Below are 120,540 nucleotides of genomic sequence, written 5' to 3' on the forward strand. Positions count from 1 at the left end.
GTTCCAATTGGTAACTTTTACAAAACACAGAGTCCAAAATGGTATTCATCAACAAGTCACATAGCTAAATCGCAACAAAATCTACATTAAAACAATTAAAAAAATTGTATATGAGATAATTTTTTTTTAAAAAAAAAATAACAAAAAATTAGAGTACTAAATAAATATTTATAAGAAAAAGTAAATTTACTATTATAACTATAAAATATTCCATTTATATTAATTTTATATATATAATTAAAAGTTTAAAATGTACAAATTTCAACCTTAATCAAGTGGACCTTAAAAACTTTCTCAATTTTCATATTTTTATACCCAAAAATTCAACAGTCTTTAAATTAATTGAGGATTCATCTTTTAACGAAATCAACACCAGAAAGTAAATTTTTTTATCATCATTTCCATCAATTTTCATTATTAATTTGTTCATTCCTTTTTTTTTTTTTTTATTTTGAAAACTAAAAGATGCAAACAAAATACAAACAAAACATAATAACTCACTAAACAATAAAAAAACTTAATAAAAACTACCTAATAAACATGACATAAAACTAAGGTCGAGTGAGGGCACGTTGGTTAAGGATTTTATTAATAGACCTAAGCTAGACCAATTCTTCTTGCCCGTGGATACGAGTATTGTTATTGGGTACTAATTGTGTCTAATACTTTCTAGATGTATCTGCCTTATAATTGACTAGCAATATCCTTTATAATAATAACACTTTTTCCTTAAAAGAAAAAAACTAGACTTAACCATAAGTATATAACTAGTTGAATCAAACGTAGTTCAAATTTACCAAAAAGAAAAAGTGGGACAGTTCAACTTTTTCACACACATAATAAAACCTCAATAGATAACATAGGATCATTTCATACTAAATAAATTGACTAATAATTCTAGTGACTATGGTTGTTGGGTGGGTATCTTGGTCGAATGGATGTAGGCCTTTTTTCATGTGAAATACTGAAAGTCACCAATAATACCTAATACCATTTTATGTATCAATATTGCTATTGCTCCAATTAAATATCGGGTCTCCCATATAGTTTAATGTAATAACTTTTAAAAAGTATCGCTAGACAATCGCAAGGCGACAAATCAAGAGGTTTTAGGCACTACAGGTACCCAATAACAATGCTCTTTTTTCATATACGAATAATTAATTTTAGGGTTATAAAAGTAAGACCTGTGGTGTCTCTTCACTTCCACACTACTCTCTCTTTCTCTTACACACATTATATTATTATCTCTTTCTTTCTCTTATTTCTTATAATATGATGATGAAGTCCTCATCAACTATTTCAATTATAATAATTCTTGTGATCACTATGGTTGTTGGGTGCCTTGGTCGAATGGATGTAGCCAATGTTTTTATGCTGAATAATAATAATAATCCAACTCCAAATAGGTGTTACATACCTACTGAATATTGTGCTTTAGTTGAAGGCAAAAGGTGTTGTGAAGGACTTTATTGTGCAGGTTTTGGATTCAGTGGTACTTGTACTCCTGTTTCTCAATGTATTTCGCAAGTCGGTGCAGAATGTCATTCAGGAGACCCTAATTATAATCCTCCCTGTTGCTACCCAAACATTTGCCATCATGAAACTTTCTGGCATGTGGTCGGGCATTGTACTCCTCGCAATTTGATCTCGGAATAATCTCAGTACACAGATACTATATCTATATCTATATCTATATATCGTCAAAATAAAATAAGAGAAAACCTAACCTACATTGGTTAGGTTGAACTTGATGTATGTTCCTTTCTAAACCACCTTGTTTGTTTTGTGTGTGTGTGTGTATGTTTTTAAGTTTAGAGCATTGCTATTAGGCACTGTGATGATGGAGATGACGTTTTTAATAAAGTTTGGAGTATTGCTATTAGGCATCATGATGCCAGCAATTCTAAACACTTTTGGTGCCCTATGTATATAGCATTTCTCTTAAGTTTTGTGTATTTATATATTATTATATTATTATTAGCCTTGGTAATTAATTAACAAATCACTACAAAAAAAATACAGATTTCTAGCTACCAACCATATATATAAATAGAGGCCTTTATTTTATTTTTTTATTTATTTTTAAAAATAATATTTGATATTATAAAGTAAAATGGTTCCCTTACAATAAGAGATAAAATAGGAGAGAAAATATCCTCCAACTAGACACAATCTTTATCCAACCCTAACATGTTTTTCCAAGCCAAGTGCAGTTTTGTTGGCACCCCTCTTAATATGAGAGATACCAACTCTAGGGAACAATGATAAAATTCCAACAATTTCTACAATAATATTTGTAAAAATAGATAACAATGATCCATGGTGATTTATTGCTTTGGAAATGCGAAGAGCATTAATTTTCATTTATAAGAGAGGTAACTACAACTGAGAAGCCCAAAGTAAACTATGAAATAAAGCCATAGCTTCCATTTCATGAGATTTTAACTTATTAGTGGCTTTGATAAAGTAGCAAGAACTCGACCCATCTCATATCTGATTACAGCTCCCAGACCAATACGACAAGCTACAGTGTTAACTGTTGCATCCACATTCATCTTGAGACATGAACTTGTTAAGGAAGATCTACTTGGGAAAGAAATGATTCTCATTGATTATCAAAGTACATTACAAACTTATATAAAGATGAATGTAACGAATTCCAAGTATGACTAAACTACCCTTTAACTAACTTCTTAACTAATTGAGTAGCTAATAACAGAAGAGATTAGGTACAACTGTTGGTTATTAAGTCTCTTAACATCCCCCTCAAACTTAGGGTAGAGAGAGACTTTACTCTTTTGCTTATGAGAAGAACATCGAGCATTTGATAGTGATTTTGGTGAGGATATCAACAATATATTTGATCATAGGCTGCTGTGTGCTTCACCTCGAGAGTCTTGGCCAGGATAGTTTCTCTGACAAAGTATAGATCTAACTCAATGTGTTTTGTTTGAGCATGTAGAATTGGATTGAAAGACATTAGCACTATGCTGAGCTTGTCACACCAGATTGTTGGTGGTCGAGGTGTATTTGGACTTTAGTCACTTCGTTGAGCTTGTATCCAAGTGCTCTTAGCCGTTACACTAGCTAGGCTTCGATATTCTGCTTCATTGTTTGAGCGAGGTACTGTTTGTTGCTTTTAAGAGGACTAGCTAACCAAGTTTGAGCCAAGGTAGACATTGAACCTTGAAGTGGAGTGTCTATCATCAACATCAGATGCCCAATCGACATCACAAAACCCTAGTTAATCAAGGGTAGAAGAGTGCTTCATGTTAAGTCCAAAGTCAAGTGTACCCTTTAGATATCGAAGGATTCTTTTAACAGTTCTTCAATGTGACTCCAAATGTGAATGCATGAACTGGCATACCTTGTTAACAACATATGAGATTTCAAGCCTGGTTATTGTTGCATATTCTAGGGCCCTTACTAGGCTTGATAGAGACGGGGTATTTTACAGGGTCACTTCCAATACCTGATAGTTTTTTTCTTCCGGTCACTGAGTAGGTAGGATGTTGGCAAAAAGTTAGGGCTCTTAAGCTTGTTAAGAACATTGGTGTAACACTTCAAGACTATTTAGCCCAATATTATTGACTTGTGGACTAGGGTTTATTAACACCTGAACCATGTAAAAATATTCTCCATTTTTAATTCTTTTATTTAATTTATTTACTTAGCTCTTATTTTATTATATTGAGTTTCTAAAAATCTCGGCAAAAACACTATCTACTCACTACTTCTGAGTCTCTGACCCCACCCTTGGTAGAATATGAAATAGAATATATATATATATGTATGTTTTTTTTGGTGAAAATCTATATGTATGTTTATATATAAAAAATTGGGAATGGTAGTAAAATGTTAAGGATCATTGGCTCCCTCGTTTGTCTGCGTTTCAACCAATCACTCCTCTGATGAGTTGTCTAGCTAGGTGTGAGAGTTGGAGGTGGCAAATTTTATATTACTAAGAGAGCTAACTTTATTGTTATTGCTCTATTCATGCTCTCTCGATTCTTGTTAGTATTTGATTATTTTAATAAAATTTTATAATTTGAATTTGTTATATATAAATTAATTTTATAAAATAATAAAAAGAAGTAGTAATACTTTTGATTAAAATACTATTAAAAAAATTTAGCAAAAAAGTAAAGCTCCCTATCCTTTTGCTATTATAGAGAGTTATTTTTTGGCACAAAACAAATTTTAACTTTGTGCTTCAATACACAATTGTAAAATGTTGATGTAAAATTTAATATCTAATTAATGTTTTATTAAAAAAAATAAAATCTAATAACTTTATAATTAGTTTTATTATTATTTTAATATGTAAGACAATAAAAAAAATAATATAAACGTTTCATAATCTAATGTGATAGTTAAATATACTAATAAAATAATAGAAATGACATAAATGTAAATTAAAAAATAGTACATTTATTGTGGTGTAAATTTTACATCATAGCAAATGTTGTGCTAAATTTGGCACAAAATTTTATATGTACCAAATTTACATAACTTTTTGGCATACCATTGGAGCACACTATTCGTTAAATGAACTATATTTAGCTTCTTTTCACCACTAATTTACACATCTATTAGAGATGCTCTTAAAATTCATTTTTTTCAAGTCTCACTCTCTATTTTAACTAAGAGCATCTTCAATGGTACTCTATTTTTTTTTTTTTTTAGCTAAAATAGCTAAAAGTTAAAATAGAGTTATTTTCATTGTTGTTGCTCCAACCATGCTCTCTACTATAGTACTATTTGATTATTTTATTAAAATTTTATAATTTGAATTTATTAAATATAAATTAATTTTATAAAATAATAAAATAAAATAGTATTTTTGATTAAAATACAATTAAAAAAAATTTAGCAAAACAGTAGAGAGCTTTCTATCTATTCTCTATAATAGAGACATTTTTTTTATGGTTGAAACTCATTTTTTTTAATCTCATTGCCTATTTTAGCTAAAAAGGTTTATTTAAAGAGCATATTTAGAAATGTTTTAATAGGTGTTGGAAGGAAGATTTTGTTAGAAAAGAGCTTTGGAATGTGAATATTCCCATTAGTTGCCGTGAGATTCCTTATAAAATGATGTGGCATTTTGAAGCTAATGGGCAATATAGTGTAAGATTACAAAGCTACTATGGAGAGTGATAGTGCCCTAAAATTTTGTGGGGGGTAAGGACAAAAAATATATTATTGGCCCTCATTAAAGAAATATGTATTATTTTTGAAAAATATTAAAGGGAAAAATAATTTTGGGGTCTCTGGATTGGGTGAGCCCTAGGCATAAGTTTAGTTCGTCTTAGTTCAAGCCCGACCTGATGATGGTACGGTGATTTCTACTCATAAGAGGAGTTAGTGGAAGCTTTGTGGACATTGAATATGGCCAATAGCATTATTCGAGTGGCCAATATGGCCAATAAGCTTTTGGAGATTTTTTCATGGCATCATTCGAGTGGCCAAGGTTTATTGCCATCGCGAAATTAAGGGTGTATTTGGAAGTAACTATATAATTACTCTCTCAATTACTTCCAATTACACAGTTACAATGTAATTACATGGTCAGACAAATATGCCAAAATGTGTAATTACCTCTAATTGCACACAAATCCAATTACATTGTGGCTTTCCAAACCCAATCTAATTGTAATGAGTCTTGCATTAGGTGTGGGTTTAAACCTGAATCAATATTCCCATTAGCTTCTTTTCATGTGTTATGTTTCTTTATGAATGAGTTCCAAGAGAGTTCAAATATTATTTATTTGTAAGGAATAATATTTGTTAATGGGATAAATTTTCCCTCTTTCGTGAGTAGGATTTCGCTAGAAGAGATCTCACGGTATTAAAAACAGGACCTCGCAATATTAAGGAAAACCAACATTATCAAGATTTTATAAAATTTAAGACATCATGCAAAATTTGAAAAAATTCGAAAAAATTTAACACGCTAAAAATAAAATTTAAAATACATACATACATGACATACATGACTATTAAAAAATATAGACTAAATTTTTTTTCTCAATATCAAAACAGATAAAAAATACACCGGTGCATTTTTAAAAGCATGCATTGTAAAATGATACCCTCTAATAATTATTCAAACAAAAGAAATAAGTTAAAATTTTTATTTATTTTTATAGATATATATTTTATGATGAACTTATTTTATACTTTTAACCATAAAAAAAAATGTGGTCATAAAATATAGCCTAGTAATTTCACACATTTTCACAAAGAGGATGTCAAGTTCCAATCTTTCCTTCCTCAATATTAAAAAAAAACTATAAACAAAACAAAATTTGTTTCTAATTTAAGTTACAAAAAATATATACATTATAAAAAATCTTACTTTTAGTCACAATAAAATCTCGTGACTAAAAATAAAAGAGTTGTAGCTAATTAATTATAAATCAATATTTTTATGTTGTGACTAAAAAATTCATGACTAAATGTATTCGTCACAAAAATTACAATTTATTGTGACTAAATGTATTTTTAGTCACAATACTTGTTGTGACTAAAAATAAATTAGTAGCGACAACTTATATCTAATTACTATACTTTAGTCACAAGTAATTTTTTGGTGTGACTAAAAGTCACATTTAGGCACAAAAAATTTACCTTATGACTAAAAAATTGTCACTAAAAATAACTGTTTTTTGTAGTGATATTTTTAATTTTACAAAAAAAAAATATAAATTAATATTAGAAATTCATTCAAAGTGTAACAGAACAGAATGACTCTACACTCACATACACCCGCTAAATGTGTGCATTGCATCATCATAACATTAAACAACATTCATTCATTCATTCAACTCACATTTTTCATTTTTCAATTTTTTTTTTTTTTTTTTAAGTTTTAGGGTCAAATGGTTGATGCCCAGATAGAGATTTGAAGCAATTTTCACTCCATTAAGGTCTGTACTCGTTTATTCTTTTCATTTTTATTTTTATTTATTTAATTCTCTTATAGGCAATTTGTGTTTTGATTTTCTTAATGGGTATTTGAATGCTTAGTAGAATAATAGTATATTTCATTTCAAATTGGATGAAATGATGATCATTCTAATATGCATATTAAATTTTATTCATTCCTATTCAAATGGATCTTTGGATAAGTTTTTGTGAGAAATGAAGAATAGGAATAGCAATAGAATTAGAATTGAAATTTAATACTTACCAAAATAGTTGAAAAATTATTTCATTGAAATGATATTCTAATACTTTAAAATGCAACCAAACAAAAGAATGGAATGAAATTAATCGATTTCCATTCCATTCTATTACCTACAACCAAACACAGCCTTATTGTTAAAGATTACATCTTTTGAGGCTTGTCATTTTTTTGTGTGGATTAGGAATCTTATTAATCTACTTTTATTAGTGAAAAAAGTTGTTATATGTAAATCATTAGAGAAAATATATTGTTAACAAAGAATTTCTAATGTTGCATCAACTATGTTTCGGGTAATCAATTCTTGAACGAATAATTCTGTCGTTGCAGTATGTTAGAACCCCGAAAGAGTTCGAAAACAATGGCTGAAGTTGATAAATTCTGCAATGCACTTGGTGGGAAGAAACCAATTCATAGTATTTTGATTGCAAACAATGGTATGGCAGCTGTGAAATTTATTCGTAGTGTGAGGACATGGGCGTATGAAACGTTTGGCTCGGAAAAGGCAATCAAGTTGGTTGCCATGGCTACACCAGAGGACATGAGAATCAATGCTGAACATATTAGAATTGCTGATCAGTTTGTGGAAGTTCCTGGTGGAACTAACAATAATAACTATGCCAATGTACAACTCATTGTAGAGGTTTGTAAGCTCTACCAACCAACCTTCATTGATTTCTTAAACTCGAAAAGAAAATTTTCATTGGTTTAATGTTTACACAGATGGCAGAGATAAAACATGTAGATGCAGTTTGGCCGGGTTGGGGTCATGCCTCCGAGAATCCTGACTTACCAGATGCTCTGGATGCGAAAGGGATTATCTTTCTCGGGCCATCTGCAACATCTATTGCAGCATTAGGTGATAAGATTGGTTCATCATTAATTGCTCAAGCAGTAGAAGTGCCTACTCTTCCATGGAGTGGTTCTCATGTAAAATTCCATCAAAACAGTAATTTGGTTACAATTCCTGATGAAGTATATCGAGAAGCGTGTGTTTCTACAACCGAAGAAGCTGTTGCAAGTTGTCAAGTTGTTGGTTACCCTGCAATGATCAAAGCATCATGGGGTGGTGGCGGTAAAGGCATAAGAAAGGTTTGTTGTTTCCATTTCAATATGCAATTATTCGAAAACTTGTTGCTTTGGCTGAAATTGTTTACAAAATTTGTGTTTAGGTTCACAATGATGATGAAGTCAGGGCATTGTTTAAGCAAGTTCAGGGAGAAGTTCCCGGCTCGCCAATATTCATAATGAAGGTTGCATCTCAGGTTAGAAAAACATTCCTTACTTTTTCGATATGAAATGATTATAATAACAACTGCAGCAGTTTTGATCTGTGTTAAGCAAAATCTACAATCCACTTCACAATTTGAGAATAGAGTCGACATCTAGAAGTCCAGTTATTGTGTGATCAATATGGAAATGTTGCAGCATTGCATAGCCGTGATTGTAGTTTTCAACGACGACATCAAAAGGTAAGCTCTTATCTCAAATGTTAAAAGGCATTTAGGCATTTACGCCCCCTCTTTCGCCTTAACATGTTCATCTTTGTTATGTAGATTATTGAGGAAGGTCCAATAACAGTAGCTCCTATAGAGACAGTGAAGAAATTAGAGAAGGCGGCTCGAAGGTTGGCTAAATCTGTTAACTATGTTGGAGTAGCTACTGTTGAGTATCTGTATAGTATGAGTACCAGAGAGTACTATTTCCTTGAGCTCAACCCTCGTTTACAGGTATGCTTGTTTGAGTGTTAGTAAGGATTTTGTTTGAGTGTAATATGTGTAATGGCATCAAAGCCATGAGGAAATTATGAAAATGTTACACCTTAATATTAGTCTCATTAGTATAATTGATTATGATTAAGCAAACAGTTATGGAGTTAATTGGTATTGTTCTAAGGAGGCGTTTGGTGGGGAGGAATGAAAATATAGGAATGGGAATAGAAATAGGAATGGAATGGAATAAAATTTAAAATGTATAATAAAAATTTATAAAAAAATAATTAAATTTTTTTTGTTGTTACATTGGAATGGTCATTCATTTCTTTTTAAAATGAAATAGTCATTCCACCAAAATGGTGGAAAGAGCATTCCATTGGAATGCAACCAAACAAAGGAATGGAATAAAAATTGTTTCTTTTCCATTCCATTCCATTTTATTACCTCCAACCAAACAAAGTGTCTTGAAAAGCTTGGAAAATTTGTAATTCTTTCTTTGGTATCAGAAATCTGTGTTTTTCCAAACCTTTACTGCTTTGGAACACTTTGTTATGAAAAAGTGTACAGCTTCAATGATTATAAACTTATCATGTTCTTCTTTTTTTGTGCAGGTGGAGCATCCTGTTACTGAGTGGATTGCTGAAGTTAATCTACCAGCAGCTCAGATTGTGGTTGGGATGGGTATTCCTCTTTGGAAAATTCCTGGTGGGCACTTCTATAACAAACTCTTTTTCGCCTTTCTTCTTTCTTTTTTACCTATTCTAATATTTCCCATTCTTTTCTTAACATGGTTGATTCAAAAAGAGATAGCAAGATTTTATGGAAAGGAACATGGTGGTGGATATGATTCTTGGAGAAACACTTCAGTTTCTGCCACCCCATTTGATTTTGACCATGCAGAATCTATTAAACCGAAAGGTCATTGTGTTGCTGTTCGCGTAACGAGTGAGGATCCTGATGATGGATTCAAGCCTACTAGTGGGAAAGTACAGGTTAGTCTTTTATGTTCAGATGCAATGAAGTGACTATGGTTAAATCATATTGACTTATAACATCATCTTGCACAGGAGTTGAGCTTTAAAAGCAAGCCAAATGTGTGGGCTTACTTCTCTATTAAGGTAACTTTTTATGTATTTGAATCGAAATTCGAGTTATTAAAGTCTAATAACCATTTTTTGTTATGCAGTCTGGAGGAGGGATTCATGAGTTCTCCGATTCTCAATTCGGTTAGTCTTAATGATGAAAGTTATTTGAATATTTTAGCTATTGAAATGACTGATTGTTAAATCACACCTCAGGACATGTTTTTGCATTTGGTGAGTCTAGAGCATTGGCTATTGCAAATATGGTTCTTGGGTTGAAGGAAATTCAAATTCGTGGAGAAATTCGAACTAATGTTGACTACATGATTGATCTCTTACATGTAAACTTCACACAAATCAATGATTTCTTTACAACTAACCGAAAAATCAGTACTCAAACTAACCCGAAATCAATGTTTCACAGGCTTTAGATTACAAAGAGAATAAAATCCACACAGGATGGTTGGATAGTAGAATAGCTATGCGAGTGAGAGCAGAAAGGCCACCTTGGTACCTGTCTGTTGTTGGAGGAGCTTTATTTGTAAGCAAATCATTTATTTTTCGATCTTTCATATTCGCAAAATTCATCACTTACCCTTTTTTGTTGGCCAATTTAGAAATCATCTGCAAGTAGTGCCGCATTGGTTTCAGATTACGTCGGTTATCTTGAAAAGGGACAAATACCACCCAAGGTATTTCGGTTGAAAATACTTAAAAGTTCCATACATGATGATGATGATGTTTCTCATGTTCCTAATTCATGCTTATACTTATTGCAGCACATTTCGCTTGTACACTCACAAGTGGCATTGAACATTGAAGGAAGCAAATACACAGTATGTTTAAATGATGGCATTGTAAATCAGTTTCTTTTTTCTTGGAAAATTGTTGCTTTTTATTTTCTATTGACATATGTTGTAGATTGACATGGTAAGAGGTGGACCGGGAAGTTATAGATTGAGGATGAATGAGTCAGAGATTGAAGCAGAGATACATACCTTGCGCGATGGAGGTTTATTGATGCAGGCAAGTGAATTAAACAAAAAATTTCAGGTTTCAAAAGTAAAACACTGATGTTTTTGTTATGCAAAACTAAACTCAAGTGTTTCTCGTTTCCCATGAAAATGAGATTACTTGACTCCCAAGTTAAACTATTTGTGCATAATTTTTTTGAGAAAATCAGATGAAATTGTGTTGAACAAACCAGCACAAACAAATTAATTACAAACTCTATATATAGTAGCCACCCAATCCTTATCCACCGTATTCAACTTTTGTATATTCATATAATGAATTCTATGACAGACAGTATGTGTATAATTTTGTTAACAACTACCTCGACTCTAGGAATTTTTCAGTTCCAACATTAAATCATGGCATAAATAATGCTAATGTAAATCTTCCTTCTTCCTTGAGAGAATTTCCCTATCATGACAAACCAGATCAGTCTGCTGGCTTGATAAACCAGTCTATTGGGCTATTTCGAACAAGAGTTTCTTGCTGTAACAGCAGGAGAAAAGAAGATGGGAGTGAGTTTCTACAGAATCCCCACACACCAAACAGTCAGTAACTTGAACCACCCCCAACCGATTCAATCTGTCCCGAGTTGATAAACGCTGATGCAAAGCTAAACAAGCTAAGAAACGATGTTTGGGAGTACAAAATCTGTCCCGAATTAAGGCATAGGACCAGCCATGAGGACCACTCTGCTGCAATCTTCTTCAGTTTGTATTTCACAACTCTAACTGATAAATTAATATGTTTGTATTTTTCTCAACAGTTGGATGGAAACAGTCATGTGATATATGCAGAGGAAGAAGCAGCTGGAACTCGACTTCTCATCGATGGAAGAACATGCTTGCTTCAGGTTCCCCACCATTCACTTCTTCCAAACAATTTCTTTTAGTTTCCTTAAGAAATACTTACTAAACATGATAACATTAACTGTAAATTGTTCTGTTGCAACTAGAATGATCACGACCCATCTAAGCTCATAGCCGAGACACCATGCAAACTGATGAGGTATTCGGTTCCTGATGGTAGTCATGTTGCTGCTGATACACCTTATGCAGAGGTCGAGGTTATGAAGATGTGTATGCCTCTACTTTCACCTGCTTCGGGTATTATTCGATTTAAAATGTCTGAAGGTCAAGCAATACAGGTAAAATTATGTTATGTTCCAAACAAAGATATCAATGAATTATGACTTGTATAGAAGTTAAAACAGTTACTATTTTTGTTAGGCGGGTGAGCTTATAGCAAGACTTGATTTAGATGATCCTTCAGCTGTGAGAAAGGCAGAACCTTTCATTGGGACTTTCCCTATCTTAGGACCTCCAACAACAATTTCCAATAAAGTTCATCAGAAATGTGCTGCAGGAATTAATGCAGCACGAATGATTCTCTCCGGTTATGAACACAACATTAATGAAGTGAGTATCTAATTCTGTTTCTGCCATGAAAAGAATCTTTGATTAAACTTTTACTGAAAATATTTTCTAACATGTTTCCTCAGGTAGTGCAAAACTTGCTCCATTGCCTTGACAGTCCCGAACTCCCTTATCTTCAATGGCAAGAGTGCATGGCTGTTCTTGCAACCCGTCTTCCCAAAGATCTTAAAAACGAGGTAAATAGAGCTTTTTATGCCCTCTGCACTTACATATGTGTTACACTACGAAAATAGTGTAACGACTTTATTAGTAATTTGCAAAGAGCGTATAAGAAAATAGAACTTCGGTTCATTAGGAGATTGATACTGTCTCGAAGAGTGCATTTTAAGAGAGTTGTCCTGTCTCGTGCTTGATGCTCATATTTTATCCTATGTTATGTTTTTTCAACAGTTAGAATCGAAATATAAAGAGTTCGATGCAATTCCTAGTACTCAGAATGTCGATTTCCCTGCTAAACTACTGTGGAATATTCTTGAAGTAAGTGAGTTATTTTTCATTTGATTTCCCTCTTGATTTATAATAATAAAGGAACACATTTTTTTCTGTAGGCTCACCTATCTTCCTGTTCCGATAAAGAAAGACGAGCCCAACAAAGGCTCATCGAACCTTTGTTGAGCCTTGCAAAGTCATACGAGGGTGGCAGAGAAAGCCATGCCCGCATTATCATTCAGTCCCTATTCGAAGAGTACTTGTCGATCGAAGAATTATTTAGTGACAATATTCAAGTAAGTAATTTCAAATGACATGACAATGTGGGTAATATTAAGTTTAATACTTGAAACTGTCAATTCAATCTGTTACTATTGCATGAATCAGCCCTTTGGTCCATTCATTTGTAATAGTTGGACTCATCTGTATCATGGTTGAAATTCTCTCATTTTTCTATTTTTTTTCAGAAAAATAATATTGAAAGTTGCTAACTATACATTATCCAACTTGGTCTTTGTGTCTTTTATTTAGCCATTTACTTGAAATGCTTAGATTTTCTTCACATTGGAGTAATCTGTTTTGTTCAGGCTGATGTAATTGAAAGACTCAGACTTCAGTACAAAAAAGATCTCTTGAAGATTGTGGACATTGTGCTTTCTCATCAGGTAATTCATACTTTGATGAGCCCAGATTTACTATTCGAGTAGTTTTACATTTTCATTTTGTTCGGTTTTCGTTTGCAGGGTGTCAAGAGTAAGAATAGGCTGATACTTCGACTCATGGAACAACTGGTTTATCCTAACCCTGCTGCATACAGGGACAAGCTAATTAGATTCTCTGCACTCAACCATACAAACTATTCCGAGGTTTGAATTGTTATGACAAAATCTTAATATCTAAAATGTTGTAAACTAAGTTCTGCTGCCAATGTGTTTATGCAGTTGGCATTAAAAGCAAGTCAGTTGCTTGAGCAAACAAAATTGAGTGAACTCAGGTCCAACATTGCCAGAAGTCTCTCAGAGTTGGAGATGTTTACTGAGGATGGTGAAAACATGGATACTCCCAAGAGAAAAAGTGCCATAAATGAACGAATGGAGGATCTTGTGAGTGCTCCTTTGGCAGTTGAAGATGCCCTTGTAGGGCTATTTGATCATAGTGATCACACCCTTCAGAGGCGAGTAATGGAGACTTATGTTCGTCGATTATACCAGGTATTGAGATTTGAATTTCTGTAGTTTTTTGCTATTACTTGAAGACAATTTCGCGTGTTAACTTTGCATATGTCATCAGCCCTATCTTGTAAATGGGAGTGTTAGGATGCAGTGGCACAGAGCCGGGCTCATTGCTTCATGGGAGTTCTTCGACGAGCATATCAAGAGAAAAGAAAAGACTGAAGTAAATGATAATAGTGAGAAGAAATGGGGAGGCATGGTTATAATCAAAACTCTCCAATTTTTGCCTGCAATAATTGGTGCTGCACTAAGGGAAGCAACTGATAACCTCCATGATCAAACCCCGAACGAGTTTCTTGAGCAAGATAGCCATGGGAATATGATGCATATTGCATTAGTCGGTATTAACAATCAGATGAGTTTACTACAGGATAGTGGTGATGAATGCCAGGCCCAAGAAAGAATCAACAAGTTAGCGAAAATACTTAAAGAGGAAGGAGTAGCCTCAAGTCTGCATAGTAAAGGTATTGGAGTGATTAGTTGTATCATACAAAGGGATGAAGGGCGTGCTCCTGTGAGACACTCATTTCACTGGTCATCAGAAAGGCTCTATTATGAAGAAGAGCCTCTATTTCGCCATATCGAGCCTCCTCTGTCCATCTATTTGGAGTTGGTTAGTTATTCTAAGCAAAAAAAAGTCTTTTTCTATGAATGATGGATCTGAAGTTTGTTGAGTTTTGATGTAAAATGTTAATATTTTCAGGACAAGCTTAAAGGATATGAGAACATACAGTATACTCAATCAAGGGATCGTCAATGGCACTTGTATGCCGTTGTAGACAAATGTGTACCAATGCAAAGGATGTTTCTCAGAACACTTGTAAGGCAGCCTACAACAAATGGAGTGGAAACAACCCGAATGGCGTTTACTTCAAGGGGCATTTTAAGGTCCTTATTGACTGCAATGGAGGAGTTGGAACTTAATGCACACAACACAACTCTCAAATATGATCATGCTCATATGTACTTGTATATCTTACAAGAGCAACAACTAGAGGATCTTGTGCCTTACCCCAGGTGAAAAAGTTTAGATATTTGCTCAACTCTTTTATGACTAAACTCGATATGTTCTGTTTGTTCTTACATTTGGAAAACTGTGGCAGGAGAGTGGATGTGGATGAGAGTGTAGAAGAAACTGTTCTTGAGGCAATCTTAGAAGAGTTGGCACGTAACATTCATGCATCTGTTGGCGTAAGAATGCATAAGTTAGGCGTTTGGGAATGGGAAGTGAAGCTTTGGATATCATCTTCGGGACAGGCAAACGGTGCTTGGCGAGTTGTAGTAACGAATGTGACTGGTCGTACTTGCACTGTCCATGTAAGTTATTATCTGATCAAATTTCAAAGTTTACAAAGTTTTTATTGCTAAAATAATGTATTATTGCTTTGTGAAAATTCAGGTTTATCGAGAATTGGAGGACAACAGCCAACACAAAGCGGTGTACAGTTCGATTTCTAGGATGGGTCCTCTGCACAAGGTTCCAGTGAATGCACAGTATCAACCTTTAGGAGTTCTTGACATGAAACGCCTTTTGGCCAGGAGAAGCAATACAACATATTGCTATGATTTTCCACTGGTAAGCACTATGCTTAACACTATGATCTCTCTTTCTCTCTCTCACACACACATTTACAAATCTACATGTTATGATTAGGCGTTTGAGACGGCATTGGAGCAGTCATGGGCATCTCAATCTCCTAGTATCAAAAAACCGACAGACAAAGCTATCCTCAATGTAACAGAGCTGCAATTTGCTCACCAAAATGGTAGTTGGGGTACACCTCTTGTTCCTGTTTCGCGACCGCCTGGGCTTAATGATGTTGGCATGGTAGCTTGGTCTATGGAGATGTCAACTCCAGAGTTTCCATTCGGAAGGAACATCTTGGTTGTTGCAAATGATGTGACATTTAAAGCAGGGTCTTTTGGCCGAAAAGAGGATGCATTCTTCCTTGCAGTGAGTGATCTTGCTTGTGCTAAGAAACTGCCTTTAATATACTTAGCAGCAAACTCTGGTGCCCGTCTTGGTGTAGCTGAAGAAATCAAAACCTGTTTCAAAGTTTGTTGGTATGATGATTTAAGCCCCGAGCGCGGTTTTAAGTATGTATATTTAACCTCTGATGATTATGCTCGAGTTGGATCATCTGTGATAGCACATGAGTTAAAGCTACAGAGTGGAGAAACCAGATGGGTTATAGATACCATTGTTGGAAGAGAAGATGGCTTAGGGGTTGAGAATTTGGCTGGCAGTGGAGCCATTGCTAGTGGATATTCAAGAGCATATAAGGAGACTTTTACCTTGACATATGTGAGTGGTAGAACAGTTGGAATAGGTGCTTACCTTGCTCGGCTTGGTATGCGTTGCATACAGAGGCTTGATCAGCCGATAATTCTAACCGGTTTCTCTGCCTTGAACACACTTCTTGGCCGAGAGGTTTACAGCTCTCATATGCAACTTGGTGGACCGAAAATTATGGCAACTAATGGGGTTGTTCATTTGACAGTTTCAGATGATCTTGAAGGAGTATCTGCTATTCTAAAATGGTTAAGCTATGTTCCATCATATGTAGGTGGTCCTCTCCCTATTACACCTTCATTGGATCCTCCAGAGAGGCTTGTTGAGTACTTTCCCGAAAATTCTTGTGACCCTCGTGCTGCTATTCGCGGTGTTGTGGATGGTCAAGGCAAATGGATTGGAGGCATTTTCGATAAGAATAGTTTCGTGGAGACTCTTGATGGTTGGGCAAGGACTGTTGTCACAGGAAGGGCAAAGCTTGGAGGAATTCCAGTAGGGATAGTGGCTGTGGAAACACAAACCGTCATGCAAGTTATACCTGCTGATCCAGGCCAACTTGATTCCCACGAGAGGGTTGTTCCCCAAGCTGGACAAGTATGGTTTCCTGATTCTGCAACTAAGACAGCACAAGCATTGCTAGATTTCAACCGAGAAGAGCTCCCGCTCTTCATTCTCGCTAATTGGAGAGGTTTTTCGGGTGGACAGAGGGACCTTTTTGAAGGGATTCTTCAAGCTGGTTCAACAATTGTAGAAAACCTCAGAACATACAAGCAGCCTGTTTTTGTGTACATCCCAATGATGGGTGAGCTTCGTGGCGGGGCATGGGTGGTTGTGGATAGTCAAATTAACTCAGACCATATTGAAATGTATGCTGATGAAACAGCTAAGGGTAATGTACTCGAGCCAGAAGGAACGATTGAGATCAAATTTAGAACAAAGGAACTTTTAGAGTGCATGGGAAGGCTTGATCAACAACTAATCCATCTAAAGGAAAAACTTGAGGAAGCCGAAAGTAGTGGCACGCAGGGGCTGGTTGAATCCTTGCAACAACAGATAAGAGCCCGGGAAAAGCAGCTTTCGCCTTTATACACTCAAATAGCTACTAAATTTGCAGAATTGCATGACACATCGTTGAGAATGGCTGCAAAAGGTGTTGTTAAAGAAATTCTCGAATGGAAACAATCTCGGTCTTTCTTTTACAAGAGACTGCGTCGAAGAATTGCAGAGGATTCGCTGATCAAGACCATAATAGAGGCCGCGGGGCACCAGCTGCCATACAAATCTGCAAGGGACTTGATCATCACTTGGTTTTTAGAATCAAACATCTCAAGAATCGAGCAAAATGCTTGGACAGATGATGAAGCGTTCTTTAAATGGAAAGATGATCCAAAGAATTACGAGGCTAAAGTAAAGGAACTGCGAGTACAGAAGATAGTTCTCCAATTATCGAACATTGGCAATTCGACTTCAGATCTTGAAGTTCTACCTCAAGGTCTTGCCACCCTTCTAAGCAAGGTAAGAATCAAGTAACAATTTTCTTGTTCTTCTCTGAATATGAACTCATATCATAAAATTGTTTGTAACCAAAATGTAGGTGGATCCAACCAGGCGTTTAGTGTTAATTGAAGAACTCCGGAAGGTGCTCGGCTAGCTTGGAGAAATTGAGATGTTATAACACTATGGATTCTTGCTTGTCATGCAAGGTATTGATCAATACAAAAGGAAATGATATAATTCTTTTGATAATAGAAACTTAGATCATTTAGTTAATTTACTAATAATACATTCGAATTTCAAATACATTGTGGCGTTTGATATAGAGGAATAGGAATAGAAATAGAATGGAATAAAATTTAAAATGCATAAAAAATTATTAAATTTTTTCTCATTATACATTAAAATTGTTATCTTCTATTTCAAAATGGAAGTTATTCCACCAAAATAGTGGAAAAGTTATTCTATTAGAATGACATTTTAATACTATAATACAATACTTTAATATGCAATCAAACAAAAAAAAAATGGAATGAAAGTTAATTTCTTTTCATTCCATTCTATATTATTATCTCTAACCAAATGCCACCTTAAATAGTTGATGATTATTGTTTAAAGGTCATGTTTCATGTTAGAAAGTTCAAATAGTTATATGATTTATTCATTGTTCCTACAATTTTTTTCCAAAAAAGAATGGTAACATGAGAAATTAAAGAAGATTGGTTGGTTTTTCAAGCCAGACCATGGCGGCGAAGCAGGGCCGGCCCTGACTTTTAGTGGGCCATAGAAAAAAAAAATTATTTTGGGTCCTTATTTAGAAAAAAAATATAATATTTTTCAAAATCAGTAAAAAAAATAGTATAATTTTAAAAGGTAAATATTTTTTTTTAGGCCCCTGAGATAGGTGGGCCCTAGGCACAGGCCTAGCCCGCCTATCCCCAGGACCGGGTCTGGTGCGAAGTAGTAAAAGACAGCGATGGCAACCACGAAACACCTTAAAACTTAAAACACTTGTATACACTTGGAGGAGAAATGGCTTTGTACTGGCGCCGTTGTTGATTTGATACTTATAAGGAGACTATTAGACTATAATATAAATATATACCAAAATCATAATATAATCCAGAGATAAAAAAAAACAGTTTTGATACTAACTATTAGAATATAATATAAATATGAAAATAAAGCATATATGAACAATATGTAAAGCGGAATAAACTGTAAATATATCGAAATTGTATATGCAATGAAAGGATCGAAATACTTCTAGTTATTGATGTTTAAGCTTTAATCCCAGCAATAGCTTCGGTATCGGAATTCGGGCTTCCTCACTCTCTCAATTCTCTTTAGATAGAATTTTGTTGTTTGTACAGAATTAGTAAAGAGCTCGGAGGCCGATACTCTATATTTATAGGTGAGAATCTTCATCAGTATCTGTCCCACATTAATTGTTAGAATATTTTGACAACTAATTCGGAAAATCAATCAGATAATGAATATCGAAATTTGACCTTATTATATAGAATATCATTCAAATAGTATTGTTCAGATTCAATAAATATAATATATTCATTTATTTTAATATTAATTCTTTAATTTTATTCTATAAATATAAAATATTCTAATATGTAACACTTTCTGCAAAGGCACTTTCTGCACTTGTCCCCAACCAATGATGAAATTTGCATACATTGATATTACATACATGGTCTTTGCTCCTATGGTGAAGAACCATATGAGGATATTTCCTTCAATATTCACTACAAGGATTAGCACTTTCGCAGGCACAATTTAGCGCCTGCAAAAGTCCAATACAGCACCTGCAAAAGTATTACAGACAAATTTTTGAGCGTCCTCCAGCGTCCACAATATTGTTGATGGAAAGATCTAACTCTTCTAGCTCATTTTGGGATTTTAGGAAATGGGGAAATTTCGTAATGTTGCATGAAGCCAAACCCAATGAATTAAGTTTGAAGATATTAGATTGAATTTTTTTGTTATGTTTGTGATTACATATAGGCTATTATGATAAAGAGAAAGTCTTTGAAGTTGACTCCTCTTTGAAAACATGCCCATCTCAATTATACCACTCAACTTATTTTCACTAAGGTTGAGATCTTCCAGTTTTGTCATTTTTGAAATTGACTTTGGAATTTGTTGTGTTAGCTTGTTCCCATCCAAATGAAGATCCATCAATTGGGATGAGAATGAGACCTTTAGGATGGTCAAAGGGTGTAAAATGATTATATCCAATATCTAGATATTGTACAAAGCTGATGGAAATTGACCATTAAAGTTGTTGAATCTCAGGTCTAGAGATGATACCAGTGACAAATTCAATGACTTTAGTTTACTACCAGAACAAAAATTAACAGGAAGAAAACCACTGAGATTTTCATTGGCTGAGACATCAATGGCTTGAATATTAGGTAGATGAAAAATATATTGTGGAAATTCCCCATACAACCTGCAACTACTTAGAGATAGTGATATCAAGGAAGATAGATTTTGCATGGATTTAGGTAATGTTGAAGAAAGATTCACATCGTCCAAGTGAAGTTCTTCTAACTTGGACATGTCCTCGACAAGTTTTATTGTTGTATGATTGAGAGATAAACATTTACTTACGTAAATGAAATAATTATAATTTGTGAATTAAGAATAATTTATAATACTCCCACATTTACTATGGGTGGGTTTTTTCACAACTTCAAAGAATATTTATAAGAACATATATAACACTAGAAAATATAATAACTCTTAAAGCAATCGAATTTGACAGAATCTCCTCCCTTAATGTGTTCTTATTTAATTAATAATAAATAGTAGCATATATACAAAAAAAGAAAGGATAAGACAAAAGAAGCTTCAAATGTACTAGTAACTTATTTTGTTAGCACTACCAATAAAATTTATAATTTACATTTGATAAATCAATATGTTAATAAGTTGGACATATTACCCCAATTTGCCGTACAAACCAGGGATCATTCCAATTGAAATGTTAATTGTTTGTATATGCTAATTAACATACAACTTTATTTTCTTATATATACCAAACTTTCTCCATATCAAAATATGCAAGCTTCTCATTTCTAATACAAGTTTATATAAAGTTTCATAACCATAAAAGAGTAATGGCTTCCAGATTTCAATTTGCATCAACAACTCTAGTCTTAATCTTAGTTTTAGCCATATGGCTCTCTCAGTCGCAATGTCGAACATTGAACGATGCTTCAATGTCAGAACAACATGAGCAGTGGATGGCTCGGTATGGTCGCACCTACAAAGATGATGCTGAAAAGAAAATTCGTTTCCAAATATTTAAGAAAAATGTAGAGTTTATTGAGTCGTTTAATAAAGCAGGGAACAAGTTGTACAAACTAGGAATCAATGAGTTTGTGGACCTTACCAATGAAGAATTCAAAGCCTCTCGTAATGGTTACAGAAATTCCTCTAGTGTTCCTAGATCCACTTCATTCAAGTATGAAAGTGTGACCGCAATTCCATCCAGTATGGATTGGAGGAAGAAAGGAGCTGTTACTCCAGTCAAGGACCAGGGTCAATGCGGTAATGATGAACAAGAACATGTTTTATTAATTGAATGAAATAGTATCCCTAATACATATATTATATATAATATCTGCTAACTTTAGTTAATTTGATATGAATGTATTATATACAGGATGTTGCTGGGCGTTCTCTGCAGTGGCTGCCACAGAAGGAATCACTCAATTGTCCACAGGAAAGTTGATATCCTTATCAGAACAAGAATTGGTAGATTGTGACATAAATGGCACTGACCAAGGCTGCGAGGGGGGACTCATGGATGACGCCTTCAAGTTCATCATCGACAATGGAGGCCTAAACACAGAGGCCAACTATCCTTACAAGGGAGTTGACGCCACTTGTAACAAGAAGTCCTCATCTTCTGATGCTGCCAAAATAACCGGCTACGAAGATGTGCCGGCCAACAGTGAGAAGTCTTTGCTAAAAGCTGTTGCCAACCAGCCAATCTCAGTGGCAATCGATGCTGGTGGTTCTGAGTTCCAATTGTACTCAAGTGGTGTCTTCACCGGAGAATGTGGAACGCAATTGGACCATGGTGTCACAGCTGTAGGATACGGAACTGCAGATGATGGTACTAAGTATTGGTTGGTAAAGAATTCATGGGGTTCGAGTTGGGGTGAGAATGGTTACATTAGGATGCAGAGAGATGTGAATGCCGAAGAAGGTCTTTGTGGCATTGCTATGGAAGCTTCTTATCCTACTATTGCTTAAACCATATTAATTTATATGTATAAAACAAAAATTATGATAGCTAAAATGAATGTTGATCACCTATTCATACATACATGAATGTAATTTTTAATATAGTTTATATACACGAATTTACATATGTCACTCTTCTGCTTATATAGTTAGTTATTAATGATCATAACCAATCTATCTAACAACTTGACTGATGACTCAGTGAGAAAAAGTAGCTTTCATTAATTAACAATAATCTGCCATACAAGCTGAAAGCACCTCGAAAGGAACCGTAGACTCTACATAACTACGATCAGCATATAAACATGAAGCCCGAGCTAAAAAATGAGCAACACCATTCGGTGACTCAAACAAAAACTTAGTCTCAAATCAGTAAACCAAGCAGAGAAGACTTTTATTCTTGTAGCAAAGCTTCAAATTAAGATGAAATACTAATTAAACGAAAGAAAGAATAACACACTGCTACAATAATATAAAAGATGTCATAATAAGTAGATTATATTTATAATTATATTTGAAGTTGAAGACATTTGTATGAGAAAAATGCTTATCTAGTGTAACAAACTCAAAGCCATCATCATTGTTCAACAGAGCCATTGGCTACTAATTAGTAATGCTAAAGATTGGTACTTAATTTTTACATTAAGAAAAAAAAAAATCAATCAATGACAAGTATGGATTGGACAGACCTTTTCACATCTCAACACCTTTTCACCAATGAAAAAGTTGACATCCTCCCATTTAATCAAATCTCCTTGGGGAGCCATAAATTGCTTGTCCAAGAATCCAAATACAACTGAAAATATGAAAATTATGATCAAAATGTAGGCTTTAACAAAGTACTTAAAAGAAAGAATAAAATTAAGAATTTTACCATGCATGTAGCGAGGTCTAAGTATATATTCTATCTTCAGATTAGGCACGCGTTTAGTTTTGGGCAAAGGATAACCACCTATGGACACCGAAGTAAGTGTGTGGGGCAGTCCTGGTAAGCACTAGTTTTTGTAAGTCGAAAAGACTCAAGTTTTGAAGAGATGTTAGTTGTTGAAAACCTTTTCCATTTAAAGCTTCTAGGTTTTCAAAAAATTCGATTGCTATAGATATGTTAAAGTTGGTGGAAGAAGCCATTCCTCTGGAAATGATTCCAGCATTCCATCATAATTGAACAATACTAAGTTACTAACTCTTTCAATGAAGAGTGGCTTTGTAAATTCCACTTGATGCGATTTTCTATGAGCATATATATGACATGAGACAATACACAACTTTAACATTGTTATATATGGTGGGTTTATTCTATTTTGTTTGGTTTGATCCTTATTCTTTTGAACTTGGCATTTGTAGGTCTTTCATATGGAATTGAAGACCAATCTCTAATAGATGCATTTTCTGGCTTTGGTGATGTTACTGAAGATGCGTTTATTACTCAAGAAGAGAATTTAGGCATCGAGTATTTACTTACGTAAATGAAATAATTATAATTTGTGAATTAAAAAATAATTTATAAATACTCCCACATTTACTATGGGTGGGTTTTTTCACAACTTCAAAGAATATTTATATGTACATATATAACACTACAAATACATTTAAACTATTCTATAAATTATGTAAAGGGTTAATTATAGAAAATATTACAATACGCAATCAAATTTCCCAACCTATTTATACCAAATGCAATCAATTAGAGAGCAACTCAACCACAAAATAGCTTAAGAAAGAGTGATTATGTGCGATTGGCATGGGAGCCACAATGACCCCCTCGATTTTCTTTTACACAGCAAAGTACATTTTTTTTTCCACTCTCAACCCATTTACTGATTTCACCATGCACACGAATCTCTTTGTTCTTATGATATTCCTGTTGTAGGGGTTGATATACAAATAATTTTAACAAAATCAAATTAAAAATAATGAATTTAATTAATAATAAATAGTAACATATATATATATATATATATAAAATAATAAGACAAAAGAAGTTTCATAGTAACTACCATTAAAGTTTACAATTTACATTTAATAAATCAATATGTTAATAAGTTGGAATATTAAAATGTCCATATTACCCTAATTTGCCGTACAAAGCAGGGATCATTCCAATTAAAATATTAATTGTTTGTATATGCTAATTAACATACAACTTTATTTTCTTATATATACCAAAGTTAATCTATATCAAAATATACAACTTTCTCATTTCTAATACAAGTTCATATAAAGTTTCATAACCATAAGAAAAGTAATGGCTTCCAGATTTGAATTTGCGTCAACAACTCTAGTTTTAGTCTTAGTTTTAGCCATATGGCTCTGTCAATCTCAATGTCGAACATTGAACGATGCTTCAATGTCAGAACAACATGAGCAGTGGATGGCTCGCTATGGTCGCACATACAAAGATGATGCTGAAAAGGAAATTCGTTTCCAAATATTTAAGAAAAATGTGGAGTTTATTGAGTCGTTTAATAAAGCAGGGAACAAGTTGTACAAGCTAGGGGTCAATGAATTTGTGGACCTTACCAATGAGGAATTCAAAGCCTCTCGTAATGGTTACAAAAATTCTTCCTCTAGTGTTTCTAAATCCACTCCATTCAAGTATGAAAGTGTAACTGCAATTCCATCCAGTATGGATTGGAGGAAGAAAGGAGCTGTTACTCCAGTCAAGGACCAGGGTCAATGCGGTAATGATGAACAAGAACATGTTTTATTAATTGAATAAAATAGTATCCCTAATACATATATTATATATAATATCTGCTAACTTTAATTAATTTGATATAAATGTATTATACATAGGATGTTGCTGGGCATTCTCTGCAGTGGCTGCCACAGAAGGAATCACTCAATTGTCCACAGGAAAGTTGATATCCTTATCAGAACAAGAATTGGTAGATTGTGACATAAATGGCACTGACCAAGGCTGCGAGGGGGGACTCATGGATGACGCCTTCAAGTTCATCATTGACAATGGAGGCCTAAACACAGAGGCCAACTATCCTTACAAGGGAGTTGACGCCACTTGTAACAAGAAGTCCTCATCTTCTGATGCTGCCAAAATAACCGGCTACGAAGATGTGCCGACCAATAGTGAGAAGTCCTTGCTTAAAGCCGTTGCCAACCAGCCAATCTCAGTGGCAATTGATGCTAGTGGTTCTGAGTTCCAATTGTACTCAAGCGGTGTCTTCACCGGAGAATGTGGGACCCAATTGGACCATGGTGTCACAGCTGTAGGATACGGAACTGCAGATGATGGTACTAAGTATTGGTTGGTGAAGAATTCATGGGGTTTGAGTTGGGGTGAGAATGGTTACATTAGGATGCAGAGAGATGTGGATGCTGAAGAAGGTCTTTGTGGCATTGCTATGGAAGCTTCCTATCCTACTGTTGCTTAAGCCTTATTAATTTATATGTATAAAACAAAAATTATGATAGCTAAAATGAATGTTGATCACCTATTCATACATACATGAATGTAATTTTTAATAATGTTTATATACATGAATTTACATATGTCACTCTTCTGCTTATATAGTTAGTTATTAATAACCACGATCAGCATATGAACATGAAGCCCGAGCTAAACAATGAGCAACAATATTCGCAGACTCAAATAAAAACTTGGTCTTAAATTAGTAAACCATGCAGAGAAGACTTTTATCCTTGTAGCAGAGCTTCAAATTAAGATGAAATACTAATTAATCGAAAGAAAGAATAACACACTGCTACAATAATATAAAAGATGTTATAATAAGTAGATTATAGATTTATAATTATATTTGAAGTTGAAGACATTTGTATGAGAAAAATGTCTATCTAGTGTAACAAACTCAAAGCCATCATCATTGTTCGACAGAGCCATTGGCTACTAATTAGTAATGCTAAAGATTGGTACTTAATTTTTACATTAAGAAAAAAGAAATCAATCAATGACAAGTATGGATTGGACAGACCTTTTCACATCTCAACACCTTTTCACCAATGAAAAAATTGACATCCTCCCATTTAATCATATCTCCTTCGGCGAGCCATAAATTGCTTGTCATAGAATCCAAATACAACTGAAAATATGAAAATTATGATCAAAATGTAGGCTTCAACAAAGTACTTAAGAAAGAATTAAATTAAGAATTTTACCATGAATGTAGCGAGGTCTAAGTATATATTCTATCTTCAGATTAGGCACGCATTTAGTTTTGGGCAAAGGATAACCACCTATGGACACCGAAGTAAGTGTGTGGGGTAGTCCTTCCGGTAAGCACTCTAGTTTTTGTAAGCCAAAAAGACTCAAGTTTTGAAGAGATGTTAGTTGTTGAAAGCCTTTTCCATTTAAAGCTTCAAGGCTTTCGAAAAATTCGATTGCTAGATATGTTAAAGTTGGTGGAAGCAGCCATTCCTCTGGAAATGAATCCACCATTCCATCGTAATTGTACAATACTAACTCTTTCAATGAAGAGTGGCTTTGTAAATTCCACTTGATGCGATTTTCTATGAGCATATGACATGAGACAATACACAGATTTTTCAAAGCAAAGGGCAATCCCATTTCTGAAAATGACTCTAGACTTGAACAACTTTCTGTTATCAACATTTCAAGGCAAGGGTATGCAGCATCAATGTGTACTGTACTTGTTGGAAATATAGTCACCAAGTCATTGCAACCGCGAATGTAGATAGATTCCAAAGACGGGAAATTACAATCAGGTAAAGCCACATTTAACTTCTGACATTCATTTAACTTGAATACCTTCAAACATGGGAAAATCTCACCATTTTGATCATCTGCATTAGTAAATGACCAATCCAACATAGTCATTCCTTTGAGATGTAAATGTGTTAAGAAGACAAATGACTTATTTAAAGAAATGCCATCATTGTGGATGTGAAGGCAATCTTCAATTTCAAGATTTGTGAGTGAACTTAGCAGCCGAAATGATGACAGCAGCACGCAACAATTCTTACAACTTTCTAGAGCAACATGTTCCAAGTTACAATAAGATGGATGTGTTACCCAATCAGGCAAGCTCGTGCCACTGTAGCCCTTGATTGTGAGTCTCTTCAAATTTATGTGTGGTTTTAGTGCATCAAGTACTTCCTTGGCTTTTGATGAATTATCAGCTTCACTATCCCAATTCAAAACAAGCCCGGTAAGATATTCTTTGCTCTTCAAGCTTCCTTCCAAAACATCACTAGCTTCTTGAACATACTCAAGGCCTGAAATACACAAGTCTCCATGCAAATTCTCCAACTTACCCAACTCTTTGATCCTGGGCCCATCATTTTCACACAAAACAAAATCACTTAGTGTCTGGAGATTGACCATATTGCAAATCCTCGGCGGCATCTCTTTTAAAGGTGTTCCTTTGATCATAAGGTGACGCAAGTTGATTAGCTTAGAAATGTTGGCAGGCAATTGGATGAGCTCTGAGCAACTTGACAATATCAATGTTTCCAAATTGTACAAAACACAAATTGAAGTAGGTAATTCTTTGATGTTTGTGCCTGAGACATCCACATATCTTAGATGCTTCAAATTTCCAATTGAAGCAGGCAATTCTACTATTTTAGATCTAGGTAAAGAAAGTGTTCTTAAGCATTCTCCAACCTTCAAAACCATTTCAACTGTCGATGTGTCCCCGAATCCATTACTATTATGTGACAATAGGCCGCGCAAATACTTCACTTTGGATAAGCTCTCAAACAATCTCACTTGATTCCCCGAGTCATGCAAATATGAAAAATGGCGAATCTTGCTTGTAAGATTAAGTAGGTCTTCAGAATTGTCATAGCTACACTTTCCTGATACAAACATAGCTAGATCATGCATGAGATCATGCATAGTGAAAGAAAATTCATCACTTCTAGATCTTTGTAAGAATGATCTTGACATTAAAACATTCAAGTAGTCTTCTCCAACATCTTCAATTCTTTTCCCTTTTTGAGGTTGCAAAACACCTTCTGCCATCCATATTAAGATTAGTTTTTCTCTATCGTATCTTTGAAATTCATAATCCTTAGGAAATATGGAGAGATAAGAAAAACATAACTTTAAATATGGAGGCAAAAAACGGTAACTTAACCACAAAGCTGGAACAAATCCAATATTGCAACAATTGGGAAACTCCCATACACCACTTTGCAGTACATGTTTCCACTCCTCGCGAGTTGACATAGATCGTAACAAACCAGCCATAGATTTTACAGCTAAAGGAAGGCCTTTGCACTTTTTAACAATTTGCTTTCCGATTTCGTCCATGTCTGGATGTACCCCACGAGAGCCTGCATCAGTATCGATATGCTCTGTAAACAACTTCCAACAATTCTCATCACATATTTCTCCAAGCTCGTAAGGTTCAACATTTGGCGTCTTCATCATCAATGCAATATCTTTGTTACGTGTTGTCACAATAATCTTACTTCCTTGTTGACCAAATTCAAAAGAGCTTTTCAAAGAGTCCCACAACAAATAATTTTCATTCCATACATCGTCAAGAACAATAAAAAACTTCTTACCGGTCAAAGCATTTTGCAAATCATTTTGAAGTTGATGTTGCTCCCTTGCTCCACATGTTGTTTTAGTGATAGCCTCCAAAATTACCTTTGTCAATTTAAAAACATCAAAATCATCAGACACTGTCACCCATGCTTTCAAGTCAAAGTGTTCTTGGACATTGGTATCATAGTATACACTTTGAGCAAGTGTAGTTTTACCAATACCACCCATCCCTACTATAGAAACAACAGAGATCTTGTGGCCACCAAAATCATCACCATCAGACAACAATAGCTTAACAATATTCTCTTTATCACCCTCCCTTCCATAAATCTTGGAATCATGTAGCAAAGGAGCTGGTGATCTATGCACTGTTGTTGTTTTATGGCTTACTTTTTTCAAACCAAGACACTCTTTTTGAGCTATAAGATGGTCTAATGAAGCAAGGATCTCCTCTAGTTCAGATTTCACAGCATTGTCAAATGAACTAAACATGGTTGGGACTAAGTTCAAGAACTTACTTGCTATGCTTTCGGATTCATCTTTCTCCATCTTGAGTCGCAAAGCTTCAGTACTAATCTTGTCCACGACGTGATCTGCTTCATAAATTACTTCTTTAAGATCTTCAAGCCACTTCTTCACATTGCTGTCTCCAAGTTGTTTGTCCTCGGCATCATCCAGGAGGACATTAGCAGACAACAACGTAGTCTCCAACTGTTTGAGAAGCTTTTGAATGTGTTTCCTTCCTCTAAAGTAGTCAAGAACTTCTTTAGAAGCAATCCTATCGAAAAGGACATTGATGAAACCAGAGAGAAGAGCTCCTCCCACCATCAAATCAGCCATGGTTTCAGTTTGATCAAATGAAAAACACAAGAAATTATGAATAGGCAGAGAATTAAGGAATTAAGTTTGTGTTGTAGTGAATGAACTTTACTATCTTTTTTCAAGTTTAGATATCAATAATAAGAAGAGCTTAATTAATTAATTATTGTAAGAATCTTTTAGTGGAGTAATTATATAATATTATGTCTCTTAACTTTCTTTAAACTTATCTTAGACCAAATAACATGCACGCTTGTTTAACTTTTTTATACTTAAAATTGTTTTTGAAAGATGGTATATGCACATGGTTCTGCTTTGATTTTAGAGTATTATAATATGTGGAATGTACGTATTACATTGGATGCTAATTCAAAAAAAATAACACTAATAATTATAAGAGTATTTTATGATATAAATACTCAAGTTTAACTCCCAATAGCAAATAAATTCTTAAGTTTACTAAATTATGTTTTTGGTAGGTTGTACTTGACCATTAAATATTAAATCATTATCCATGTGTCATTTTCTTATTGGTATATTTAAATTAATTTTTTAAAAATTTAATGTTTTGGACCAATCAGGAATAGTCACGTGGCAATTTACTTAACCACTAAAAAAAAATCTTACTTTTAGTCACAACAAAACTTGTGACTAAAGGTAAAAAATTGTGACTAATTATAAATTATTATTTTTATGTTGTGACTAAGAAGTCTGTGGCTAAATGTATTAATCACAAAAATTACAATTTGTTGTGACTAAATGTATTTTTAGTCACAATACTTGTTGTGACTAAAACTAAATTAGTGACAACTTGTAACTAAATACTATGTTTTAGTCACAAGTAACATTTTTTTGTGACTGAAAGTCACATTTAGTCACAAAAAAATTATGTTGTGACTAAAAAGTTGTCACTAAACACTACAAGAAATGTCACTTTTGCCAGCATATTTTTGTGCTGGCAAAAGTTGGTATTGCGCTGGTAAAATAGAATTTACTTGTGATGTGTTGGCAAAAGGGGGTTGGCAAATCAATATTGGTATTAGAACTTTTGCCAGCATAAAATGAAAAGCGCGCTGGCAAAAATGACTTTTCCCAGCGCGTAAATGTGTTGGTAAAAGTTAGAATATAGCCACTGCAAATGTACGCTGGTAAAACTTTGACCTCTTTGCCAGCGCAGTTTGCGAAGTGCGCTGGTAAAAGTAAAAAGTTACTTTTACCAGCACAGTAGCGAATTGTGCTGGTAAAAGTGACATTTCTTGTAGTGAAAAGTGGCAGTTTTTTGTAGTGACATATATAACAGTCAGGTACCTACAAAAGTTCCAAAATTATAACTTAAGTATTATTATCGTTAAAAATTAAACTTAGGTATTTATTTACAACTAGGAGTTAAACTTAAGTATTTATACCGCAAATTACTCTACTCATAATGTGAGAAAAAAATAAGCAAACACTCTACAAACAAATCAACAAAAAAAAAATTGTTGTTTAAGTCAGTAATTGATGATGCACCCAAGAAGAGTAGCTCAAAAGAGTCAGGCATATGGCAATTGTTATAGTTTCCTGTTTTCGAAGGAAGCACTACTTTCTACACTTGCTCCCAATTAGTGATGAAATTAGTAGAGACATATTTAAGGAATTCATGGTCAATGCCTCTATGGGGAAGAACCATTTGAGGATTGTTGGAAAAATCAAAGTCTTCTAGCTCATTTTGATTTTCGGGAATTTAGGAAATTCTGTATTGTTACATGTAAAATCAAATAATTAAGCTTCAAATTAAGGCACAAGACAACAACAAAAAAAAAACCAAAGATGTTTAGTAAAGATTACAACAACAACACTCACTTTCTCACCAACCAATCACTCACTCACTACACAAAGTTCTCATCTGAGGTTGAAATAGTCCTTTTGCCACCCATGTTATTAAGATTAGTTTCTCTATATCACTCACTACACAGTTTTACGTACGTGTATGGAAAAGCTTAAATGAGTGGTGATGCTATATTAAGATAAAAAAGAGAATGAACAATATAAGTGTTGATGCTTTTGGAAAAGTAGAAACTATATATTGATGCACATTTATAGCATAAGAAGTTGATAGTGATAACTTGTGCTGATTAATTCTTTAATTTGTGCTTTTGAATCACGTACGCTTTTGGAAAAGTGGAAATGAGTGGTGTGGTGTAATATATACTCCAATAATTCATTGTATAAAGTAACTAGTAACAAGTTATTTTAATTTCTGTGTCTGATGATAAGATATATATGCTTTTGGAAAAGTAGGAATTATTAGTGATGTTGAGGGCAACAAGCAAGGAATAAATTAAGATAAGATATTTGATTATTCCAAGTTATATTGATATACATTATATATGCGATATATGTGTACATATATAAAACAACAAAATGGTGATCTTCTACACAATAATCTCGCTTACATAAAGTAATGTTTTTTTCCAAGCGTGCAACTGTTTTAAGATAACAAAGAAAAGTAAGACAAGTATAATTATATATAGATAATCAGTTACTCCACTAAAAAATATCATCTATATGAATATTAATATATAGAAAAAAGAGAGTAAAGTTCAATCATTACAACGAGGAGTTGAATAGAGATAATGATGATGGTAATAATACAATAATTGAAGTGTCAATGGTTTTAGAGGCTGCAAAGGAAGGAAATGTAGCCACCTTGAGTCACTTGATCGAGAAAGATAGGTTGATTCTTACTAGAGTTTTACTCACCAATTCCACTCAATCTCCTCTACACATATCAGCTGCTCTAAACCATCTCCATTTCACTAAACAACTCCTTCACCTCAAACCCGAGCTTGCTTTCGAGCTAGATTCCTTCAAACGCTCGCCTCTTCACTTGGCTGCAGCCGAGGGCCACATGGAGATAGCTCGAGTTTTGGTGCACGTGAATAGAGATGTTTCCTTGGTGAAAGACATGTATGGAAGAATCCCACTTCACTATGCCGCCATGAGAGGTCCGGTGGATGTGGTTCAACTTCTGTTGGATGCTCAACTTGAGTCGGTTTTCGAGTTGCTTCCGAGTGGAGAAACAGTTTTACATTTGTGTGTTCGGCATAACCATTTGGAGACTCTGAGATTGTTGGTGGAGGCGGTATTGCTCGTGAGAAGAGAGAGTGCCGGCGACTTCCTCAACGCCAAAGAAGAAAGTGCAGTCATGCTAAACCAAGCTGAGGTAATTTTTTATTGGTTTTGAAATGGAACCTAGTTACTATTTATTACAAGATTTATTACAATAAGTAACAAAGTGAGATTGAGAGGAGGCTTCCCTTAAGGCCTTCTCTCTGTTGAGACAATTTTAAAAACAGTAAAAAAGAAAAACAGATTCTTAATAATTTAAAAGAAAATATGTGTTTGGCTTTGCATTTTTTAAGCTGCTTTCACTTTTTAAAAAGTAAAAATTGCTTTTAAAAATCAGGAGTGGGTGTTTGGCCATTTTTTTCAAAAAATTGAGTTAAAGAAAATTAAAAATTAAAAAAGAAAAAAAAAAAGCTAATTAGGATTTTTGCTCCCTGAACTTTGACATGTATCAAATCATGCATTTTGGACTTTCAAGGTCGCTAAAAATACTCCATGAACTATTGAGATTGTTGGATTTCAGTACTTTTATCTAATTTCATTCAATTTTACTATTTTAGTGATTGTTTATGTACTAAACAATATTCCTCAGACTTTGATATCTACAAAATCATGTCCCTTAAACTTTGACATGTACTAAATCATGCTCCCTGGACTTTTATTTAGACTTTTTTTTTCTAAAATTGGACAAAAGTCCTTAAATCTAACAATCTCAATAGTTCATGAGACATTTTTAACGACCTTAAAAGTTCAGGTAGCATAATTTGGTACATGTCAAAGTTCAGGGGTAAAAAACTTAATTAGCCATAAAAAAATATCAAAATATTATTTTCCATTTTAAAATAATTTTTATTTTTTATATATATATATTCTCTCACATATAAACATGGGGTCCGGGCCAGGTTTGAGTCTGGGTCTGAGTCCGGGTCAGACTCCAAGTCTGAATCTGGTTTCGGAGTTTGAGTCCGGCTGTGGTCGGGTCCAAGTTCCATAGTTGGGTTCGGGTGCGGGTCCAGGCTCTAGGTTTGGGTCAAGGTTGCATCAAGGTTTGGGTTCAGGTAACGGGACCGAGGCTAACTTCAGGAGTCCTTGTTGGGATCCAGGTAGGGTTGGTTCGTATCGAGGTGTGGAATATTGAAATTTTCTTTTTTTTTTCAGTAAAAAAAAATCCAAAAAACCGTTTTAAGAAACCATTAGTCAAACATGTATTTTGAAAGCTATAAATTTTTGTTCTCATGTTTTTAAATCGCAATTTTAAAAACTGAAAACAATAACCAACACCTATAAGCCTTCCAACCTATTGGTTCTAACCTCCCAGCAATTATAATAGATCAGTTCTATCTCAAAACCAATTGATAATGACTGGAGTAGTACATGTTCTTATATATGGCTCAATATTTTTACATTTAATCTATGTGGGACAATGTTATTCAATAAGTTCTATATTGAAATTACTATAAAAAGGTTTTAATTTACTATGAATTCTATTTCAGACAGTAGAATACTTGGTTTCCATTCCGGGAGTGAAAGAAGACACCTTAAACTCGAAAGGATACAAACCGACAGATCTCTTAGATCATCATCATCTCCCAACAGACTTCAACACCATCAAAATCAAACAACTATTGGGTATCAACCATCCAAAATCATCATGTTGGAAGTCATGGATGATCATCATTGAGCGCCTAACGAATCACCAAAGAGATTGGCTGAAAGAAATGAGAGGGTCAATCATGGTGGTCGCCACTGTAATAGCATCCACAACATTCAATTCCGCAATCAATCCACCGGGCGGTGTTTGGCAAGAAACTTCAAACAAAAAAGACAATAAAGGCGACACTGATCCATTTAACTGCGACAAACACACATGTATGGCGGGAACAGGAGTGTTGGCTTATGTTTGGGAAGAGGGCTATCTCAGATTCATATTATTCAACAGCATTGCTTTTCTTGCTTCTCTTAGTGTTGTGCTTTTAATAGTGGGAGGACTCCCTCTTAGGAGTAGGATTGGAGTGTGGCTCTTGACCATGGTCATTTGTGTCACTTTAACGTTTACAGCTCTCACTTTCCTTGATGGGATGTCCTTAGTGTGTCCCAACCATATATTTGATAGTGTAGATTATATCTATCACAAGTCACTTAAGGCTTGGATTGGATTGCTTATCACCATTGCTGTTTATCATACCATCTACTTTTTCATCTGGGTTATCAACAAAGTTCTCGCCTATAGAGCAACACGATCGTAATTAATCTTGATGCATGCATCACTGTTTAATGGACATCCTAAAGTGTTGTTGTAGTATATGTTTAATTGATTATATATATGGTCGCTTCAAGAATCAAGATCTCCTGTTAAAAAGTAGTGTTCCATACTATGTTAAACTAATTATTAAAATTTGACACGTGAACTAATTTTTTATTTATAAAAAAATTAAACATTTAATTGAGTTAACAAAAGTAGTTAACATATTTAATATAAATTAGATTAGTTGATGTGTCAAACTTTGATTAGTTTAACATAGTATAGGACACCAATTTTTAACAGGGGATCTTGATTCTCGGTTCAAGGGTAGGACAGCAGGAAAGTACGCAGCCACTCACACCTTTATTTTTTAAAAATACTACATTTTGTATTTTTATTATTAATTAATAAAAAATACCTAATTTATTTTTTACGATATTGTTATTAAAAATTTATTAAGAAAAAAAATTGTGGTATAGTTCCTCCAAATGAAAAGGTTTCCACAAACGTCATTTCTGGAAAGTTGTTCACTCGTAGTTGCTAGTCTCGGAAGGAGTCTTGTGGAATGATAGTCAAGTCTGGATGGGAGTTCTCGAATGACTACCATGTTCACTCTGGGTCCAGTCTTCAGGATAAACTATAGCCTCACTCTGAAATAGAGTTCAAGTTAACTAGTTGTCACTCCTGGAATGGTAGATCCAAATAATAATCGACTACAACAGACTCAATCTTATTTGGAAGCATCTTCAGCGAGTGTTTGGGGTCTATGAGTCCTAAAGCTCATATATGTTCACATAGGCTCTGATACTTAAGCTAACGTGGAGACTTTGCTCAAAGAGGAGTTGGTTAAGTTAGTTATTTCTAACTAACTTAACAACCTCGTTTTTTGCAGCCACCGACTTTAAGACCTTGATCCTAAGCCTATAAATACCACATTGTCAAGTTATTTTGGGAGAGGTACGAAATAGAGATGAGAATGAGAATTTGAGAGAGAAAAGATTCAGAGCTAGAGAGAAGGGTGCAGAGAAAAGAGAGATTGGGCTTGGGTTTTGTAAGAAGAATCTTCTGTAGATGAAGAAGATTATCGGGTGTAAGTGTGAGAGTTGAAACACTTAGTGAGGACTCAACAGAGAATCTTGTCTTGACTGTATTATACTTATTCTTGCTCAATCAATAAAGAAAGATTACGGTAGTGTTCCAGAACTGGAGTAGAGTCATAGATTACATCGATCTATTGGACTTGAACCAGTATATATTTTTGGGAAACCTCCAAAACATGAGTAATTTTCAAGTAGGTTCAATAAACATTAAACAAGTCAATCTCCAAAACATGAGTAATTTTCAAGTAGGTTCAATAATATGATTATGAAAAAATTCACTTATACATACAATCCAGAATTTTAGTTCAATTACACCCTTGACATATTTCAATTTATTTTCATTTAGCTCATCAAACCATAGAATGCAATTAACTAACAATTAAACCACTTTATGTATGCCAATTACAATCATCAATCCACTAACCAAAAATTCCATATGCTTGCAATACTTACTATTCTCCACTAATATAGATTAATGCACAACCAAGAATCAGAAGGTCTTTCTAGGCTTGTAATGTTAGGCTTAGGGTAAAGGTAGTTGAAATGGTCATTTAGGCTTTACTATACCATAAGCTTCTCCAATCATGTCACCCACAATATTTTTCACACAATCCCAATACCCTTTTTTCTAATTACATGAGAGATATATTCTTCAACAAGGGTGCAACAACTTTATATTTATCTTCTTTTTTTTTTCTAGATTTGACACTAGTTGTCAGATTTTTCTTTCTTTTCTCCTTTTTTTCAAGTTGTTGTCAATCAATTTTTTTTTTTTTATTTTTTTATATTCTCTCAATTTTCACACTTTTTCCACACACATACAACAAACTTCCCATCCAAATTCCCCCAAACTAAAGATCTACTTATGGTATGATTAGGGTCAAATTGTGGATATTCATGGGTTTATCTTTTTATGCTCAATATGTGTAAAACAAAGAATAGGTTAAGGCTCAAAAAAAGGTAACTAGGATAAAAATTACAAGGATGGCTTGAAAGGTACAATCGATCCAAAAAATTGCCTAAATCACTTTCCTAATCATGCATAATTTATTATTTCGCCTCAAATAGCAAGCAAGCAAGTTCTAGAATTTTCCAAACAACTTTCCACATTCCACAATCAACATGCATAAAACAATTCAATTACTAGCAAATTACCATATATGATTCCATGCTCAAAATTGAAATTAGTCAAGAATGTAATATCACCAAGCACACGGATTTTTCGAAAATAAGTGAACTTTTCAAATCATGCTATCTACCTACTTTTAAATTGGCTCACATTAAGAAAATTGACTCAAAACAATAAAAACTAAAAACTAAAAATTAAAAGACATAAAACTTAAAAAAAAAACTCAAAATAAAAATTAAGTCACTGCTCCCCCCAAACTAAAGTGACACATTGTCCCCAATGTGACATTAAAGAAAAAGGAAAGGAAACTTACCTGGGTGCCACATCAATAAGCGGTTGACGCCCATAATAAGCGTCATGCAAGACAACTTGAAAATTGTTGTTGTACTTGCCTTCAAGCTTGGCAAGTGATGAGTTTGAATCAAAGTCAGTACCAACAACACAAGACTTTGGATGATGAGCTTGGGGAGAAGCCTTTCGTAGCTCGCAGAGAATGTAATATGGTGTTGATGAAATATATAGATTTATTGGTGGTTTATTAGTCAATATCATTGATGAAGTCGAATCAGTGATGCCATGTTCTTCCTCATCCCCCAATGTCACAGTATCTACTCTTTCATCTAACAAACCTTCTTCTTGTTGCTCACTCTCCACGTGGCTATTCATACCCTCACTTGTGATTTCATATTCAATGAGTTCCTCTTCACAAGGATCTTGATCTTCAATTGTAGGCTCATTATCTTCCTTGTACTCAACTAATGACCCTTCTTCATTGTAGCAATAACTCTCATAACTTTCATCATTGGAATTATTACATTCTGAATCATGAGCCATTGAATTATCACATAAGGATCTCACCATGTCAGTTAAGCGATTAATCTCTCCTGGAAGTGATTGCATAAGTGCTAGTAGTTGTTCCTCTTTTTCAGATTGTTGAGATGAATTTGGGCAATAAGGTGGGTATTGGTGACTCCAACCCTGAAGTGATGGATCCCAATGTCAGTCGTAATCAAAATCTGCCATATTATTCAATAGATCTATTATGCCATAGCCTCTCATTAATAGAGGCGCTCCAGTGACCTCTGCTCCATAATTAACCCAGCTTTTTGTTTCATCATTAAGTCCATTATAAAATAGCCACGTAAAACACCCACTTGAGAAAGTGGGATAACATCTCTCTCCATACTCTTTAAATCTCCTCCAAGCAGAATAGAATGGCTCATTGTGTTGTTGGGCAAAATCCTCAAGGTATAGCATCTGGATTTACCTTGCAGGTCAAGCTCATCAATAAAACATTAGTAAAATAAAATAAAACTAAATTAGTACTAAAAAGATAAAAATTTGAAACAACAAAATTAATACTAAAACTAAAAAGAAAAACCAAATTAGAAAAAAATTTAATTTTTAATAATATTAACTATCACTCCCCGGCAACGGTGCCAAAAACTTGTTGCGATATTTTTGCACACGCAAGTGTACGTATCGTTTAAAGTAGTAGACTCACTAGGAGTGAGGTCGATCCCACAGGGAGTGTAGTTAAGTACGTTAAAATTAAACTTTTACTTCTATTTGGTTAAATAAAAAATAAAGAAAGAATTAAGAATAAGAAACTAGTAAGAAACAATTATACAAGAAAATTTAAAGTTAATAAAAACTAGGGTGTCGATTTCAATTGTTTCTATTCAATATGGTCTAATATGATTATTTCCCTAATATTAATTCAAATGCAATAGCAGGTTTACTAAGGTAATTTATAGTCTTCTCAGATATATAAACCTCAATTACATGCAAACTTTCTACTCTCGTGATAAATTTAACATGCAACAGGCATTAAACACAGAAACCCTATAAGCTATCTAAACCATATAGGTACTCTCGTCCTATATCGAAATTCAGTTCTATTCTACTATAGCATATTTGACACTCACTTCTCAGATCTCGCATCAAAATCATAGACAGTTAATTGGTGATCAGGCAATTAAAAGTAATTAAGCACAAAAATAAAATAGAATACATAGAAATTAGGGGAAAAATTAATCATATTAAAACCATAAACAATGTTAAACAATATCCATCTAACCCTAATTAAAGTGTTTAGCTACACATGTTCATGAGAGCACAATCACACATATTAACTTTAAGAAAAGAGATAAAAATAGAGAAGAGAAGAATGTTAAAAACCCTCTGAAGAATGCCTCCAATATTGCAGTTGATCTCTCCACTTTCCATCTGTATTCTCTCTGTTTTTCTCTCTAAAATTGCTTGATGAAATCAACTCCCTTCTTCCCTTTATATAGGCATTGAAGGCCTAAAAATATGGAAAAAACGCAATATTTAAATTCCCACTTGAATTTAAATTTTTGGGAAACCTCAAACGAGATATTTTTTTCTGCTGCGTTGACTGATAGTATTTGGACCATAACTCTCTCAATATTGCTCGGAATTGAACGATTCAAGATGTTCCGGAAAGATAAAAGAGAGATCTAGAACTTTTATGTTTTGATTTTTTCCAAAATCCAATCAGAAAACCGTCGAATTCAGGCTTGAAGTTTTGGCTTCCACAATTTTCTCTATTTTAAATATCATGATATTTTTTATCTTTTTCCCATCTTTTTCTCTGATATTTTTCTAATCTTCTTCTATTTTAAATCTGTAAAAATAAAAGATAACAAGCGTAAAAATGCTCCAAACACGATTAAAACTTAATTAAAAATATACTAAACTTAATCTAAAATTAATACTAAAAATAACCTAATGTTAAATTTTTTTAATTTCTTCTTGTCATTGCTAATTGTTTGATTGTTTAGAGTTTCATTGATTTGATTCTGGACATTTAGTCGTAATTTTTCCACAAATCAGAACTTGGTAATCGATCAAGAACGCATAATCAAAATTCTTTCTGCTGCAATTCTTGAAGAAACTTAAATGTCATCAATTGGGAGATTCGAATTAAAATTGAGAAAAACATAGAATTACATAGAGAACAATTGTTTATTTGTACTAAACGTAAAAGTCAAATTTGTTAGTAAACAGAGGTATTTGAGCTAAACAGAAAGGTCAAATTTGTATTAATTTATCATTATAAAAATTAAGAGCATTTTATTCATATTATTATTTGCTCAAAATCATGTTTAAAGGTTCATTTAATATATTTTGCAAGACAAATAATTTGTTTTATCATTTCGTGGAGCAAAATTAAGAGTAAATTAATATATTAAGGGTATGTTACAAATTCAAAAGATATATTGTATACATAAGTAAAATACTGATTGAAATTTATTTAAAAATAAATAAATAAATTTTGTTTATTTATTTTTTATGATTTTATTGGAAGAGGTGAATGAAAAAATAATTTGTAATAGTCCCATATTTATTATGAGTGGTTTTCTCACAGCTTAAAAAAATATTTATGTGTACATATATATATAACACGAATATATATTTAAATTCTTTTATAAATTATATTAAATATCAATTATATAAAATATAATAATATTGATAACTAAATTAATGTTTAAAAAAAAAAAATTAGATTTTATAATTTCTTATAAAAAAATCTCAATTTTTGCCGAACTTGTCAGAGGAGAAAACAAAAGAAGCTTCAAGGCACTAACTAACATATTTTTACTTGTATTTTGTCACTGTGATTAAAATTTAAAATTTCCATTTAATAATGATTTATGTTTTGTAATAACACTTATTTAATTAGTTGAACATGAATCAATGTCCATATTATCCTAATTTGCCGTAGAAACCAAGGGACAATATATTATAATCTTCCAATTGAAATGTAAACTGTTTGTATGCTAATTAAAATATAACTTTATTTTCTTATATAAACCAAAGTGTCTCCATATCAAAACACACCATCTTCTCATTTCTAATACAAGCTCATAAAAAAGTTCATAACCATAACACAAACTAGCAAGTAATAATGGCTTATAGATTTCAAATGGCATCAACAACTCTAGTTTTAGTGTTAGTGTTAGCCATGTGGCTCTCTCAGTCCCAATGTCGAACATTGAACGATGCTACAATGTCAGAACAACATGAGCATTGGATGGCTTGTCATGGTCGTACCTACAAAGATGATGCTGAAAAGGAAATTCGTTTCCAAATATTCAAGAAAAATGTAGAGTTTATTGAGTCGTTTAATAAAGCAGGGAATAAGTTGTACAAGCTAGGAGTCAATAAATTTGCGGACCTTACCAATGACGAATTCAGAGCCTCTTGTAATGGTTATAGATTTTCCTCTAGTGTTCTAAGATCCACTCCATTCAAGTATGAAAATGTGACTGCAATTCCGTCTAGTATGGATTGGAGGAAGAAGGGAGCTGTCACTCCAGTCAAAGACCAGGGTCAATGTGGTAACGATGCACAAACATGTTTTATTAAATGAATATAGGGGTGTCCTTAGCTAATAAGTATATTATGGATATAATATTTGCTAATGTTAATTTGATATGAATTATATTATACATATATTTTACAGGATGCTGCTGGGCGTTCTCTGCAGTGGCTGCCACGGAAGGAATTACGCAATTGTCCACAGGAAAGTTGATATCCTTATCTGAACAAGAATTGGTAGATTGTGATGTAAGTGGCACTGACCAAGGCTGCGAGGGGGGACTCATGGATGATGCCTTCAAGTTCATCATTGCCAATGGAGGCCTAAACACAGAGGCCAAGTATCCTTACAAGGGAGTTGATGCCACTTGTAACAAGAAGTCATCATGTTCTGATGCTGCCAAAATAACCGGCTACGAAGATGTGCCAGCCAATAGTGAGAAGTCATTGTTAAAAGCCGTTGCCAACCAACCAATCTCAGTGGCAATTGATGCTGGTAGTACTGAGTTCCAATTGTACTCAAGTGGTATCTTCACAGGCGAATGTGGAACCCAATTGGACCATGGTGTCACAGCCGTAGGATATGGAACTACAGACGATGGTACTAAGTATTGGTTAGTTAAAAATTCTTGGGGTTCGAGTTGGGGTGAGAATGGTTACATTAGGATGCAGAGGGATGTGAATGCTGAAGAAGGTCTTTGCGGCATCGCTATGGAAGCTTCATATCCTACTGTTGCTTAAATAAATATATTAATTATATGTGTAAAATAAAAATTATGATAGCTAAAATGAATGTTGACCACCTACTTTAAAGTCATACATGAATGTAATTTTTAATATTATATAAATTTACATGTCAAGCTTCTGCTTATATAGTTGGCTATTAATTTGCTTTGATTAAAAAAAGAAAACCATTTAGTTTACTAAGAATGTACTCATCACAATTATCTGTCTTAGCACTCTTTTAATTCTTGTAGGACTTTAGATTTTGATGAAGCCCCATCAAGTTTCGCATCATAAAATTATGTATTGAAGGGACTCTTTAGCCTTCAAAATAAACAGAAAAAACGAAATATTCTTGTTTCTCTCCATCAGTGTGGTAATAACCATTTATTTCATTTGCTTCACCATCATAATGACAAAATTACTAATTGACTCTCACTAATAATTAAACACAGAAAACATAATATAATAATAATAATAATTAATTAACTCACTTGGTCTCCGTAACTATTGGTTGAGTATTTTTGTTCTTCCTCATAGTATCACAAAAGAGATAGAAAAGTTGTGGAGAAGATTTCTTTAGGGAATAAATGGAAACAGGAGTAAGATTCACATAACTTCTTGAGAAAAGATTTGTCTCCCGAAGTCTTATGGTGGCCTTGGCTTCAAAGATGAGATTAAATAGAATTAGGCTATCCTTGCTAAGTAGATACGAGCAATATCCACTAAGCAAGACCTTCTGTGGGATAAGTGGGTGGATAATAAATACTTAAAATCCAAGTGCTTCTGGGAGTATGATCTCAAACCTGATGTCAGCTAAGATTGGCGGAAACTCTGCCACATAAGGAAGAAATTTGAGAAAGGGGAAATTCATAGAGCAGGAACGTCCACACGGTTCAAGACCACCTTTTTGTACAACAGTAAGTTGACTAAAGATCCTGTCAAATATTATAAGGCAGTTTGGAGTTCACTTACTGTCCCTAAACACAGGTTTATACTCTCGCAAGTCTTAAACTCTCACCTTCTCACTAAGGATAATTTACTTCGATTTCACATTGAATTGGAGTCGATGAATTGTCCTATGTGTGAAGAGGTTGTTGAGTCTCATGAACACCTTTTTTTCTCATGTGTTGTTTATAGAAAAATCTTAGATGAGATGTTTACTTGGATGAGCTACAATGGCTGGCCAATTAACTATAAAGGCTGGTATAATTGGATTATCTTGGCAATCGCTCTTGGATTCAAAGGATCAACATCACCATCTTGGTTGTTGATATTTACAACATATGGCTTAACAGAGACAGATGTATCTTTAATGGATATTCTAGATCAATCAAAGGTATTGTAAATGATGTAAAGAGTGCCTTAAAGTTTAGATTGTAAATTGTAAATAATAGAAGAATGACTATACTAGAAAAAGACTACCTAGCTAGATTATGTAATAAGTAGATTTGTTTAGTTTTTGTTGTTAGCTAGTTGTCCCGGGTTGGCTTCCCTGGGTATTTTGTTTGTATTTGTCCTTGTCGATTAACGAAGATTTTCCTTCTTGATTAAAACCAAATATACACACAAGAAACACATTATTTAATTCACATTAAATATTCATAATAAATTAAATAATATTTTGACAATAAATTGCCACAAAAGGACTTTACAGGTCCTACTTATTTTACTTTAATAAATAGTATAGAAAATCGCTAGTCAATTATAAGACAACGCATCATAGTAGTGTTAGGCACATTGATGCCCCATAACAACGCTTAGATTTAAATCCTTAATAGGAATATCAAAATGATCATCTTAAAATGTAAATGGCAATCGTGCAACTCTTAAGACTAAATAATTATCGGTGTAGCTAGAAAAACTTTTTTAAACTATCGAAAAAAGAAAAAAGAAAGAGAGAGAGAGAGTGTGTGTGAAGAAAGAGAAAGGAAAGAAAGAAAAAAAGAAAAGCTAACAAAGTGTTTTAACTAAAACTAAAATTGAGAAAAAAAAAGTAGACTTACATAGACAACAATTGTGTATTTGTACTAAACGTAAAGGTTAACTTTGTATTGATTTATTATTATAAAAATTAAGAGCATTTGTCATATTATTATTTGCTCAAAATCATGTTTAAAGATTCATAATTTATTTTGCAAGACAACTAATCTATTTTATCATTTCGTGGGGCAAAATTAAGAGTCAAATTAATATATTAAGGGTATGTTATAAATTCAAAAGTTATTACATACATATGTAAAATACTGATTGAAATTTATTTGAAAATAAATAAATAAATTTTGTTTATTTCTTTTTTATGATTTTGTTGGAAGAGGTGAATGAAAAAATAATTTGTAATATCCCACATCTACCATGAGTGGTTTTCTCACAATTTAAAAGAATACTTATATGTACGTATATGATACGAATATATTTAAATTTTTCAATAAATTATATAAAATGTGGATTATATAAAATATAGTTATATTATGGTCTGAAATTTTTCGGTATAACATATTTATTATTTTATAACAACTTCCAATAAAATAATATATAACTGGTATAAATGTGCAGAGTGAGCTATTCCTTAATATTGTCAACAAACATGCATTGAAATCACAAGTACAAGTAGTTTAAGTAATTCAATAACATTTCCAACACTTTCTTCAATACAAGTTAATCCTGAAGTAAGCCTCCACGGAAATGCATTAGGTTTCCTTACAAAATCAACACCAACCTTCATGACAAATGGTCCAAGAGGAACACCAAGAACTGAATCTTGTGGATCATCTGAAATGAAATATCCAACAACAACGGTATTCCCAGCAACAACATTTAATAACTTGATATTAACTAAGCCCTCAATTCTTATTACCTGTTGAAGCGTAACCAACTTTTATCAAACATAATATCCAAATTATTTAACCATTTTTTTCTGAGAAAAGACAACAAAAACTAACATATATATAAAATAAAAATTATGGAGAACTTGGTATCTCAACCAAAGTGAGATAGGAATAGCAATTGTGCAACTCTTAAGACTAAATAATTATCGGTGTAGCGGGAAAAAAAATTTTAAACTTTCGAAAAAAGAAAAGAGAGAGAGAGATAGAGTGAAAAAAAAAAAAAAAAAAAAAAAAAAAAAGCTAACAATGTGTTTTTTTTTTTTTTTTGACGCGGTGAATAAAGTCACACATGATTAAACTATGCAGCAAACCACAATCGACCATGGAACCTCCTCGAACCATGATAGCTCATCGTCTAACCGAAAGGCATGTTTTGCCAAACCATGATCTGCAAAATTCTAATCGCAAGCCACATGGGACAAAACTGCCTCCGGAACTTTAGACAAAAAAAAAAACAATTAAATTTTGTTTAAACAATCCATACAAAAAAAAACTAAATCAAATTTTATAATTTTTTATAAAAAAATCTCCATTTCTCTGTATCCTCAAACAAGGAGAAGACAAAAAAAGCTTCAAAACATTGCTAATTTAATTCTACTTGTATTTTGTCATTTGTGATTAAAATTTAAAATTTTTACTTAATAATGAAATATGTTTTGTAATAACACTTTTTTAATTAGATAATTAGTTGAACATGAATCAATGTCCATTTGTGCATATTATCCTAATTTGCCGTAGAAACCAAAGGGACTATATTATAATCTTGAAATGTAAACTGTTTGTATGCTAATTAATATACAACTTTATTTTCTTATATAAACCAAAGTGTCTCCATATCAAAATACACCATCTTCTCATTTCTAATACAAGCTCATAAAAAAGTTCATAACCATAACACAAACTAGCAAGTAATAATGGCTTATAGATTTCAAATGGCATCAACAACTCTAGTTTTAGTGTTAGTGTTAGCCATGTGGCTCTCTCAGTCCCAATGTCGAACATTGAATGATGCTTCAATGTCAGAACAACATGAGCAGTGGATGGCTCGCTATGGTCGCACCTACAAAGATGACGCTGAAAAGGAAATTCGCTTCCAAATATTTAAGAAAAATGTGGAGTTCATTGAGTCGTTTAATAAAGCTGGGGACAAATTGTACAAGCTAGGGGTCAATGAATTTGTGGACCTTACCAATGAGGAATTCAGAGCCTCTCGTAATGGTTACAAAAATTCCTCTAGTGTTCCAAAATTCACTCCATTCAAGTATGAAAGTGTGACTGCAGTTCCGTCTAGTATGGATTGGAGAAAGAAGGGAGCTGTCACTCCAGTCAAGGACCAGGGTCAATGTGGTAATTACATGAATACAATAGTGCCTGTGAATGTAGATATATAATATTTGCTAATATTAATGTGATATGAATATATATATTTTTCAGGATGTTGTTGGGCGTTCTCTGCAGTGGCTGCCACGGAAGGAATCACACAATTGTCTACAGGAAAGCTGATATCCTTATCTGAACAAGAATTGGTAGATTGTGACATAAATGGCACTGACCAAGGCTGCGAGGGAGGACTCATGGATGACGCCTTCAAGTTCATCATTGACAATGGAGGCCTAAACACAGAGGCCAACTATCCTTACAAGGGAGTTGACGCCACTTGTAACAAGAAGTCCTCATCTTCTGATGCTGCCAAAATAACTGGTTACGAAGATGTGCCAGCCAATAGTGAGAAGTCATTGTTAAAAGCCGTTGCCAACCAACCAATCTCAGTGGCAATTGATGCTGGTGGTTCTGAGTTCCAATTGTACTCAAGTGGTATCTTCACCGGAGAATGTGGAACCCAATTGGACCATGGTGTCACAGCCGTAGGATATGGAACTACAGACGATGGTACTAAGTATTGGTTGGTTAAGAATTCTTGGGGTTCCAGTTGGGGTGAGAATGGTTACATTAGGATGCAGAGGGATGTGGATGCTGAAGAAGGTCTTTGTGGCATCGCTATGGAAGCTTCATATCCTACTGTTGCTTAAATAAATATATTAATTATATGTATAAAACAAAATTTATGATGGCTAAAATGAATGTTGACTACCTACCTTAAAGTCATACATGAATGTAATTCTTAATATTATTGTTTATACAAATATAAATTTACATGTCAAACTTCTGCTTATATAGTTGTCTATTAGTTTGCTTTGGTAAAAAAAAAAAAAGAAAACTATAGTTTACTAAAAATGTACTCATCACAATTATAAGGCACTCTTATTTCTCATAGAATCTTAAATTTTGATGTTTACATCTTGTAGTGTTTGGCACCTTAAAGTACTTCTTAGCATTTATCATTATCAATAATAATGATAAGGAAAGATCAATGACAAGTATGAACTGACGTTGACATCTCAACAGCTTCCATATCGGTGCCACGAAAGGCCCCATCAAGTTTCGCATCATAAAATTCTGTTATTCTATTGGTTCAGTTGTGCTCAATTACTATATCGAATGGATTATTTAGCCTTCAAAATCATACGATTCGCTTATCAAACTTCTCTGAAACATGTCTCCACATTAATGAAGCTACAATTCTTATACCTTAGGAACAAAATAGTATGCCAGGTTTTCAAATTCATCAACAGAGAAATGAAGTCTTGTTTCTCTCCATCACTTTGGTAATAACCATTTTATTTCATTAAGGAAAATGATTAGCATTTATACAACATATTTAAAATAGGCAATTAGGAAAGAAAACGAAAATATTGTATTTAGATTCTTCATACTACATCCATAATATATATATATATATATATATATATATATATATATATATATATATATCTTACCTTATAGATAAAATGGCTATGTAACGGTTTTTAGAGCAACAACACATGATCAAGAAGTTAAACATGAGTGAGGAATCGCAAACGATTCTTCATTTTTTTGTTAAGAATGATAATAAGTTGTAAAAGATGAGTAGATTGTTTGGCTTAGCAGGAGCACTTAAGTACTTTTATTTTCCTTTTTTTATTGACTTGTTATTGTTTATAAGAAAAGTCTTATAAATGATATGACAAGTATTTTTTTCCATATTGATAATAACATTATAAGCACAAGACTCATTCAAGAGTCCTGACTTAAAAAGATGATCATAACATTTCTATAAAGAATAATGACTCAGACACCCCCAAATTACACACAATTAACCACACAATAAAAAGTGATGTGGTCCCTATAAATGACTAATATCTCTTCACATCATTGTATGTAATATGTTGTGTAGTTTGGGTGTATAGCATTACTCTTCTATAGAACAACTGACTTTTCTCCAAATTGACTGACTCATAATTTCTCCTTCTGAATACTACCAATTATTTTGTGATATTTTTCTAAGAAAAAGAAAGTTTTACATATACAATTAAGCTTTATTAGTAGTGGTTAGTAGCTTTAATAAATGGTTTTACTCTTCATTTATTTTGCACCAATTAAGACAAGCAATTCTTTTGAATATTATTCAAGTCTTTACATGAAAATTAACAATCCTAACAACGAGAACTTTTATTACAAATTGGATCAAAAGCTTAATTAGGAGGTTTCATTTTTATTGAAAGGCCTTCTCTTAATTAACAATTCCTTTTAAGCAGAAGTAAAAGTAAACACCAATCATAATGCCAAATTTCCATTCTTTACAACTAAAATCTTAGATAGCAAAAATGTTAGTAGACAAATGAGTTTTCTACAATAATCTAGAGATTTGTCACTAAATATAGTACTAAACTTACAAGAATCTAAAAATTAATACTTTTGAACTGTAGAATAAATTTGGAGATATTGCTATAATGTTGAGGCAAAAGGTGTCAAGAAAATGGTTCTTATCTTATTTCAGGAATCCCATGAACTCTAATCCGCTGGCCTTTGGTGTCAAACCAAACTGACACAAATATTCAGCATTGTAAAACTTGCTCAAATGCCTCATCCCATTGTCACATAATATGGTTACAATAGTGTGACCAGGACCAATAGACTTTGCCACTTTAACAGCTCCGACGCAGTTCATGGCCGAAGAACTCCCCAAGAAAAGCCCATCATTCTTCAACAGGAACCTGATCAAAGTTCAAGAGAACGTTCATTATCAATGGAAAAGATTGGTACTTTTACATGAGAAAATATCAATGACAAGTATGGACTTTACCTTGACATCTCAACAGCTTCCATATCGGTGCCACGAAAAGCCCCATCAAGTTTCGCCATCATAAAATTCTTTGTTATTCTATTGATTCCAATGCCTTCGGTTACTGTATCGAACGGATTCTTTAGCCTTTTTCCTTCAGCCTCTTCTTTAGTGTACATCACTCCCCGAGTTACCTTGTTGAACAAACCAGAACCAGGTGGATCTACCAGAAAGCACTTCACATTTGGATTCTTTTCCTGTTGAAAAATCATATGATTCGCATATCAAACTTCACCAAAACACGTCTCAATATCAATAAAACTACGATTCTTATACCTGAAGAAACTTGGAAACTCCAGCCACAGTGCCACCAGTTCCAGCTGCAGCCACAAACGCGTCTAAGTTTCCTTCTGTCTGCTCCCAAATTTCAGGTCCAGTACCTTCGTAGTGAGCACGAAAGTTTGCCAAATTCTCAAATTGATCAGCAAAAAAACCTCCTTTACAATTCATCGAGAGAAAGGAACTCTTGTTCTCCCCATCAGTTTCTTCTGATTTAGTAAGCTTCAATGCTAGTTCATTAGCTTCGGAAGCTCGTCGTCTTGCAATATTAACATAATGGTCTCGGTGAGTAATCGACACTGGCCTTACTCTTTCCACAGTGGCTCCCAATGCTTCAATAATTTGAGACTATAAAGATATTAACACATGAAAGAAAGCCCACAACAAACAAAGTAAAGTGAAGAGTTAAATACAGTTGTTACATGAAATACCTTCTCAATGGCAGCATCATCTGGAATAACCACATGGCATTTACAACCATAAGCAGGAGCAACCGTAGCAAGACTAATGGCGGTGCTTCCGGCACTCCCCTCAGTTACTACCCCCCCAGGAGCAAGCTTTCCAGTTTCTAAAGCCTGCACATTCCAAAATGCACAAAAGATAAGATACACACTTGTACACAATGCAGTTTTTGAAAGAACTATGAAAAGCAAGATGAGATACAAAATCCCCGAGTAATATTTTACTCTAAATAACTCATACAAAATTCACCACCCCCCAACAAGACTTAACTCTCAGAATTTATAGACTAGACTAATAAATAATCCTAACTAGCCAACCAAAAAGAGTCTTAAGTATCAGACACAAACTTAAAAACATTGAACACAGCCACTAAGGACTTGAAAACTCAGCCTCCATAAAATCTAATGAGTTATACTAGTAAGACTAATAAGAAGTAACAAGATATGATCTCAAATATACCAAAACCAACATAGTTAAAGGTCATCTCTTTAAATTCAAGTTTGAAATCAGTAACTCATTGCATATGTCATTTAGATTCTATGGAACAAAGCTATGAAAGAAACACTTAAAAGGTCACCAAATCTCTTCCTTCAACTTTGATTGCTAAAGATTTTGTTGAAACAAAAAGAAAGACTAAATTTACAATATGAACTAAGTAAAACAAATAAAGCAAAGTACACAACTAATGAATTACCTCTTCAATAATTTTCACTGCAACTCTGTCTTTCACACTCCCTCCTGGATTCAAAAACTCACATTTACCAAATATCTGAACAAACCCAGTAAATCAAATCAATAAATCAATAAAAAAAACAGTTTCAATTTCATTAAAAAATTAAAATTTTGAACAGAACCAGATAATTTATACATAAACAATTACACTAATACAGTCAATAATCGAAATTAAAAGAAACCCTAGTTTCTTACTTCGCAGCCAGTTGCTTGGGATAAGCTATTAATTCGAATTAGAGGAGTGTTACCAATGGCACCGATTAAACCCTCTGTTGATTTTTTCTGAAGTTTGGTCTTTTTTTTGGAGGAAGAAGACTTGGATTTTAGGTTGCACACGAAAAGAGATGCCACGAAGACGATTGAGATTGCCGCAACAATAGCTCCAGTGGTTCTCACAGGCGCCATTGGCGGTGGCAATGGTGGTGGCGAATTTGGAGCTCGATTGGTAAATATGTCTGTGTTTAAGGGCTTATATGTAAAATCGAAATATATCTGTTTCGTTAAACCTGTTAAAACATAAGTTTTGAGTTATTTTTACGGATAATTATTATATAAATATTTTAAAAGGGATGTACTGATACACCCTTGACTTGTTTCGGCATCTAGAAGAATTTTTTAGTCTATTTTTTTTTTATATTCATGTACGTTATAGCTATTTAAGATAACTTACAAAATTTTGAGAAATTCAAAATAATTTCTAATATAGAAAATAATGTTCAAACAGTTTATTTTACACGCGTATAAAATAAAGTAGTCACACGTGCAATACACTGTTTGAACGTATTTTTCGGTGTGTTAAACTTTTTTAAATTTCTTAAAATTTTGCAAGATGTCTTAAATAAATATAACGTACATGACCATAAGAAAAAATTTGACTAAAAAATTATTTCAGGTGCTAAAATAAATAAGGGTGCATCAATATATTCATTTTAAGGGTGTGCATTATAGAATTTCTAATATTTTTTTTGTAAAAATATTTTTTAAAATATTTGAATAAATTTAAAATTATGTAAATTATTTTAATTTTAAAAATAACTACTCAAAAAAAATTATTAGTTCTTCTATAAGTGCTTTTAAATTAGAAAATAATTTTTTATTTTTTAATTTTAAAAGCTAAAAAAAACTTATAGAACATGGCCAATTTAAGAACCACATAAAGCGACTGAATCTAAGAGCATCTCCAAGGAGCTCATCAAATATGGTGTCACACTATCACCAAATTTGATGTTAAAAACTATCTTCACTCCAACCACAACACCAAAAATTACACTAAAAAAATATTCCTTATTATTATATTAATTTTTTAATAAAAAAAAAAGACTAAAAAGACACATTGTAATTTAATAAATACAATTAATAATATAGACATATACAAAAATTAGTTATAAAAAAAAAAAAAAAAATATGTCGTGTGAACAGTGCACGACATATATGCCGTGCACTGTAGCACACACAGCAATTTAGTGTAAAATTTGATGTTACGTTGGAGGGCTAATTCTACTGCATCACCAAATTTGATGCCTCCTTGGTGATGCTCTAACTATTTGGATTACAGGCCCCCTCGACTCAAAGGATAATAAATAATAATCAAAATTACTACTTAATTATAAATTAACAAATCTAATATAATTTAATTATATTTTTTAAATATATAAATTTAATTTAACTTTTAATTTATAAAAAAATATATTTAACTATTAAATAATAAAATAAATAAATGCATTTAAATAGTTTATAAAGTATGATTAATTAACTGAATTAATATCAAATTTAAATTTAAAATATATATAAAACATATTTAATTTTATAGATATTTTTCATTAAATTTAAATATTTAAAACTATTTTTAAAAAAAATTAATTAATTTAATCGTATTAGTTTTAGCAATTAACTTTAGTGAAAAAAAAAAATTATTTAATTTAAACTAATATATTCCGTTAAATAAATATATTTAATATAAGAGAGATAAGTAAGTTATATATACCCTTAAAAAATGAGTTCTATGCTTACTCAGCTCATATGTGTAGCAATAATGATCAACTAACAAACATTGATGGATTTTTTGGAAAACTTGAAAACAAACTTGTTATATTATCTAACAATAACTTAATTATCAAAAAATTATGGTATCGTTTGGTAACACTTTTTTAATTCGTTTTCTGTTTTTAAAATTGAAAATGTGATACTATTTTTCAAAAACATGTTCTATAAAATTGTTTTTACTTTTCAATTTTTTAATTAAGAATCAAAATTTTAAAAACAAAAAAAAAATCACTTTTAATATTTTTCTAAACAGTTTTTTTTTCTTAATCAATATCTTGGACTTCGATCATAACCCGAACCTAAATCCCCCCACGGCCCTGGCGCTGAACCCGGCCTCTGACTTGAACCCAAATCCGACCCCAGACTTAGACCCGACGTAAATAAAATCAAAAAATGAAAATGAAAATGAACTTTACAGAACACACTTTTGTTTTCTGTTTTTAAAATTGAAAAACAAAAGTGGTTACAGAACGCATTTTTGTTTTTCAAAAGCAAAATTTTTAAAAACAAAAATTTTACTTTCATTTTGTGATTAAAAAATTTAAAAACAAAAGTGTTACCAAACAGCACATATATATCTTTATAATGAAGTGTTATAGTTTCTCGAACATCCACAAAATACAACATCATTCTCTACAAAATTTCCCTCTCAACAACTACTTTAATTGAACTTTTGGGTTTTTGAATTTGGGTTTTGCAGCATTGATTTTGAAAATAGTATACCGAACACATTGTTAGCTTAGGTGTCATTTAGTAACATTTTTTTAATTAGTTTTCTATTTTTAAAATTAAAAAAGTGAAAATATTTTTCAAAAACATGTTCTATAGAAAACTGTTTTTACTTTTTAATTTTTTAATTGAGAATCAAAATTTTAAAAACAAAATAAAGTCACTTTAAATATTTTTTAAAACAGTTTTTTTTTCTTAATCAATATTTTGGACTTTGATCAGACTCGGACTCAAATCCCCCCACAGCCTTGGCGCTGAAGCTGGCCTTATGACCTGAACCCAAATCCAACCCCAAACCTAGACCTGACGTAAATAAAATCAAAAAATAAAAATAAAAATAAACTTTACATAACACACTTAAACAAAAGTGGTTACAGAACGCATTTTTGTTTTTCAAAAACAAAATTTTTAAAAACAAAAATTTTACTTTCATTTTGTGATTAAAAAATTAAAAAATAAAAATGTTACCAAAAAGCACCTTAATGTATACAATAATGTGTATTAGGTTTAATATGTCAAATATTGTATATGCTAATTAATATTTGAACAAAATGAGATAGTTGGTCGGTGTGTAGTTCAATATCACAATTCCAATTTCTAACTATGCATGAGATAGACAAGTATCGCTCAACTACTGATTATATTTTCACTCTTGAAAAGTACCAGTAAATTAGAAGTCTACTTTGCAGTCAACAAGTATTTAATCTATCCATATGCATTCCAAACAAACTTTTCTCACTAAAACCCTCATATATATATAACGAAACATATGTCTCTTTGGAGTACAATTAGAGATCTTTTTTCTCTCAAGTGAGAGTGTTGGAATTTCCAACTTTGACTCAATGTCAACCGGAAAAAAAATTTCACCATTGATATCTTTTACTGGCTGATCAATCCCATTTTCCCATTCTGTTCCTCTGCCTGTTTAGTTCTCCTTTTTGGTTAAGTGAGTGAAAGTCCCCTTTTCATGGTCTAGTAAGCTCTGTTTTCTACTGTTCCATTGCTTTCAAAGCTAGCTTTGTCTTCCATCTTTTCTTTCTTTCCACTGTTTGGTTTTTTTGTCCAAGTAGTTTCTTTTCTACTGTTCCATAGATCACAAAGATCGTTTTGTCTCCCATCATTTCAACTTTCCACTGCCTGTTAAATATCCTCTCGTTTTCTGTTCTCTACAAGCTCCTTTTTGTCTTTTGTTTTGTGCTGTTATGGGGGATACTACTCTTCCATCACGTGTCTCAATCCCAGTGGAATCTGATTCCATGAATGGGGCCCCTTCAGTTATTGTGAATGATGAGATTCCTTCCCAACTACCCCAACAACCTGAGATTATTATGGAGGATACTAATAATGAGACTGCTGGGGAGTTGGTGGAGCCTGCTAATAACGATAATACCGTGAATACAGATACGGATATTGAAGTTCTTCGTAATAACTTCCTGGAGTCAATGACCTTGGAGTTAGAACCTGATTTCGAGCTAACTGCCGATATCGTTAACTCTGCTGTTTTAGCTAGCTTCTTTGACGGCAAGGGTGTGTCCAGAACTAGACTCAGAGACATTCTTAATCAAATATGGAAACTTAAAGGTTACTGGAAATTCAAAACAATGAAACCTGGCCTTTGGGGTATTTTTTTCGACAAGCCTGAGGACTGTGCCGCTGTCCTCCGAAACAGACCTTGGATCATTAATGGAAAACTTCTTATAGTTAAGGAATGGCCTGAAGATGGAGATTGGTTCAATACGGACATGGGGAAGGCAATTTTTTGGGTCATGGCTTCTGGTCTGCCCACACCATACCTTAATGGAGTCAATGTCCGCACAATCACTGCCAAAGCTGGGCGATTTGTAGGAAGCGATTTGGCTAATCAAAAGACAGTCACTAGAAGGGGTTTCCTCAAGTTCCAAGTAGAAATTCATACTGGCCACCAACTCACCTCTGGTTTCTTCCTTGACATAAAAAGAGGAAGGAAAGAATGGATACAATTTCGATACTTTAAGCTACCCAAACTGTGCTACAATTGTGGGTACCTTGGTCATGACAAAAAATCATGCTTTCGTTCAACTGCATATGCCTTTCCTCCTCAAGGCGATGCAGTTCCCGCCTATGGACCATGGATGAAGGCAGAAACAGCGGTCCTTAGTTGCTTCAACACTCGGAATCAACTAGAATTTTTCAGAGATAGCAAGGATAGATTTTCCTCGCCGGCGAGAGCTCCTCCGATCACTGACCCAAGATCCAAAGCCTCAGGAAAGCGACCTGTCTCTGATGTTGTTGAAGACCAGCCCCTGCATCATACAGCTAGCATCAGACCTGTAAAGAAAGTGATAAGAGTCAATAGCAATAGCCCAGGTGCCATTTTGGGTAAGAATTTGAAAGTTGTAGAAAAAGCAAGTCTGCATCCAAAGGATAATAGCTCTGGTCTCAGGGTTTCTAGCCGTTGTAATTTCGAAAAAGGAAGGAAAACCAGATCTGTGTCCCCTAGAGCCATGCGAAGATCAATACAAGGTAACAATAGTACTTCCTCTGATATTGACATTTTAAATAAATACTCTTCTAGACCTCCTCCAAACCCTGCAGACAATGGTATTCTCACAACCATTATGGCCAATATTGGGCCAACTTATGACCAAATGGTTGAGAAAGCCCATGTAGAGTTATGCCAATCAAGACAACCCCATAAACATCCTGAGCCCACCCATTTTCCTTGGCCCATTTATGCTGAAGAAATTGGATTAGCTGAGGAATTAATGGGCCCACCCCCAGTGGATAAGTTTGAACCAATCCCCACTCTTTTCCATGACCCAATTGATGTCACAGAATTAATTCACCCCTGCCCCCAACCTCGTAAAAGAAAAGCAAGCTTGACCTTGATCCCTTATGTCCAACATACTGAGGAAAATACTATAGAATTTTCTCAAGAAATCCCAGAACTCCCAGTATTCTCCCCTGCCCCCAATTCGTCCTTTAAGATGGGTTCAGGACCTTCATCTTCTTCCCTTAAGAATGATAAGCGTAGAAGGAAGGGCTCTCGTTCTAAAGTGGCTTCGAAGGAAAACAATGGCAGTGCGGCACCTTCTAGTGCCACCGAAGCTTCTCAACGTAACCTTATAGATTCCCTTAATTTGGTTGAAGTTCAAGTTGAAAGCTTGGTTGATGTTCAAGATGGAAATTCTCAACTTTTTCCCATGGGCGAGGAGGCGGCCCTTATCAAGCCCCCCCCCCCCCCCCCCCCCCATCCTCATGAAGTGCTTATCGTGGAATTGTCGGGGCCTCGCGAGAGACCCGACAACCCAAGCTATCAAGGCCTGGGTTAGTAAGTTTAAGGTGGATTGTGTGTTTTTGATGGAAAATAAAGTTAATCGAATTAACATGGAAGTTTTAGCTCGGAAGTTGGGTTTTGTTAATATCGTTTGTGTGGAAGCAATCGGTCTGGCAGGAGGTTCTTGTTTGATGTGGAATAACAATATTAATTTAGTCATTAATTACTTTGCTGAAGGCTTTTTTGAAGCCACTGTTTGGGATTATCAATTCCAATTACATTGGAAGCTTTATACGGTCTATGGCACCCCATATTCAGAAGTGAAAGAGACGTTTTGGTCGTGTTTGGAAGAAGAAATTTCTCAGTGTCAATTGCCTTGGTTACTCTTAGGCGATCTGAATTGCATTTACAGTCAGGAGGAGAAGGTTGGAGGTCGTAAAGTTTCCTATAATGACACAAGATGGCTTCGGAATTTTATGGAAAATACTGGTAGTGTGGATCTTCAGTTTATAGGCAATAAGTTCACATGGCAAAACAACCGCTTCTCTGGTGGTCTCATAAGAGAGCGTCTTGATAGAGCCATATGCTCTCCTGAGTGGTTGATGAACTTCGCTTCGGCAGGAGTTAGGAACTTACCTATTTCAGTCTCGGATCATGCGCCCATAATTCTTGACTCACACTTGTTTGCTGTTAAAGGTTTTATTCCCTTCCATTTTTTTGAAGCTTGGTCTTGGGAAGCTTCGTGCAAGAGGGAAATTGAAACGGTCTGGGTGTCCTCTGGGGTCAATGCTACTGCCTCTTTTATCCGAAATATTCATTATTCGAAGACAGCTCTTCAAAGCTGGAAGAAGAACTTGGTAGGTACTGATGAAAGGTATATAAAAGAACTGGAGAACAAATTAGAGTGGATTCAAAGCCAACCCCTCTCGGATGCTCTCAGTGTTGAAGAAGCTAGAATTCACTCTCAACTTTCGACTTCTTGGGCTAAATTGGAGAGTATGTGGAGACAAAAATCTAGAGAGACTTGGCTCTCTTTGGGAGATAGAAACACGAGCTTTTTTCATGCGGCTACTGTCATTAGGAAAAGAAGGAACAATATTTGGGCTATTAAGGACAAGGATGGAAGAGTGTGGAAAGACAAGAAACACATTGCGGAGGTCATTAATGCCTATTTTTTAGATCTTTTCACCTCCTCTAATCCGAACCTTGAGGATGATCTAATAGGCCTGCTTGATAAAAAGCTTGACACTACTGCTAATGAGAGCTTTGCTGATATTCCTTCGGATGCTGAAATCAAAGGAGCAGTTTTCAGTTTACATCCTCTCAAAGCCCCGGGCCCAGACGGTTTCTCAGGTTGCTTCTTCCGTAAGTATTGGGATATTGTGGGTTCGAATCTTTGTGACACAGTTAAGGAATTTTTTTCAAGTGGTAACATGCATCCGAAGCTTAACAACACGTTCATCTGTCTTATTCCTAAAGTGGATTTTCCTATGAGTGTGGATCAATTTAGACCGATAAGTCTTTGCAATTTCTCCTACAAAGTTATTGCAAAAATTTTATCTAATAGATTGAGGCCACTTACGAATGATCTTGTCTCACCTTATCAATCTGCCTTTATTCCTGGAAGGTGGATAGCGGAATCATCCATACTTACACAGGAAATCATCCACAAAATAAAGAACAAAAGGGGTCTTGGGGGCCTTATGGCGTTGAAGCTTGATATGCATAAAGCTTATGATAGAATGGAGTGGGGATTTCTTGAAAAAGTTCTCACCGCTGTTGGGTTTGATGATAGAAGTAAGAAACTCGTGATGGCTTGTGTGACAAGTGTCTCCTATTCGGTTCTTTTAAATGGTTGTCCTCTTAGGAAATTGAAGCCTCAACGGGGTCTTCGTCAAGGAGACTCGTTATCTCCGTTCCTTTTCCTCCTTTGTCAGGAGGTTCTTTCCAAGCTCATTAGTAGAGAGGAGGAGGGAGGAGGTATTCATGGAATAAAGATTGCATATTCAGCCCCTCCAGTTTCTCATCTCATGTTCGCCGATGACACGATTCTTTTTGCTCGTGCGAACGAATCGGAAGCAAAGAAGTTGATTGATTGTATCTCAGCCTATGAGGATTGGTCGGGTCAAAAGTGTAGCAAGCCTAAATCAAGCATCTTGTTTTCCAAGAATCTCAATGGCAGAAGGAGAGATCAAATCCTGAGTATACTGAATATAGACCAAGTGCGTGGTGATGAAAGACATTTGGGTAATCCCTTTGTTTTCAAGAGAAGGAAAAAGGAAGATTACAAGAGGCTCAAGGATAGTTTGATGAAAAAGTTGGAAGGATGGAAGATGAAGCTCCTCTCATACGCAGGGCGTTTAACTCTAATCAAGTCAGTAACTTCAGCTATGCCAGTGTATGCTATGTCTACTTCAAAAATTCCTCTCTCAACTTGTCGTGAACTTGATTCCTTGATGAGAAAGTTTTGGTGGCTAGGAAACGTGGAAAAGAGCAGGTATGTGGCACTCAAAGCTTGGGACAAGATATGTCAACCTAAGGTCTCGGGGGGTCTGGGCTTAAGAAAGTGTGAAGACATGAATCAAGCCTTACTCTCAAAGTTGGCGTGGAGTCTTGCTAATCAGGAAGGTCGTCCCTGGGTTAAATGTTTACTTGCTAAATATTGCAAACATGAAAGCTTTTGGAGTGTCAAGCCAAGAAGTAGTGATTCTGTTCAATGGAGGTGCATTTTGGACTCTAGACAAACGATCCTTAAAGGTTCCATCTCAATTGCAGCTTCGGGTCATTCGATAAACTTCTGGTATCAACCATGGATTCCATGGCTGGAATACCAAGAATTCACAATTTTGATGCATGCCTTAAGAAGTAGAGGATACACCATCAAAACCTTGGGAGACGTCTCTATTGAAAATGCGTGGAATGAGGAAGTTATTTTGCAGATTTTTGGTATTGAAATGGGGAATCGTATCATCAATATCCCGAGAATTCCTTCACCTCACTCAGACCAGATTTTTTGGAAGAATAATAAAAAAGGATCTTTCTCTGTTAAAGGCGCTTATCTAGTGGAGAATGCTCAGAACTTTGATCAAGTAAAATTGATTTGGAAAAGGATTTGGGATGTCGGAATTCATCCTAGAGTCTCAGTTCTTCTTTGGAGGATTCTTAATGATGCAATTCCTATTAAGAGTCGGTTACATTTTCTGCAGGATAAAGTCTGTTCTTTGTGTGGTGCTGAGGAAGAAAATGTGATGCACTTATTCTGGAAGTGTAGTTTCACAAGGGCCATTTGGTTTGGGGGTATCTTACCCTTAAGAATTGAAGACATCCCTGCAGATGACTTCATAAACTTAATGGACTCTTTGATTGATCTTTTTAAGGACCACAGTATGAGTAGAAGTGAGCTTCTGAACATTATTGGTTGTATTTGTTCTGAGATTTGGCAACAAAGGAATGGTTTATGCATTCGGAACACATCTGCAAATGCTGTAGCTGCTTTGGACAGAATTAAATTGCAGATTCGGAACCTTCAGACCGTTCCATCTCCTTCGAACTTAGATACTAATCATGCCAGGATTTCGCCTGAAAATCTACCTCCCCAGGTGCTTGTAGCAAGAGCCTGTAATGTAATATTTTCAGATGCTTCTTGGGTTAAAGGAGGTGCCGGCATTGCAGCAGTAAGCGTGGACATCCACAATGGCACATGGTTCGTCAAAGCTCAGAAGATCCAAGCTCAATCGGCGCTGGGGGCAGAATTTTCTGCAATTTTTCTTGCTCTGAACAGGGCAGTCGAACTCGGGTGGCACCAGATCCATATTTTGTCAGACTCCAATATTGCAGTCCAATCTTTAACTTCTGTTGAAGTTCCGGATTGGAGGATAGCTAGTATTTTTTACTCAATCGTTAATGTCTCTAAAAACTTTCAAGTTTGTAATTTCTTCTTCATCAACCGTAGTTTAAATGTTGTGGCGGATGGTGCAGCTAAGAAAGCTAGGCTAGCTAGTGATTTAGCATGTTTGTATCAAGGGGAGGGAGATCCCTTGTGATTCCCATCTCTTTTATTAATTAATGAAGTCAAAGTTCTTTCAAAAAAAAAAATATTTAATCTAGCGCATAAGTAAACTATATGGTAGTTAGTGACGCAGGGCCGCTTAGGGCCCATTTATTTTAGGGGTCCAAATAAAAAAATTACTTTTTAGAAAATATACATATTTTTTTAATAATTTTTAAAAATACTATTTATCTTTATAATAAAAGGCTTAAAAAAAATTTCTCTATAACTCATTTGAACTCAAGACCAACCCTGTATAAAGGTTGCTAAGGAAGCTAGCTACAAAGCTTACTTGAAGAATAGTACTTTATACAAAAACTCATTAAGGTGACTTGTGATATTCAGAGTGCAATTTATTTAGTAAGAAATAACAAATCTTTCATGCAAGAACAAGCCATGTAGATGTCTACTATTCCTTTAGATATAATGACTAAGGTTGTGATAGAACTCAAATTCAAAGATTATTGAGACTTCATTAATATAATCTAAGCTTGAATTGTCTATTGTATGAATGATGTAAAAGATTGAAGGATGCTAAGGTCATCTCAATGGTAAAAGTTAAATATAATGTTGAACTAACTAAAAAAGTATAATTTCAACATTAAATTTTTTCAATTCTAATCACAACACTAAATATTACACTAAAATATATATTCTTCATTATTTTATTAATATAATAAAAACATATGAAACACCAAGAAGATATATTATAAATAATATATAATATTTATAAACTAAAATAAAAATTATATAGTGGTCTACAGTGCACCACTAATATTAGTGGAACACTGTAAATAAACTCATTAATATGATGCCTTTTACCATATGGTTGGAAGAATTTTGTGCTGAAATCTCACTATTTTTAAGTTTATAAAGGTCTATTGGAGTTGCCCTTGAGTATTGGCCTTTTGTGAGTAATTTTGTAAAAAAAAAAACCCACATTGATGGTAAATAACCATTTAACACATACTTAACTTTATAAATGTGATCGTTTGATTTTATATGTCCTCCAATATTTGTTATTATTCTAAAAGAGTAATTTTAATTATCTTTTTTACTACACCAAAATTTGACTTTTAGTGACATTTGAAAATGTTACAATTTCTAACCTTAAGTGACATTTATTAAATTAGTGACATTTGTCACAAATGTAACTTATTTCAGTGTCACTATATGCCAAGAAGGAAGAACATCAATTAGTTAAAGGAACAATTTAATTAGAAGCAAATATCTAGCTTCCCTTGAATTGTAAGATCACTAAAGAAAATCAAATAGCATATATGAACTTCAAAAACTTCTATATCTATAGAAGTATATGAGATAATGATATGTTCTACCCAACAACTTAATATCCAAGCTTATTCTTCTTATTCTCTTCTCTCCTCATCACTAGTATTTCATTATTCATATCAACCGAATAGCTAGGAAAAACAAAAATTAAGCATGTAGACTCAACTTTTCCAATAATATTTCATAATAATTACAAGGGAATCAATAATAGATTAACACATAAAAAAAAAAAAAAACTATATCAACCCCAATACTAAAAAAGAAAACAAAATCCCACTTGTTGGAAAAGCTGAAAGGAATTGCTTTGTCTTTGTTAGGATCTTGAGCTAAGTAAGTCTTTCACACTGTCACAGAGCTTATCAGGATGTTCCTCCTTCACTGATTTAACATGAAAAATTCATTCTCCCAAGCTGCAACTTAAATAAAGAAAAAGTCAGAGTTAACTAAGTGTTACTTTAGAGCTACACAATGAAACATCATGTCTATAATTCAAGATTATTAAAATAATTATGAAATTGACATAAGAACCCCAATATTGAAGAATGCTATAACAAGTCTTTTTAATACTAAAGAAGTCAGAAGTGACAACAAAGCATAAATAAATGTTATAATACAAAATTAGAGACAACCAAGAGAAAATTCAAACACCATTAAAATTTTATCGTTCTAAAAAAAAAAAAGAAAAGTCAAATGCTATGTAATATCCCGAAAACTTAATTATAAACAATTAAGATTTATTATATATTATGGGTTAATTAAGTAGTAATAAGTAAGATTATGATCTTGCTAACTTAGTTTAGCATAAATTATAAATTTTGCTATAAGTGGATAAATAATCGTAATTTATTAATTACAGAGATTTAACTGAAATATGTAGATATAATATAAATTATTCGTGAAATAAAAATATTTTCAAGTTCGACAACCATATAAACTCGATTGGAGGCCAAAATGTCATAATAGTTTTAGTTAGTAATATTGATGGGATTATTGAGATAAATTAATTTTAGAAATATTAGAGTATTTTGAGGTACTCAGAGTGGACCAAATACCCTTAAAATTAGAGATTTTTAGTGGCTAAAAAATGATAAGATAACTATTAATAATAAAAATTTTATTATTATGTATTATATTTTAAAAAACGTATATATCATTTAAGTAATATATATATATATATATATATATATATATATTAAGTTGATAAACTCAAGAATGAAAGAACGACGAAACTCTCTCTATCGGTGCGACGAAATCTTTTCTCCTTTATTCTATTTTCTTTGATTTTCAACCCAAAACCTAGTATTTCAAGCTCCGGTAGTAGCGGGATAGTAAATCATTAAAAAAAGGAGAGCTTATTAAGGTAAGGATTGGTTTCGTTCTAAGGTAAAAACGATTAATTTTATGCAGTGGCTTTGTGATTTAGAGTGATTATGGAGATTCTAACTTCATAAAATGGTTCTTTGGTAGCTATGGGACTAGTTTCGATGTTTACTAGTTGAATTTGAGGTAATTTTGAGTTAGGAATCGAGTTTGGAACTTTTTAAAGTTTAGTTCGAACGTTAATTGCATTTTCCGTTTAAGGGCTCGCTTTTAATTTCGGTTACGTTAGGACTGTAGTATATGTGGTATATATGTGTCATGTGAAGTTTGGAATGATTTGGATATGTTTCGGGAGTGTTTTGGTAAGTGTAAAATTTGGGATTTTCGTAATTCACCATTTTTGGAAATTCTTGAGAGATTAGAAATCACATTTTTGTCATAGCTTTTCACTCCGGTGTCCGTTTTGGACGTTTTATACACCATTTTGAATCTTGTGACGAGCTCTACAATATGGTGTATGTTTTAGAGCTAAAATATAAGTTTTATTTTAGTGTATTTATACCGCGGGATTTGGTAGAAAATCCTAGATTATCTTACGCGAGTATTAAGTAGTGTTTTGGAATAAACACTTATTGATTTACCGTTTTTGTGACATAGGGTCGAGATCATCGGGGATATTTTTCCACTTTGGTTGATAGACATGCATGAGTTTGGATTAAAGGTAAGAAAAGTTTATTGTACTGCATAGCATATTATATTGTAATACAAATAATATTGTTGAGAATTGATTGATATTGGGATTAAGATACGGTTATTATTGTTATGTAATGAAAAGATTGCCTGATTAGGCAATGATAATGTGATGATATTATGAATGTAATATACGGGCTCACCTGGTTTGGTGATGCGATATACTTGTCGGCGATACCTTATTAGGTACGGGCAGCAGTGATATGAGAATGAAAGTCTATGGCATAGATTGAAATCGTTGTTGGGTTTCTTCTTGGTGGCGTACCTTATTAGGTATGGATAGCAGTAACATGTGAATGTCGGGTTATGGCATAAACTGAAATCGTTGTTGGGTTTCTTCCTGGCGGCGTACCTAAACATTTGCCCAAAGAGGCTAATACTATTGTCTCATGGACTAAAGATCATTAACGTCTGAACTACGTAAAAAAAATATATTTGTCTGTTGTTGAATATCTTTTATTTTCTTAAGCTCTACATAATCAGTTTTCGAAAATCTCAATAAACAACTGTGAATATGAAGAAAAAAAATGAATTACAATAACAGTATGAAGATACTAATTTTTGACATAAAATAACGTCGAACGGGTGAACAATTTCTTCATGAAACATTAGAGAATCAAATTATCTTTGCAACGGTACCAAGATTGCTAGAATCACATCAATATTGTGAGAGTTAGAAAAATAAAAACGATATCTCTTGATATAACCTAAAAATTGACACCAATAAATGGAAGAACTCTCTTACCTCTTGAAGACTCTTCTTAATCAGATCTTGGATATCTCAATTATTAGAGCGGTGACGATGATCCCAATTCTATGTTGATGAAAATCATAAGTGGTGTTTGGTGAAGAGAACGAAACACAAAGAAAATAATAAATCTTTAGTCGATAACGGGATGAATAGCTTGTAGAGTATAGAATTATATGAGTATCTTCTTTAGAAATTGTGATTCAGGCTGAAAGAAAGAGATTGGGATTGAGTTTTTATTTTTAAACTAGGTAGGGTTCCCTTATTCCTCGAAATTGGTTGAAGCTCAATTCTTGAGGAGAATAATCCTGCTATTTTTGTGGGTTGTTAACCACTCATGGGTTTGAAATTTGATAAGGCATCGCTGGTTTCGTACACAGCGTAGAGCACTCAGCATGACTTCTGAGTACTCGAAATGGGTATGCGGCTTGAGTACTTGCGGCCTGGTACTTGGCATGCTGGTGTTATGTTGTAACTTAGTGGTGATAACCGTTAGTCTTGTTGATGCTATGACTTTGATGAAGCTTTCCATGTACATGTCTCTAAGTACTTGTAACTCAACGAAGAAGACATAGTGAGTACCATGTTAATGAGTGGAGCCATGAGGCATTGAGTATGAGGTATGCCCTCATAGTATAGGCACGTCCTTTACAACAACATATTGGATATGCTACTCTTTATCATGTTGGAGAGTAAGCCTTTAGTATGTAACTTTTGGGGAGAAGTTGAAGAATATTTTTCCTTATATGCATTAATTAAATTTACATTTCAATAAAATTTAATTTGAATATATCTCATTTATGAGTATGGTACTCAAATTACCTTTACGTTCTAATATAATTAAGAGGCAATTTTAAACATAATAGATTATGTTCTTTAGAGATAGATGAGTAGGTTTGTAGGAAAGTTGAGACAAAATTTTAGTTTAAGAAGAACGGATAATATTGTGAAATGATATGGGTAAAATTAGTTCAATAATTGAAAAAAATAGGTAACATAAGAGATTTTTAAAAAGAGAGTAAAAATTAAAAGCATCAATTTAAAAAGGTATGTAGTATAATTTTCTTTAACTTTTCATCTTCCTGGACATAGGCGGACTAAGCATGTGCCTAGAGCCCACCTAGCCCAGGAGTCCAAAATTTATTTTTTCTCTTTTAAAATTATACATTTTTATACTAATTTTAAAAAATATCACATTTTATTCTAAATAAGGATTCAAAAATATTTATTTTCCTAAGACTCCCTAAAATTCAGGAGTGGCCCTTAATATATACCTACATATTTTTTTTTTTTAGAAAAAAAAAAGAAGATATATCCCTATAATTTTAATGATACCAAATACTTTTGTTACTATCTCTTTGAATTTATCAATGTCATCTTTTTTTATTATTATTTACTTAAAACTTATAAATTTTGAAATAGATTAGTAAATATTTATAACAATTTATTTAAATAAAACAAAGAATTTATGATAATTTTTCTTCACCTTTTTCTCCACATGGCATGTCCTTTGATAATGTATGAACCATGCATTGAAATGACTACACTTTTGATGACCACAATACACTTTGGATTTTTGAATGATCTTTTAGGCCATTTTTCTTCATCTGAAATTAAAAAGATTGTCACTGCATGACTATATTAGTTTTTTTTCAATAATATTAATATCTATATAAAGTTTGTCCCTAGTAAATATTTAACTTTTAAAGCTATAATGACCCCAAGTAAAAAAAAATATTCTACCATACACAAAATCAACTATTTTGAGTTGTTAGTGTGTCAAATGAATAATAATAGTTATGAACTTATCTTTGGGAAACCCAATTAGATAACTTGTCAATATAACAATTAATTAATTCTCCAAGAATTCTTTTACAGTTTTTCTTGCTTCAAATTCACATCATGTATATCTTTCAAAAGAAAAACATCATATCATATCATCTATAGCAATTTTTAATGATTAGTTTCTGCCTTGTTCAATTTACATTAAAAGAATGTATTGTATTAATTTCAGATATTCAATTATCATAATTTATCAAACTAATCACAACTATTAAATAAAAATTTAATATTTAACTATTTACCAATAAAAATAATATTTTCTTCTAGAAAATAATCTTTGAGAACACCACCTAAGAGCATAAAGCTCAAAGGGGCTAAGAGTTACAAGAATTCATTAATTCAAGGTATTAGCTAAAATAAGGTCTCTAATACAACTTGAGTAGTAAGACCACCAAACTATACTTGTAGAACTAGATAGAGCAAGCTTGGCAAGAGAATCAGCAACAATATTAACATATCTTAGACAATAATTAAAACTCACAACAGAAAAATAAGAACAAAGCGATCTAATATCATCAAGAATTAAACCTAACGAAAATTCTAAAACAAGAGAATTATTAAGCTTAAAAATATCATAAAAAATGAAACTGGAGTTTTTTGAAACATCTGAAAAAAGATCCTTTTTTTGTTATCATTTAGATTTAGACGAATAAAATATTATGATTATTAAAAGATCAACGAGACCTACCCCCTCTTTCTTTGTCTTTGCAGTCGGTGTCAAGTTGAACATTGGTGAGACCAAGAGTGATGTATTGGGACAAGGCATTTCTGATAGCAAGGCTCTCAGCAATCTCAGGGGAGAGAATACCTGACACTAACCAGACGGCAGAGGCAAGAACATCTCCGGAAGAATTTCTAACGACCATGCCAAGACCACAAGTCTTCTTGGTATTGTCGATGGCAGCATGCATATTGATTTTGGCAACGGCATTAGGCGGGGGGTCCATTTGACAGTAAGATCAGTCACCAAATTCAGCTACTGTTAGAGAGGTCCTGAAGCATCATTGGTGTTCTCAAATGATAGGCTTGAAGATAGTCTGCAACCCACGACCCGATGAGATTCAAAGAAAGTAACTTGTTAAAACAATATTATTATGGGATAATTTCATAAATACACAAAAACAAAAACAAAATTACAAAAATACGATTTCACGGAATTTTAAATATTTTTACGATTTTTTTTATTTTATTTACAGAAAATACGATCGTTTTATGTTGTACTCTTGTTAATTTGTTGTTGATTTTTTGTTATCTGTATGTTATTTTTTGTTGTTATTTTCATGTAATTTTCTTGTTGCTTTTATGTTATTTTTATGGAAAATTGTAAAAATGTAAAAAAAAAAAAAAAATTAAACGTAAACGTAAAAATGTAATTTTTTATATAAAAAAAATATTTTATGTAATTATTCTTATTATTTTTAGAGATTGAATAAGCCAAAATGATTGTTTAATTCAAAACTTAGTTTTATGACATATAATAAAATATTAACTGAATAAAGAGAAAAATAGCATTGTACTATATATTATATAATTAATAACCATTAAAAAGTAATGAACACCCATAATGCTAAAACTATTATTTAAATTAAAATGTTGAAATATAAAAATGGGATTTTGGAATATAATTATTCTTAATTGGAATAACTTTTTTGGGCTTTGTATTACTGCTTCATTCATGTGATAGATCTTATCCTTGCCTCCATAAACAAACAAAAACTTTGGTTAAAGCTAAATCAGATTCAGAAGACCATTTTCAAAACTCATTCATGCATACGACAAACTTTACTTAAACGACAAATATTTGTGGGTCGTCCATCCAAATTACTTTTTTACCCTTTTTACATCACTTCAAAATGGGGCATGTTTTTTTTTTTCTTTGAGTTTGTTATTTCTTTCTACTAATTTGGTTTCTATAATTGAAAAAATACATTAAATTAATCATTGCACTTATGCTTATTTCAAATCTTTTGTAAAGAAGACAATTATTTTTATGAAGTGTTTCTATAAAAAAAAGGGAAAAAAACAAAAAAATACAAAAAAGGAAAAAAAATTACAAAAATACTTTGGGCCGGCCCATTAAACATTTATACAGTCCACATACAAATATTTACAAAAATACCACATGCACTAAGCCTTCAGCTGTACAGAGCGAACCATAAAGATGAAAATACGCGCTCGTTTCAAAACTGCAAAACAACCAAAATGAAACCAAAACGAGAAAAATACAACTATTAATTCAATTGATCTGATTCAAATAAAACTGATGAAAAAGCACAATGACCACAACTATATTAAATTGAATTAAGTGTTGTGGCTTTTCAAGTTGATTTACAGTTGCATCATTATTTTATATTAGTTTAATTCAATTGTTTGCAAGAATTTATTTTGGAAATAAGAAAAGGAGAAAACACTTTGAGAAATAGTTAGTTTCTGAAATAAATTTAAACGTTTCTTAATAGTTTCATTTTAGTTTTATTATAGTTTATTAACAGCAATATATATAAATTGTAAATAAACAAGTATACAAACTATAATAAAACTATAAAAAAACTAAAAACAAACTGACAAGCAGAAACAACTCTACGAATATAAACTACAAACATCTAAATCGAATTGTTACTTAAAAAAGAACAGCAAACAACTATACCTAATAATATTCCCAAAACACATCATACATAAACATATTAAACTATTAAAAAACTAGAAAAAAAAAAACTAAAACCCACTGATTAGAGACACTAAAACAAAAACAAATGTTTCAAAATATCTAAAAAAAACTAGAAACACAAACAGAACATAAAACACAACAAAAATGAAACGAAACTAATAAGAAACAAACTAAAATGCCAAACCCAAGAACAAAATAAAATTGATTAAAGAAAATTAAAGTCCTAAAAATCCAAAGAAAACCAAACGAAATTTTAAAATGAAAAACCTAAAATATCACAAACCAAAAAAAACCAAAACGATGAAATGGAAATACAAGAAAATGTTTAAACTGGGGGGAAACGAAAATGAAACTGAAAACAAACCTCGGTTCGAACAGCAACACCAACATTATTGTTTTTCCCATAAACATCTTCAGCCATTTTTTCTTGCACACGGACCTTTGTTTTCTTCTTAGGAGGAGCTCTCCCACGCTTCGTTAATGGAGGAGCAAAATCAGAGTCTTCCTCCTCAATAAAAGGACGTTTTCCCTTAGCTTTATTAGCTAGTGATTTCAAACCCATTTTGAATTTTTTTTTTGAACAGGAGAAGGAGATGAAGAAGAACGGGTCACATCCATTTTATATAAAGATTGAGAAACAAAAAGAAAGAGAGAAAAATGTTATGGGATGGTTTAGAGGGAGTTGAAAAAAATTTGAAGAACAAAAATGAGAGGGAAAATGGTTGAGGAATCGTGGGGAGTTAAGGTTCAACAATGGAGGTTATTTGTTATTTCAAAAAAAAAAAAAAAACTGAAATGAAATAAAAAAATCAAAGGAAAACAAAAGAAAAAGAGAGAGGGAAGTGATTGAGGGATGCATGATGGTTGATAGGTGAGTTGACGTGACTGGTGCATAGATGTGATGTGTATGTGGTATATGTGTAATAAAATATTGAGAAAAGGTAAAAAAGTTGATTTGACCGTGTGTAGGTTTATATGTAATAAAGTGTGTAATTCCCTTGTATTTTTGGTGTAAAAATTTCTAAAAAAAACATGTTTATTAAATCACATTTAATATTTTTAAGTTGATCTAAATTCGATCTAATTATATACAATTTCACTTAAAAAAGAGTACAAATTGTTATATTAATATATACAACTGTAATCTTAGGTTGAGATTAAACTTTTGAACTCATGTTAAAAAGCATGAGTCCGTAACATTAGACTACTAGTATGACATGTATAAGAAACAAACGACATTTAAGAATGATTTCTTTTGAAAATCTCACTTAAGTTATTTTGTTGTGCATCTCACTTTTTTTTTTTATATATATTTAACAAAAATAAGAAGAAAAGATAAATCAATAATGATAAAAGCACTTGTAGTTTTACTATTGAAATTATTTCTTTTACTAAGTAGGTTATGAGAATATATGAGTTTAAGGGTATTTAAATTTTTATTTTGAATTCCAAAAAACCTTAACTACAACCTAACTTGCTTATACTTACCACACAATTATATAAGAAGTGAAGAGATCATCTTCAAAATAACATCAATTGTTTACCAAGATTATAAGGAGAAATAACAAAAAGGGGAATAAGTTAAGTGTTGGTCCTTTGGGCGAAAATTACCCAGCTAAACGCAACGAGTAAGAAACACACAAGGGCAAGAATTGTCTCGCTATGCAAGAACCATGGGACCCCTCTCGCGATGTGCAACCTCTTGTGCCATCTCGTGACGCAATACTCGCAACATCCTCTTGTTATGCAAGAAGCCAATACACTTTGCTGCAGACGAGACCCTCCCGGGTAGAGATCAACCCAATAATAGTAGAGTTACTACTTGTCAAATTAAAAAGGAAATAGCCTTATAATATCTATTTTGTAAAAGTATAAGTTATCATCATATGTCAAACTCGATGACTACTATCTAACACTACTTAAGGTATTCATCAAATCGTTCACATCGTAAAAATTGTTTACAAATGCATAATTATACAACTTAAAACTATTCATAATATGATTAAGTAAAATGCGATTTGCAGTATTGAATTATAAAAAATTATTTCAACCTACCTATTGTTCATTGAATGTAAAAAGTTTATTGTTATATTCCCTCAAAATACCATCCACTAATAAACACAAAAAACCATCAAACACAAATTGACAAAAATCACAAACCAAAAACAAAACCATTGAAATTTTGTTTTCAATAATGAACAAAACTAAAACAAATTAAGTCAAAAATTCACTTACCAAAAAGCTGATGGGCATTTTAGTAAATTCCATCAACAAACAAAAACCACCCATCACATAACAAGGTTAAAAAAGTAAATCTAAACCCAAAAAAGGATCAATTAGCAAATAAACACTAAACAAACTCTTCAGAGAATCTCTGCACAGAGACTCAGAGAGAGAGAAAGACTTTCACTCACTTTTTCTTTCTCCATTTTCTCATTTCACACAAAAATTCCCAAAATCCAAACCAAAATTTTCTCTCCAACCAAACAAAACTTACTTTTTCTGATAATGGAGATCCAGCAAAAACTGATGAGATTCAAGTTCCACATCTTGATAACACTCATTCTCTTCACCCTAATCACTACACTCATCCTTATAGCTCCCAAATTCCTCACCATTTTAGCTTACTTCTGGCCACTTCTTCTCTCCACCGCTCTTTTCCTCATCGCTGTACTCGTCTTCGCTAAAACCTCCTTACCTCCGGCCACATCAGATAAAACCGGCGAAGGTCTCCTCGATTACGTCGCCGGAGAATCCGAACTCCACCACCACCACAACCACGACCACGACCACGACCACCACGATGAGGTTGAAACGACTGTAGAAAGCTCGTCATCGAAGGATGAGTAGAAATATAGTAAAAGCTCATCAAAAAAGTTACCTGTAACTCTTTCTTCTTCTTCTTCTTTTTGAGATTTTCTTTCCTTTGTAGTTTGATATAACCTTTTTCTTCTTTACTGTAAATCTGAGAAGAAATAATAATAATTTCAGTTTTTTCTTTTTTTAATTTTATTTATTTATTTGGAGATATGTTGATGAGGATTAGTTTACGCCGTGTGTGTAGTGCGCATCATTACTGATCGTCTGTGGTTGAGCGTAGGTTAAGGTTAGTTTATTCTTACGTAAAGCAAACAATGAAGTGAGCTGAATTTTTGGTATTTTTGGCAAAAACGAAATTAATTTATGTTAAATTTCTTTTTTTTTTTAATTATATTTATATATATGAAGAAAAAAACCTTGTAATATGACAATTTTGAAAATGACTTTTGTGTTAAGCTAAAAAAATTATTTTTTTATCTGTCTAATTAGAACAACTAGAATTTTTGTATTAAATTTGTTGTCGTGTACTAAATTATGTCACTTTAATTTTTTATTTTTTATTTTTAAACTATTAAAATTGTTGAATTTAAGAATATTTATCTAATTTCATTCAATTTTATAATTCATTAATTATGTACTAAATTATACTCTCTAAATTTTAATATTTATCAAATTCTATTTTTAACACGTAATACACTATTTTCTGAAAGTTTTAAAAGAGGATTATTTTTAACCACTTTAAATATATATAAGCATGATTTGATATATGTTAAAATTCGAAAATAGAATACTAATTAACCTAACTTAGTAATTATTGCAAATATGCTATTTTGAGTTGTTTTGTTAACTTTTTAAAATAATTTATTTATACGATGACAAATGTAAATCCCCTATAATTATTAATTACAGTATGAAATGAAGGTATATTTAATTAACATAAGCTAACAGTTATTAAGTATAATAATTCTAAACGTTGAAAGATTAGTTCTAAAAAATATTGATACACATAGATTTTTTTTCGAAAAAATAATCTAAGAGACCAAACTCTACAAATATCATTGAAGATAAAAAAAAAAAAAAAAAATTATTTATTCTAAAATAAATTACTTCCTAATTTTAAAAGTCTTTTTTTTTTAACCATTTCACAATATTTTAATAAGAATTAAGATTGTAGGAATTACTTTTCCATTGCTTTGGATTTTGCTATGAAAAGAAATATAAATTTCCAAGTTAACATATTATCAACTTTTCAAAGAAAGCTATCTTTGCTACTAATTATAGCATAAGTACACTTTTTTTTTCTTACAATTTTACACGTGAGCCCTAAATTACTAATTAATTTGAATAGATTCCTAAGGACATATACCAACTTAGACCATTGTTTTATCTTTTGTATTTGTAATCTCACTTAGTGAAAAATAATAGAAAGGTAAATTAAAATAATGTTAGAAGTCTAAGCAAGTACCATTTATGAGCTGGATTTGGAATTTAATATAGACATTTTTGAAGTTTGATAAAAAAAAAAAATAAAATGGTACATTTTGATTTGTACTCTAATGTCTTTCTGTATCACACAATATGGTAAACAGTTTTCGAAAAATAAAAAATAATAAATGTGTTTTTGAGTATTTCACATTGATAATAATTAGAGTAAATAGTAAATTATTGGTTTTGTACGTTATTGTGCATTAACATATGTGGGCCCAAAGGTGGGCTTTGATGTGATTGACTTGCTAACGAAACGAAACCGTTTGTGGGCCCAGTCAACAGCAAATCTAGTGGATTATGGGCCCTACTTTACTAACTCGTGGCTATAATAGACTTCAAAGGATGCATCATTAGGTGTTGGGCCCACATAGAAATGCCAATTATTTCACGTTTGGACAATTTAGATCAAAGGTTGGTGAATTTGTCCACTTACAAATTTAAGATGGCTTGTATTTGGGCTTATCCAACTAAAAAAAAAAAAAGAAAAAACTAGCCTAATCTCAATTTTATTTCAAAATTGCAATTTTATTTCAAAAAGAAAGGTGTGGTTAGAAAATCTAATAAAAAGAGAGTGATCTGAAGAGGATTGTTCCTTCACTTACCAAAGTAGAGCTAAGTTTGGCATACTATTATCGGGAGGCTTATTTGAGACCATAGATGCTTTTATGTAATTTGCATACAATATTGGGAGGAAGGTCTCCTTGGTGTTTGTAACTGCGAGGAAGTGCTATATAAACTTTCTCATTTAGATCACCATGGAGGAAAGCAGTATTAATGTCCATTTGATATAGTTACCAATTATTAATGGCAGCAAGAGCAAGGGGAACTTTGAGGGTATTAAACTTTGCTACGGGAGCAAAAATTTCAAGATAATCTATCTCAAATTATTGGGAGTACCCTTTGGCTACTAAGCGAGTTTTAAACTTTTCAATTTCACCTTGGGCATTATATTTTACTTTTATTTTATATACCCATTTACAGCCAACGAAATGGTGGCCAGCAGGAAGATAGACAATTATTCAAGTTTTATTGGCTATAAGTGCAATAGTTTCTATATCCATAGCTTTTACCCACACGGGAAATTTAGAAGCTTGGGAATAAGAAGTTGGTTCAGAAACCAAATAGGCACTTAAAATGACAGCACAAAACTTAGGAGAAAATTTGTCATAAGAGATGAAATTTGAAATGGGATGTGAGGTAGAAAACTCACAAATGTAGTCTTGGAGATGAGGTGGACGGATGATCGTCCGTCCAAACTTTTTAGTGATGTTGGGGCCACTTGAAGGGGCTGGAATAGCTGCGGGTGGTGGTTGTATGTCGGCAGGAGTAATGGCTGGAGTGGCCACATGTTCGGGCAGCGGTGGATGGTGTATAGGCCCAGGTACCGCAACTTTGAGAGGAGCATGTGAAAGACTACTAGATGAACCATTAGCGTTAGAAAAAAAACGCATCAATATTATCATTAGAACATGTATTTTTAAGAGAAAAATATGTTCATAAAAAATAGCATCTCTAGAGTGAAATATTTGATGTGTTTTAAGGTCAAGTAGGGTATAAACTTTCATACCAATTGGGTATCCAATGAATGCACAAGCTTGAGATCTCAGAGAAAATTTGTGCCTTGAGTTGTCCAAGGTGAAAGCATAGGCAAGGCAACCAAAGGTACGGAGATGATCATATGAAGGTAACCTGTTATACAACAACTCAAAAGAAGACTTAAGGTTAAGTAAAACAGATGGTGTGCGATTTAACAAGTAAACAGTTGTATTAATAAAATAACTCCAATACCCAAGAGATAAACGAGATTGAAAAGCAAGAGAGCGGGCGACATTCAATATATGTTGATGCTTGTGTTCAACAACAAAATTTTGTTGTGGTCTTTCAACACAAGAGTGATAAGGAAGAATACCTTTAATTGTAAAAAAAGATGGCAAGTTTAGTTCTTTCGCATTATCACATCGTATGCCTTTAATGGAAATAGAAAATTGTTTGAGTATATAAGCATAAAATTGAGGTATAATAATGTTGACATCAAATTTATTTTTAAGCATTTAAACCCAAGTAAATCTAGTGTGATCATCAACAATAGTAAGAAAATATCGATAACCTTCTATGCTGGTTTTGTGAAAAGGACCTCAAATATCCAAATGAATTAAGTCAAAAGCAGTAGGGACCACGTTATTAGCCGAATTAAAAGGTAGTCTTTTTTGCTTAGCTAAATGACATACATGACAAGGAGACAAAGATGAGTCAGAATCATTAAAATGAAGAATTTTATTCAAGGATTTAGTAATCCGTAAGGAGGGATGTCCAAAGCGTAAATGTCATTTGTGTACATCATTACAAGATATGCTAGTTTGAAAAGAATTACAAGTAGTATTATTTTCTTGTTGAAGAAAGAAAAGTTGTCCAACCCGATTAGCAATCATAATCTATAGATTTCGACTCGTGTCTTGAATAGAACAACTAGAATGTGAGAATATTACAGAATATTTTGGATCTTGAACTATATAAGTAACCGACAAGAGGTTAAACTGAAAATCAGGTACAAAAAGCACATTAGTTAAACAAAAGTTAGCATTTATGTGAATAATACCAGATTTAATAATAGGAATTTTTATACCAGTAGGTAAAGTGATATGCGAAGCACTAGGAATAGTATAAAAAGAAGTCAAACATGTTTTATCAAAACAAACATGGCGGGTAGCACCGCTATCAACTATTTAGATATTATTAGAGAAAATACAGATTTACTAGTGAGGTTAGATGCCATTGAAGTGTTGACATCAACCGTTGATTGTATCTGTTGAACATGTTGAATATGTTGAGTAAGTTGAGAGATCATTTGTTGCAACGAAGCAAGTTTGTTTGAGACAGAGTGAGAAGCGAAAGCTTGATTACAGCCGGTCCTTTGACTTGGGAATCCCGATCCGAAGTGGAGCGCTGTGTAGAATCATATTTACGCTTGTCAAAATAACCAGGAGAAAAGCCATAGAGAACATAACATTTCTCCTTTAAGTGGCCTACTTTCTGAAAGTGAGTGCAAAAAGGTCACACTTTTTATTGTGAGGGGGATTTGATGGCTAAGATGAAGTGGCAGCAATGAGGTTCGGGAGAAGACGAAGTTTCTTTTTTCACTCATGCTGAATGATAGTAGAGAACACCTTCGATGGGGATGGGAAGGGTTTGGTGATTAACACTTGATCCTGAACCGCCTGGTATGATTCATTGAGGCCAGTAAGAAACTAAAACACCTTTTCTTGATTCTGAAACTTGGTGTTATCAGCAGAAGCTTGACAAGTGCAAGGGAGACGAGGTCGAAGCTCATTGATCTCATCCCATATAGCCTGAAGCTTGGTGAAATATGCAGTGACAGATTCATCTCCTTGGCGTAAATCTATAAGAGATTCTTGAAGTTCAAAAAGAGAAGGTCCATTTTCTTGACTAAAACGGTTAGTAAGCTCAGTCCACATCTCATGAGCAGTATCAAGAAACATTATACTGCTCTTAATATCCAAAGAAACACAATGAATAATCCAAAACATTACCATTTGGTTGCAGCGAGTCCAAGAATGGAAGAGATGACTAGTAGGATCGGGTTGAGGAAGGGTACCATCAATGAAACCAGTTTTGTTCTTAGCTCCGAGAGCTAAATGAAAAATCTCGATGCCATTGGTGAAAATTATGGTCGGACAGAGGTGGTGTCACAAGAATCAACCCGGGATGGTCACCGGAGCTAACGAAGTATGGATTGTCTTCATTGGCTGGACAGTCATGAGAAGGAGGATGCAAAGAAACGGGATCGTGAGCACTGTGTGAACCAAGGTGAGGGAGAGAAATGTTACCAATAGTCACAATAGGATTGGATCTTGAAGGTATGGCCAGAGCATCCATGGAAGCGGTTTCGACAGGAAGAGGAACGACGGAGGAGGGACGAGCATCTGGAAAAGGAGACGGGATGACGTGTTGAAGATCGAGACCCGCAGTAGGTGGCTCGATCGGAGCTTCGATAGACGGAGGAATTGTTTCTTGAACGATCGAAGCTTTGACGGAGGACACCACATGAGTAGTGGTGGAACTGGCGAGGACATTGCTGACAATGGAAGCAGCAGCAAACGGAAGATTGGAGTTAGGAGCAGAGAACCGGTGAGATTGTGCCATGGAAGACGGTGAGCAGTTGAAGTTCCAATGAGCCGTTTGAAGAACCGGCCAAATCCGGAAAAAGGAGAGCAGACCTGAGAAAAGGGGATTTAGTCTCCTAAAGGGAAATATCTGATACCATATTAGTAAAATGAAGCTTTTATTATTATTGATTGTATAATAAATGTGTACAGAAAACACTATACACAAGGGGAGGATATCCAATCTTAAGATACACACTAAACACACCTAAGAATAACCTTATCTTTATACCCAAACACGAAAGTATATATTTAATATTTAATAATTCTTTCCATTTATAAAAATTTATAATCTATCTTAAAAGCATACTAAACTAATTTATAGGCAGCAACATTAACATTGCAACTTATGTAAACAAATCACTAAAATGTATTTGTCTCCCAATATATCTGCAAAACAAAAAATTAATTAGTATCAAATAAGTAAAAATGGCAAGAAAGAAAATTATTATTAACATTTTTGCAATATAATATAATCTTGGTTGAGACTTGAGAGGACCCAACCAAATATTAGATGTTTTAGTAATATATCCGAAAGTTAGGGTCTGCACAAAACCCCCAACCCTATCTTCTTCTCCGACTCAAATCAAATCCTACCTGCACCCACCGGTAACTCTCTCTCTCTGTCTTCCTCTCTTTGTGTTGCGATTTAGATTGTTTCCTTGGGTTATTTCATTTCTCATATCAAAATAGATACAGGCTACGGCGATTTTGACGAGAAAACTAAAACTTAGTTAAGAACCATTGATATGAATACTAAAGCAACGATTTCTATTTTAAACGATTTAAATTATGGGAAAAGAACATATTTTTCTGATTTTTACAGTATTTTGTTTGCGAGTTTGATTGTTTCCTTTGAAATTTAAAGTGGGAAGTTATTCACTGTGATTTCATTTCTCATATCAAAACTTAGTTAAGAACCATTGATGAAAGACTAATTTAAAGATGCCCACATAGTAAAAATCAACCCTTTATTATGGATAGAGAATTGCTAAGGCACCATTGGTGCTTATCGTTAGAGCATTGCTATTGAGTATGATTAGTTAGCGATATTGCCGAAAAACTATTATGGGACCCGATACTTAATTACACCAATAGCGGTATGACACCGAGGATGGTTCTAGGCACCAGTGGTGTCTTTTAGCAATTCTCTTTTCGTTATTGTTGTAATTAAGTATCGGGTTCTATATAATTTAAGAAAATAGTTTTAAAAGAATATCGCTAACTAATCATAAGGTGCTACGTGCTGGGCACCACCACTGTGTCCAATAGCAATGCCCTGGATATATATATATATATATCTGTTATAAATGTTGTTTATTCTGGTATGGGGCTCTGCTAATTCAATGCCAGTAAAATGTCTTTTTATACAGATTGGGTGTGGGATTTTAACTGTAATTAACTAATTTGTGTTTGTAATTTGTTCTCTGTTTGTGCATAATACAAGCTTCAGCTGATTTTTTACCCTTAAAAAATGAGTTTAGATGGGCTTAAGAGACGTGCTCCAGCTTCAGCTTCAGCTCAATGAACTCTATCACCGTTTCTCTCTCCTCTCCTCCATCTCTCCCCTCTCTCTCCTCTCCATCTCTTCAAAACACACTCATCTCTCCTCCTCTTTACTCTCCCGCCGTCGACCTCGCCGCTGCTCTCTGAGGACCATGGCCACCATGACCTCCTCTTCCTCCAGACTACGAAATCTCGTTCCTCTTAGCGCGATTGCCGCTGAGAATGCCACCCCTGGTGGAGCTTCCAATGGTTCTGCCTCCTCTTCTTCTGCAGCTACTGCTCTGGCTGATGACCAAGGTACTGTAATTCAAATCAAAGGTTTTAGATTTTAGAATTTGAAGTGAAGTGAAGTTAAGTGATTTCATGGTCTTTGATGTTGTTATGTGTTTATTTGAAAAGGATTTGAGTTCATTGAGGAGTACGAGTAAGACTTTAATGAATTCAATTGAAATTCTGCATTTTGGGGGTTTTCTTGTGTTATTGCTTTTATTAGGTGTATTGTGATTGTGACAATTTGAGCTTGAGTTAATAGTTCGACTTCAGATGAGATATATAGATGATTCCAAGGCTGATGTTGAATTTTAGATTTTTCATATGAAATGAAGTGAAGTGCTTCGACGTCTTTGATTTTGTTGAGTCTACATTTGAATAGAGTTTGAGTTCATTAAGGAGTAAGAGTTGAATAAGTTGAACTGGAAGTAAAAATTTGACTTTTAGGCTTTTTGGTTTGTTGTGGTGAATTTGAAACTTTTTTTTGCTTTTATTAAGTGTGTTGTGTTCGTAACATTTTGAGTTTGAGTTGATAGTTTGCATTGCACAACAATGTTGTTACTAGATAATAAATTTACGATAAACTGTTGTTGACATTTTCCGGGTTCAAATGATCTATAGATGATTCCACAGCAGAAGTTGGATATCGTCTTCCTCCACCAGAGATTAGAGACATTGTTGATGCCCCACCTCTTCCTGCATTGTCATTCTCACCTCACAGAGATAAAATACTATTTCTTAAGCGGAGAGCCTTACCTCCTTTGGCAGAACTAGCAAGACCCGAAGAAAAATTGGCTGGAATTCGCATTGATGGGAAATGTAATACCAGAAGCCGTATGTCATTTTATACAGGAATTGGGATCCATCAGTTAATGCCAGATGGTACGTTAGGGCCAGAGAAAGAGATTCATGGCTTCCCCGATGGTGCTAAGATCAATTTTGTTACTTGGTCTCCAGACGGTAAACATTTATCCTTCAGTATTCGAGTTGATGAGGAAGAAAACAGTACTAGCAAGCTCAAGGTATGGGTTGCTGACATAGAAACAGGAAAAGCTAGGCCATTGATTCAGAATCCAGATATCTATTTGAATGCAGTTTTTGACAATTTTGTTTGGTTGGACAACTCAACTCTATTAGTTTCCACCATACCCTTATCTCGGGGAGACCCTCCTAAGAAACCTATTGTTCCTGTTGGCCCAAAGATACAATCTAATGAGCAAAAGAATGTTATTCAAGTTAGAACCTTCCAGGATTTGCTTAAGGACGAGTATGATGCAGATTTGTTTGACTACTATGCGACAAGTCAATTGGTATTGGCCTCCTTGGATGGGACAGTGAAGGAATTTGGTTCCCCAGCTGTATATACATCAATGGATCCATCTCCTGATCAAAAGTACACCTTAATTTCTTCGATTCACCGTCCATACTCTTTCATTGTACCATGTGGAAGATTTCCCAAGAAGGTGGATCTCTGGACATCTGATGGAAGGTTTGTTAGAGAGCTTTGTGATCTGCCTCTTGCAGAGGATATCCCAATTACAACCAGTAGTGTGCGAAAAGGGATGCGCTCCCTAAATTGGAGAGCAGATAAACCATCTACGCTATACTGGTATCTATTGCAAAACAATATGCTTATACTCTGCATCAAACTTGTATCATTGTTATGATAACGTCCAACTGCATTTTCCCAATTTCATTTGTAGAGTCCACAAAGGTCTTTAGTAGATTTCTGATTATTAAACAATTTATGCACGCGCTCGTGCTTTTGCATATACAGACGATTATAACTATTTAACTCTTGAAATTTAGGGTTGAGACTCAAGATGGTGGAGATGCTAAGGTTGAAGCTTCTCCACGTGATATTGTCTATATACAACCTGCTGAACCACTTAATGGTGAAGAGCCAGAAATCCTGCACAAGCTAGATCTTCGTTACGGGTTTGAATTTCATCTAATCATTTCTTTTGTTTTCTAAATGGTAACCCAGAATATGTTTTTATGCTATAATTGTTTTATCTCAACAGAGGGATCTCTTGGTGTGATGATTCACTAGCGCTAGTTTATGAATCATGGTACAAAACACGAAAAATCAGAACTTGGGTAATTTCTCCTGGATCAAAAGATGTCAGCCCTCGTATCCTATTTGATAGGTCATCAGAAGATGTTTACTCTGATCCTGGCTCACCCATGTTGCGGAGAACTCCTGCAGGGACTTATGTGATTGCTAAGATAAAGAAAGAAAATGATGATGGGACTTATGTTTTACTTAATGGAAGTGGTGCTACACCAGAAGGAAACATCCCATTCCTAGATTTATTTGAGATGTATGTGTTTTTTAAAATTAACTCGTATCTTTTATCGACAAAAACTATTACTGGTGCAACAGTGGTCTAAACCAAATTCTTTCAGAAGCACAGGTAACAAAGAACGTATATGGAAGAGTGACAAAGAAAAGTATTTTGAGACGGTTGTGGCCCTAATGTCTGATGAGAAAGAAGGAGATCTGCTTGTTGATCAGTTGAAAATATTGACTTCCAAGGAGTCAAAAACTGAAAACACTCAATATTATATCATGAGCTGGCCGGAAAAGAAAGCGCATCAAATTACAAATTTCCCTCATCCGTATCCGCAGTTGGAAACATTGCAGAAAGAGATGGTCAGATACCAGAGAAAGGATGGTGTTCAACTTACTGCAACGTTATATCTTCCACCTGGCTATGATCCGTCAAAAGATGGGCCTCTTCCATGTTTGATCTGGTCTTACCCCGGGGAGTTTAAAAGCAAAGATGCTGCTGGCCAAGTCCGAGGCTCTCCTAATGAATTTGCTGGCATAGGTCCTACATCAGCCCTCCTTTGGCTAGCCAGAAGGCAAGGATTACTTCACTTATATTGCACCTTATAATTATAATATGTTTTCTGACAACTTTTTTATTGCTCCAATTTTGCAGGTTTGCAATTCTATCGGGACCAACTATTCCAATTATTGGTGAGGGTGATGAAGAAGCGAATGATAGGTATTTTGATTTTCCCTTAATGAATAATATGGATGTGATTAGTGGCCAATAAGGAAAGGCATAAAAAAGTTCAATGACGATGAAGTTTCCTCTGCTAGATCATTTGCTTTCAAGAATTTGTAGTACTTAAGCTTTTTGATTTATTCATTCCATTGGATATCAACAAAATATGTTTTGACCAGATATGTGGAGCAATTAGTTGCAAGTGCAGAAGCTGCTGTGGAGGAAGTTATCCGTCGTGGAGTAAGCTTTACATTTTATTTCCTGCTCTCTTACATTGTGATTTGAAGCTCGACTCTTTCAAATTAAACTCTTCTGGTACTATGCTTATTAGGTGGCACATCCCAACAAAATTGCTGTTGGAGGACATTCCTATGGTGCTTTCATGACAGCAAACCTATTGGCACATGCCCCTCATCTTTTCTGTTGTGGAATTGCTCGCTCCGGTGCCTATAACAGAACACTTACTCCTTTCGGTTTCCAGGTTTGGACACCAGTTAGATACCCAATATGTTACCATTGTTTATTATTTTGCAGATGACTGTATACGTGCTTTAAAATTTAGTCATGTAATAATATTTTCCTAAGTTTTATATTTCTTTCTCTCTATGGTCTGAATTCTTCAATTTATTGCTGTAGAACGAGGACAGAACTCTTTGGGAGGCTACTAATACTTATGTAGAGATGAGCCCTTTCATGTCAGCTAACAAAATTAAGAAACCAATTTTGCTAATCCATGGAGAAGAGGACAATAATCCAGGAACTTTAACGATGCAGGTAAAAGGATCCTGCTCTCTTTTTTTTCTAGAGGATAATCTTTGAGCTTTCGCTGAATGCACATTATCCTTCTTTTTCTTTTATCCCAATTGTAAGCTTGACATTTATCCTGTATCTTCATCCTCATGCAGTCAGATCGGTTTTTTAACGCTTTGAAAGGGCACGGTGCTCTTTCCCGTCTAGTAATTCTTCCCTTTGAGAGCCACGGTTATGCCTCACGAGAAAGCATCATGCACGTACTCTGGGAAACAGATAGATGGTTGCAAAGATATTGCGTGTCCAATGCCACTGATGTAAATGTAGATGTAGATGGGAGTAAAGAAAATGTGGGCCTTGGAGCAGATTCTGAAACCAAAGCAGTCGCTACTAGCGGAGGTGGAGGATCAGAAGAGTCGAATTTCGAGGATGAAGTGTTCCCCTCAAGACAAAGGTCATTATTATGGTAAGTAAGTTATTCATCAAAACTTCTTTCACAATTTCTTAATGTTATTATTATCTTTTCTGTCTCTAATATCTGTGGGAGTATATATAACCAACCAGTGAGCAACTCCAAGGGACTCCTTATATTTTAGCTAAATTCGAACTAAAATAGCTAACAATTTAATTTTAGGAACTTTTATTCATCTCACTCCAACCATACTCCTTATTTTAAGTAGTAATTGTGCAATATTTGGAAAAATGAATAGGGAGAGCTCTCCACATATAGCTAACTCTTTAGCCACTTATCCAAAATAGAGAGAATCAATTTGATAGTGGTTGGAGCATAGTTTTTCCAAATGAGCTATAGTTACAGAGCCACTATTAGGGAGCCCCTTGGAGATGCTCTCTTCTTCTTCTTCTTCTGTTTAGAACAATATTGAAAATCATTTGTGGGTTATACCAATCTCTTGTTATTCTTCTAATATAATAATATAATGCAGAATAAGCTCCAAGATCAAGTATATGAGCACAGACACAATAACTTATGCTAGCAAAGATAACCTTTGCTACCTTGGGAAGGGGCCTGCTCTATTTTTCTTCTTCTTTTTTTTTTAATAAGAAAAAGTGTCACTTGTATAGTTGACTGACTATTCAAAAGGTGATTTTCTTCTGAATATGTAAATTGGATCTTGTATCCCATTGATATTGATCAAGTTTGGTGTAGAATAACAAAACATATGATGATGATAATGGCTTACCCAATAATGAAGTTTCTCAAGGGAATTAATTAGAGCATTTTGTTGGATTGTACTTGAAATAGCTAGAGTTTTCAAAATATTACACTCTTATATTGTTAATATACCTTTTAGTGATAATAAGTAAGTGTACTAAAGATTTTTCAAAATACATGTTTTTTCAAAAATCAAAATATCTTAAAATTGTGTATTTAATTACTAAATACTAATACTATTTATTGTTTAAAAGTAGAATATTTTAAAAAATGAGTACAAATGTCAACCTTTAAGGAAGGTTTAATTTTATCAAATAAATAGTCCTGACATATTAACTTTATTATAAATATGCCATTACAATTAAATTAATTAACAGTATTTATTTATTAGACAAGGATTTTTTTGAAAAAAAATTAAGAAAAAAATAATCATTTTTTAGAATGAGAATTAGAAATAACTATTAGGAATTAATAAGTCATTATATTTTTAACTTATATTATTTATTACCTAATTAATAAAATGAAATGGATACCTACTTTTTTTAATTCATTACATAGATACTAATTTAATAATTTTAAATTCAATTTTCTTAGTTTATAGTTTTTATTTTGATTGAAATTGTCCATTATGATTTTTTTTGTTTATATGGTATATTTGTGGTGTAATATTTCTATATAATTATTATATATATAAATATATTAACTTTTTGATTTATAATTATATTTATGTACATATAAATATTTTTTGAAGTTGTGAAAAAATCACTTATAATAAATATGGGACTATTACAAAGTAATTTTTTATTTACATTTTCTAACAAAATCTATAAAAAGGAAGAACATAATTCATCATATGTATAACCTTTGAACTTGTAAAATACTCTTAATTAAATATATGTTAGGAAAATACTAATTTGATTCTTAATTAGTAATATTAATTATAAGTAGGATTGTAAATAATCGGACAAAATGAAAAAAAAAAAAAAAAAAACCAAGAAATGCAAATTTCTACCTAAATTCGATTTCTAGCAAAAAAAAAAAAAACCCAACAAAATTCACTAATAAAGCACAAATCAATCATCTAAATAATATTCTCAATTATCAAAACAAAAAAATAACAACAAGAATCAAAGAAATATACTAAATCCATTATTTTCTTGAAAATGGATATTGGCTCCCTCCAATTCTTTACAATGTCAACCTACTTGTTTTCTTCAACCGATAAATGTATTTGTTACAAGATTTTAGTGCCAAAATCTTGTACAATTGATAATTTATTTGAGAAGAAGAGAGAAAATTAGTTTGGGGCATGAGAATGCGTAAAAGAAAAGAGAAGAAAAAAGAGAAGAGAAGAGAAAATGTATTTTTGTTATGGAAGGGGCATTTTGGACAATAAAAAAAAAAAACTTACCTTTTAGAAGTTTGTCCAATTTTAGTTTAGGTTATTGATTTCAACTAATGATTGAAGTTTTTTTTATTTGGAATTGTCTTAGGTCTAATTTCTATTAATTTAGGTAGCCACGTGCTCTAATCTTCTGAGCTATAGGCCCCACCCCGTCTCCACTGGATCTGTTCTCGGGAGTACCCTAAAAAAGGGAACCTTTCCTCTCACCCTCCGTGGATGAACCTTGTAGAGGAACCCCGTTCATCCCACAGCTTTAGCAAATCGCTTAGCCTCGTTCATCTTTGGCGCAAGAGCGCTCGATCAGTGAGCTATTACACACTCTTTCAAGGGTGGCTGCTTCTAGGCAAACCTCCTGGCTAATGTGTGTATCAAAAATCAAATTTCTTTTTCTAATTGCTTACCAAATACATTTATAGCAAAATATTTTTTAAAAAATAAATTTTTAACTTTTTTAAAAGGTACGCTAAACACGTTTAAAATTAAGTTAAAGGATATATTAGAGGAGTTGATAGTAGTATTCTCATAAACTAGGACTTTGTAAGTTAGTAAGGTATTAAAAAAATACGGTTAAATTCAAATAAATTATTATAACATTTTTGCAATATAATATAATCTTGGTTGATATATCCATTAAAAAACAGAGGACCCAAATGTTAGATGTTTTAGAAAAACGGATAAAAAAGCAAATAGAAACAAATTAAGGGATTATTAGTAATATAGGAAAGTTAGGGTCTTATGGAACTTTAAAAACCAAAACCAAAACCCTAACCCTATCTTCTTCTACTTCCTCTCGGACTCAAACCCTAGCTGCGGCCACGGTAACTCTCTCTCTGTCTTCCTCTCTTGGTGTTGCGATTTAGATTGTTTCTTTGGGAATTTATTCACTGTGATTTCATTTCTCATATCAAAATAGATACAGGCTACGACGATTTTGACGAGAAACTAAAACTTAGTTAAGAACCATTGATATGAATACTAAAGCAACGATTTTTATTTTAAACGATTTAATTTATGGGAAAAGGACATATTTTTTCTGATTTTTACACTATTTTATTTGCGATTTTGATTATTGCCTTTGAAAATTAGAGTAGGAAATTCTGTGATTTCATTCTCATTTCAAAATAAAGGCTACGATTTAAGAACCATCTGAACCATTGGATTGGGAAATTAACGCTTTATTATGGATATATATATATATGTATTGTTTATTCTGGTATGGGGCTCTGCTAATTCAATGCCAGTAAAAATGTCATTTTTATACAGATTGAGTAACTAATTGGTGTTTGTAATTTGTTCTTTGTGCATAATAATACAAGCTTAAAATGAGCTTAGATGTGGTTTAAGAGACATGATGTTGAGTTAGTTTGGTTTGTTGTTTTGGTAGAGAAGAAGCAAATATGAGTCGAGGAAGTGCAGCAGCTCCGAAAGGAGGGAAGAAGAAGGGAGCAACATTTACAATTGATTGTGCTAAGCCTGTGGAAGACAAGATTATGGATATTGCATCCCTTGAGAAGTTTCTCCAGGAGAGGATTAAGGTTGGTGGCAAGGCAGGCGCTCTCGGTGACTCTGTCACTGTTACCCGCGAAAAGAGCAAGATTACTGTTACATCTGACAGTAATTTTTCCAAGAGGTATCATTCATTTGTTCTGCCATTGTTGAAAGTTGATGTGTTGTTGTTATTAAATGTGTAATTGTCTAGCGAAAATAGAACTTCGGTTCATTTGGGAGATTTGTCCTGTCTCAAAGAGGACCCTTTACATGCATTGTTTGAGTAATGCATTTCTAATGGATATACATACCTTTAAGAAGTGAAAACCATTGGATTTGTTGTGTTAAAATGATTTTAAGTTTGTGTGTGGATTTGGTTCATTTATGAATTGAGATGTCTGATGATGCTGTTGTTTTTGTTCAGGTATTTGAAATACTTGACCAAGAAGTATTTGAAGAAGCACAATGTTCGCGATTGGCTCCGGGTAATCTCATCAAACAAGGACCGCAATGTTTATGAACTGAGGTATTTCAATATTGCTGAGAACGAGGGTGAGGAGGAAGATTAAACAAACCTCTGTAATATTTTATTTGTAAGAACGAACTTAATTTCAAGTTGCCAGATTTTCCTTTCTTTGAGATTTCACTGAAAATTATTTTGGTTCACAATTTTGTTGATGACTGATGAGAATATAATTGCATGTTTTCAATCTATTGCTATCTTTTAATTCTTCTATGTTTCTATAGTGCTTTATATCAACATGTTTAATATGTTATTTGTTCATGTAAAAGCACTGCCCATATTACCAATGAAAAGTAGGATTAGAGTTTGGTTATACCATTGCTATTGGGCACAAGTGGTATCTAGCACTATTGGTTAACGATATTCTTTAAAAGTTATTATACAGAATTTGATACTTAATTGTACTAATAGCGATATTACACCGTGGAGGGTGGTAGGCTATGTGTTTGATTGTTAATGGATCGAGACTTCCTCCAATTCACAATTTGCATTATTTTACGACAAAAATATTAAGCTGCACTTATCATTGGCCCTCTTTGTTTTTCCTTTTAGTTACAAACTTACTAGCATTAGAATTGTTCTGTGAAAATTACTTGCTACATGTCTAGTTTTCTACTCATTGTCTTGGCATGAGTCTTCTAGTTCCAACCATGGGTTATTATATCAAGATATTAAGTAAGAGAAGGGTAAGAAAAGCTCTTTCTTGTTGGAAACTCTTTGAATCAATAGCAATTGTAGCACTTGTTGCCATTTATGAAAAATGTGTTGGCCCGAGTAAAATATGATACGAGTTTGAGCACGACACGAAAATGTGAAAGGCTGTGTTGTGATTGCCCTTTAAAATATTGGTACGGGACAACTCATATTAGTGTGGCCATATTTTTAAATTTTGTTAATTTTCTTTCTATATTTTTTAATTTTAATTTCATATTTATGGATAGGTAACAAGTTTATTAAAAACAATCAAAAGGTCTAGTACATTTTAAAAATATATATGGATTTATTAATGTTAGGTTAATAAGGTAGAACTCATTTGAAATACCAACTAATAAGGTAGAATTCATTTGAAATATCAACTAATAAGGTAGAACTCATTTTAAAAAAATAATTACATGTATTGTTTTTAGCAAAAATATAATTACATTTTTTTTCAAGAAAGCATAGTTACATTCTAAATTAATAAAAATAAGCATAAATTAGTGGGATTCCTTCTTTGACATAGTCAAATATCAAAAAGCTCTCTCTATTATTTTAGATAAATGTTAAAAGACATCTATATTGTCTAGTATATTCGTAAAATATAATGTAATATCAGGTTTTATTTATTTTAATTTAATAAAAATTATAAAAACTGCTAATTAATTATAAGACACTATCTTATAATAGTGTTAAGCACATTTGTACCTCATAACAATGTTTATTATTTAATCACTCTATCCTTTTGAGGACAATGGTTTCTTTTTTTCAATTCGATTTTTTTAATTCAAAATTAAATTGTAATTTTATTCATGTGTTTTCTTTTTTCTTTTTTTTTTTTAAAGGAAAATCAAATTTTATTAACCTTCAAATTCAGTTACCAACATAGGTAACAACTCAGTTAAAATATTTTTCATATTGAAAATACAATCAGGATAAAATAAAGACGCTCTTGCAAACTCATGAGCGACTCTATTAGCTGATCGCTTAATAAATCAAAAATAGACATTACTTAACTTAGCCAACATGACTTTGCATTCCTGAAACACACAACCAAAATAAGAAGACAAGCTAGTTGAACTTCTTAATGCTTGAACGACCAGAAGACAATCGGTCTCCACCCAAACAGAACTAGGCGGTTGGTTTTTAATCCAACTTAGAGCTTCCCGAAAGCTCAAAGCTTCAGCAACAGCCGGAGCAATATTGCCCATGTGCAGCTTCGCATGGCCATCAATGAGCAGACCATTATGGTCTCGTACAACAAAAGCACCCCTTAACTGATTTTGTCCTTCAAAAATAGCTGCATATACTTTTAATAAAGAAAGAAAAGAATAATATAAGTGCTATGGTGGACGCCACATGTATACGTGGCAAAATAAGAAATTGTAGAATACACTCCTATTTTTTCACCGTTTATTTTTTTGAAAAATATCATTTTTTATATATTTTTTCATTAAAAAAATAAAAATACAAAGAAAGAAAATAAAAATAATATATATTGTTTAGAATTATGTTTTTTTTTTTTGGTTTTAAGTTTATGCTTTGAGGGCTGAATAGAAAATGTATAAAATAAAAATAAAAAATAAGAAAAATTTTATTTATACCCCAATAATTTTTAGAGACATCCTATTTTAATAATTTTTTTATATAAATTTATATCTTTATTTTTATTTTTTTTTTGAAAATCAGCATAATCATGCATTAAATAAAAGATAATAGTTAGACCTCCCGGTCATTACAAAACAGGTTTTCCAAAAAGGAGGAGACCGAAAAGCAGTCGTACAACTGGTGTGTAAACGCCCACTTAGCCATATTATGGGCAACATAATTACAAGTTCTAGTAACATTCATAAAATTACAACATATAAAGGAAGGAGAGGACTTAATACAAAATGAGACATAGTTCTCAATAGCCCAATGAGACTCCTTCCCATTGAGAGTATTGATCACTAGTCTCGAGTCACTCTCTACAATTACAAATCTAAAACCTAAATCCATCGCCGCAGAGATAGCCAAACAACAGGCCGCTGCTTATCCACATAACACATCCGTGAAATCCAACCGAGTCGCGTGGATCCGAACCACCTTACCCAGGTGATTCCTAGCTACGACCACTATGCAGATACTTTCTAGGCCCACTCTAACATCACAATTCATTTTAATCCAATCCAGAGGAGGTGTATTCTAGTTCTCCCTCAAGGTCGGAGTTGGGCTAGGCACAAGAGAAGCACGTAACTCTGCAAAAGAAGTGTAAATAAGGTCAATACATTTCAATACATCGGGGGGATTATTATTGTGTACAATTTCGTTGCGCTCTCTCCAGATGGTGTCAACAACAATCGAAGCAAAAAGAAAGACATCCTCAGCTCAGATACCCCTATTTTTAAGATTCCAAATGAATTTAACCCTCTTTCAAAAAAAAAAAAAAATGAATTTAATCCAGTCCCAAACACGAATACCATTGTCACAGACAGGATAAATGCCCCATGGTGAAGAGCGCCACAGGTGCAGTGCCATATCGCACGAAAGAAATAAGTGTTCTATAGATTCCTCCCTCAATCCGCATAAGGGACATCTCATATCCTCTATCTGAAATCTTCTTCCAATCTCTGATCTAACAGGGAGCGCCTTAGATAGGATACACCACTAAAGAATCTTATGCCTCTCTAGGATTTTACTATTCCATAAACTTGTTCCAAAGCGACGGAGCCACCTCACAGTGACCAGCTCTTTCTGAAGCCTGAGCAAGATATGCCAATTTACACGAGAATCGCCCATTGGACTCCAAAGTCCACATCCATCTATCCTCTCCTTGTCCTAAGGGGTTTCCTCCTTTTAAGATTGTCGAAACAGTTTTCTAATCAAAGATACGGTTTAATTTATATCTTTAATTATACTAATTTTTTTTTTTAACTTTTTCTTTCAATTCATATTCTTAAAAAATATATATATTAAACAAAAAAAAAAAATTATATTTTAAATATTATGATAAAAAGATTATATGAAATTTTCTTAGAAAAAAACAAGAAAAATATATAAATGAGTTAGAAAAAATTATGAAAATAAAATTAAAATAAGTATTAAAATTAACATAAAATAATGTGAGGAAATTTTTTTAAATAAATATTAAGAGTAATTTTTAAAAATTATTTAAGTTTATATTTATTCTAATAATAAAGTTCAAATCTTTTTTTTTTTTTTGAAAAAAATAGAATTCCTCAAAATAATATTTGGCGGGTGTAACCCGGTTTCTTGGGGTTTTAAATTAATGATGTTTGCTTGATTTACACGCCATCTTTATTTTTATATTTTTAAATCTGTAAAATGATAAATTCATTTTTAGGTATAATGTGTAAATTTTCAAAAAAGAAAAAAAAAAATGTTATAATTAACTAATGTGTCAAATTTTTGTAGAATGAAAAACATCACCTATTATTTTTGTCTCGTACAAATACTTTGATTTAAAATCATTCATTTGATTTAAAATATATAATAATTATTTTTAATTAATATAAATCATTGAAGCCTAAGTCTTACGCATCCGTACTATATATATACATATATATGAACTGGGTTTATTGGTACAAAAAACAGAAAATTGGCGCCATTTTTTGGTATTGGTTTTTTTGAGTTTGAGGTAACATTTCCCTTCTCAACCTCTCTCCATTTACAATTTGATTCATTCTTTCTATTTCTATGTTTGAAATTGAAGGTTAAAAATCATATTTTGAAATTTTAAACCCAGATTTCAACGATTGAATGTTAAAAATCATAGCTTGGAAAGTTTCCTTTTTTGGGATTTTTATGTAAAAATGAATAAAATCTTCCGATTAATTTTCAATCATATATTTGAAATTCAAACCCAGATTTCAACGATTGATTGGGGTACACAATCACACAAAGATAGCTTAGAAAGTTTCCTTTTTTGGGATTTTTACAGCTCTGACAACCAATTCGTAAGGAGAATGGTAACCATGTGGGAGAAATTTTTGAAAAAAAATCATTTGGGCCTCTCCTTTCTTGAAAGACTAAAAGGTTTGGGCCGTAAGTCTCATAAAATAGTTGGGCCTGGAGGATCCTTAAAATGCCCACTTTTGGTCTTTATGGGAAGGGATAAGGGGTAAGTTGAAAAATGCCTCTTTTATTCATTAATTAATCAAATTTACATCTAATTTTATATTTATTTGAAACATACCTCTTTTCATATGTATTGTACCCAAAATACCCTTACATAAGAGAATCACATGGAGAGTATCTTGAAGTGACAGGGGCGAAATTGGTACAATGTTTAAAAAAAGAGGTAAAAATGATAGATTTTAAAAAAGAAGGTAAAAATAAAAGAGGACAATATAAAAAGGGTATAGAGTATAATTTCCTCAAGGGATAATATAAAAAAAAAAATAAATACAAAAACAATTACAAAAATAATATCGTACAGAATTTTAAATATTTTTACAATTTTTTAAATTTTATTTACATAAAATACAGTCTTTTTATATTGTATACTTTTGTTATTTTGTTGTTAATTTTTTGTTATTTATATATGTATATATATTTATATTTTTTTATTTTAATATTATTTTTTTTATTATTTTTATGTAGTTTTTTTTGGTTATTTTCTTGTATTTTTATAAAATATGATAAATATATATAAATTATATTTATTTTTACTATTATTTTCTTAATATATACCTCTATTAAATTCGGGACATATAGTCTCACGAAAAAACTAAAGACATACAGATAATCTTATAATAATAGTGATGTGGTGGCAGCTAAATCTAAGTCTTAAAATAATTTTCATTCTTGACAGTCAAATCCCATTAAATGTCATTTTTAAATTTTAAAGACTCCTAGATTGTATAAGAATCGTACTGTATTAAATAATAAATAACAATATATTTGAATAAAACAATATATCGTATTAATTATTACAACCAAAAATTTTAATGCAATTTAAGTTGTATTATATAGGATTTTTTTCATTTTTACATTTCAAAGCAGTTTTCTTTTTTTTTTTTGGTACCTTGAGTACTGTATTAAATAATAAATAACAATATATTTGAATAAAACAATATATCGTATTAATTATTACAACCAAAAATTTTAATGCAATTTAAGTTGTATTATATAGGATTTTTTTCATTTTTACATTTCAAAGCAGTTTTCATTTTTACATTTTAATGCAATTATTTTTAAATTTTATTACAATCAAGGGTTTATTGGTACAAAAAAAGAAACTTGGCGCGGTTTTTTTGAGTTTGAGGTACATTTCCCTTCTCAAACTCTTTCCATTTACAAATTTGATTCATTCTTTCTATTTCTATGTTTGAAATTGAATGTTAAAAATCATATTTTTGAAATTTTAAACCCAGATTTCAACGATTGAATGTTAAAAATCATAGCTTGGAAAGTTTCCTTTTTTGGGATTTTTATGTAAAAATGAATAAAATCTTCCGATTAATTTTCAATCATATATTTGAAATTCAAACCCAGATTTCAACGATTGATTGGGGTACACAATCACACAAAGATAGCTTAGAAAGTTTCCTTTTTTGGGATTTTTATGTAAAAATGAATAAAATCTTCCGATTAATTTTCAATCATATATTTGAAATTCAAACCCAGATTTCAACGATTGATTGGGGTACACAATCACACAAAGATAGCTTAGAAAGTTTCCTTTTTTGGGATTTTTATGTAAAAATGAATAAAATCTTCCGATTAATTTTCAATCATATATTTGAAATTCAAACCCAGATTTCAACGATTGATTGGGGTACACAATCACACAAAGATAGCTTAGAAAGTTTCCTTTTTTGGGATTTTTATGTAAAAATGAATAAAATCTTCCGATTAATTTTCAATCATATATTTGAAATTCAAACCCAGATTTCAACGATTGATTGGGGTACACAATCACACAAAGATAGCTTAGAAAGTTTCCTTTTTTGGGATTTTTATGTAAAAATGAATAAAATCTTCCGATTAATTTTCAATCATATATTTGAAATTCAAACCCAGATTTCAACGATTGATTGGGGTACACAATCACACAAAGATAGCTTAGAAAGTTTCCTTTTTTGGGATTTTTATGTAAAAATGAATAAAATCTTCCAATTAATTTTCAATCATATATTTGAAATTCAAACCCAGATACATACTCGTTTCAACGATTGGGTGGCCAGATAACACAATCACTTCACTCACAGGTACATTCCTTGTAATGATATGATTTACCTATTATCCAATTCTTTTTTTTTTCATTTTTCCTTCTCTTAAATCCAGATAGATACTCATTTGAACGATTAGGTTTGTCAAAATGTTTAGTTCTAAGATTTAGAATTTGTGTCCCAAATTGGATGAAGATTTTGTTGCTTCTTTGTGGATGAACTTGTAATAATATAAGATATACTCATGCTTGTAGTTCTCCTTTCACACAATTCTTCTATTATATTTCTGTAAAGAGAAAACTCTTCAATGTATACTCTCAACTAATACAATGTCTTGAAAAGTTAAAAACAATTTTTGAATACTTACCCTTTACAGATAAGTTTTGAACCAAAATGGACAATACTTTCAACTCATAACCTGCTTAGAGAAGTTGTGAACAATTTTTATGGCTGATTATGTGATTTTAGTATTTCTTTTCTTTTATGTTTTATAGAAGACTGACTGTTTAATTCTGATAATATGTATGTATGTATATATGTATGTATTCTCTTTCATCTTTTTTCAGGAAAGCTTGCTATTGCTGCAGCTGTTATTTTCAATAACTGATCTCTACTGTTCAATATGACTCCTATTGAATGTGACTCCTATTGAATGTGACTCCTGTTGAATCTGACTGCTGTTGAATGTGACTGCTGTTGAATGTGACTGCTGTTAAATGTGACTCCTATTGAATGTGACTGCTGTTGAATCTGACTTTGTGCACCTCAAGACCTTGCCTTGTTCATTCACTGTTTCTAATGTTTAGTGTTTTTTTTATTATTGTATTATAGTTTTCTTTTGTATTCATACAAAAAAATGTATCCTTTCTCACAAACAAAGAATATATTATTCTTTGATTTGTTTCTTTCTGCCTTCAAAAAGATGTATTCTGTCATACAAAGATAAATTGTTGTAATACTCCCTCAAATGAATGAATGGATTGTTGTTTAGACAAATGTGTACTGAGTTCTATGTATATATGTAAAAACATGTTTCTTCTCTTTATTTCGATTTGTTTTGTTATTCATCAGTATGAAGTGGATTCGTGGAAAAGTGATAGGGCAAGGAGGTTTTGCTACTGTCTATAGAGCAGTACTCAAAGATGGTGATTTGGAATTGGCTGTCAAAACCAGTGGAGCATATGGTGCTGAAGCTCTAAAAAATGAGAGCTATGTTCTGGACAAAATTGGAACTTGTCCCGAAGTAATTCGCTGTTATGGATACAGTGAAACTTTTGAGAAGGAGCAGCATGATTATAATCTGTTGTTGGAGTTTGCCACGGGAGGAAGTTTATCTGATGAGATGAAGAAACATGGAGGTCGATTACTGGAACCATACATTCGCAGACACACCAAATCCATACTCAATGGAATATACTTTGTACACTCTAAAGGTTTTATACATTGTGACATAAAGGTCGACAATGTTCTTATTTTCCAAAATGGAAATGCTAAGATATGTGACTTCGGATTAGCTATGGAAGCTTCAGAGAAAGGTAAAGTGGAATCATCAAGGGAGTTAAGAGGCACTCCAATGTATTTGGCTCCCGAGTCGGTAAATGAGAATGAGTATGATTACCCTGTGGATATCTGGGCTTTGGGTTGTGCTGTTGCTGAGATGTATACTGGAAAACCTATATGGAACGACCCTCAACAAAATCAATGGGCATTGTTACTACGAATTGGAGGAGAAGAGCTCCCCGAGATTCCACAAGAACTGTCAGAAGAAGGTAAAGATTTTCTAAGCAAGTGTCTCATTAAGGACCCTAAGAAGCGATGGACAGCTGAGATGCTTTTGGATCACCCCTTTGTTACTGGTATTGAGGTTGGTGAATGTGATAATGAGTCTGATAACAACAAGACTAGTTCAACATCATCTCCGAGGTGTCTACTTGATTTTCCTAACTGGATTTCCCAAGAAATCATTGGAGAAGGCGTTAGTGATGATAACACTCTTCTTCTACCGGAAGATGCTGAAGTAGTAGAAGAGGAAGAGGAAGAGGAAGAAACAACTACTTTACCATTTTCACCTAAATGCCCCTTTGACTTTCCTCTTTGGATCTCCCAAATAAGCAATGTAGAACAAAAGCAACATGGATCAGGTAAGTATTTTCCATGTTTTGAAAGCTTTTTCTTTTTGTTTTGTGGTTAATAGATATTGTGACTGTTTTTCTTAAATATGCAGGTATGAGCAGCATGGTACCCACAGATGAAGAAAGTGAAAAAGAAACTCCTCCAAATGCTCTTGAAGAGGTTCATTTGCTATTCTTTAATGATTGGATTTTTGTTTTGTTTTTATGCTGAAAAGTTGTGTTTGTTTTTGAAGAGTGGGGAGGAAGACGAAAAGAAAATCTGATCAATTAGCTTAGAGCAAAAGGTAAATAAAAATCTGGTAACACAATTAGATTTTTTCATCAAAACTTTATGGAAAAATTCTGCTTCTGAAAGTCTAAATTGGATTTTCAGACTTAGGTACATAAGATAAGGAATACGAATAGAATGATTTTATGCTGCTTTTCTTTTGATTGTGTTTTAGTTTTTGTTTTGTCATATGTTGGAGAATTTACTAGGATTGTGTAATAACTCTTATGTTAATTATCTCACTTGTATTTATTTCATTTATAGGTATAGAGCAAACATGTAAGTTAGAGAAGCTATATACCTTTATGCTCAACTGGAGAAGGTTAGCATTTTAATTTTAATTTTGATTATTATTTGGTTTTTGTGTTATTTAACTCATACTTACTAAATTCTAAATGATCGAATCGTACTGCAGCAGACATCGTGTTGGAAGTCAAAGAGAAACACTGCATTGGCTACTGAGACGGTTGTTTGCTAGTCATTATAACTAACACACCATTCTGAAGCACAAACAGGTTTTATTTAATCAAAACTTTGAATTCACTTGGTTTTGTGCAAAGAAAAAGTCGTTAGTATCTGCATAATTTTAGCTCAGTGTTATGGTTAGTATCACTTATCATATTTATGAATCTTATGATCGGTTTATGTTATTTCTATTTAAGACACCTAGCTGATTATTATTCACTGCTGAAACTGTGGTTCCATTTTCTATAGAAAGACCTGATTACTAGTTATTTGGATGATTTACTGAGAGTATTTCTTTCTCTATTTTCTAAGTAATTATCATTTGCATAGCGACGCCTATGTTAAGGACGGTTGCAAAGGTGAGTTGGGCACCGCAGTTAGAGTGAAAGCTGTGATGGGGAGGATTTGAGAGAAAAAAAATATTGAGAGAGGGGGCCAATGTTGCTCCCATGAGGCACAATCACACAATGCACCAACTTGTTAAGATGGCTACTGTGCATCGATGAGTGAAAGCTTTCCCGTACAAAATGAAATATTAAAAAGTTTAAAGGGAAAAGCTAACCTTTCTACTACCCCTACAACATCAAAAATCATAAGAACAAAGGGTGAAGGGTTCCTCAGTGCATGGTGAAATAATAAATGAGTTGAGAGTGGAAAAAAAAATTGGAGGGAGGGGGCCGTTGCGGCTCCCATGAGGCACAATCGCACACACCACTCTTTCCCGTTAAGAAGGCTACCTAATTTGTGGTTGAATTGCTCCTTAAGCGACTAGCTTTGGTATAGTGGTTTGGTTTCTATGATTAGGATATATTACAAGGGGAATAGGTTGGGAAATTCGATCGGTTTATGTGTCTAATAGCTTGTGGTCAGGTTTCTTCTTATCACATATGTTTCACTTTTTTGGTCATTTTTTCTGTCAGCTTTGTGTTTTGTTTAGTCATGACATTGCTTATCATTTGCTTCATACATCTTATTTTGTGATCTTTCCATGACTAACTTTATTCTTCAATGCATGTGCTCTTTGATTATTTTGATGCACTCTTCCCTTGTGAGTTTGAAGTTTCATCTTTTTGGCCTTGTTTGTTAACCTATATTGTGTGTAATCCTCATAGCAACACTGTCAAGTGGTTTCAATGGATTTGTATAAGTTGGAAAAGGACTTCACACATTAAGTCGTCTCCAAAGCTTTACTAGTGCCTCGGGAAACAATTATGAATACCGATGAAGTTCACTACTTAGGTTATAATCTTGGACAGAAATTAGAGTGCAAGCTATGTATCTGAGGTTTGGAGAGTAAGAGTACTTATTACAAATTTGAGGTTCAGAAAGTAAGAATAGTTGGTACAAATTTGAGGTTCAAAAATTAAAATTACTTGGTGAAGATTCGAGTTTAGAAAGTAAGATTACTTTGGTACTGATTCGAGATTAGAAAGTAAGAACACTTTGGTACAGATTTGATTTAGAAAGTAAGAATATTTAGTATAGATTTAAGATTTAGAAAGTAAGAGTACTTAGTACCGATTTGAGGTTTAGAGAGTAAGATTGCTTAGTATAGATTTATTTGAGGTTTAAAAGTATATTGTAACAGATTTGAGGTTTAAAATGTAAAGTATATTGTAACATATTTGAGGTTTAGAGAATTAGAGTACTCAGAGAATAAACTCATAGGTCTAGCAACAACAAGCACGCTAGCACTCGATCATTCAAGGTGGGAGACTAGGTATTTTGAAGAGTCTTCCAACCTAATCACTTAGGTAGTTGGTAATGGAGCATACAAACTCCAAACGCAACATCAAAAATAGCTGGAACGTTATTCATCTTAAGCAGTATCACACTTAAAACTCCAAACTACTGTTCTATTCTCTTTACATTTATTTTGTTTACTCTTCTCCACACACTACTTCTAACAAATACTCATGCAGGAAGACAGAACTACATTTGGGCTTGATCCCTGAAAAGGGTATGTAGGCAGCTCTACCGAGTGCAGCCCCCCCCTTCTAACCATTTTTTCCCTCTTTCTAAACACAAGCTTTCAATCAGAAAGTACGTGAGGTGAGGAGGTTGTATAGAATTTTATAAAGAAGTGGTTTCTATTTGATAAATACTGTGATGAGGCTCATTACTTGGATTGTAATTGTTAAATAGAAATGAAAAGAGTAATAATGGTTCTGACACAGTGGAAAAGCTTGGAATTGGATACAGGTCATGCTCTAAATTTTGAAGGGTATTGGCCAAACCAAACCACTGTATAGTATAATTCTCTGATGTTCTCTGCTTCTTTTACATTTCTTTTGCTTACTTAATATTTCTGAAAATGATCACATTGCACTTCTTTTCACCATTTTAACAGTATAAAGCACTATGCAAGTATGCAATATCATTTCAGCAGTAGAAAACATGTCTGTTCAGGAATATTGAGAAATCAGTATAAAGAGGAGAGCCACTGAGAAAGTTCCTGTTTGGAGCTTCCATGAGGTACTTTTTCTGATGTGACTATTTCAGCTCTTCAATTCATTATTATTGTATTATAGCATGATCAGTAGAAACAAACTCTTTACTTACATTAATTGCTCCTTTCTCTACTGATGAGGTCAGTTGGACCTGTAAAATTGAAGTTGCTCAGCTCAACCTTCATCTGCCTTGGAAGCTGAATCTCTTGCTTTACAATGTTTTCGGATTTTCAAGAGCAGAACAAAGCCGAGATATGCATGGGATTTGATATACAGATCTTTTCTGGTATGTAATATTTAGTTTCTTTGGTTTAATCTTCATAGTGCTGTGGTAGTTGATTTCATTGGCCACCTAATAATATTCATTATTTAGAATAATATGTCACAGTACTGAGATGAGGCATTTGAGCAAGTTTTACAATGCTCAATATCTGTCTCAATTCTTAGTTATAATTTTTAGATTCTTGTAAAGTTTAGTACCAAATTTAGTGACAAATCTCTAAATTATTGTACAAAACTCATTTGTCTGACATTTGTTATCTAAGATTAAGGAGTAAAGAGTGGAAATTTGACATTATGATTGGGTGTTTAATCTTTTTGGTGCATAATGTCAATGACAGTATAATTCTCTGATGTTCTCTGTTTCTGAAAATGACCATATTGCACTTCTTTTCACCATTTTAATAAATCAATAAATGGGCACTCTTTAGTATCATTTAAGCAGTAGAAAACATTTTCTGATCAGGAAAATCAGCATCATAATTAACATCTAAGAAACCCATTCAAGCAATAATCATAACATAACAAATATAAAAGGATTTATTAGTGTTCATGGGATTCTCATTGAAGCAAAATCTCTAAATTTATTCTACAGTTCACAGTTATAATTTTTAGTGTCAAATTTAGTGACAAGTCTATAAATTATTCCTTCATTTCTTTCAAACACCCACTTGAAGCCAATAATTCTTTTTTATTTCTTAGTTTATATATCAACTAAACAAAACCCAAGTCTCATTCATTCATGGCTAATTAAAGATTGTTGTTCTTTGCTTACATATTATATTATAGCTGTTAGGCTCTTGAGCTCTGGTTTGAGTTTGTTACACATAAGAATGATACACATTTTATGATTTGATCCAAATTCAGAATCCAATCTGGTACAAACCTTGCCCAATCAATGCAGAAAGTTGATCCCAATTCCAAAAAAGCTTAAACTCAAATAAAAAATGGAGTCCTTGGTTGGTCAATGTACTTGCGAATTTCATACATTATGGAAGATATGAATCCTTGTTGAGTCAATGCAGCCCTCAATATTTCCATACCACACAAGAAGTTGCACTAGAACAAAAATTAAAATATCAATGTAACAATAATATCAATAAACAATCATTAATATTATATCATAATACAATTATTTTAGAGTAAATATAATGTTTATACATGCATTATAATTTAGAATAAAATTATTAATTTTACGTAAATAAATTTACAAAATATATGTATATTTTTTATTAAGATGTAATTATTCTTACATAGAGGAATACTTTGTTAGTATGAGACTTAGAAAATGTATAACTAATTACAATTTAGAGATCATTTTTATTTATAATTGGCACAAATTGAGACTTGATTTTTTTTTTTATAATAAATTAGACTTTATTCTTAAATAGAGGTTCTACCATATTATTAATAAGGGGTGTTATAGTTCAATATTCTGACATAATAATGATTAATCACTAGATATTTGTGTAATGTAATAATATAGTTTGGAACGTGTGAATTGAGACAAATTTTCTGGTGATCAGAAGATCTACACCAGTTTAGGCACACTACAAGATGACTTACTTAATAGATGATATCATGACTTTGATTAACTTATGAAATGGTGCAATATTCAAGACTACTATATTTATGGTTTGGAACGTATGATATGGGGGAATGTTAAACACTGTTTGTTGTATGTATGTTTTTAAGACTTAATTTCTTTTTTTTTTTGAATAGAGTAAAGACTTAAATTGAATATACATATATATATATATAAATCTAAATGATTTTATATGATATCATATGTAATTAAAATTGACTCGTTGAAATAGAGTGTAATCACTACATAATTAGATATAAAAATTATGATAATAATTTTACAGTTTAGAGTTATAATTTTTTTATTCTTGTAACTTTAGTACCGAATTTAGTGATATCTTTAAATTGTTGTAGAAAACTCATTTGTCATGTAAGATTTAGGACTAAAGAGTAGAAATTTGGCATTATGAATAAAAAATCAATTTTCAAGAGAACCGTTCATTATCCCCTTTAATTAAATAAATTTTGATAAAAACAATGAAAATAGAAATGACAAAAACACTAATAAAGCTTAATTATTATGTGCAACTTTTCTTGGCAATTTTCTAAGACATGTATCACAAAATAGTTGGTAGTATTAGTTAATTCAGTTGGAAAAATTATGAGTCATAAGTAGTCAATGGAGAAAAGTCAGTTGTTAAGATTTAATATTGGAAGGAGTTGATTGAGTGATAATATAAATTTCTAATTTAAGTTTGAAACGTATGAAATAAGGAATATAAATTCAAGACTGTATTATATAATAATTCTAAACTTGTAAGTAGTCAATTAGTCATATATAAATAAATTCAAATTTGCAACTTCAAACCCAAATTAATCTAATGAAGAATCATTTTCCCTTCCTCACTCTTATGTTTAGCTTCATCATGATAATGATCATGTGTTGTTGCTATGTTACTCCACAACAACATACTCTTAACAACTCTTTCATTAGTTCCCCTCCACTGAGATGCCTCCCTCACATAAGCTCTGCTTTGTTGCAACTAAAGCAAGAGTTTGTCTTTGATGATCCAACTTCTTACTCGAAGATGAAGTTTTGGAAGGAAGGTAAGGATTTCTGTGAGTGGGATGGTGTCACCTGCAGCACCAAAACAGGACAGCTTATAGGCCTTGATCTCAGTGAAAGTTTGCTTATAGGGCCTTTGCGTTCCAATAGCAGCCTCTTCACCTTAAGTCAACTTGAGCGACTCAACCTTGCCTACAACTACTTTAGCAATTCTAAGATTCCATCAAGCTTTGGTCTGCTTTCGAGGTTAACCTTTCTCAACCTCTCTAACTCCTTTTCTTCTGGTCAGGTCCCATATGAAATTGCTTTGTTGTCGAATATGATTTCTCTTGATCTCTCTGGTTTATATGATGTTAGTCTTTCATATAGAACGACAATAAAACTTGCCCAAAACATGACCAAGCTAGAAGAACTTCACTTGGATGGTGTGGATCTTTCTTCACCCCTACCTAAATCCATTGCAAATCTATCCTCCTTGATATCTCTATCTCTTAAACATTGCAATCTATATGGTGAATTTCCAAAAAATATTTTTCATCTACCAAATATTCAAGTTATTGATGTTTCATTCAATCATTACATTAGTGGTTTTCTTCCCATTAATTTTAGTTCTTGTAGTAAATTAAAGTCATTGAATCTTTATTCCAGTAGTTTCTTTGGAATACTACCATATTCCATTGGCAATCTCAAGCTCTTAAGTAAATTAGATCTCTCTAGCTGTGCTTTTTCAGGGACCATTCCATCAACTTTATTCACAATGCCTAGTTTAAAATATCTAAATCTTGGAGAGAATCAATTTACAGGCCCACTAACCATTCCATCTTCAGTTAAGAATTTGTCATGTCTCTCATCTCTTCACCTGGAGTACAACAACTTTAATGGTAAAATTCCATCAACTTTGTTTGAAATCCCTAGTTTAGAATATCTAGGTCTTACAGAGAATCAATTTACAGGCCCACTAATTATTTCATCTTCAGTTAAGAATTTTTCATGTCTCTCATCTCTTGATCTGATTGCCAACAACATTAATGGTCAAATTCCATCAATTTTGTTCGAAATCCCTAGTTTAGAATATCTATCTCTTGAACATAATCAGTTTGTGGGTCCTTTGACCATCCCAAATATCTCATTGTCATCCCAATTGACAAGTCTTTTGTTGGCTGGGAACAAGCTAATAGAACAAATTCCAAGCTCAATTTTTGAAATGAAAAAACTGGAAGAGCTCTTCCTCAATGAAAATTACTTTAGTGGTACAATAGAGATGCACATGTTCTCAAAGTTGAGCCGTCTTCGAGCTCTTGATCTTTCACATAACAATCTATCTGTAGAGACAAACACAAAAACCAATTCCACTCTAATCTTCAAACTTAACTATTTGCATTTGGCTTCATGCAACATTACAGAATTTCCAAAGTTTCTAAAAACCCAAAATGAGCTTTCTTATTTAGATCTTTCCTGCAACAAAATTAAAGGAAAGGTCCCCAAATGGTTCTTCACCATAGGAGCAGAGACCTTGGGTTCATTGAATATGTCTACAAATTTCATCATCGGTTGGGAAAAAGTACCGAAAGTGCTTCCGTGGAAAGTGTTGTGGACTCTCGATTTAAGCCACAACAACTTAAGTGGGGAGATTCCTCCATGTTTGGGTTCCATTAGGTTCCTTCAACACTTGGAATTGTCTAACAACAAATTTGAGGGCTCTATTCCATCATCTCTTGGGAATTTGACTCAGCTTTATTATTTGGATCTCTCTAAAAATAGGCTTTCTGGTAGAATCCTTCAGCTGGGAAATAACTCAATGTTCTGCACTTTAAGCAATCTTGAAGTTCTTGATGTCTCAAATAATCAGCTAACTGGCTCTATTCCACAATGCTTGGGTAGCTTCAGCAAAGATCTTCAAGTGTTGAACATGAAAGAGAACAATTTTAGTGGAGAGATGCCTCAGATATTTGTGGATGAAAACGGACTAATGACACTAGACCTCAGTCATAATCAACTAGAAGGAATGGTTCCACAATCTTTAGCCAAATGTAATGAATTACAAATTCTTAATCTCGGACACAATCGACTGATTGACACATTCCCTTTTTGGTTACAAAATTTGACAAATTTGCAAGTTCTTGTACTGCGTTCCAACAAATTTCATGGTCCAATATGGGATCCAAACAAGTATATGGGCTTTAAGAAACTGCAGATTGTTGATCTCTCTTTCAATCATTTCAGTGGAACATTGTCATCACATTATTTTACCAATTGGAGTGCCATTAATACAGTCAATACTAGTGCAAATAAGTCAAGGTTGTTGTACATTGGTGATGATGATGATGGGTACTACCAAGAGTCGATAACCGTGACGAATAAGGGATTCGAAATGGAATTTGTGAGGATCTTAACCATCTTCTCCTGTATCGATCTCTCAAACAATAATTTTCATGGAGAAATTCCAAAATCTGTTGGGGATCTTCGATCATTGATTGTGTTGAATCTATCAAGTAACAACTTTGAAGGTCACATTCCACTATCTTTTGGAGATCTTAAGCAACTTGAATCATTGGATCTTTCTAACAACAGGCTCTCTGGAAGAATCCCTCAAGAATTGGCAACACTCACATTTCTTGCTTATCTCAACCTTAGCACGAACCAACTTATGGGGCCGATTCCACAAGGTGGACAATTCAACACATTTGAGAATTCTTCATTTTATGGAAACGAAGACTTATGTGGCTTTCCATTATCAAAGGAATGTGAAGACAGTAATGATGAGACACCAAATACGACTCTTGATGATCATGAATCTGAGTTTTGGAGTGGTTTTGGTTGGAAAGCTGTGGCTATAGGATATGCATGTGGCTTTCTTGTTGGAGTGTTGGGTGGATATCTCTTCATTTCCAAAAAATAAATCACAGGTATCATATAGATAAAAAAAAATTATATTCTGTTTTGTTTAGTTTTTATTATATAAAAAAATTATATGTATTAAGAGTGAGATCAATATCAGAATTAATATTAATTTCTTATCCATTATATGTGTAGGAGTGAGTTAATGAAGAAGGGAGCTTCACATATGAATGATTTAATGATATTATTATATGAAGGCAGTTCTATTCTATTTGCTCCATTTTCTGTCTCTTTTGTTATAAATATGCTTAATTAATTAATTAATGAGAATTAGTGTCAGTGTTTGAATTAATATTTATCTCTCCTTTATTAATCTTTATTTGAACTCAACATTGTTATCCAAGACTGTTCAATGGGTGTCTACACATCAAAATTAAACACAATGTTTGCTGGTTTAAAATTTATAGATTTGAGGTTTATGAAGTAAGAATACTGTGTACAGATTTAAGATTTAGAGAGTCAGAGTACTCATAAAATAAGCTCATTACTGAGGTCTAGCAACAACAAGCACGCTCACACTCGATCATTCAAGGTGGGAGACTATGTTTTTTTGAAGAGTCTTCCAACCTGATCACTAAGGTAGTTGGTAATGGAGCATACAAACTCCAAACGAATAAAGGACAACACATCAACAACAGCTGGAACGCTCTTCATCTTACACAGTATCACACTTAAAACTCCAAACTACTGTTCTATTCTCTTTACATTTATTTTGTTTAACGGTCTTACGAGACTCACGCTTCTCTACATTCATACTTCTAACAAATACTCACTGATGCAGGGAGACAGAACTACATTTGGGCTTGATCCCTAAAAAAGGTATGTAGGCAGCTCTACCGAGTGCAGCCCCTTATCATAACAATATTTTTTTTTCTTTTTAAAGACATGCATTCGGTCAGAAAGTCTCCAAACACTCTTCAAGAAGCACTATAAACAGTCCTCGAAGCTTTATTATTACCAACTCGAGCGACAATAACAACAGCGATAAATACTGTGATGAGGCTCAATCTTCATCTGCACTGGAAGAGTTGTTGTGCTGCTGTTTTTGGATTGTCAAGAGCAGAGCTGTGGATGGTCTTAGTTCTCTTGTATTTGAGTTCATCATTGTTGACCAACAATAATAATTATTTAGAATAATACAGAGTTGGTTGACTCGGCTTTTAGAAGTTGCTTTGGGCTTTTGGAGCACCAAAAACACTTTAACAACTTAGCACAATCTCAGATTTAGAACTAAAGAGTAGAAATTTGGCATTATGAATAAAAAATCAATTTTCAAGAGAACCGTTCATTATCCCCTTTAATTAAATAAATTTTGATAAAAACAATGAAAATAGAAATGACAAAAACACTAATAAAGCTTAATTATTATGTGCAACTTTTCTTGGCAATTTTCTAAGACATGTATTACAAAATAGTTGGTAGTATTAGTTAATTCAGTTGGAAAAATTATGAGTCATAAGTAGTCAATGGAGAAAAGTCAGTTGTTAAGATTTACTATTAGAAGGAGTTGATTTATAAATTTCTAATTTAAGTTTGAAACGTATGGAATAAGGAATATAAATTCAAGACTGTATTATATAATAATTCTAAACTTGTAAGTAGTCAATTAGTCATATATATAAATAAATTCAAATCTGCAACTTCAAACCCAAATTAATCTACTCTCCAAAAATGAAGAATCATTTGCCCTTCCTCAATCTTATGTTTAGCTTCATCATGATCATGATCATGATCATGTGTTGTTGCTATGTTACTCCACAACAACATACTCTTAACAACTCTTTCATTAGTTCCCCTCCACTGAGATGCCTCCCTCACATAAGCTCTGCTTTGTTGCAACTAAAGCAAGAGTTTGTCTTTGATGATCCAACTTCTTACTCGAAGATGAAGTTTTGGAAGGAAGGTAAGGATTTCTGTGAGTGGGATGGTGTCACCTGCAGCACCAAAACAGGACAGCTTATAGGCCTTGATCTCAGTGAAAGTTTGCTTATAGGGCCTTTGCGTTCCAATAGCAGCCTCTTCACCTTAAGTCAACTTGAGCGACTCAACCTTGCCTACAACTACTTTAGCAATTCTAAGATTCCATCAAGCTTTGGTCTGCTTTCGAGGTTAACCTTTCTCAACCTCTCTAACTCCTTTTCTTCTGGTCAGGTCCCATATGAAATTGCTTTGTTGTCGAATATGATTTCTCTTGATCTCTCTGGTTTATATGATGTTAGTCTTTCATATAGAACGACAATAAAACTTGCCCAAAACATGACCAAGCTAGAAGAACTTCACTTGGATGGTGTGGATCTTTCTTCACCCCTACCTAAATCCATTGCAAATCTATCCTCCTTGATATCTCTATCTCTTAAACATTGCAATCTATATGGTGAATTTCCAAAAAATATTTTTCATCTACCAAATATTCAAGTTATTGATGTTTCATTCAATCATTACATTAGTGGTTTTCTTCCCATTAATTTTAGTTCTTGTAGTAAATTAAAGTCATTGAATCTTTATTCCAGTAGTTTCTTTGGAATACTACCATATTCCATTGGCAATCTCAAGCTCTTAAGTAAATTAGATCTCTCTAGCTGTGCTTTTTCAGGGACCATTCCATCAACTTTATTCACAATGCCTAGTTTAAAATATCTAAATCTTGGAGAGAATCAATTTACAGGCCCACTAACCATTCCATCTTCAGTTAAGAATTTGTCATGTCTCTCATCTCTTCACCTGGAGTACAACAACTTTAATGGTAAAATTCCATCAACTTTGTTTGAAATCCCTAGTTTAGAATATCTAGGTCTTACAGAGAATCAATTTACAGGCCCACTAATTATTTCATCTTCAGTTAAGAATTTTTCATGTCTCTCATCTCTTGATCTGATTGCCAACAACATTAATGGTCAAATTCCATCAATTTTGTTCGAAATCCCTAGTTTAGAATATCTATCTCTTGAACATAATCAGTTTGTGGGTCCTTTGACCATCCCAAATATCTCATTGTCATCCCAATTGACAAGTCTTTTGTTGGCTGGGAACAAGCTAATAGAACAAATTCCAAGCTCAATTTTTGAAATGAAAAAACTGGAAGAGCTCTTCCTCAATGAAAATTACTTTAGTGGTACAATAGAGATGCACATGTTCTCAAAGTTGAGCCGTCTTCGAGCTCTTGATCTTTCACATAACAATCTATCTGTAGAGACAAACACAAAAACCAATTCCACTCTAATCTTCAAACTTAACTATTTGCATTTGGCTTCATGCAACATTACAGAATTTCCAAAGTTTCTAAAAACCCAAAATGAGCTTTCTTATTTAGATCTTTCCTGCAACAAAATTAAAGGAAAGGTCCCCAAATGGTTCTTCACCATAGGAGCAGAGACCTTGGGTTCATTGAATATGTCTACAAATTTCATCATCGGTTGGGAAAAAGTACCGAAAGTGCTTCCGTGGAAAGTGTTGTGGACTCTCGATTTAAGCCACAACAACTTAAGTGGGGAGATTCCTCCATGTTTGGGTTCCATTAGGTTCCTTCAACACTTGGAATTGTCTAACAACAAATTTGAGGGCTCTATTCCATCATCTCTTGGGAATTTGACTCAGCTTTATTATTTGGATCTCTCTAAAAATAGGCTTTCTGGTAGAATCCTTCAGCTGGGAAATAACTCAATGTTCTGCACTTTAAGCAATCTTGAAGTTCTTGATGTCTCAAATAATCAGCTAACTGGCTCTATTCCACAATGCTTGGGTAGCTTCAGCAAAGATCTTCAAGTGTTGAACATGAAAGAGAACAATTTTAGTGGAGAGATGCCTCAGATATTTGTGGATGAAAACGGACTAATGACACTAGACCTCAGTCATAATCAACTAGAAGGAATGGTTCCACAATCTTTAGCCAAATGTAATGAATTACAAATTCTTAATCTCGGACACAATCGACTGATTGACACATTCCCTTTTTGGTTACAAAATTTGACAAATTTGCAAGTTCTTGTACTGCGTTCCAACAAATTTCATGGTCCAATATGGGATCCAAACAAGTATATGGGCTTTAAGAAACTGCAGATTGTTGATCTCTCTTTCAATCATTTCAATGGAACATTGTCATCACATTATTTTACCAATTGGAGTGCCATTAAAACAGTCAATACTAGTGTAGATAAGTCAATGTTGCGGTACATCACGGGTGGGAATGGGTACTACCAAGAGTCACTAACTGTGACAAATAAAGGCTTCGAAAGGGAAATGGTCAGGATCTTAACTATCTTCTCCTGCATTGATCTTTCAAACAATAATTTTCATGGAGAAATTTCAAAATCTGTTGGGGATCTTCGATCATTGATTGTGTTGAATCTATCAAGTAACAACTTTGAAGGTCACATTCCACTATCTTTTGGAGATCTTAAGCAACTTGAATCATTGGATCTTTCTAACAACACACTCTCTGGAAGAATCCCTCAAGAATTGGCAACACTCACATTTCTTGCTTATCTCAACCTTAGCACGAACCAACTTATGGGGCCGATTCCACAAGGTGGACAATTCAACACATTTGAGAATTCTTCATTTTATGGAAACGAAGACTTATGTGGCCCTCCTTTATCAAAGGAATGTGAAAATAATGATGAGAGGCCAAGTACGAGACTTGATGATCATGAATCTGAGTTTTGGAGTGGTTTTGGTTGGAAAGCAGTGGCTATAGGATATGCATGTGGCTTTCTTGTTGGAGTTTTGGGTGGATATCTCTTCATCTCCAAAAAATAAAGCACAGGTATCATAAAAATATTATTGCATGTTATTTGGTTACTTGGTGGGTGTTGTTGTTGGTTTTATTATCTCTCTAAATATTTATATATGTATATATGTGCCACTAGAATTATACCTTTTCTTACTTATTTTCATTTTAGTATTTGTTGAAGCATAGTACTGAGATCAATATCAATATGCATTATATGTGCAGGAGGAGGAGTGAGTTAATGAAGAAGAGATCTTCACATAGGAATGATTTGGTGATATTATTATATGAAGGAAGTTCTATTCTATTTGGTCCATTTTCTGTTTCTTTTGTTATAAATATGCTTAATTAATTAATTAATGAGAATTAGTGTCAATGTTTGAATAAATATTTATCTCTCCTTTGTTAATCTTTATTTGAACTCAACATTGTTAATTCAAGATCAAGACTGTTCAATGAGTGTTTAACCCTATAAGATATTTTGTGAGTCAGTTATAGTCCTCTGTTCTCTTTTCTGGTTTAAAATATATATATATACCATGATGATGAATCCCATTGAAAACTGGCCAAAACTGATATCAATGTCTGTCCATACTTGTCATTGATTGATTGTGTCTGTCTATTCCCTTTGTCATTTGAGGTTTAAAAGAATAAGAGTACTTAGTACTAATTGAGATTTAGAAAGTAACAATACTTATTACAGATTTGAGGTTTAGAGATACTTGGTACAGATACGAGGTTTAAAATGTAATAATATATGGTACATATTTGAGGTTTAAAATGTAAGAATTCTTCCTATAAGTTGTGTTATTGTTTGAGAAAGTTGTACATGTACAGAGTTGTAATCATGATTCAATCAAGGCATTGAAGCTGAATCTCTTGCTTTGCAATTGAAGACAGAGGTGTTCTGCTGCTGTTTTGTATACATCTAACCTCGTTTGTAATATTCCTATTCATTTTCTCAATAAGACCCTATATACTAGCTAGATAGAGTTATTCTTAGTTTAATTTGCTTAAAATTAAGGCAATGTTATTATGTTCATGTTTTATTAGTTTGTAGAGTGTTTAGTTGTATTGAGATAAATTTGGAAAAGGGATTAATTTCATGAGATGACAAGTCACAACTGCTCTCTGTTTGGAGATCTCTCTGTCTTTATTTTATAATGTTTGTTTTAATTGAACCTAAAATTTGGGAGCAGAAGGAGATTTATACGTATAAGAATTAAAGTTTCATTAATAATAATCTACCAACTCATATTTTATAGTAGAAGACCCAAAATTTGAGTAAATCATTCCCTTAATGAAATCAAATTTGATACAAAATAATCCATAGAAATGGCTAACCACACTACTAACTAATAATAAAGTCTAATTATATATTCCACTAGAAGTGAAAAATTAATGTGGGACTAGTGGAAGATTTAAAGGAATTGATTGAGTGTGATAGATAATGTGATTTTTTTTTTATTTATGTTTGTAACATTCAAGACTAACAAAATATTCAAACTAAAGGAGTTGACGTGCATGTCTATACTGTATATGGACAAATATTCAATCATCAAAACTTTTCTTAGTTAAAAACAAAACAAAGATCAATGAAAGAATTGAGTGGTTCTAATATTGCAGTAAAATATTAAAAACAAGTTTTCAAGAACATGTTTGACATTGATGATGTAATTATATATATATAAATATATGAACCTATCAATAGGATAGACAAACTTATTGTTAGAGGTTATAATAAGTTTGTTTTCAGTTTTCTATGAGTGTTCCTAATCAGTGCTATTCATGGATTAATTGTGCATGTTATTAAGGTGGATAGACAACTTGTTTAGTTAAAAGAAATTCTGATTTTTTCCGAAAAATTTTGTATGACATTGTGATTATTTTCAATAAATTTGATTGTCATTGCTTTCAACAAACATGTTAGTGGGACTTATCTGTTTATGTTTTCTTAGTTCACTCTTTTTACTTTCTCATTGGTTTTGGTTTTTCGCGTTTTTATAAAGCATAGTACTGATCAATATCAGAATTATTGATTTCTTATGCAGGAGTAAGTTAATAATGGGAGCTTCACATAGAAATGATTTGATAATTTTATATGAAGAGAGTTTAATTTCGAGTACTTAATTAGTAAGAATTAATGCCAGTGTTGCAATTAATATGGTGTCTTGGATTGGAAGCTTCTTGTACTTGCATCCATTATTTTAATTAATAAGAGATTTGGTGAGTCATTTATGTGAGAAATTCCTTTGTTCTCATCTCTGGTTCAAAATTTATATACAAGATGATAACATGCTGATGAATCCCATTGAAGACTTGGCAAAAATTGGTATCAATGATGATGATGAATAATGGTTCTAATTGAAACTATGTTGGGGTTATTACATATACCTTTAATGCATGACCACATAAGCAAATTGCTTTAAAAAATATAAGCTAAATGTAACTAAAGTGGGATATTTGCAACAATTGAATAGTGTTTCTCTTTGTAATTTTTCTTTTTTCCTTTTATCATTTTAAGAGTGAGCAACTAAATTCTTTGAACCATTTCTTCTGTATATGTTGAAATATTGTTAACTAATCGCAAAATGTCATCTCTAAATAGTGATAAGTATCAATGGTGTTTTATAGCCATACTCATATTTAAATGGAAAAATAATTAGGGGAATTTTTTATATTATATATATATATATTTTATTTGCAATTTTAATCAAATAGATGAAAAGTCATGATATCATATCTATTAAGTAAGTCATCTTGTAGTGTGTCTACATTAGTGTAGATCTTTTGTTGTTAAGTTTGTAACTTATGAAATGGTGCAATATTCAAGACAATACTATATTTATGGTTTGCAACGTATGATATGAGGCAATGTTAAACACGGCTTGTTGTATGTATGTTTTTAAGCACTATCAAAGTAAAGACTTGATGTAAATAGAAATGACAAAAATACTAATAAAGCTTAATTATATATGTGCAACTTTTCTTGGCAATTTCCTAAGACATGTATCACAAAATAGTTGGTAGTATTAATTAATTGAGAAGGAGAAATTATGAGTCATAAGTAGTCAATGGAGAAAGGTCACTTGTTAAGATTTAATATTAGAAGAAGTTGATTGAGTGACAATATAGATTTCTAATTTAAATTTGGAACGTATAAAATAAGGAATATAAATTCAAGACTGTATTATATAATAACTCTAAACTTGTAAGTACTGTCAAGGGTTGTCTTTAGTTTTTATGGAGTATTGGGTAAAATTTTAAAAATTGGCTTTTTATTAAAAAATAAAATGAAATTCAAATAACTTTTATAAAATATTTTCCTAGCAAATATTTGGTTGAGGCATTATGGGTTAATGTTAAAAAAATAAAGAAATTACTATTAAGAGGTGTTAAAATTCGAGATAAAATGAATGAGGTTTTATCTCAAAACCAATTAGCAATGGGAGGAGTAGCCCACTTATCTTATATATGATAATTTATTTCCACACATTAGCAATGTGAGACCAACTCTAGTACACATTCCTCACATCAAATGGAAGTTAAAAGGGAAAAGGCTCACAATGGATCACAAGCGGTTCTGATACCATGTTAGAATTTAGGATAAAATAAATGTGATTCTATTTCAAAACTAATTAACAATAAGAGGAGTAGCCCACTAACTCTAATAGGAAGCCACTTAGGTTGAGAGACTTTGGGCAACGATCCTGACCCCCACTTTAAAGATGACCCTATTTTGTAGTAAATACAACTTATTGTTTTCAATAATCTCACCAAAATGTGGAATTAATCATTTGCTCTGCTTTGTCACGCTATTTATCTTTTCCAATCATTTTTTTCATAACAAAGTGTTCAACTTCATAAATAACTATATATGTGAGTGTTTTACTTATCTCCATAAATAATATATATAAATATATATTATTGATATGAGGTGTTACAGTTCAATATTATGATATAATAATGATTAATCAGTAGATATTTGTGTAATGTAATAATATAATTTGGAACGTGTAAAATGGGGCAAACTTTCAATTGGTCAAAAATAAATAAAATGCAGTTATTAGAAATGAATTGAACAGACCCAAAATTTGAGTAATCCCCTTAATTAAATCAAATTTGATACAAATATTTTCAAATAGAGAAAATAGAGCCCATATAGAAAAAGTCTATAGCAAATAAACATAAATACTGATTTATAAAGATGAATCAAAAGTGCTATCAAATTTGATACAAAATAATCTTCCAAAATGGCTAATAATAATAATAATATATAGTTCAATTATATATGTGCAACTTAATCTTAGATTTAACACAAAATAATTGGCAGGTGTTATTCTGAAGGAGAAAAATGGAGTAGTTATGTAGAAATATGTTATTGTCATCTATCTATTATTTAATTTAAGTATGTTGGACCCATGAATAAGGCTTGCGTGTGCCTATATATTAATTAACATGGTACTAACTAGTAACTAGTACTGAAAGTGTATGTGAGATTTAAAAGAATTTATTGAGTGATTTGAGTGATAGTGTAGACTTTTGGTTGTTAAGTTTGGAACGTATAAAATGGGCAAAAATCAACCATCAAGACTTTTCTTAATTAAAAATAAAAGAATAATAAATGAAAGAATTTAGTGGTTGTAATAAATATACTACGTACGCACTCATATGAAGTAGTAGTCATTCATATATAAACAAATTCAAATCTGCAACTGCAAACCCAAATCAATCTACTCACCAAAAATGAAGAATCATTTGCCCTTCCTCACTCTTATGTTTAGCTTCATCATGATCATGATCATGTGTTGTTGCTATGTTACTCCACAACAACATACTCTTAATAACTCTTTCATTAGTTCCCCTCCACTGAAATGCCTCCCTCGCATAAGCTCTGCTTTGTTGCAACTAAAGCAAGAGTTTGTCTTTGAAAAAAGTCCTCATGGTGATTCACCTTCTTACCCGAAGATGCAGTTTTGGAGGGAAGGAGAAGATTGCTGTGAGTGGGATGGTGTCACCTGCAGCACCAAAACAGGGCAGCCTATAGGCCTTGATCTCAGTCAAAGTTGGCTTCAAGGGCCTTTGCGTTCCAATAGCAGCCTCTTCACCTTAAGTCAACTTGAGAGACTCAACCTTGCCAGAAACTACTTCAATTATTCCAAGATTCCATCAAGCTTTGGTCTGCTTTCAAGGTTAACCCATCTCGACCTCTCTAGCTCCTTTTTTTCTGGTCAGGTCCCATATGAAATTGCTTTGTTGTCCAATATGATTTTTCTTAATCTCTTTGCTTTTTATCCTCGTGTTAGTCTTTCATATAGTACGACAATAAAACTTGCCCAAAACATGACCAAGTTAGAAGAACTTCACTTGGACTACGTGGATCTTTCTTCAACCCTACCTAAATCCATTGCAAATCTATCCTCCTTGATATCTCTATCACTTACTGGCTGCAATCTGCATGGTCAATTTCTCCAAAATATTTTTCATCTACCAAATATTCAAGTCATTGATGTTTCATCCAATCCTAACCTCAATGGTTTTCTTCCCATTAATTTTAGTTCTCCAAAATATCTCGTTGTCATCCCAATTGACGATTCTAAGGTTGAATGGGAACAAGCTAACAAAACAAATTCCAAGCTCAATTTTTGAAATGAAAAAACTGGAAGAGCTCTTCCTCAATGAAAATTACTTCAGTGGCACAATAGAGATGCACATGTTCTCAAAGTTGAGCCGTCTTCAATATCTTCATCTTTCACATAACAATCTATCTGTAATGACAAACACAATAACAAATTCCACTCTAATCTTCAAACTTAATGAATTGGGTTTGGCTTCATGCAACATTACAGAATTTCCAAAGTTTCTAAAAACCCAAAATGATCTGGTTGATATAGATCTTTCCAACAACAAAATTAAAGGAAAGCTCCCCAAATGGTTCTTTACCATAGGGGCAGAGAACATGTTAACATTAAATATGTCTACAAATTTCATCATCGGTTGGGAACAAGTGCCGAAAATGCTTTCGCAAAAAGCGTTGGAAATTCTGGATTTAAGCTACAACAAATTTCGAGACCCATTACCAAATGCTCTGCCAATTCTTATAAATGAGTTGTACATTTCAAATAACAACATCAGGGGGGAAATTAATCCATTGTTCTGCAACATTACTAGTCTAACATATCTAGATTTGTCCAGTAACAACTTCAATGGTGAGATTCTTCCTTGTTTGGGTTCCATTAGCTCCCTTGGATGGTTGAGATTGTCTAACAACAAATTTGAGGGCTCTATTCCATCATCTCTTTGGAATTTGACTCAGCTTTCTTATTTGGATCTCTCTAAAAATAGGCTTTCTGGCAGAATCCCTCAGCTGGGAAATAACTCAATGTTTTTCACTTTAAGCAATCTCGAAGTTCTTGATGTCTCAAATAATCAACTAATCGGCTCTATTCCACAATGCTTGGGTAGTTTCAGCCAAGATCTTCAAGTGGTGGGGACTCCCGATTTAAGCCACAATAACTTAAGTGGTGAGATTCTTCCATATTTGGGTTCCATTAGCTCCCTTCGCTGGTTGTCATTGTCTAACAACAAATTTGAGGGTTCTATTCCATCATCTCTTGGGAATTTGACTCAGCTTTCTTATTTGGATCTCTCTAAAAATAGGCTTTCTGGCAGAATCCCTCAGCTGGGAAATAACTCAATGTTCTGCACATTCAGCAATCTCGTAGTTCTTGATGTCTCAAATAATCAGCTAATCGGCTCTATTCCACAATGCTTGGGTAGTTTTAGCAAAGATCTTCAAGTGTTGAACATGAAAGAGAACAATTTTAGTGGAGAGATGCCTCATATATTTGTGGATGGAAGCAAACTAATTACGCTAGACCTAAGTCATAATCAACTAGAAGGAATGGTTCCACAATCTTTAGCCAAATGTAATGAATTACAAATTCTTAATCTCGGACACAATCGACTGATTGACACGTTCCCTTTTTGGTTACAAAATTTGACAAATTTGAAAGTTCTTGTACTGCGCTCCAACAAATTTCATGGTCCAATATGGGATCCAAACAAGTATATGGGCTTTAAGAAACTGCAGATTGTTGATCTCTCTTTCAATCATTTCAGTGGAACATTGTCATCACATTATTTTACCAATTGGAGTGCCATTAATACACTCAATACCGGTGCAAATAAGTCAAGGTCGTTGTACATGGATGAGGATGACCGTAGTTACTACCAAGAGTCGCTAGCCGTGACGAATAAGGGATTCGAAATGGAATTTGTAAGAATCTTAACAATCTTCTCTTGTATCGATATCTCAAACAATAATTTTCATGGTGAAATTCCAAAATCTGTTGGGGATCTTCGGTCACTGATTGTGCTAAGTTTATCAAGTAACAATTTTGAAGGCCACATTCCACTATCAGTTGAGAATATGAAACAACTTGAATCATTAGATTTGTCCAACAACAAGCTCTCTGGAAGAATTCCTCAAGAATTGGCAACTCTAACATTTCTTGAGTATCTCAACCTTAGTAATAACCAACTTACTGGGATGATACCACAAAGCACACAAATGAGTACATTTCCAAAATCTTCATTTTATGGAAATGTTGAGTTATGTGGTTTGCCATTGTCAGAGTGTGAAGACAATAATGATAAGATGCCAAGTACTAGACTTGATCATGAATCTGAATTTTGGAGTGGTTTTGGTTGGAAAGCAGTGGCTATAGGATATGCATGTGGTTTTCTTGGTGGACTGTTGGGTGGATATCTCTTCATTTCCAAGAAATAGAAAAGGTATCATAATAATTTATTTATTTAACATATCTATAGCATTGCTTCATGCTACTGGGACTTATCCTTTTATAATATTTATTTTGATGAAGCTGATCAATATCAGAATTATTGATTTGTTATGCAGGAGTGAGTGAATAAAGGGAGCTTCACATAGGAATGATTTGATTTGATGATCTTATATGAAGTGTGTTCATTTTGGACCTTTATCTTACTCTTTCGTTATGTTGCAACTAATATTTATCTCTCGTTTGTTAATCTACCTTTCAACTCTGGTTTGTTGTTCACATATACATTATATATATGTTATTCTTGTCATTTTTGGTTACTTAGTTATATGACAAAATTCTCTATTCTCTCGTTTAAAGTTTAAATAACAAGATCATAACATGATTATGAATCCCATTGAAAACCCCTGACCAAAATTGATATCAAGCTCTGTACTTGTCATGGATTGTGTTAGAGAATTAGCTGTATATTAGGTGTAAAAGAATTAGGGTAACTTGTATTTAGTAGTTTCCTATTTTGTTGGTAGTTTCCTATTTCCTAGTCTCCTAGCTTTGTATATAAATATGTACTATTCTATGAAATATATACATAATTCGATTCACTATTTTCTACAGATTGATTTTGTCTATCCCCTAAATAATTGTCATTTACTTGAGCTATAATCTTGGACAGAAATTAGAGAGCAAGCTATGTATCTAAGGTTTAGAGAGTAAGAGTACTTATACAGATTTGGAGGTTTAGAAAGTAAGAGAACTTATTACAGGTTTAAGGTTTAGAAAAGTAGTACTGATTGAGATTCAAAATGTAAGAATAGTTGGTACAGATGTGAGGTTTAAAATGTAAGAATACTTGGTACATATTTGAGATTTAGAAAATATGATTAGTTTAGTGCAGATTAAAGATTTAGAGAGTAATCAGAGTACAAGCTGAGTGCAGTAAGGCATTACAACAAGCACACTCGCACTCGATCACTTAAAACTCCAAACTACTGTTCTATTCTCTTTACATTTATTTTGTTTAACAATCTTATGACTCCACACACTACTTCTAACAAATACTCATGCAGGGAGACAGAACTACATCTGGGCTTGATCCCTGAAAAAGGGTATGTAGGCAGCTCTACCGAGTGCAGCCCCCCCTTCTCTTATCATAATCATTTTTTTTTCTCTTTTTAAGAATGGCATTCAGTCAGAAAGTATATGAAGAAGTTTGAGAAAGTGGTACAGAATTGGATAACGAAGATAAGTTAAGAAGGACAGAGTACATCTTCAGTCCCCTTTTGTTATGCCTCTCCAAGAAGAATATAAATAGTCTCCAAAGCTTTAGTATTACCATCTTGAGCAAGTGAGGGTGTTTGTACAGAATTGAGGGTAAGTTGAGGAAGAATGTACATATCTTCAGCCCCTTTTCGTCATGCCTTTTGAAGAAGTATGATAAATAGTCTCTGAAGCTTTATTAGTACGACAGCGATAAATACTATGATGAGGCTTATTACTTGGACTATAAGTCTTAAAGAGAATGTGTTACTGTCTGAGAAAGTTGTACATGTACAGACTTGTAATCATGATTCAAACATAGTTGAAAAGCTTGGAACTGGATATAATATAGGTCATACTCAAAATTTTGAAGGGTATTGGCCAAACCACACCAGTGTATAGTATAATTCTCTGATGTTCTCTGTTTTTTTACATTTCTTTTGTTTACTTAATGTTTCTCACCATTTTAATACTTTTATAATGAATCAATAAATGGGCACTTTGCAGTAGAAAAATATTCGGAAATCACCATTTTAATGTTTCTCTGTAAAGGTATTTTTATTTGTTATTGCAGCCAGCCAATGTTGCAGACAGAGAAAGTTCCAGTTTGCAGCTTCCATGAGGTACTTTCTTATGTGACTGATGAATTCATTTGGACCTGTGAACTTGAAGTTGCTCAGCTCAATCATCATTTGCACTGGAACCTGAATCTCTTGCTTTGCAATTGGAGAGAGCTGTAATGCTACTGTTTACAGATTTTCAAGAGCAGAGCTGTGCATGGAATTTGA

General features: G+C 33.0%; 16 protein-coding genes across 24 annotated transcripts; 14 read left to right on the forward strand and 2 right to left on the reverse strand.

Moving 5' to 3' along the window:
- The first annotated feature begins 6,842 nt into the window (after window positions 1-6,842).
- Window positions 6,843-18,278, forward strand: LOC115724655 (acetyl-CoA carboxylase 1-like). 2 transcript variants are annotated; one of them, XM_061117735.1, is made up of 29 exons: window positions 6,843-6,932; window positions 7,520-7,832; window positions 7,913-8,281; window positions 8,362-8,454; window positions 8,566-8,661; window positions 8,746-8,919; window positions 9,516-9,609; window positions 9,709-9,896; window positions 9,972-10,022; window positions 10,091-10,130; window positions 10,203-10,327; window positions 10,411-10,527; window positions 10,604-10,822; window positions 10,908-11,012; window positions 11,767-11,853; window positions 11,956-12,147; window positions 12,230-12,418; window positions 12,502-12,612; window positions 12,827-12,913; window positions 12,985-13,161; window positions 13,453-13,530; window positions 13,609-13,731; window positions 13,807-14,076; window positions 14,156-14,710; window positions 14,801-15,114; window positions 15,201-15,414; window positions 15,497-15,673; window positions 15,752-17,905; window positions 17,985-18,278. In XM_061117735.1, the coding sequence occupies exons 2-29, from the start codon at window positions 7,521-7,523 to the stop codon at window positions 18,039-18,041; spliced, it is 6,768 nt and encodes a 2,255-aa protein (XP_060973718.1). In that variant the 5' UTR covers window positions 6,843-6,932; window position 7,520; the 3' UTR covers window positions 18,042-18,278. The 2 variants fall into 2 exon arrangements, with proteins under 2 accessions (XP_060973718.1, XP_030509853.2); XM_030653993.2 differs by lacking the exon at window positions 6,843-6,932 and having other exon boundaries at window positions 7,393-7,832; window positions 10,604-10,678; window positions 10,766-10,822.
- A 2,469-nt stretch (window positions 18,279-20,747) lies between these two features.
- On the forward strand, window positions 20,748-22,538 carry LOC115725198 (senescence-specific cysteine protease SAG39-like). Its single transcript, XM_030654634.2, has 2 exons — window positions 20,748-21,454; window positions 21,570-22,538. Exons 1-2 carry the CDS (start codon window positions 21,022-21,024, stop codon window positions 22,163-22,165), a joined length of 1,029 nt encoding a protein of 342 aa, XP_030510494.2. The 5' UTR covers window positions 20,748-21,021; the 3' UTR covers window positions 22,166-22,538.
- A 1,597-nt stretch (window positions 22,539-24,135) lies between these two features.
- Window positions 24,136-25,648, forward strand: LOC115725197 (senescence-specific cysteine protease SAG39-like). Its single transcript, XM_030654632.2, has 2 exons — window positions 24,136-24,837; window positions 24,953-25,648. The coding sequence occupies exons 1-2, from the start codon at window positions 24,402-24,404 to the stop codon at window positions 25,546-25,548; spliced, it is 1,032 nt and encodes a 343-aa protein (XP_030510492.2). The 5' UTR covers window positions 24,136-24,401; the 3' UTR covers window positions 25,549-25,648.
- Window positions 25,649-25,901: 253 nt separating this feature from the next.
- On the reverse strand, window positions 25,902-29,565 carry LOC115724443 (putative disease resistance RPP13-like protein 1). Of its 2 annotated transcripts, none has more exons than XM_061116822.1 (2): window positions 26,369-29,565; window positions 25,902-26,214 (listed from the first exon to the last, which is right to left on the reverse strand). In XM_061116822.1, the coding sequence occupies exons 1-2, from the start codon at window positions 29,487-29,489 to the stop codon at window positions 26,159-26,161; spliced, it is 3,177 nt and encodes a 1,058-aa protein (XP_060972805.1). In that variant the 5' UTR covers window positions 29,490-29,565; the 3' UTR covers window positions 25,902-26,158. The 2 variants fall into 2 exon arrangements, with proteins under 2 accessions (XP_060972805.1, XP_030509590.2); XM_030653730.2 differs by having other exon boundaries at window positions 26,291-29,565.
- A 2,230-nt stretch (window positions 29,566-31,795) lies between these two features.
- On the forward strand, window positions 31,796-34,915 carry LOC115724544 (ankyrin repeat-containing protein BDA1). The gene is made up of 2 exons (XM_030653846.2): window positions 31,796-32,673; window positions 34,070-34,915. The coding sequence occupies exons 1-2, from the start codon at window positions 32,119-32,121 to the stop codon at window positions 34,820-34,822; spliced, it is 1,308 nt and encodes a 435-aa protein (XP_030509706.1). The 5' UTR covers window positions 31,796-32,118; the 3' UTR covers window positions 34,823-34,915.
- A 6,052-nt stretch (window positions 34,916-40,967) lies between these two features.
- On the forward strand, window positions 40,968-42,267 carry LOC115724559 (senescence-specific cysteine protease SAG39-like). Its single transcript, XM_061117736.1, has 2 exons — window positions 40,968-41,414; window positions 41,540-42,267. The coding sequence occupies exons 1-2, from the start codon at window positions 40,982-40,984 to the stop codon at window positions 42,133-42,135; spliced, it is 1,029 nt and encodes a 342-aa protein (XP_060973719.1). The 5' UTR covers window positions 40,968-40,981; the 3' UTR covers window positions 42,136-42,267.
- Window positions 42,268-45,801: 3,534 nt separating this feature from the next.
- LOC115724558 (senescence-specific cysteine protease SAG39-like) lies at window positions 45,802-47,071 on the forward strand. Its single transcript, XM_030653865.2, has 2 exons — window positions 45,802-46,352; window positions 46,440-47,071. The coding sequence occupies exons 1-2, from the start codon at window positions 45,920-45,922 to the stop codon at window positions 47,033-47,035; spliced, it is 1,029 nt and encodes a 342-aa protein (XP_030509725.1). The 5' UTR covers window positions 45,802-45,919; the 3' UTR covers window positions 47,036-47,071.
- A 1,591-nt stretch (window positions 47,072-48,662) lies between these two features.
- On the reverse strand, window positions 48,663-51,194 carry LOC115695912 (cysteine synthase 2). Its single transcript, XM_030623007.2, has 6 exons — window positions 50,896-51,194; window positions 50,663-50,737; window positions 49,938-50,081; window positions 49,504-49,854; window positions 49,189-49,424; window positions 48,663-49,099 (listed from the first exon to the last, which is right to left on the reverse strand). The coding sequence occupies exons 1-6, from the start codon at window positions 51,103-51,105 to the stop codon at window positions 48,874-48,876; spliced, it is 1,242 nt and encodes a 413-aa protein (XP_030478867.2). The 5' UTR covers window positions 51,106-51,194; the 3' UTR covers window positions 48,663-48,873.
- Window positions 51,195-56,838: 5,644 nt separating this feature from the next.
- LOC133038980 (uncharacterized) lies at window positions 56,839-60,771 on the forward strand. The gene has a single exon (XM_061117709.1). It carries the CDS (start codon window positions 56,839-56,841, stop codon window positions 60,769-60,771), a length of 3,933 nt encoding a protein of 1,310 aa, XP_060973692.1.
- A 10,993-nt stretch (window positions 60,772-71,764) lies between these two features.
- LOC115724510 (uncharacterized) lies at window positions 71,765-72,401 on the forward strand. The gene has a single exon (XM_030653805.2). It carries the CDS (start codon window positions 71,903-71,905, stop codon window positions 72,242-72,244), a length of 342 nt encoding a protein of 113 aa, XP_030509665.2. The 5' UTR covers window positions 71,765-71,902; the 3' UTR covers window positions 72,245-72,401.
- Window positions 72,402-78,204: 5,803 nt separating this feature from the next.
- Window positions 78,205-84,665, forward strand: LOC115694708 (probable glutamyl endopeptidase, chloroplastic). 3 transcript variants are annotated; one of them, XM_030621795.2, is made up of 12 exons: window positions 78,205-78,492; window positions 79,331-79,686; window positions 80,281-81,268; window positions 81,469-81,597; window positions 81,684-81,983; window positions 82,069-82,527; window positions 82,608-82,673; window positions 82,856-82,916; window positions 83,008-83,157; window positions 83,313-83,450; window positions 83,582-83,892; window positions 84,371-84,665. In XM_030621795.2, coding segments are annotated over exons 2-12 (2,922 nt in total). In that variant the 5' UTR covers window positions 78,205-78,492; window positions 79,331-79,367; the 3' UTR covers window positions 84,372-84,665. The 3 variants fall into 3 exon arrangements, with proteins under 3 accessions (XP_030477655.2, XP_060973721.1, XP_060973720.1); XM_061117738.1 differs by having other exon boundaries at window positions 79,337-79,686; XM_061117737.1 differs by having other exon boundaries at window positions 78,228-78,492; window positions 79,368-79,686.
- A 2,016-nt stretch (window positions 84,666-86,681) lies between these two features.
- On the forward strand, window positions 86,682-88,207 carry LOC115725747 (large ribosomal subunit protein eL22z). The gene is made up of 3 exons (XM_030655352.2): window positions 86,682-86,823; window positions 87,390-87,635; window positions 87,918-88,207. Exons 2-3 carry the CDS (start codon window positions 87,403-87,405, stop codon window positions 88,060-88,062), a joined length of 378 nt encoding a protein of 125 aa, XP_030511212.1. The 5' UTR covers window positions 86,682-86,823; window positions 87,390-87,402; the 3' UTR covers window positions 88,063-88,207.
- Window positions 88,208-93,899: 5,692 nt separating this feature from the next.
- On the forward strand, window positions 93,900-100,758 carry LOC115725199 (mitogen-activated protein kinase kinase kinase 20-like). 4 transcript variants are annotated; one of them, XR_009688177.1, is made up of 6 exons: window positions 93,998-94,924; window positions 95,452-97,026; window positions 97,110-97,177; window positions 97,251-97,301; window positions 97,550-97,607; window positions 97,701-100,758. XR_009688177.1 is itself a non-coding variant. In XM_061116825.1 (5 exons), exons 2-4 carry the CDS (start codon window positions 95,958-95,960, stop codon window positions 97,278-97,280), a joined length of 1,167 nt encoding a protein of 388 aa, XP_060972808.1. In that variant the 5' UTR covers window positions 93,998-94,924; window positions 95,452-95,957; the 3' UTR covers window positions 97,281-97,301; window positions 97,550-100,758. The 4 variants fall into 4 exon arrangements, 3 of the variants coding, with proteins under 3 accessions (XP_060972807.1, XP_060972808.1, XP_060972806.1); XM_061116825.1 differs by having other exon boundaries at window positions 97,550-100,758; XM_061116824.1 differs by lacking the exons at window positions 97,550-97,607; window positions 97,701-100,758 and adding an exon at window positions 93,900-93,978 and having other exon boundaries at window positions 94,869-94,924; window positions 97,110-97,388.
- A 2,011-nt stretch (window positions 100,759-102,769) lies between these two features.
- On the forward strand, window positions 102,770-105,970 carry LOC133038685 (receptor-like protein 6). Its single transcript, XM_061116826.1, has one exon. It carries the CDS (start codon window positions 102,885-102,887, stop codon window positions 105,966-105,968), a length of 3,084 nt encoding a protein of 1,027 aa, XP_060972809.1. The 5' UTR covers window positions 102,770-102,884; the 3' UTR covers window positions 105,969-105,970.
- A 1,671-nt stretch (window positions 105,971-107,641) lies between these two features.
- Window positions 107,642-111,153, forward strand: LOC115725246 (receptor-like protein 6). Its single transcript, XM_030654695.2, has 2 exons — window positions 107,642-110,729; window positions 110,919-111,153. The coding sequence occupies exon 1, from the start codon at window positions 107,669-107,671 to the stop codon at window positions 110,720-110,722; it is 3,054 nt and encodes a 1,017-aa protein (XP_030510555.2). The 5' UTR covers window positions 107,642-107,668; the 3' UTR covers window positions 110,723-110,729; window positions 110,919-111,153.
- A 4,208-nt stretch (window positions 111,154-115,361) lies between these two features.
- On the forward strand, window positions 115,362-118,840 carry LOC133028972 (receptor-like protein 43). Of its 2 annotated transcripts, XM_061117740.1 has the most exons (3): window positions 115,362-115,885; window positions 117,039-118,490; window positions 118,615-118,840. In XM_061117740.1, exons 1-2 carry the CDS (start codon window positions 115,440-115,442, stop codon window positions 118,483-118,485), a joined length of 1,893 nt encoding a protein of 630 aa, XP_060973723.1. In that variant the 5' UTR covers window positions 115,362-115,439; the 3' UTR covers window positions 118,486-118,490; window positions 118,615-118,840. The 2 variants fall into 2 exon arrangements, with proteins under 2 accessions (XP_060973723.1, XP_030510551.2); XM_030654691.2 differs by having other exon boundaries at window positions 115,744-118,490.
- The last annotated feature ends 1,700 nt before the right edge of the window (window positions 118,841-120,540 follow it).

The sequence above is a fragment of the Cannabis sativa genome, chromosome 6 (genome assembly GCF_029168945.1).
Source record: "Cannabis sativa cultivar Pink pepper isolate KNU-18-1 chromosome 6, ASM2916894v1, whole genome shotgun sequence".
Classification (NCBI taxonomy): domain Eukaryota; kingdom Viridiplantae; phylum Streptophyta; class Magnoliopsida; order Rosales; family Cannabaceae; genus Cannabis; species Cannabis sativa.

Coding starts and splice junctions, on each gene's coding strand:
- LOC115724655 (XM_061117735.1), top strand. CDS start 7,521: ATGTTAGAACCCCGAAAGAGTTCGAAAACAATGGCTGAAGTTGATAAA. Junction 10,823..10,907: donor TTGAAGGAAGCAAATACACA/GTATGTTTAAAT, acceptor CATATGTTGTAG/ATTGACATGGTAAGAGGTGG. Junction 13,162..13,452: donor TATTTAGTGACAATATTCAA/GTAAGTAATTTC, acceptor TGTTTTGTTCAG/GCTGATGTAATTGAAAGACT.
- LOC115725198 (XM_030654634.2), top strand. CDS start 21,022: ATGGCTTCCAGATTTCAATTTGCATCAACAACTCTAGTCTTAATCTTA. Junction 21,455..21,569: donor CAAGGACCAGGGTCAATGCG/GTAATGATGAAC, acceptor TATTATATACAG/GATGTTGCTGGGCGTTCTCT.
- LOC115725197 (XM_030654632.2), top strand. CDS start 24,402: ATGGCTTCCAGATTTGAATTTGCGTCAACAACTCTAGTTTTAGTCTTA. Junction 24,838..24,952: donor CAAGGACCAGGGTCAATGCG/GTAATGATGAAC, acceptor TATTATACATAG/GATGTTGCTGGGCATTCTCT.
- LOC115724443 (XM_030653730.2), bottom strand. CDS start 29,489: ATGGCTGATTTGATGGTGGGAGGAGCTCTTCTCTCTGGTTTCATCAAT. Junction 26,215..26,290: donor TAGACCTCGCTACATTCATG/GTAAAATTCTTA, acceptor TCATATTTTCAG/TTGTATTTGGATTCTATGAC.
- LOC115724544 (XM_030653846.2), top strand. CDS start 32,119: ATGGTTTTAGAGGCTGCAAAGGAAGGAAATGTAGCCACCTTGAGTCAC. Junction 32,674..34,069: donor TCATGCTAAACCAAGCTGAG/GTAATTTTTTAT, acceptor ATTCTATTTCAG/ACAGTAGAATACTTGGTTTC.
- LOC115724559 (XM_061117736.1), top strand. CDS start 40,982: ATGGCTTATAGATTTCAAATGGCATCAACAACTCTAGTTTTAGTGTTA. Junction 41,415..41,539: donor CAAAGACCAGGGTCAATGTG/GTAACGATGCAC, acceptor TATATTTTACAG/GATGCTGCTGGGCGTTCTCT.
- LOC115724558 (XM_030653865.2), top strand. CDS start 45,920: ATGGCTTATAGATTTCAAATGGCATCAACAACTCTAGTTTTAGTGTTA. Junction 46,353..46,439: donor CAAGGACCAGGGTCAATGTG/GTAATTACATGA, acceptor TATATTTTTCAG/GATGTTGTTGGGCGTTCTCT.
- LOC115695912 (XM_030623007.2), bottom strand. CDS start 51,105: ATGGCGCCTGTGAGAACCACTGGAGCTATTGTTGCGGCAATCTCAATC. Junction 49,425..49,503: donor GAGTTTCCAAGTTTCTTCAG/GTATAAGAATCG, acceptor ATTTTTCAACAG/GAAAAGAATCCAAATGTGAA. Junction 49,100..49,188: donor GAAGCTGTTGAGATGTCAAG/GTAAAGTCCATA, acceptor AACTTTGATCAG/GTTCCTGTTGAAGAATGATG.
- LOC133038980 (XM_061117709.1), top strand. CDS start 56,839: ATGGAAGTTTTAGCTCGGAAGTTGGGTTTTGTTAATATCGTTTGTGTG.
- LOC115724510 (XM_030653805.2), top strand. CDS start 71,903: ATGGAGATCCAGCAAAAACTGATGAGATTCAAGTTCCACATCTTGATA.
- LOC115694708 (XM_030621795.2), top strand. CDS start 79,368: ATGGGCTTAAGAGACGTGCTCCAGCTTCAGCTTCAGCTCAATGAACTC. Junction 81,269..81,468: donor AAACCATCTACGCTATACTG/GTATCTATTGCA, acceptor CTTGAAATTTAG/GGTTGAGACTCAAGATGGTG. Junction 81,598..81,683: donor AAGCTAGATCTTCGTTACGG/GTTTGAATTTCA, acceptor TTATCTCAACAG/AGGGATCTCTTGGTGTGATG.
- LOC115725747 (XM_030655352.2), top strand. CDS start 87,403: ATGAGTCGAGGAAGTGCAGCAGCTCCGAAAGGAGGGAAGAAGAAGGGA. Junction 87,636..87,917: donor GACAGTAATTTTTCCAAGAG/GTATCATTCATT, acceptor GTTTTTGTTCAG/GTATTTGAAATACTTGACCA.
- LOC115725199 (XM_061116824.1), top strand. CDS start 95,958: ATGAAGTGGATTCGTGGAAAAGTGATAGGGCAAGGAGGTTTTGCTACT. Junction 97,027..97,109: donor ACAAAAGCAACATGGATCAG/GTAAGTATTTTC, acceptor TTAAATATGCAG/GTATGAGCAGCATGGTACCC.
- LOC133038685 (XM_061116826.1), top strand. CDS start 102,885: ATGAAGAATCATTTTCCCTTCCTCACTCTTATGTTTAGCTTCATCATG.
- LOC115725246 (XM_030654695.2), top strand. CDS start 107,669: ATGTTTAGCTTCATCATGATCATGATCATGATCATGTGTTGTTGCTAT.
- LOC133028972 (XM_030654691.2), top strand. CDS start 116,152: ATGGTCAATTTCTCCAAAATATTTTTCATCTACCAAATATTCAAGTCA.